The sequence below is a fragment of the Melanerpes formicivorus genome, unplaced genomic scaffold, assembly GCF_026170545.1.
Source record: "Melanerpes formicivorus ecotype bairdi unplaced genomic scaffold, bMelFor1.0.p_v2 SCAF_77, whole genome shotgun sequence".
NCBI classification, from domain to species: domain Eukaryota; kingdom Metazoa; phylum Chordata; class Aves; order Piciformes; family Picidae; genus Melanerpes; species Melanerpes formicivorus.
The window spans coordinates 1,856,749-1,978,644 of record NW_027142429.1 but is presented as its reverse complement, the minus strand read 5'-3'; the positions used below and the strand labels follow the sequence as shown (position 1 = coordinate 1,978,644).

The following is a 121,896-nucleotide window of genomic DNA, read 5'->3' as shown; positions in this document are numbered from 1 at the left end:
GCTGCCCAGAGAGGTTGTGGAGTCTCCTTGTGTGGGGAGCTTCCAACCCCCCCCGGCCCTTGTGCAAGCTGCTGTGGGTGCCCTGCTGCAGGATGATCTCCAGAGGTCCCTTCCAGCCCCTACCCTGCTGGGCCTCTGGAATTCTCCCAGTGAAAGCACAGGAGCTGAGGAGCTGCAGCAGTGATTCCCCTCAGTGCACAGAAGAGGTCTGTGTGCAGCAGGCAACTCTGGGCCTCCCTCCCGGGCTTTGCCCCTGGCTTTTATTGGTCCACCCAGGAGACAGGAGAGGCTGGGTTGGGTTTTGCTCCTCTGTGCAGCCAAAGGAAGTCTTGGAACCGCCTCAGGTGTTCCCCTGCCAGGCCTGGGGCGTGCTGGGACTGCCTGGAGAGCAGAGGAATCCCTGGGGCCTCCCTGTGGTGGTAGACTGGCAAAGCAGCTCAGCTCCAGGCCCCTGGGGCTCCCTCCAGTCTGAAAAGGTTTCAGCTCTGTCCATTGTCCCTGACTTACAGCAGTGACTCCTACCCCTTTCCATGGCAGCTCACCAAAGGGGAGGGAAGACAAAGCTGGGAGCTGATGCTCCTACAACACACAAACAGGAGCATGGCTTGAAACTGGGGAGGGCATGGAGGCTCTGCTGGGAGGTGGCACAGAGTAATCCCAGCCAGGAGCAAACAGAGTCCAGTCCCAGCTCTCAGCTCAGACTGGTTTGGGTTGAAAGGGACCTGCAAAAGTCAACCTGCTCAACCCCCTGGCTCCCTGCAGGACTCCTGGGGCAGCCCCCAGATGCTGGCAGCCTGCTCTGCCTCCTGCCCAGCAGGGAGCAGAGCTTCTTCAACAAGCTGCTCCCTGCCTGTCTCCTGCCTGCTGGGCTCCTCCTTTTGGGGGCTTTGTCTTCCCTCACCTTTGGTGAGCTGCCATGGAAAGGGGTAGGGATCACTGCTGGAAGTCAGGGACCTGCTGGCAGGGCTGCCAGAAACCAGCCTGGAGCTCTGGGTCCAGTTCTGGAGCTTCTGTGCCAGGAGGGATCTGGAGGGGCTGGAAGGTGCCCAGAGAAGGGCCAGGAGGAGGAGCAGAGGGCTGGAGCTGCTCTGCTGTGAGGACAGCCTGAGGGAGTTGGGGTTGTGCAGGCTGGAGAGGAGAAGGCTCCCAGGAGACCTAATTGTGGTCTTCCAGGATCTGCAGGGGGCTCCAGGAAAGTTGGGGAGGGACTTTGGAGGGTGTCAGGGAGTGATAGGACTGGGGGGGGGATGGAACAACACTAGCAATGGGGAGATTGAGATGGGATGTGAGAAAGAAGTTGTTCCCCATGAGGGTGGTGAGAGCCTGGCACAGGTTGCCCAGGGAGGTGGTGGAAGCCTCCTGCCTGGAGGTGTTTGCAGCCAGGCTGGAGGTGGCTGTGAGCAACCTGCTGTGGTGTGAGGTGTCCCTGCCCATGGCAGGGGGTTGGAACTGGCTGAGCCTTGAGGTCCCTTCCAACCCTGACAGTTCTGATGCTGTGCTCTTCAGTGCCACCACCCAGAAGGAAACAGTTGGTGACTCAGAGCCTAGCAGCAAACCCTGCTGGCAGCAACCTGGATCTCCATCCTGGGGTGGCAGAGGAGCAGGGCAGCTGGGGTGCCACCACCCTGGGGCTGAGTGGAAGTGAACCTGGTTGGTGTGGAGGGAGAATTGCTGTGAGCAAACCCAGGCCATTCCATGTCCCAGTGCCCAGAACGTTCCTCTGCACCCAGCTCTGCAGCTGCTCCCTGCCAAGGGCCAAGGCTGCATCCCAGAGGGGGCAGGGATTGACTCATGGAATCTCAGCCTGCTCTAGGTGGGGAGGGACCTGAAAGGTCATCTACACCAAACCCCCTGCAGGCAGCAGGGACATCTGCAGCTGGAGCAGGCTGCTCCTCAATGCCCTTCACAGCACTGGTGAACTGCTTGGGGCCAGGTGATTCCAGCAAGGGTTTGGGACTTCTTCCCTGGCCTGCTCAGGGAAGCACAGAGCTGGGCTGCTGGGCTGCAGGGCCAAGGGCATCACAGCAGACATGAAAGGAGTCATTGTCCCACTCAGTGCTGGCCAGCCCCTGCCTGGAGCACTGCCTGCAGTTTTGGTGTACAAAACAGGTGTGGACAGGCTGGAAAGTGGCCAGAGAAGGGCCAGGAGAGGCCTGGCAGAGCTGCCCTGGGAGGAAGGGCTGAGAGAGCTGGGCTTGGTCAGCCTGGAGAAGAGAAGGCTGAGGGGAGACCTTACTGCCATGGAGCAGGACAGCAAGGGTGGCTGCCAGGAGGATGGAGACTCCCTCCTCACAAGGAGTCCCAGGGAGAAGCCAAGGGGGGATGGGGACAAGCTCCTGCTGGGGAGAGTCCCAGTGGGCTCCAGAAGGAAATGTTTGCCCTTGAGCACAGCTGGAGACTGGAATCATCTCCCAAGGGAGGCAGTGGAGATGTCCTGCAGTGGGCAGCTTAAGGCTCAGCTTGCCAGGGTGCTGAGCCAGCTCATTTCAGCTCTGCTGTGAGCTACACAGGTTGCAACAGATGATCCTTGGGGGTCCCTTCCCAGCTGGCATTCTGGAACTATGTGTCTCACACCACTGCCTGCTGCACCAGGAGCTGCCCCCCTCTGCCTCTATGCACTGCTCCCTCTCCTCCCTGCTCTGTCCTTAGTGGGGTCCCCAGCCCGTGGTGCTGAAGGGTTTTAGGTGAGCCTGTTCCACTGGCTCCACTTTAAAACTGCTCAATCAAAAGCTCCACAGAGGCAGTGAGTGCTTCCCCTCCTCATTGCAGTGGGGCACAGGGACCAGCAGAGCTCTTTGTGTTCCCAGCCCTGCCTGCATGGCCTCTGCAGCTCTTGGAAGCAGTCTGGGGGAGCATTATCCATTCTTTTAAACTAAAAGGCATATTTATTAAAACAAAACTCTTGGCCACCAGGCACTCAGGGCTGTGTTAACCGAACTGAATAAAAGGAAAACCAAACCAAAACCAAACCAAACCAAACCGAACAACAAAAGCCAAGAGGGATGGAGAGTCCCGGCCCGGGGACCCTTCCCGGCTGTGCCAGGAGGCTGCCGGCTCCCCGGGCGCCGGGCCCCGCTCAGCCTGCGGGCCCGGGCCGCCCTCCCCCGTTAGAATTCGAAGTTGCCGAAGTGGGTGGTGCGGCCGCCGACCTTCGGCTGCGGCTTGTAGCCGATGCGGTCATTGATGATCTGCTCCCGGCTCTTGTGGTCCGTGCCCAGAGCGATGGCCGCCGCCGCCGCCGCTGCCGCCGCGGCCTCCTCACCAACCGCCGCTGCCTCCGCTTCCTCCCGCTGCTTCTTGCGGCTCTGCGGGGCAAAGGGGTCGCATCAGGCCGCTCCCGGGCCGGGCCGGACAGACCCCCCCGGGGCGGCCGTGGTCAGCCCCGTCCGCACCTCCAGGTCCTTCCGGATGCTCTCGAACTCTTCGATGTCGTCCAGCTTCAGCTCCAGCCGCGTCGGCTTCCGCCGCAGCATCGCGACCTGTCACCGCCACCGCCGCTCCACCCCAGCCGCCGCCGGCCACGGCCGAGCCCGACCGGGCCGCGCCTCCCGGTGTGCACCGCGCCCCGAGCCACAGCCCTCCCGGCATGCCCCGCGCACCCCGCCGCTAGCGGGCACTGCGCTTCCCGGCATGCCCCGCGCACCCTGCCGCTAGCGGGCACTGCGCTTCCCGGCACGCCCCGCGCATCCTGCCGCTAGCGGGCACTGCGCTTCCCGGCAGGCCCCGCTCCACAGGCCACACCTCCCGGCGTCCCCTGCGCGCCATTCCCTCACTGGACGCTGCCCTTCCCGGCGTGCCCCGGAAGTGGTCGTGAGGCGGCGGAGCTTGAGTGCGCTGCTTTGCGGCCTGTTCCCTCCCGCTTCGTCTCGTCTCGTCTCCGCTCCCGGTGCGCCGCCGTCATGGCAGCTGTGCGGCCCCCGGCTGCCCGCGGCGCCGCGCGCCCCGCCGTGCGGGCCCCGGCTCCCGCGGAGGTGCGTGTCTGGGGATGGGAGGCGGCTCTGGGCCCTTGCCTGGAGGACAGGCCGCGGGCGTTTGCTTCCGGGCGTGTGGGGTTTGCCGTGGCGGAGAGACCCTGCTGTGGGGAGGCAGGGGTGTCACTGGAGCCGTTCCGAGCGCCGGGACCGGAGCCGTTCCGAGCGCCGGGACCGGAGCCCTTCCGAGTTTGCACGCTTTTTTCACAGAATCTTTTAATTTCACTGGGAAAACCTGTGGTACTGCTGCTCTCCCGGGGGGAAGGAGCTGTTCGCCTCCCGCCTCCCTTTGCTTCCGGTGGGGACCGCGGGAGCGGGCGGGCAGCACCGCTCGTGTCCGGGCAGCACCGCTCGTGTCCGGGCAGCACCGCTCGTGTCCGGGCAGCACCGCTCGTGTCCGGGCAGCACCGCTCGTGTCCGGGCAGCACCGCTCGTGTCCGGGCAGCACCACTCGTGTCCGGGCAGCACCGCTCGTGTCCGGGCAGCACCGCTCGTGTCCGGGCAGCACCACTCGTGTCCGGGCAGCACCGTTCGTGTCCGGGCAGCACCACTCGTGTCCGGGCAGCACCACTCGTGTCCGGGCAGCACCGTTCGTGTCCGGGCAGCACCACTCGTGTCCGGGCAGCACCACTCGTGTCCGGGCAGCACCATTCGTGTTCCGGCTGGGGCGCAGGAAAACCTTGAAGACATCAACCCCCTAGAGCCTTAAACAAAGAGACCTAAGGAGGCAACAGAGACCACTTTACTGTTGACCTTTGCACTTGGGCCATGGCCCTGGTGCCCCAAGTTAACATCTCACATACAATTTCAGGGTCTCAGGAGGTAGGAATGAGCTCTTTTAGCCCAGCAGCACATCCTGGCACAGCCAGGCACTTTGTTGTCTCCCTTTTAACCAAAACACATTGCAAATGTTGACTTTGCCTTCCAGGCCACCAAGAGCAAGCCTGCTGAAGAGAGTGATGCTCCTCCAGCCAAGAGAGCTCCCATCTTCTATGGCAGCCTGGAGGAGAAGGAGAGGGAGAGGCTGGCGAAAGGAGAATCAGGACTGCTGGGAAAGGAAGGGATGAAGGCAGCCATGGAGGCTGGCAACATCAACATAAGCAGTGGTGAGAATGGTTAACCACCTTTTCCTTTCCCTCTTGCTCGGGAATGTGACACTTGCCAAAGCTTTGATCAATGTGGAGGGCAGTTTAAGGCAAAAAAACCAAAGCAGGGTGAGGATGTTGCTGGGATTCTTGCTTCCTTGCTTGGAGCTCTCCTATTTGTTTGGACTGGAGAAGAGGAGGCTCAGGGGAGACCTTCTTGCTCTCTGCAACTCCCTGCAGGGAGGTTGTAGCCAGGTGGGGGTTGGTCTCTTCTCCCAGGCACCCAGCACCAGAACAAGAGGACACAGTCTCAGGCTGTGCCAGGGGAGGTTTAGGCTGGAGGTGAGGAGAAAGTTCTTCCCAGAGAGAGTTGTTAGCCATTGGGATGTGGTGCCCAGGGAGGTGGTGGAGTCCCCATCCCTGGAGGTGTTCAAGAGGGGATTGGATGTGGCACTTGGGGCCATGGTTTAGTCATGAGGTCTGTGGTGACAGCTGGGACTCAATGACCTTTGAGGTCTCTTCCAACCTTGTTGATTCTGTGATACTGTGACAAGTCCAAGCCCCTCCTGGCCACCCCCTCCCTGGAGGTGTCCTCACGCCGCTGGCTGCCTTCCCGCAGGGGAGGTGTTCGACCTGGAGGACCACCTGAGCGAGCGGCAGGCGGAGGTGCTGGCGGAGTTCGAGCGGCGGAAGCGCGCGCGGCAGATCAACGTCTCCACCGACGACGCCGAGGTCAAGGCCTGCCTGCGGGCGCTGGGCGAGCCCATCACGCTCTTCGGAGAGGGCCCCGCCGAGCGCAGGGAGAGGTGCTGTGCCTGCCCCTCCCCCACCCCCCCGGGCCTCTGCCCACGCCTGGGCACCACCCCGGCCCCGGCGTGCTCGGAGTCTGACGTGCCCTGAAAGGCTCCTGGGCAGCTTGGCTCGGCCCGAGCGCGGCCGCAGCTCCGTTCCCCGGCGCGGCCGCTCTGCTCTACAGGGAGCTGGACTGCCAGGGGTGTGTGCAAAGGAGACAGTGCAGTACAGAAGCCTCCCAGGAGAGCTGTTTCCTGTCTGTCTATTGCCTGCTGGCCTCCTCCTTTTTGGGGGCTTTCAGACTGGTTTGGGGTTGAAAGGGACCTGCAAAAGTCAACCTGCTCAACCCCCTGGCTCCCTGCAGGACTCCTGGGGCAGGCCCCAAATGCTGGCAGCCTGCTCTGCCTCCTGCCCAGCAGGGAGCAGAGCTTCTTCAAGAAGCTGCTTCCTGCCTGTCTCCTGCCTGCTGGGCTCCTCCTTTTGGGGGCTTTGTCTTCCCTCACCTTTGGTGAGCTGCCATGGAAAGGGGTAGGGATCACTGCTGGAAGTCAGGGACCTGCTGGCAGGGCTGCCAGAAAACAACCTGGAGCTCTGGGGACAGTTCTGGAGCCTCTGTGCCAGGAAGGATCTGGAGGGGCTGGAAGGTGTCCAGAGCAGGGCCAGGAGGAGGAGCAGAGGGCTGGAGCTGCTCTGCTGTGAGGACAGACTGAAGGAGTTGGGGTTGTGCAGGCTGGAGAGGAGAAGCCTTCCAGGATCTGCAGGGGGCTGCAAGAAAGCTGGGGAGGGACTTTTGAGGGTGTCAGGGAGTGATAGGACAGGGGGGGATGGAGCAAAGCAAGAAATGGGGAGATTGAGATGGGATGTGAGGAAGAAGTTCTTCCCCATGAGGGTGGTGAGAGCCTGGCACAGGTTGCTCACGGAGGTGGTGGAAGCCTCCTGCCTGGAGGTGTTTGCAGCCAGGCTGGATGAGGCCTTGAGCAGCCTGGGCTGGTGGGAGGTGTCCCTGCCCATGGCTGGGGGGTTGCAATTGGAGGATCTTTAAGATCCTTTCCAACCCAGCCCATTCTGTGAATCTGAGCCCCCTGGCGCCATCTCCCTGTGGCTCTCTGCAGGCTCAGGAACATCCTCTCGGTGGTTGGCACAGACGCCCTGAAGAAGACCAGGAAGGACGACGACAGGTCCAAGAAATCCAAGGAAGAGGTAATGGGCTCTGCCCCTGCAGCAGGGAGGGCTGAGAGCCCTTGGGGTGCTGCACTGACAGCCTCTGCTCTGCCCAGGACTCCTGGGTTTGGCCAGTCATGGTTGGTCAGGCATCTGGCCAAGCATTCCCATGTCATCCCCTCCTGCTCCTTGTTTCCCTACTGATTGACAGCAGCTGAACAGGAGCCTGGGGATACAGGTTGACAGCTGCCTAAACACAAGCCAGCAGTGTGCCCAGGGGGCCAAGAAGGCCAATGGCATCCTGGCCTGCATCAGGAAGAGTGTGGCCAGCAGGAGCAGGGAAGTCCTTGTGCCCTGTGCTCAGCACTGCTTAGGCCACACCTTGAGTCCTGGGTCCAGTTCTGGGCTCCTCAGGTTAGGAAAGATGTTGAGCTGCTGGAAGGTATCCAGAGAAGGGCAAGAAAGCTGGGGAGGGGTCTGGAGCACAGCCCTGTGAGGAGAGGCTGAGGGAGCTGGGGTTGCTTAGCCTGGAGAAGAGGAGGCTCAGGGGAGACCTTCTTGCTCTCTCCAACTCCCTGCAGGGATGTTGTAGCCAGGTGGGGGTTGGTCTCTTCTCCCAGGCAAGCAGCACCAGAACAAGAGGACACAGTCTCAAGCTGTGCCAGGGGATGTTTAGGTTGGATGTTAGGAAGAAATTCTTCCCAGGAAGAGAGATTGGCCATGGGAATGTGCTGCCCAGGGAGGTGGTGGAGTCCCCATCCCTGGAGGTGTTTAGGAAGAGCCTGGCTGAGGCCCTTGGTGCCATGGTTGAGTTGCTCAGATGGTGCTGGGTGAGAGGTTGGACTTGGTGATCTCTGCGGTTTTTTCCCAACCTTATTGATTCTATGATCCTATGCAATAAGGACATTCTCTGCAGCCCTGGTTTGTCTTTGTGCTGGGTGATGTGTGGGGAAGGAAGGAGCTGGCTGCTGCTCAGTGAAAATGAGTCAGTGTTGATTGGAGAGTTTTGGAGTGAAGCAGCAGCACACCAGGATCTGAGCTGTGGGGCTGAGAGTTTGACTTGGACCTTAAGCCCCTTTTGGACAGCTTATAGTAAGGCAGAATGCCCTTAAAACCAGGGAGATTTCAGAGCAGGTGCTGTGGGGAGCACCTAGAGGAGGTACTAAGAGGGGCTCCCCTAAGGTACCTGCTTGGAGGAGCAGAGTCACTGCAGCCTTTTCATCAGCTCTGATCAGAGGCCTGGCAGAGCTGCCCTGGGAGCAAGGGCTGAGAGCTGGGCTTGCTCAGCCTGGAGAAGGCTGAGGGGAGACCTTACTGCCATGGAGCAGGACAGAAAGGGTGGCTTCCAGGAGGATGGAGACTCCCTCCTCACAAGGAGTCCCATGGAGAAGCCAAGGGGAGATGGGGACAAGCTCCTGCTGGGGAGAGTCCCAGTGGGCTCCAGAAGGAAATGTTTGCCTGTGGGAACAGTTGGAGACTTCTCCCAAGGGCAGCAGTGGAATCCTCTCCACTGGGCAGCTTAAGGCTCAGCTTGCCAGGGTGCTGGGCCAGCTCCTTCCAGCTCTGCTGTGAGCTCCAAGGGGTGGAGCAGGTGGTCCTTGGGGTCCCTTCCAGGCCTGACTCTGATGTTTTCCTTCCAGTATCAGCAGACCTGGTACCACGAAGGACCACGCAGCCTGAAAACAGCGAGGCTGTGGCTTGCCAACTACTCCCTCCCCAGGTGAGGGCAATGGGGCAGGGCAGGAGGGAGCTGCAGCCTTGTGTGTCAGCCCAGCTGCTGAGGCTGCTGTGGGCAGGGCAGGAAACCTGAGATCAGAGGAAGGGGGAGCAGGCTGCTGGCTGTGCCTGGGCCAGTGCAGGGAGCTTGGTGCTGGAGCTCTCAGTGGGTGACTCCAGCACCAGCCCAGCGTGGGGGCAGAAGGGGCAGGGGCTGTTTGCAGCACTGCCCAGCAGTTTGTTCCTCCCCCTCTCTCCTCCCAGGGCAGTGAAGCGGCTGGAGGAGGCCAGGCTCTTCAAGGAGATCCCAGAGGCCACCAGGACGTCCCAGAGGCAGGAGCTGCACAAATCCCTGCGGGTAGGTTGGGCAGCTGCTGCCCTTTGGACAGCACTTGGCTGAGCCTCCAGAGAGACCAGAAAGAGCTCAGCTGCCTGCAGCTGCTGTCCAGTGCTGTCTGCACTGTCAGCTGCTGGGAGGCTGCTGGCTCTCTGTGCTTCTGGGGTGCCTCAGGCACGCTCACAGAGTGGAGTGAGTTGGAAGGGACCTGAAAATTCATCCAGCTCCAGCCCCCTGCCATGGGCAGGGACACCTCCCCCCAGCCCAGCTTGCTCAAGGCCTCATCCAGCCTGGCCTTCAACACCTCCAGGCAGGAGGCAGCCACAGCTTCCCTGGGCAACCTGTGCCAGAGTCTCCCCAGCCTCACGGGGAAGAACTTCTTCCTAATGTTTACTCTAAGTCCATCTCCCAGCTCAAAGCCATTACCCCTCATCCTGTCCCCTCAGGCCCTTCTGAGCAGTCCCTCCCCAGCTCCCCTGGATCCCTTTCAGGCACTGGAAGGCTGCTCTGAGGTCTCCCTGGAGCTTTCTCTTCTCCAGGCTGAGCAACCCCAGCTGTCAGCCTGTCCCCACAGCAGAGGCACCCCAGCCCTCTGATTTTTGTGGCCTCCTCTGGACCCACTCCAACAGTTCCATGTTCCAACTCTCTTCAGGTGTCCAGAGAGATGTCCTTTGGTTGTCCCTTACACAACAAAGGGGTGAAGACAAATCCCTCCATGGCCTTGTGAGGCTAAGGGCTTTCTAAGGGGCTGGCTGGCCCTTAAAGGTCCCTCCCAACCCAAAGCATTCTGTGACTGAATTTATCCCTGCTCAGGGTTTGGCTGGCTGGGAAAGGACTGCTCAGGCTGCTGCCTTTCCTCTTCCTGTGTGATGGTCACTACTGCAGGACCCCAGGGCCACTGACAGCCATTGCAGGACCTGGTTTAGGTGGCTCTGAGGTGGCCTTTTGGAGCACATTGAGTCCAGTCCCAGCTTACCCAAGCAGGGAGGCTCCAGCTCAGGTTGTGCTGCCTCTAATCCTGTTTACACCCAGAGGCATTAGCTGACAGGGGATTTATTCTGCCCTAAGCTCCTCTCCCTGCCTGCCCCAGTCTGGCTGTCCAGTCTGGAGAAGAGAAGGCTCCCAGGTGACCTCATTGTGGCCTTGCAGGATCTGAAGGGGGCTCCAGGAAGGCTGGGGAGGGACTGCTCAGGATCTCAGGCAGTGATAGGACTAGGGGGAATGGAATGAAGCTGGAGGTGGGGAGATTGAGGCTGGAGGGGAGGAGGAAGTTCTTCCCCATGAGAGTGGTGAAGCCCTGGACTGGGTTGTGCAGGGAGGTGGTTGGGGCCCTGTCCCTGGAGGTGTTTAAGGCCAGGCTGGCTGAGGCTGTGGCCAGGCTGATCTAGTGTGGGGTGTCCCTGCCCATGGCAGGGGGGTTGGAACTGGCTGATCCTTGTGGTCCCTTCCAACCCTGACTGATACTGTGATACTATTCAGTGCCTGAGGTGCAGAAGGAGGCCAGCCCCACAGTTCAGTTCTCTGTCACAGCTGTGGTGCTGAGGGGCTGTGGGCTTCCTGCTGCCCAGTGCTGGGGGGGAGCTCACCTCAGGCTCCCTCCTGCTTGGAGCTGCAATGGCTCCCAGGTAGCTCATCCCTTGGAAAGTGGTTTTCCAGAGGCCTCTCTATCTCCCTCCATGCCTTTACCTGCTCCTGCTCAGTCTGTGGGCAGGGCTTTCCTCTCATCTCTCCTTGCCTCCTGTCTTGTCTCCTCTGCCTTGGGTTGCAGTCCCTGAACAACTTCTGCAGCCAGATCGGGGACGACCGCCCGCTGTCCTACTGCCACTTCAGCCCCAGCTCCAAGCTGCTGGCCACAGCCTGCTGGTAGGTCCTCATCTGCAGCACTTGCTGCAGGGGCTGGGAGGGCACAGCAGGAGGGAAAGGGAAGGATGTTGCTGGAGCCCTCTGAATCCTCCCAGTGCAGAAATGGTTCTGCTTGGTTGGAGCTCCCTTCGCTTCCTGTGGGGAGATTGCCCACATCTGCCCTGCACTGGGGAGGCCACAGCTTCAGCACTGGGGTCAGGCTTGGGCCCCTCACTGCAAGAAGGCCATGGAGGGGCTGGAGCAGGCCCAGAGGAGGGCAACCAAGCTGGGGAAGGGTCTGGAGAAGAGGGCTGGGGAGGAGCAGCTGAGAAAAGTGGAGGTGTTTAGTCTGGAGAAGGGGAGGCTGAGGGGAGGCCTCTTTGCTCTCTACAGCTCCCTGCAAGGAGGTTGGAGCCAGGTGGGGGTTTGGTCTCCTCTCCCTTGTGACAAGTGACAGGACAAGAGGACTTGGCCTCCAGTTGCAGCAAGGGAGGTTTAGGTTGGATGTTAGAAGAAAGTTCTTCACTCCAAGGGTCCTCAACCAGGCTCCCAGGGGGGAGGCTGAATGCCCATCCCTGGAGGTGTTTCCAAGAGGCAGAGCTGTGGTGCTGAGGGCCCTGGCTTAGCCCCAGCCTTGGCAGAGTCAGGGGATGGTTGGAGAGGATGAGCTCAGAGGTCTTTTCCAACCCAAACCATTCTGTGACTCCTTCTGGAGCTCAGCAGAGGTTTCAGTCCCAGTCTCTCAGCTCCTGTGGCTGCTTGCCTGCAGTGGTTTGCTGCTTTAGCTCCTGCAGAACCCCCTGGGTGGGTCTGCAGCTCTGTTTGAGCTGTCCTTTGCTCCTGCCCACGCTGACCTCTGCTCCTTCTCTTCCACAGGAGTGGGTTGTGCAAGCTCTGGTCCGTGCCTGACTGCAACCTGGTTCACACCTTACGAGGTAGAGCGTGGCTCCAGATGAGGCTCTGCTTAGTTCTGTGCTTTGGGTTGAGTTTCTGTCTCTGGTGGCCTGGTGACTCCAGCACAGGCTTCTCTGGGCAGGAGAGCACCACTCAGGGCTGCAGAGCATGGGCATGTGTCAGGTCTGAGCTAGGACCCCAGCCTGCTCTTCCTCCTTCTGCTGTTTTGCCTTGTCTCAGAAACTGCTTGGAGCTTTTCTGCAGCCAAATGGCAGCATCTTGGGCCAGGACATCTCACCAGCAGTGATGTTCCTCCAATACTGCCCATGAATGAGCTTGGGCTGAACACAGATGTGAGGAGCAGCCTCCTGATGGCTGTGTTGAGTTGCCACTACATTTTGAGGGCTCCAAGCCCTGGTGGTTGATGCTCTCAAGTGGTTGCTGGAGATGCAACACTCCCTCTCTGCTGGGAGGACAGATGTTCTGTGAGCACAGGCTGAGGGAGCTGGGGAGGTTCAGCCTGGAGAGAAGGAGGCTCCAGGGAGACCTCAGAGCAGCCTTCCAGTGCCTGAAGGGCTCCAGGAGAGCTGGGGAGGGACTCTGGACAAGGGCTGGGAGTGCCAGGATGAGAAACAATGGCTCTGAGCTGGGAGAGAGGAGTCTGAGAGTGGAGAGGAGGACCATAAGCAACTGGGGAGGAAAAGGGATGTTGGGAAGGGCTCCAGCAAGCCCTGCAGCTCTGCCTAGGGGGGTCTGAAATGAGAGCAGAGCAGAGTGAGATTGGATGTGAGGAACAGGCTGCCCCAGGAGGCTGCTGGAGCACTGCAGCAGGTTGCCCAGGGAGGTGGTTGAAGCCTCACCCCTGGAGACACTCAAAGTGAGCAACCTGATCTAGTGGAGGCTGTCCCTGCTGGCTGCAGGGGGGTTGGGCTGGGGGAGCTTTGGAGGTCCCCTCCAACCCAAAGCATTCCATGGGTCTGGGTCTGGGAGTTGAGAGTCAGTGCAGCTTCACCCAGCATGAGGAGGAGCAGAGAGTCAATGTCCTCACTGGTACCTGCCTGGTGCTCAGCAGGAGGTGCAGGCTGGCAGAGGAGCTGGCCCAGGCTTAGCTCAGCAGGGAAGTGCAGGCTGGCTGAGGAGCTGGCCCAGGCTTAGCTCAGCAGGGAGGTGCAGGCTGGCTGAGGAGCTGGCCCAGGCTTAGCTCAGCAGGAGGTGCAGGCTGGCTGAGGAGCTGGCCCAGGCTTAGCTCAGCAGGGAGGTGCAGGCTGGGTGAGGAGCTGGCCCAGGCTTAGCTCAGCAGGAGGTGCAGGCTGGCTGAGGAGCTGGCCCAGGCTTAGCTCAGCAGGGAGGTGCAGGCTGGCTGAGGAGCTGGCCCAGGCTTAGCTCAGCAGGAGGTGCAGGCTGGCTGAGGAGCTGGCCCAGGCTTAGCTCAGCAGGAGGTGCAGGCTGGCTGAGGAGCTGGCCCAGGCTTAGCTCAGCAGGGAAGTGCAGGCTGGCTGAGGAGCTGGCCCAGGCTTAGCTCAGCAGGGAGGTGCAGGCTGGCTGAGGAGCTGGCCCAGGCTTAGCTCAGCAGGGAGGTGCAGGCTGGCTGAGGAGCTGGCCCAGGCTTAGCTCAGCAGGAGGTGCAGGCTGGCTGAGGAGCTGGCCCAGGCTTAGCAGGGAGGTGCAGGCTGGCTGAGGAGCTGGCCCAGGCTTAGCTCAGCAGGGAGGTGCAGGCTGGGTGAGGAGCTGGCCCAGGCTTAGCTCAGCAGGAGGTGCAGCATGGCTGAGGAGCTGGCCCAGGCTTAGCTCAGCAGGGAGGTGCAGGCTGGCTGAGGAGCTGGCCCAGGCCAGGTGGCAGACACTGAATCCTGCTTTCCCTGTCTCCCAAGGACACAGCACCAATGTGGGAGCCATAGTTTTCCATCCCAAATCCACTGTCTCCCTGGACAAGAAGGAGGTGAACCTGGCCTCGTGTGCAGCTGATGGCTCTGTCAAGCTCTGGAGCCTTGAGAGGTCAGCACAGACCCAGAGCCAGCTGCAGGCTCTTGCTCTGGGGTTTGTTTTGCCTCCCTAACCCTTGGGCAGTCTCCTGCCCACACAGCCTTGTCCTGTCTGCCAAAGCAGCTCCTGCCCTCAGTGTGTGCCACCTGCTGCAGCAGGAAGAGATCCTCCTGATCAGGGGAGAGAGGGTGAGGGGAAATGGTCTGAGGAGCATCAGGTCAGGGTTGCTGCTGGGCTTTGCTGAACTGCTCTGGGTGAGAGGAGGAGGAGGTGGAGAGGATCTCATCCCAACCTCTCACCTAGGAGAAAATGTTCCCCCTGGCATGCTAAGAAATGAACTTCTGAGATGCTGGGAAGCACCAGCACTTGGAGGTGACCCAACCAAGGGCATGACTGTGCACAGCAGCCTTGGCCTGCCCAGCAGAGAAGGACCTGAGGTGGTGGGCAGCAGCCAGGGGGTGCTCAGGTGGCCAAGGAGGTCACCAGCAGCCCAGCCTGGCTCAGCAGTGGTGTGGCCAGCAGGGCATTGTGCCTCTGCTCTGGGCACTGGGGAGGCCACAGCTCAAACCCTGGGTTCAGTTTTGGGGCCCTCACTCCCAGAAGGACATTGAGGGGATGGGGCAGGGCCAGAGAAGGGCAACCAAGCTGGGGAAGGGTCTGGAGAGCAGGGCTGGGGAGGAGCAGCTGAGGGAGCTGGGGGTGTGCAGCCTGGAGAAGAGGAGGCTGAGGGAGCCCTCATTGCTCTCTACAGCTCCCTGCAAGGAGGTTGGGCAGGCCTGGCTGGAGCCAGCCAGCTCTGAGCAGGCTCTGATGACTTCTGTTGCTGTTTTGCAGTGATGAACCAGTGGCAGACATCGAGGGGCACAGCATGAGAGTGGCACGAGTGATGTGGCACCCCTCCGGCCGGTTCCTGGGCACCACCTGGTATGGAGGTGTGCTGACTGCCCCAGCCAGGGCCAGGCCCTGCCCAGGGGGCACCACAGCTTGCCAGCACAGTGGCCTCTGGGCCAGGGGTGGCAAGAGCTGGGCTGGGGCACTGTGAACAAGTGCAGGCTGGGCCATGAAGGTGTTCAGGGGCTGCAGCACCTCCCGGTGAGGCCGGGCTGAGGGAGCTGGGGTTGTGCAGCCTGGAGGGGAGAAGGCTCCAGGGAGACCTTCTGGGGGCCTTGCAGTGCTTGCAGAGCCCAATCAGAGAGCTGAGGAGGGCCCTTAGCAGGGAGTGCAGTGATGGGGTGAGGGCTTCAGATAGAGAAGGGAGATGCAGATTGGATCACAGGAAGAAATTCTTCCCTGTGAGGGTGGTGAGAGCCTGGCCCAGGCTGCCCAGAGAGGTGGGAGAGGCCCCAGCCATGGAACCATTCCAGGTCAGGCTGTCTGGGGGTCTGAGCAGCCTGCTGTAGTTGCAGCTGCCCCTGCTGGCTGCAGGCCTGGATGACCTTGGAAGGTCCTTCCCAACCTGTTCTGTGTCCTTGGGGTTCCCTTCTCTGCCCCTCAAGTGAGACCCTCTTGCTCTCCAGCTGCAGACAGAAGGCCCCCAGGGTTAGGGGAGTGTGCTGTGGCTGTCCCTGGAGGGGCAGTGAGTGGGGCAGCTGCTTTGTTTCCACAGCTATGACCACTCCTGGCGCCTGTGGGACCTGGAAGCCCAGGAGGAGATCCTGCACCAGGAGGGGCACAGCAAGGGAGTCTACGACATCGCCTTCCACACCGACGGCTCGCTGGCCGGCACCGGGTGAGGCAGGGCAGCGCCTGCCCAGCCCTGCCTGCTGCCAGGCCTGATGGCTCCACACTGCAAGCAGCTGCACTGGGCTCAGGCACAACAAGCTCTTCCCCATGAGGCTGGGCAGACACTGCAACAGGTTGCCCCGGGAGGTGCACTCCTCTGAGCCCCCAGTGCTGTGGTGGATGGCTCCAGGCTGACCTCAGAGCAGCCTTCCAGCACCTGAAGGGCTCCAGGAGAGCTGGGGAGGGACTCTGGACAAGGGCTGGGAGTGCCAGGATGAGGAACAATGGCTTTGAGCTGGGAGAGGAGAGACTGAGAGTGGAGAGGAGGAAGGAATTGTTGAGAGTGAGGCTGGGGAGACTCTGGCACAGGCTGCCCAGGGAGGCTGTGGCTGCCTCCTGCCTGGAGGTGTTTCAGGCCAGGCTGGATGAGGCCTTGAGCAAGCTGGGCTGGGGGGAGGTGTCCCTGCCCATGGCAGGGGGCTGGCACTGGATGATCTTGAAGGTCCCTTCCAACCCAAAGCATTCTGTGGATGTATGATCCCTTGGGGGAGGAGGTAGCAGAGGCTTGGCTCTCCTGCATGGCTTTTGCCCTCATGAAGCACTGGCAGGGGATTGGAGCTGGGTGAGCTTGGAGGTCCCTTCCAAGCCAACCCCTCCCCTGCTGTGTGCCTGCTGGTGAGGCTCAGGGGGTGCTGGAGCTGCTGAGCTCTCAGGGGGTGCTGGAGCTGCTGAGCTCTCAGGGGGTGCTGGAGCTGCTGAGCTCTCAGGGGGTGCTGGAGCTGCTGAGCTCTCAGGGGCTGACCCTCAGGCCCTCTCCCCAGGGGCCTGGATGCCTTTGGCCGGGTGTGGGACCTGCGCACCGGACGCTGCATCATGTTTCTGGAAGGCCACCTGAAGGAGATCTATGGCATCAACTTCTCCCCCAACGGGTAAGGAGAGGGCTGGCAGGGCAGGGCTGGCAGCTGGGAGCGCAGGGCTGGGCAGCCTGAGCCTCCTCCTCCTCCTCCTCCCTCGGGCAGGTACCACGTGGCCACGGGCAGCGGCGACAACACCTGCAAGGTGTGGGACCTGCGCCAGAGGAAGTGCATCTACACCATCCCTGCCCACCAGAACCTGGTCACCGGCGTCAAGTTCGAGCGTGAGTCTCCCCCGCCGGCTGCCGCCCGCCCCCTCCCCTCGGCAGCAGGGGCTGCGGCCCCTCGGAGCGCCCCCTGCGGGCCCGGCAAGCCTGCGGGGGGAGGCGGCGCTGGGCCGGGCTCGGGTTTCAGGCGTTCCCTTCCCCCCTCTCCCCTGCTGTGCCGCAGCCAACCACGGCAACTTCCTGCTCACCGGCGCCTACGACAACACCGCCAAGGTCTGGACCCACCCCGGCTGGTCGCCGCTGAAGACGCTGGCGGGGCACGAGGGGAAGGTGATGGGGCTGGACATCTCCCTGGACGGGCAGCTGATCGCCACCTGCTCCTACGACAGGACCTTCAAGCTCTGGACGGCAGAGTAGCTCTGCTGCCGCCCCCTGGGCCGCCCTCCAAGGCCTGCTGGCAGCAAAGGACTCAGCTGCTGGGACAGGGCAGCCATGGGCACCCGGGGGGAGGTGGTTTGGGAGCCCCTGGGCTTGGCTGGGGTCCCAGCTTGGGTGATGCTTTGCCACCAGCTAGGCTGTGCCAGTTTGGAGGTGATCCATCTGCTCCCAGCCTCCCTGCCAAGCCAGGCTCCCAGCTCTCCCCCAGGCTGTTTGAAACAGGCAGCACCTCTGGCAGTGCCCTCCTCACTTTGCCTTTGCCAGCACCCACAGGAGGCTGTGGTTTCAGCCTTGGCTGGCATTCAGAGAGCAAAGAGCTGGGGGAGCACAGGAGCCTGCTTCCACCTCTCTGGCCATGGAGCTCTGCACCCCCTCTGTTCTCCCAGCAGCTGCTCAGTGCCAGGGCAGTGTTCCTGCAGGTGCCACCTCCTGTCCCAGCTCCCCCAGCAGTCCCAGCCCCTTGCTCTTTGGTTCTGTTCTGCCTCTGCCTCACCAGAGGTGACCCCAAGGTGGCCATTTCAGCCTGGGGGTGGCTTCTGAGCACCCCTGGAGGGAGATTTTGTGTTCCTTCTTCATTCTTTACAGTGAGGGTTTGCAAGTGTGTTGTGTGACATCAAATCCTGGCCTGACTCTGCATTTTACAGCTCCAGCACACAGGGGGAAGGGTGGGAAGGGACCTCTGGAGCTCAGCCAGGGCAGCCCCCCTGCCACAGCAGGGCAGCTCACAGAGGGACACAGCCAGGTGGGGGTTGGAAGCTCTCCAGAGGAGGAGACTCCCCAGCCTCTCTGGGCAGCCTGCTCCAGGCCTCCAGCAGCCTCACACCAAAGTTTCCTCCTGCTGAGGTGGAACTTCTGGGTTCCAGGTTGTGTCCTGGCAGAGGACCCCACTGAAAGGGACCTGGCCCCTTCCTGTCACCCTCCCCTCACATACAGACATTGAGCAGATCCCCTCTGTCTTCTCACCACTGCCACGGTGAGAGCCTTCAGGAGGCCAGAGACCAAGCCCCCTGCCCCCTGCCAGCCCAGAGCAGCTGCCTCTGCTCCCTGGGGGTGGGCACAGCTCTCTTCCTGTGCAGGCAGCAGGGCTGGGGAGGGTGCTTTGAGAACACCAACCCCAAAGCCTCTCAGCAGCTGAGGAGGTTCCCTTCCAGGGACCCTGCTGGCATCTGCCCCATCCTGCCTGCAGGCTCTCAGTCACTCCCAGGGCCACTCCTGTGGGATAAGAGCAGCAGCAGGAGGAGCTTTAATTGCTGATCCTCTTGGCTGAGCTGCCCTGCCCAGCTCCCTGTGCTTAGCTGCTTCTCCATGAAGTGGCAGCTCAGGGAGGGCTGGAGCCTGGCAGTTGTGCTGGGGCCTCCCAGCCAGGACAAGGCCCCTCTGGGGCTTTCTCAGCAGGTTGCCATTCCCAAGGGGCAGTTGCCTGGGTGCCAGCTGGCTTAGGATGGCATTGGGACAGCAGAGCCTGTCCTGTGTTTGCCTTGTCCTGGGCTGTAAATCCCAGGGCAGCTGTTTGTTGCTCCACTCAGCTGCAGCAGGGGCAGGAGGGCCATGCCCTGGCCCCCCTCAGCCTGCCCTTGGCTCCTCTCACACAGTCACAGGTTGCAGCTTCAAAGCTCCTGCTGTCCAACTCCCCTGCAGGCAGCAGGGACCTCTCCAACTGGCTGCCCAGGGCCACATCCAGCCTGAGCTTGAATGTCTCCAGGGCTGTGGTCTCAACCACCCTCCCTGGGCTGCCCCCAGCCAGCCTGGGGAGAGGTTTGGTGAATAAAATCCTTACTCAGCAGCAAGAAGTTGGCCTGAGCCTGTCCATGATTTGGCTTCTGGACAGCTCCAGTGCCTTCCCAACCCCTGGAACTGTCCCTGCCCCACTGGTCACACATTGCTGCTCCACAAGCACAGGGGGGCCTGGTGCTTGCAGCCAGGTCAAGCTCATGGGGGTCTCTGAGGGCCAGGGCAGGGTGGTCAAGACACAGCCACCTCCTCCAGGGGCAGGTCGGGGGGGGTCAGGACACAGCCATCTCCTCCAGGGCTGGGTTAGAACACAGCCACCTCCTCCAGGGGCAGGTCAGAACACAGCCATCTCCTCCAGGGGCAGGTCAGGGGGGTCAGAACACAGCCACCTCCTCCAGGGCTGGGTCAGGATGGTCAGAACACAGCCACCTCCTCCAGGGCCGGGTCGGGGGGGTCAGAACACAGCCACCTCCTCCAGGGCCGGGTCGGGGGGGTCAGAACACAGCCACCTCCTCCAGGGGCAGGTCGGGGGGGTCAGAACACAGCCACCTCCTCCAGGGCTGGGTCAGGGGGGTCAGAACACAGCCACCTCCTCCAGGGCTGGGTCAGGATGGTCAGAACACAGCCACCTCCTCCAGGGCTGGGTCAGGATGGTCAGAACACAGCCACCTCCTCCAGGGCCGGGTCGGGGGGGTCAGAACACAGCCACCTCCTCCAGGGGCAGGTCGGGGGGGTCAGAACACAGCCACCTCCTCCAGGGCTGGGTCAGGGGGGTCAGAACACAGCCACCTCCTCCAGGGCTGGGTCAGGATGGTCAGAACACAGCCACCTCCTCCAGGGCTGGGTCAGGATGGTCAGAACACAGCCACCTCCTCCAGGGCTGGGTCAGGGCGGTCAGAACACAGCCACCTTCTCCAGGGCTGGGTCAGGGGGGTCAGAACACAGCCACCTCCTCCAGGGCCAGCCCCCTGCCGTCGCGCAGCCGCAGCAGGTGGATCCCTGAGCCGGAGCTGGCACACAGCAGCGTGGAGCTGTCGCAGGCAGCCAGCGAGGCCAGCGGCCCCGACCCCTCCAGGCACAGCGTGGCCAGGCAGGCTGGAGAGGGAAGAGAGAGGGCACTGATGAGGTGAGAGGTGACCACACCAACCTCCTGCTCTGCCCACCCGTGGGAGCTACCCCCTGCACTGCCCTGAGTCCCTGCATCCAACAGCCTCAGGATCTGCCCTCTGGAAGGGACTCTCCTCCCACCTAAGCCCCAGGGAGGATCTGTGCACTGCCCAGGCCAGCTCATGGGATCCAGGCTGAGATCAGGCTCTGCCCCCTCCCTGTGGAGGAAGCAGGGACGGCTGGACAGACAGACAGACCCCACTAGGCAGAGCTGCAGGGCTTGCTGGAGCCCTTCCCAACATCCCTTTTCCTCCCCAGTTGGTTATGATCCTCATCTCCAGTCTCAATCTCCCCTTTCCCAGCTCAAAGCCCTTGTCCCTTGTCCTGGCACTCCCAGCCCTTGGCCAGAGTCCCTCCCCAGCTCTCCTGGAGCCCTTCAGGTACTGGAAGGCTGCTCTGAGGTCTGCCTGGAGCCTTCTCTTCTCCATGCTGAACAGCCCCAGCTCTCCCAGCCTGGCCCCAGAGGGGAGGCTCTGCAGCCCTGTGATCAGCTCTGTGCTTTCCTCATTTCCTGTGATCACCTTCCCCACAGCCTTCCTGCTTTGGTCTCCTCTGGGCACTTTTTGTCCTGGCTTGACCATGACAAAATTGATCCCAAGAGAGTGAGCCTCCTCTTCCCCAGCTGAAGCTGTCACCCCTCATCCTGCCACTGCTCTTCCTGATGAAGTCCCTCCCCAGCTCTCCTGCAGTCCCCTTTAAGCCCTACCCAGCCACCACTTCGGGCCCCTTGGTGCCCAGCACCATTCAGAGCCTGAAACAAAGGAAGCAGGTTTGTTATCCCAGGGTCAGAGACAGAAGGGGCAGGGCCCTGCCCTACCTCCAGTGTCTCGGTCCCAGACCTTCACTGTGCTGTCACAGGAGGATGTGGCAATGCTGGGGGCGAGGGCTGGGCCCCGTGGCAGGAAGACACAGGAGGTGGTGGTCTGGAAGTGCCCTCTGTACTCACACACCTGGCTCCTCGTCTGCCTCAGGTCCCACAGCTGCAAGGCAACAGGCAGCACTCAGCCCAGCTCTGCTCCTGGCCCTTGCCAGCCTGGAGCAGGCTCACAGAGGAGGGAAGATGGCTTTGGATCAAGAGCCAGCCCTCAGACCGTGATGTCTATCACCCCTGTCCCCTCCTCCTGCCCACAGTGCTGGAGAGCTTCAGCCCCTGCAGGACTGTCACCAGGGATGAGTGGTGCCCACCCCCAGCAGAGCTGATGAACTAAGATGCTGTGGGCAGAACACCCCCAGCCTGGTGCTGTCCCCAGCCCTGCTCTCCCTGCCAGGGAAGGGTCTCCTCCTCTTGATGCTCATGCACAGGGCTGAGAACCTGCAGGACAGAATCCCTGCTCTGGAAACACCTTGAGCCAGGGATGCCTGAGAGGCTTTCTGCAAGAGCCTTCTGCTCCTCCATGCTGCCACTGAACCAACACCCCAGGGCTGCCATCAGGAGGAACCAGACAGTCCCTGGGCAGGGGCAGGCAGGGAGGCTCTAAGCTCTAGCCCTGGCTGGTGACACCAGTGGAGGTCCAGGCTGATCCTGGGGCACTGCTCTGCTGCTCTCTGCTGCATGTTGTGGCCATGGAAGAAGCATCCCTACACATTCTACCCCTTTCTTACTCAAGATCCAGCAGATCCAGAGAGGTTCTCCTTCCCCTCTGCCCTGCTGAGACCTCACCTGGCATACTGCACCCAGCTCTGGGCTCCCCAGCTCAGGAGGGACAGGGATCTGCTGGAGAGTCCAACAGAGAGCTACCAGGATGCTGAAGGGACTGCAGCACTGCCTGGGGAGGAGAGGCCGAGAGCCCTGGGGTTGTTTAGCCTGGAGAGCAGAAGACTGAGAGGGATCTGATCAATGGCTATCAATAGCTGAGGGCTGGGGGTCGGGAGGGACAGGGACAGGCTCTGCTCACTGTGCCCTGGGACAGGACAAGGAGCAATGGATACAAACTCCAGCACAGGAGGTTCCACCTCACCATGAGGAGGAACTTCTGCACTGTGAGGCTCCCAGAGCCCTGGAGCAGGCTGCCCAGAGAGGCTGTGGAGTCTCCTCTGGAGCCTTTCCAGCCCCAGCTGGATGTGCTCCTGTGTGCCCTGTGCTGGATTCTGTGCTCCTGCTCTGGCAGGGGGTTGGACTGGATGATCTTTGGAGGTCCTTTCCAACCCCTAACCACCTGTGACCCGCGGGCCCAGCCCCCAGCCCCCCCGCAGGACACTCACGGTGGCCTCCCCGCCGCGGCCGGCGGCGCCGCTGCTGCAGCTCAGGCAGTACCTCGCGTCGGGGCTGGCGGCACAGCACGTCTGGATGTGCTGCTTGGCCGGGAAGCTGTGCGCCACCCGCAGCTCCCGGCTGTCCCACACCCTGCGCCAGCGCCAGAGGGGAAGGGAGACTCTGGTTGCAGGCATGGGCTTCCCTCTGGCCCCTCCCGCACAGCCCCTGCCTCTGCCCTCGCTGCCCTCCCCCCCGGGGCTGGCCCTCCCCTTCCTCCCAGCAAACCAAGCTCCCAAAGCTCTCCCTGCACCTCACTTTGTCTCGTGGGATCACAGAGGGGCTTGGGTTGGAAGGGACCTTCAAAGATCATCCAGTTCCAACCCCCTGCCATGGGCAGGGACCCCTCCCACTTCCACTCCCCGTCCAGCTTCGCTTTCAACACTGCCAGGCTTGGAGCCTCCTCTCTGGGCAACCTGTTCCATGCCTCACACCCCCCTGGGGAAGGATTCCTCCTCCTGTCCAATCTCAATCCAGCTGCTGCCAGTCTCAGGCCATCAGCTCTCATCCTTTCACTGCCTGCCTTGGGGAAAAGTCTCTCTCCAGCTCTCCTGTAGCCCCCTTCAGATCCTGGATCTCCCCTGGGTCCACCTCCACCCACAGCCACCAAGCTCCCCTGGCTCCATCCCCACCCCTGGCCACGGAGCTCCCCTGGCTCCATCCCCACCCCCAGCCATGTGCTGAGCTTTCTTTCCCACCTGCAGTCCCCACCCTGTGCTGCTCCCAGCCAGCAGTGTCCCCACCCTGTCCTCCCCTGGCAGGAGACCACCACTCCATGCACCTGGGGAAGCTGGAAGGTGGCCTCTGGCCCCCCAGCAGGGCACAGGCGACCAGCTGGCCATGGCAAACAGCCTCCTGGTGCAGTGCCCTCTGCCACCATGCCCGTGTGCCCCAGCCCTGTGCCCAGACAGGGACTCACCTGATGGTTTTATCCTCTGAGCTCTGGATGACGTAGGGCTCCCCAGGAACCCAGCAGAGATGTGTGACCTGTGGAGAGGAAAGGATGAGCAGAAGCTCAGCTCTGCCTGCAGCCCAGAGTGCTGCCTGCAGCCCAGAGTGCTGCCTGCCTGCCTGCTGCCCAGACTGCTGCCTGCTTGCCTGCAGCCCAGAGTGCTGCCTGCAGCCCAGAGTGCTGCCCAGACTGCTGCCTGCCTGCTGACATACAGCCCCTGGCCTCTTCCTCCTCGTGCTGGGATGTGAGCAGCAAATATTGGATGGGGCTGTGCAGCCTGGAGAAGAGAAGGCTCCAGGCAGACCTCAGAGCAGCCTTCCAGTGCCTGAAGGGCTCCAGGAGAGCTGGGGAGGGACTTTGGCCAAGGGCTGGGAGTGCCAGGATGAGGAACAATGGCTTTGAGCTGGGAGAGGAGAGACTGAGAGTGGAGAGGAGGAAGAAATTCTGGACAGTGAGGCTGGGGAGACTCTGGCACAGGTTGCCCAGGGAGGCTGTGGCTGCCTCCTGCCTGGAGGTGTTGCAGGCCAGGCTGGATGAGGCCTTGAGCAAGCTGGGCTGGGGGGAGGTGTCCCTGCCCAGGGCAGGGGGTTGGCACTGGATGATCTTTAAGATCCCTTCCAACCCAAACCATTCCATGGATCTATGAAGTTCTTTCCTGCTTCCCACCAGTGCTGCTCCCCTCCAGGGTTCCATCCCAGTGCAGTTGCTGAGGTTATCTGCAGGCAGGGAGGTGCCAGCAGCTCAGCAGGCCACAGAGCCATGGGCACAGGGGTGCCATGGGCACAGGGGTGCCATGGGCACCAGAAGTTGGTACCATGCCAGCTGCACTGCTGACCTGCTGCAGAAGGGAGCACAGCCCCCACTGCACAGTGTGCTTCCCTGCAGCTCTGGCAGCTCATTGTCCTTTGCCTGCTGGGGTCTCTGTGCTCCTGGGTTTGTCACCTGCAGAGCAGCCAGCAGCCTCCAGCTGTGGTCTCCCCAGGCACACAGCAACCTCTGCAGTGCCTCAAGGGCTTCTTGCAGCAGCAAGCTCAGAGCAAGTTGCCCCTGCATGGCTCCATGCAGACAGCAAAGGGGCCACACTGGGAGGCAAGGGAAGCAAGGCCCCAGCAGCTCCTACCAGGTTCCTGGAGACAGCAGCTCTGGCCAGGCACTGCCCGGTCTCTGTGTCCCACTTGCAGACCGAGTTGTCCCGGGAGCCTGTGCAGAGCGTGGAGCCATCTGCAAGCACAGCTTAACATCAGCCAAGGTCCAGGGAAGGTGTGCAGAAAGGCCTGGGGAATGCTGCCCCTCACCTGGGCTCACAGCCAGGCCAGTGACCACCAGCTCATGCCCTGGGAAGTGCTGGCTTGGCCCTGCCGCTGCCTCCAGCTCCCACATCAGCACCGTCCTGTCCCGGGAGGCACTGAAGACTCTGCCTGAGGCAGGGGCAGTGCTGACCTGCCAAGGACAAGGGGGAGAGGCCAGTCAGCTGCCCACCCACCCAGCACTGCCTGAGCAGGGCACAGCACCACAGCATGCCAGGGGCTGGAAAGGACCTCCAAAGCTCATCCAGTCCAACCCCCTGCCAGAGCAGGAGCACCCAGGGCAGCTCACACAGGAACACAGCCAGGAGGGTTTGGAATATCTCCAGAGAGGGAGACTCCACAACCCCCCTGGGCAGCCTGCTCCAGGGCTCTGGCACCCTCACAGGGATAAAAACTCTTCCTCCTGTTTCCATGGCACTTCCTCTGCCTCAGCTTCCACCCCTGCCCCTTGTGCTGGCATTGGGCATCCCCCAGCAGAGCCTGGCCCCAGCCTCTGGGCACTCACCCTGCACATCTTCATCACCAGCAGTGAGGTCACCCTCAGGCTCCTGCTCTCCAAGCTCCAGAGCCCTCAGCTGCCTCAGGCTCTGCTCATGAGGAAGATGTTCCACTGCCTGCAGCAGCTCTGTGGCTCTGTGCTGGACTCTCTCAAGCAGTTCCCTGAGATCCTTCTTGACCTGAGGGCCCCAGAACTGGACACAATATTCCAGATGTGGCCTCAGCAGGGCAGAGCAGAGGGGGAGGAGAACCTCTCTTGACCTACTAACCACAGCCCTTCTAATCCAGCCCAGGATTCCCTTGGCCTTCTTGCCCACCAGAGCACACTGCTGGCTCCTGGGCAACCTCCCATCCCCTGGGACCCCCAGGGCCTTTTCCCCTTCACTGCTCTCCGGCAGGTACAGCACTCCTGTGGTGGTGTCGAAGCCCAGGAGGGGCAGAAACATGGCTGGGGAGATCCTGACCTTCAAACTCTGCCTTGGCCATGCTGGCTGTGCAGAGCCACACTGCCTGACCCCAGCTGGCCACCCCTGCTGGCTTCTGCTCTGCCCACAGGCAAACCTCTCCACAGCAGCGCTGGGGGAGCAGGGCTGGGGGAGCAGCTTAGCCCCTGGGTGAGGGCTGCAGCCTGTGCTGGGGCCATGGCTGGGGTGGAGGGCAGTGAGGGTGTGTGACCCCTCAGTGGGACCCCTGGCCTCTCAGCAGCAGGGAGCTGGGGGGGGATGGGTGCCTGTGGAGCCTCTTTCTCACAAATCATTCATTTTCATGGGAGAAACTTCCCTAAACCCCCAATGCAGCCCAGTGCATGATGCCTTGAGCAGAGAGCCCCAGGATCATCCAGCCCAACCCTCAAGCCAGCCCCACCATGGCCCCCAAGCCATGGCCCCCAAGCCATGGCCCCCAAGCCATGGCCCCCAAGCCATGGCCCCCAAGCCACGGCCCCCGGCGCTGGGCGGTCGCTCACCTTGGTGACCTCCCGCTGGTGCCCCAGGAAGCGACGCAGCACAGCCCCAGATCTCCAGCTGCAGACAGCCACAGCCTGTGGGCAGCAGGGAGAGGCCCTCAGCAGCAGCAGGACACAGGGGGAGGAGGAGCTTGCAGTTTCTTGGGGGTGCTACACCGAGCCCCGCGGGCAGCCCGCGCTTGCAGAGGGAACAGATTCTGCTTTGGAGCTCCCGCAGCACACACAACCGTCTCTAGAGCCTGCCCACTGCCAGGTGACACAAGAGGGGACAGCCCAGGGGCTCCAAGCCTGGGTGAGAGCTTTTGGTGTGATCTGAGCTCTGCAGAGGTTATACAATGTCCAGAGTCACAGACTGGTCTGGGTGGGACCTTTGCAGCTCATCCAGCCCAACCCCTCCACATTCAGCAGGGAGAGCTGCAGCTAGAGCAGGCAGCTCAGAGCCCCAAACACCTCATCTGGAAGGGTTCCAGGCATGGGGTAGCTCCCACCTCTCTGGGCAGCCTGGGCCAGGCTCTCACCACCCTCAGGGGCAAACATTTCTTCCTTATATTTCACAGAATCCCAGCAGGGTGAGGTTGGAAGCACCTCTGGAGCTCACCCAGTCCAGCCCCTGCTCCAGCAGGGCACCCACAGCAGCCTGCCCAGAGCACAGTGGCCAGGGGGGGTTGGAAGCTCTCCACACAAGGAGACTCCACAACCTCTCTGGGCAGCCTGCTCCAGGCCTCCAGCAGCCTCACACCAAAGGACTTTCTCTCTCCTGTTCAGATGGAACCTCCTGGCTTCCAGTTTGTGCCCAGTGCCCCTGGTCCTGTCCCTGGGCACCACTGAGCAGAGTCTGGCCCCAGCCTCTTGCCCCCCAGCCTTTAGCCCTCGCTAAGCCTTGCTCAGCTCCCCTCTGGGGCTGCTCTTCTCCAGGCTCTCAGCCCCTGGGCTCTCAGCCTCTGCTCCTCACAGAGCTGCTCCAGGCCCCTCAGCAGCTCTGTAGTCCCCCATTGGACTCTTGAGCTAAGGAGCCCAGCAGTGGCCCCAGGCATCTCCTCACGAGGGCAGAGCAGAGGGGGAGGAGAACCTCCTGCTGTGGTGGGCAGCAGCTCTGGGAGGCACCAACCCTTCTCCAGCAGCTTTCCCCACACCCTGCAGGTGAGTCTGGACCCAAAGGGTGCCCTGCACATCTGTGCCCTCCCCCAAGCCCCTTCCTGCAGTCTCAGGGCTGCTCTTCTCCAGGCTCAACACCCCAGGGCTCCCAGCCTTGCTTTGATTCCCTGTGGCTCAGGGCTGCCCTCACTCTGAACTCTTCTTTCTAACCCCAGACACTGACCAAGCTGCTGCCACTCAGGACAGCTTAAAGCTCACCTTTACACCACCACTTCCCTGTCCTGCCTGGACAGCCCCCTGTCTGTGCCTGTGCTGTGTGCCCTGTGGCAGGGAGCAACTCACCTTGTCCCTTCCTCCTGACACGCAGAGGTCTGTCTGCAGGGCAGCCACGGAGGTGACAGCCTCGGAGTGCGCAGGGCTGCGCCCAGCGGCTCGGCTGGGTCCTGGCTCCCCCGCGGAGCCCTCGGCCCTGCAGCAGCACAGACACACAGCAGCTGCAGGGGGCTCCAAGGGGGACCCGGGGGGGAGACCCGGGGCGAGACCCGGGGCAGCTGCAGGGTGCTTCAAGAGAGACCCGGGGGGGAGACCCGGGGGGGAGACCCGGGGGGGAGACCCGGGGGGGAGACCCGGGGAAGCTGCAGGGTGCTTCGGGAGAGACCCGGGGAAGCTGCAGGGAGAGACCCGGGGAAGCTGCAGGGAGAGACCCGGGGAAGCTGCAGGGAGAGACCCGGGGAAGCTGCAGGGAGAGACCCGGGGAAGCTGCAGGGAGAGACCCGGGGAAGCTGCAGGGAGAGACCCGGGGAAGCTGCAGGGAGAGACCCGGGGAAGCTGCAGGGAGAGACCCGGGGAAGCTGCAGGGTGCTTCAAGAGAGACCCAGGGCGAGACCCAGGGCAGCTACAGGGTGCTTGAAGGCACAGGCAGAGAGCCCAGGGAGACCAAGGTCTGGGAGATGGCAGCGATGCCTGGGCCATGGAGCAGCAACATCTGCCTTGATGTGTCAGGTCAGACATCCCTGGAGTGGGCTGAGAAGAACCCAGCCCCCAGGTGGACAAAGAAACCTGACTCAGGTGGGCAGAGAGCCTTGGTTCCCTCTCCCAGGGGAGGGGTCCCCGGGTCAGGGTCTATTCCACTCCCCTTTCCTGCCCAGCAAGTCTATGAGAGCCATCCCCTGGCCCTTTCTCTTGCTCCTGCCCCAGGTGGTGAGGCCTGCTCCATGCTGCACCCCAGCTCCTGAGGACTGCATCTAGAGAGAATCCACATTTACAGCAGGAGAATCATAGACTCACAGAACTGCCAGGGCTGGAAGGGGAGAGACCTCAAGGCTCAGCCAGTTCCAGCCCCCCTGCCATGGGCAGGGACACCTCACACTACAGCAGGTTGCTCACAGCCACCTCCAGCCTGGCTGCAAACACCTCCAGGGATGAGGCTTCCAGCACCTCCCTGGGCAACCTGTGCCAGGCTCTCACCACCCTCATGGGGAACAACTTCTTCCTAACATCCAATCTCAATCTCCCCACTTCTAGTTCTGCTCCACCACATCATCATCACCCTGTGGATGCAGGGCTGAAGCCTGTGCCCCCCAAGGGAAGTTTCTCCCCAGCACTGCAGGCTTTGCTCCCAAAGGACACTGCTGGCTTCCCTGCCCAGTCTCAGCTGGGTTTGACTCCCCAGCAGCAGCAGCAGCCTGCCCTAGAGGAGGTTCCCCACACTGGGCTGCTGTGAGGCAGAGACCTCAAACAGTGTGGGAGTTTTGGGCTATGCCTTTAAAGCTTGAGCAGAAAAAGGGACCTGGGGGTACTGGTTGATAGTAGGTTGAACATGAGCCAGCAGTGTGCCCAGGCAGCCAAGAAGACCAAGGGCATCCTGGCCTGCATCAGGAAGAGTGTGGCCAGCAGGAGCAGGGAAGTCCTTGTGCCCTGTGCTCAGCACTGCTTAGGCCACCCCTTGAGTCCCAGTCCCCAGGAGGAGCTCAGCAGGCTGTGGAAGTGAGGGTCACAGTGACAACCTGATTCTTACACTGAACAATGGGAGGGACACCGTGGGCTTGCCACATTCTCTGCGCCTCTGCTGGGCCCCACTCCCTCTCACCATGCTTCACTGCCTCAGGACACAGTCACCTGGGGGTTGTGTTACCTGTATTTGGAGGTCTGGACGCTGGTCTTACTCTGCAGTTTGCCCATGGCCCTGCTCAGCAGCACAGCTCTTGATATGGCCAACAGCAGCAAGCATCACAGCAGCCTCTCAGGTACCTATGGAGGTGAGGAGAGAGCATCACTGGGAGTCCAGAGAGGTTTCTGCTTCTTACATAGGATGGAATGGAATAGACCAGGTTGGAAAAGACCTTCAAGATCATCCAGTCCAACCTCTCACCCAGCACCATCTGATCAACTCAACCATGGCACCAAGTGCCTCAGCCAGGCTCTTCCTAAACACCTCCAGGGATGGGGACTCCACCACCTCCCTGGGCAGCACATTCCCATGGCCAACCTCTCTTGCTGTGAGGAACATACCTGGGCTGGGGTGCTGACAACATCATCTACAGCTTCTCTTGGAGGGAAATCCTCAGGAGAGGGCACAGCTGGAGCTCCTCAGTCAGACCTTTTGCTTGGAGCAGGGCCAGCTTCAGAGGTGAGCTTACAGCTGAGCTTAGAACATAGGCAGGCTTGGTGAGGCCATGACAGAGATGCAGCTGCTGCCTGCAATTCTGCCTCCTCTCCCTCCAGTATCTGCTCTTGACTACCACACTTCCTGAAGGCCTCAGTCTCCAGCCTGGTGAATGCAAGCACCTTTGGGATGAAGTTCATATAGCAGGCTGCTGGGACTGTGTCTTCAGACCAAGGTAACTGCAGTCACAGCTGCCCCAACTTAACAGGAGCAGCCTGACCTAATGCAGAGCTTGAAGAGGTTTTTCCATAGCTGAGGAACACTTTGGAAGCAGAAGCTTCTATGTCCAAACTCCAAGCCCAGTTCCAGGGGCTGGATCCAGACTACCTTGACAACCCAAAAGCATTCAGCAAAAGCAGAATGCCAGGTGGGAAGGGACCCCAAGGATCATCTGCTCCAACCTTTCCAGGTCACAGCAGGGTTGCAATGAGCTGGCTCAGCACCCTGGCAAGCTGAGTCTTGAGCTGCCCAGTGGAGGGGACTCCACTGCTGCCCTTGGGAGATGATTCCAACAGACCTGCTGTCCAGGTTGGAGCCACATTGCCCCATCCCAGGGTGTCCCCCACCGGTGGCACCACAACATCCCACCCCTGCAGGAGCACCTGGAGGGGTGGAGGAGCCTGTGGTGGAGCAGGGCTCAGGCCAAGCCAGGATCTCTCTCTCTCATCCCCACTGGTCACAGAGTGGGCAGAAACCACTTTCAGTGACAGTGAATTGCCAGGTACAGTAATTGGCTTCTCCTCAGCTCAAGACACACTAATTGGATTGTGCCTGTCCTAGGTGTCCCTTGGCATCCCTGCCCTCTGGGTCAGTAGTATTTTGTTAATAAAACCCCAGGGACACCCACCCCAGCTGCCTGCTGCAGCAAAGCGAGAGCCTGCTTCAGGGCTCTGCCCCCACAAAGCTGGAAAGCCAAATGCTGGCAGCACTGAGCCAGAGGCTTTGGGGTTCCTCCCAACTTCCCTTTGCTAATTTTACCCCTGCCAGCCTTTGTGATTAGCAATTAGCAACAGCCAGGTAACCTATCCATGAACCTGCCTGCTCAGATGTGCAGCACAATGAACCTCCCAGGGCAGTGATCCTCTGCCAGTTTGCTTCCTTCAGCCAGACCAAATTGTTTGGGGACATCAGGAACAGAGAATCATGGAATCACAGAATGCAGCAGCTTGGAAGAGACCCTCAAAGGCCATCCAGTCCAACCCCCCTGCAGGCAACAGGGACTCCTCCAACTTGATCAGGTTGCTCAGGGCCGCAGCAAGTCTGATCTTGAATGTCTCCAGGGACAGAGCCTCAACCACCTCCCTGGGCAGCCTGTTCCAGGCTCTCCCCAGCCTCACTGTGTAGCACTTCCTCCTGATGTCCAACCTAACTCTGCCCTGCTCCAGTTTCAAACCATTGCCCCTTGGCCTATCCCCTCAGCCCTTTCTGAACAGTCCCTCCCCAGCCTGCCTGCAGGTCCCCTTCAGATACTGAAATGCAGCTCTGAGGTCTCCCTGGAGCCTTCTCTTCAGTCCCAGCTCTCTTACCTTATCCCCATAGCAGAGGTTCTTCAGCCCTCTGATCATCTTTGTGGCTTCTTCTGGACCCACTCCACCAGGTCCTGTGCTGGGGACTACAGAGCTGGCCCCAGCCCTGCAGGTGAGGTCTCCCCAGAGCAGAGGGGCAGGATCCTCTCTCTCCATCTCTGGCCACACTGCTCTGGATGCAGCCCAGGCTGCCCTTGGCCTTCTGTGCTGCCCGTGCCCATTGCTGGCTCCTGCCCAGCTCCTCATCCACCAGCACCCCAAGCCCTTTCCTGCAGGGCATCATCATTTGTCTTAGGCAGCAGAACAGCTCTGGCATTTGTTTGTGCTGCAAAAGCAGACTCTAGGAAAAGCCAAGAGGCCAACTGGGATGTTTCCATGGCAGTGCTTACTCTGCCTCCCAGCCAGCCCTGGCTGGTTCACAGAATACCAGGTTGGAAGGGACCTCACATGTGCAGCTGCCCCTAGCTGCTCATCACCTCAAAGCAGGCTGGATGAGGCAGAGGCCGCTGGTGACCACAGGAGGCTGCAGGGGAGCAGAAGGTCTGGCTGGTGCTCTGTCCTCCAGCCTCTTGCTCTCTGCACAGAAGAGTGGCTTGTTCTGAGTCCTGAGCCAGAGCAGGATGCTCCTCTGAGGTTTCCCTGCCTGGCTGGCTCTCCACACATGTTCTCCATGAACCTGCTCACCACAGAGCTCTCTGATAACACAGGGATCCTCCTGCAGCAACTGAGCAGACAAAGCTACAGCTCCAGAAGAGGGAATTTCACATTCCCACCCCCCTTCCCCTCTGCTGCACCACCTCTGCTGCTGCCACAGCCCTTTCTGAGGGACATCTGTGCCAGGGACTGAGGAAACTGCAATGCCCATGGCAGTGGGGAGAGGAATCACAGCAGAGCCCTCTCCCCACGTTCACAGGGTGTCAACATCCCTGTTCAACCATCCCAGGGGAGGACACAGGCAGCCCCCAGTCCCTATAGCCAGCTGTGACCCCACAGCAATGATGCAGGTCCCTATAGCTGGGAATGGCCCCATGGGGGGCAACTGGATGCACCCCAGGAACCTAAAGCTGGGGCAGCTCCTGGGGAGGGTATGGGGATAATGCAGATCCCTGCAGCGTGGGGTGACCCCACAGCAGTGATGCAGGAACCTATAGCTGGGGGTGACCTCATGGCAGTGGTACAGGACCCCATAGCTGGGAATAACCCCAAGGCAGTGATGCAGGTCCTTACAGCTGGGGGCGGCCCCATGGGGGGCAACTGGATGCACCCCAGGTCCCTATAGATGGAGGGACCCCACAAGTAGGATGTGGGGCACCCTGATGGGTGCAATAGGGATGCAGCCCAGCTGGGGCAGCCCCTGGGGGGGGTGTGGGGACAACACAGGTGCCTGTGGCTGGGGGCTGCAGGAACCTATAGCTGGGGTTGGTCCCACAGCAGTGCTACCCCATGGCTGGCAACTGGGGTGCACCCCGGTCCCCTGCAGCTGCAGGGAGCCCTACAAGTAGGACGTGGGGCAGCCTAATGAGGCCAAGAGGGATGAAACCCAGGTCGCTATAGCCGGGGCAGCCCCTTGGAAGGGTATGGGGACGAGGCAGGTCTCTATAGCTGGGGCCACCCCACCGGAAGGCTGTGGGGTCCGCGGGGAGCACATGGGGACAAGGCAGGTCCCTATGGCTGGGGCCACCCCACCGGAAGGCTGCGGGGTCCGCGGGGAGCACATGGGGACAAGGCAGGTCCCTATGGCTGGGGCCACCCCACCGGAAGGCTGCGGGGTCCGCGGGGAGCACATGGGGACAAGGCAGCTCCCTATGGCTGGGGCCACCCCACCGGAAGGCTGTGGGGTCCGCGGGGAGCACATGGGGACAAGGCAGCTCCCCGTAGCTGCGCCAGGGGAAGGCTCCGGAGCACGCAGCGCAGCCCCAGCCCCGGGAACCCGAGGGAGCGAGCCGTGCGGGGCCGTCCCCGCCGCGCACTCACCCAGGGCCGCTCCGCTCCGTCCGGTCCGGTCCGCTCCCGTCGCGTCGCGGCGGCTGCCAGGCAGTGCCGGGGCCCGGGGCGGGGCCTGGGCGGGGCGGGGCGGGGCGGAGCGCGCGGCCCGGGCGGGGCCGCCCCCACGGCAGGTGCCGGCGCCCAGCATGGCACAGCGGGGCGGGGGGCAGCGGCCCCGGGAGCTGCCGGAGCGGGCGGCAGAGCTGCGGGTGAGCGGCGGCGGGCACCGGGATCGGGACCGGGACCGGGATCGGGATCGGGATCCGGCCCCGGCCGAGTCCGAGGCTCTGGCCGGGCCCTTCCGCGGGGACCGAGGGCAGCCCGGGCAGCGTGGGGCGGCCTGCGGCGGGGCTGGGAGGCACTGGGGGGGCTGGGGGAGTGTGGAGCCGCTGGGGTCCCTGTTGGGGTGTGCGGGGGGACGTGCGGGATCCTCCGTGGGCATGGGGCTCTCTGTGGGGCTGCTGGCAGGCTGCGGGGAGCTCCCCCGTGGGGCAGGGACTCTCCACGGGGAACGTGGCAGGGCATGTGGCCGTGCGGCGCCTTCCTCGGGCTGGGGGGGTCACAGGGAGGGCTCCTCCCTGGGCACGGGGCTCTCCATGGGGCTCCTGGTAGGATGTGGGGCTGTGAGGGGGTCCTGTTGAGGCGTGGGGGTCCTGTTGAGGTGTGAGGCCATCTGAAGGGTCCCCTGTAGGAATGGGGGGACTCTGGGGGGGCTCTTGGAAGGTTGTGGGGTCATGCGGGGGCTCTGTTAGGACCTAAGGCCACTTGAGGAGACCCCATGGAGCAAGAGGCTCTCCATGAGGTGCTGGCAGGGTGCGGGGTCCTATCGCGGTGTGGGGCCGTGGGAGGGGGCTCCCGTGGGAACAGAGACTCTCGTGGGGCTCTTGGCAGCTTGTAGGGCCACATGAGGGGTACCCCATGGGGAAGGAGGCACATTATGGGGGACCCGGCTGGGCGTGGCGGCCCATGGTGGGATGTGGGGCCACGAGAGGGGTCCTGCGTGGGGAAGGAGGCTCTCCATGGGGACCCCGCCGGGGTGTGGGGCTGTGTGGGGGGCCATGGTGGGGCGTGGGGCTGTGTGAGGGTTCCCCTGTGGGGAAGGGGCTGCACAAGGATCCCGTGGGGTGGGGGCTGGCTGAGCAGGAGTCTTGAGGTCACCCTCGCCCCGCTGAGGCCCGGGCTCTCTGCATTGCAGAACAGGATCGTGGACCGCTGCGAGCGGCTGCAGCTGCAGAGCGCAGCCATCGCCCGGCACGTGGAGCAGGTCCTGCCTGCCAAGGACCAGGGCGTCCTGGTGAGTCCTGGCCCCTGCGCCCAGCCCAGCCCAGCCCGGCGCCTGCTGGCCCCACCTGCGCCCATGCCCCGGCAGAGCTGCTGAGCTCCTGTGGGGCTCCCTGGCACGCAGGGCTTGGCCCCCTCCTACTCCACGGCTTGTTCAAGTGGAGTGCCAGCTGGCCTGCCTAAAAAATGTGCCCAAACAAATTCCTTGGTGTTGGTGTAGAGCCCTCAAACATCCCTCTAGGACCAGTCTTGAGGGGCTCCAAGAAAGCTGGGGAGGGACTTTTGAGGGTGTCAGGGAGTGATAGGACTGGGGGGGATGGAGCAAAACTAGAAATGGGAAGATTCAGACTGGATGTTAGGAAGAAGTTGTTCCCCAAGAGGGTGGTGAGAGCCTGGCACAGGCTGCCCAGGGAGGTGGTGGCAGCCTCCTGCCTGGAGGTGTTTGCAGCCAGGCTGGAGGTGGCTGTGAGCAACCTGCTGTGGTGTGAGGTGTCCCTGCCCATGGCAGGGGGGTTGGAACTGGCTGAGCCTTGAGGTCCCTTCCAACCCTGACAGCTCTGTGATTCTATGATTAATGAATCCTGGTTTAAGCTGTGCCTCCCTGTCACCAGAGACAGCTCTCATGGTGGCTCTGTGCCTGGCTGACAGCGACTCCAGGCAGACCTGCTGAGGGATGGGACGCTGCTCCCTCACAGCTCTCACTTAGGTAGCAGGGTTAGGGCAGGAGGAGGAAGGCAGGTGTGAGACTGCTGATGCTGTTTGCCTCTGCCTGCATGGTGCTGGTGAGGGTGGCTCAGTGATCCCTGAGCCCCCGGGGAGCCTGCAGCCGCGGCGTGGAGGCTGAGCCGCTCTCTCCCGGCTGCGGCAGGGCTCTGCCGGCGCGGCGCGGGAGCTGGTGCTCCAGAGGCTGCTGTTCGTGGGGAGGGTGTGTGAGAGCGAGGAGCAGAGGCTGCTGGAGCAGGTGCAGGCCGAGGAGGAGCGTGCACACCAGAGCATCCTGACCCAGGTGGTGCACTGGAATGAGGCTCTGCAGAAGCTGGCTGCCCTCCGCACCTACCTGGTGGACACGATCACCAACCTGGACGACCAGGACTTGCTGGTGAGTACTGCTCCTTGTGGTGAGGGGCCCAGAAGTGGCCTGGGTGTTTGGTCATGAACATTAAAGGGGGGTTTAAATTTGGGGGTTGACAGCTTGCTGTGCTGACAGCCAGGAGGCAGAGCTGGACAGGACCTGTGTTTGCAAGTCTGGCTCAAGGAACCTCCTCCGCTGGGTCCTGAGCAGCCTCATGGTGCATTGGTGGTGCCTGGAGCATCCTCTCTGCCTGATTCTGCTTTAGCTTGCAGTGGGCTTCAGAACCACCCAGGTTCAGGTCCTCAAGCTTTTGCCTTGAAGCTGTTGGCTCAGAACAGCTACAGGTTGAGAGCAGCTCTTGCTGCAGGCAGCTGGGCCACCATTTCTCTGTGTGACCCTCAGGAGCACCTGCAGCTCTTCTCAGAGCTCCATCACAGCTGTGTGTGGGGTGTTGACTGCACAGAGCAGCCCCTGCTGCCCTTCACCTTGTTGCTTCTCTGCCTATTACGTTGTCTCAGCTGACCCACTGCAGAGACAGGCAGCTGGGCAAGGCCTCACCTCGCTCCTAGCCTCTGCTTGCAGCTTTGTGAAGAGTGTGGCAGCAGCTCTGCTGGAGAACAGAACTGATGCCATGGACAGGAGGTGGGGGAACAGCTTCTGTCCTGCCCCAGCATCTTAGCTGGCCTGGCTGTGGCCTCTCTGTGGAGAGCAGAGGTTAGAAAGCAAGGAGCATCAGATGCCTGTGGCAGAGGACAGTGAGAGCCCAAGTTTTGCCTTTTGCCATGTAGTGGAGGGGAGATGGGGATCATGTTCTGACACCTGGGGCTGGGTGTTGGTGTGTGTCTGTAATGTCACAGGACAGTGTGCACCCTGCAGCTCTTCATTGGGCAGGGATCAAATTGACCCTGGCCTGGGGCAGTCCCCAGTATCAATCCAGGCTGGGGGTGAAGGGCTGGAGAGCAGCCCTGTGGGGAAGGACTTGGGGGTGCTGGGGGTGCAGAGCTGGACAGGAGCCAGCACCCAGCGCTGCCAGCCCAGCCCCAGCCTGGCCTGGGCTGAGCCCCAGCAGTGTGGGCAGCAGGGGCAGGGAGGGGATTCTGCCCCTTTGCTGAGACCTCCCTGCAGTGCTGGGGCAGCTCTGGAGCCCTCAGCACAGCACAGCCAGGGACCTGTTGGAGCAGGTCCAGGGGAGGCCACAGCAGTGCTGGCAGGGCTGGAAGCCCTCTGCTGGGAGGCCAGGCTGAGAGAGTTGGGGTTGTGCAGCCTGGAGGAGAGAAGGCTCCAGGGAGACCTTCTGGTGGCCTTGCAGTGCTTCAAGGGCTGAGCAGAGAGCTGGGGACAGAGTTTTGAGCAGGGCCTGCTGGGACAGGCCAAGGGGTGATGGTTTGAAGTAAAAGAGAGAGATTGAGAGTGGAGAGGAGGAAGAAATGTTTGCCCCTGAGGGTGGTGAGAGCCTGGCTTGGGCTGCCCAGAGTGGTGGAGCTGCCCCATGGCTGGAGCCATTCCAGGTGAGGTTGTTTGAGACTGAGCAACCTGCTCTAGTTGCAGCTGTCCCTGCTGGCTGCAGGGGTTGGACTGGATGACCCTTAGTGTCCCTGCAACATACAGCAGTCTGGGCTTCTCCTGCCACTTCACTAACTGTGCTGTCCCTTGAGGACACACATGGCCACTGGCTACAAAAGCAGGTGGGTCTGATCAGGAGGGTTTCTGACTCTTGGCTTAGGTTCTCTGCAGCCTCACCATTTGCTGGAGGCCTTGGGGCTTTGCTGCAGGCACCAGGTGTCCTGGCAGGGTGTCCTGACAGGGTGGGTGATGAGGGGGGCCTCAGGGCTGGGATTCTCACACTCTGGGCAGGGCAGGGTGCAGACAGGCTGGTGGATATCAGAGCTGGTTCTTTATGAGTCCAAGACCTTCCACCTGCCTGAGCTCTCCCCCATTTCCCTTGTGCCAGGTGCTCCAGCTGTGCCTGGGGCCTCTGCTCTCACACAGCTTTCACAGGCAGCAGTGGTGACAAGCTCTGATCTGATGCTCCCCTGCCCTTCTCAAGCCATTTGTCACCCAGTCACCTGGTCCTGCTGGCACAGCAGGCATTACCCTCAGTTAGATGCAGAAGATGCATGGCCCTGAGCCATTCCCACTCCTCTTCTGAGCTGGGGAGTTTAAAGTGCTGCAGCTGAGGAAGATGGATGTGGGACAACCCTGCTGCTCCCCAGGGCCAGTGCTGGGGTGCAGAGTGGCTGCTGTGGGTCAGGAGGAGCACCGCTCCCTGGGTGTGGGGGTGGCTGTGCCCCAGCCTGTATCGGGGGTGTTGTCTGTGGGGATTGCCATGGTGATGACTCTTTCTCTCCTTGTCCCCAGAGTGCAGAACAAGAGATCTTCGAGAGGTTAGTACCTGGCTGCTGCTGTCCCTCCCCTGAGCCCTGCTCCCAGCTTGCCTGCCCCCTCTGTGGCTCCTGCTGTCAGCAGCACTGACACCTCCTCTTGCCTCTCTCACGCTGCTTGGGCTGGGGACAAGGGCAGGGCACAGAGATGCCAGCCTGGCCTCCTGTCTCTGCTTCACCTGCTGTGCTGCAGCTCAAGATGGGGAAATCTTGGCACCTAGAAATGCTCCATGGGCAATGTCTCCCTGGAGGCACTGCCAGGTGCTCTGGCTCTTGCTTACCAACCTTCTCCAGCTCCTTGAGAAGCTCCACAGGGCTCCTGGGAGATGGAGCAAGCCTGTCCCTGGCCTGATGGCAAGGAGGTGGGATTGTCCAGCTGGGCAGCTGGGTGCTCCATGCCTGGGGGGTGCAGCCCACACTCCTGCTGACAGAGGCACTGCACATGGGGAGAGCCAGCTGCAGGCATCCTGGCAGCCGTTCTCGGCGGCACTGGGCTGCCCTGCCTCGAGAGGGCACCTCGGGGGCTGCATTTCTGCAGGCCTTTATTGCCCTGGCTGCTGCAGGGCTGTAGTTAGCAGTGACTAGTTAGCACTGGCTCTGCTGCCCAGAGGACTTCCAGGAGTGTTTTTCCTGTAGGAAGTGAGAAGTGAGGCACAGCACAGCAGCACAGCAGCACAGCAGCAGGAGCCTGTGCTCCCAGCCGTGAGCTGCACACACGGGAACCCAGCAGAGCCTGCCTCTGCTCTGCTGTGTGGAGCCCAGAGCCCCAACTTGCTGTCCTGTTGCATCCACCTTTGCTCTGACTTGGGCTGATGATTTTTGGGCTCCCCAATTCAGGAGAGACAGGCATCTGCTGGAGAGAGTCCAACAGAGAGCCATGAGGATGAGGAAGGGACTGGAACATCACTGCTGCGAGGAGAGGCTGAGGGCCCTGGGGCTGTTTAGTCTGGAGAGGAGGAGGCTGAGAGGGATCTGATCAATGTCTGTAAATCTCTGAAGGATGGGTGCCAGGTTGAAGGTGTCAGGCTCCTTTGGGTGGTGCCCAGTGGTAGGACAAGGGACAATGGACACACAGTTCCATGCACAGAGGATCACACACAGAATGTTAGGGGTTGGAAGGGACCTCAAAAGGTCATCTAGTCCAACTCCACCTCAACATGAGGAGAAACTTCTTTGGTGTGAGGCTGCTGGAGGCCTGGAGCAGGCTGCCCAGAGAGGTTGTGGAGTCTCCTTCTGTGGAGACTTTCAAAACCTGCCTGGCTGTGTTCCTGTGTGCCCTGCCCTGGGTGACCCTGCTCCGGACTGGGTGATCTCCACAGGTCCCTCCCAACCCCTACCATTCTATGTCCCTGCAGCCTGCTCACTGTGCTCCTCTTGGCCCTCTGGCCACTCTCAGCTGTGTTTAATCTGAGGAGCTGTTGGCTCAGGCTGCTGGGGCTGTGCTTTGCACTGAGGCCCTTCCACGAGAGGCTGTGTCAGAGCCAGCCGAAGGCGTCGCTCCTGGGGAGAGTTGGTTCAGTCCCAGCCGGTGCAGGTTCTCTGCAGCAAGCCCTCCCCTGGCAACAGCTCATGTTTCTGTCTTGCTTCCCAGTGCTTAAACACCTCCCAGCACTACCAGCAGACCCCTGTGTTTTGAAACAGCTCTCCTGTTCCTTTGCTAGGACAGAGGTGGCCGAGGGGATCCTGGAGCCGCAGGAGTCGCCCAGGTTAAACTTTAACCGGAGCTGCGTCCAGAGTCCGCTGCTGCATCGGCTCTGGGCCTCTGCTGTGCTCTGCTGTGGCACAGGTCAGTGCTCAGCCCTCACCCTCCCTGCCTGCATGGATTCCTGCAGGCCATTCCTGCTTGCTCACCCGTGCTGAGCCCAAAGAAACATCCCCCTGCTGTGTCCTGCCCAGGATGTGGGGCATCCTCCCCTGCTCTCCCAGCCCCTCAGCCTGCGGGCAGCAGAAGCTGTGGGAGGGTTGAGAGAGGGGGGACAGGGCTTGAAGGTACTGGCTGTGCCTAAGAGGAGAACAGGGGCTGGAAAAGATTGTGTCTCATCAGCTCTCCTGGCCAGGATCAGCAGGAGAAGGGCAGTGATGCTGCCCTTGCACTCAGCACTGGTGAGGCCACACCTCAGATCCTGGCTTCAGTTTTGGGTCCCTCACTCCAAGAAGGACATTGAGAGGCTGGAGCAGGTCCAGAGGAAGGGCAGCAAAGCTGGGGAAGGGTCTGGAGAACAGGGCTGGGGAGGAGCAGCTGAGGGAGCTGGGGGTGTTCAGCCTGGAGGAGGCTGAGGGAGACCTCATTGCTCTCTGCAGCTCCCTGAGAGGAGGCTGCAGTGAGGTGGGGGTTGGGCTCTTCTCCCTAGTCTCAGGTCATAGAATGAGCACAGGGCCTCAAGTTGCACCAGGGGAGGTTTGGGTTGGCTATTAGGAAAAATTTGTTTGCTGCAAGAGTGGTCAGGGACTGGCAGAGGCTGCCCAGGGAGGTGGTGGAGTCCCCATGGCTGGAGGGGTTCCAGAACCCTGTGGCCATGGCACTTGGGGCCATGGTTTGGTGGCCATGGTGGGGCTGGGTTGGTGGTTGGACTGGGTGGTCTCAGAGAGCTTTCCCAACTGAAACAATCCAAAGGTTCTCTGTTGTGCTGATGTCCTTGCCACATGTCATTACTGCAAGGCTGCTGGTGCTGTTCTCACACTCTGCTTTGGTGGGTTGAGGTTTTGGTGGGGTTGCATTTCACACATCCCTTCTGCATGCTGAGGATCCCTGCCAGGTCCCTGTCCCTTGTTCACCCAGGCCTAGCCTTAGAGGTTGAATATCCACTGCCATGGCATCAGCTTTCCTTAAGGTGCAGTGATGTTGTGCTTCACATGGTGGTCCCTCCTCCCAGAGGCAGTTGAGCAGGCAGCAGTCTGGTTGGTTTGCTTGCAAAGAACATTCCTGGCCCTGATGGTTTGCAACATCTTGGAAAGCAGCAGGTGAAAGCACCTCCATTGCCCTCTCAAAGCCCAGCACCCTTCCTTTGGTGCCTTCCCTTGGCAGCCAGGTTTCTGCATGGGTTGTGTTTGGGGCTGGCAGCTGCTTCTTGAGACCAAGCCTCACAGAGTGTTAGGGGTTGGAAAGGACCTCTGGAGACCATGGAGTCCAACCCCCCTGCCAGAGCAGGGTCACCCAGAGCAGGGTCACCCAGGAACACATCCAGGTGGGGCTTGGAAGTCTCCAGAGCTGGAGACTCCACAACCTCTCTGGGCAGCCTGCTCCAGGGCTCTGCCACCCTCAGAGAAGTTCCTCTGATGTTTAGATGGAACTTCTATGTTCAAGCCTATGTCCATGATGATGCAAATCTCCTGGCACCATTCTGGGAGGGATCTGGGGTCCCAGCCATCTGTGTTGGTCCTGCTGGGAGGTGACTCTGGATGGAGACCTGGTGGAGGACCCTCTGCAGGGCTGACACAGGCTGAAGCTGGCCCAGATGGCTGGGAGGTGACCTGCTGCCCCAGGGAGCAGGCTGGGTCTGGATTCCACCTCAGTGTCTAAATGTAGCTGTGAGGGATGTGATTGATTTAATTTGTGTGAGCTTGGAAATGGGAACTGGGGGGTTGTAAAGTAGTCAAAGGTGCACAGCTGTGCTGGGCAGAGGGGGCAGCTGTGGTAACTCACCTCCTCACACCCCTCATGCTCCTGAAGGGGCAAGAGCACTGTGCTGTACACAGAGAGAGAAGATTTGGGGGTGGCTCCCTGCTGGAATGGCTCAGCAGTGTCCAGAGTGGCTGTTGGGGGGAAATCTGCTGAGGTGCTTTAGTTCTCTGCCAGCACTTCCCCTCCCTGAAATCAGAGCCTTGAATCACAGAACTGGTTTGGTTGGAAGAGACTTTTCAGATCCTTGAGTCCAGCCATGAACCCAGCCCTGCCATGAACCCAGCACTGCCAGCTCACCACCAAGCCATGGCCCTCAGCACCACAGCTACACAGCTTTGGAAGTGCTCCAGGGATGGGGACTCCACCACTGCTCTGGGCAGCCTGGGCCAGGCCTTGACAACCCTTTGGGGACACAAGTTTTTCCACATCTCCAACTTAAATCTCCTCTGGCACAACCTGAGGCCATTTCCTCTTGCCCTGCTGCTTGTCACTTGGGAGAAGAGACCAACCCCCACCTGGCTGCAGCCTCCTGTCAGGGAGCTGTGGAGAGCCAAGAAGGTCTTTCCTCAGTCTCCTTTTCTCCAGGCTGAACACCCCCAGCTCCCTCAGCAGCTCCTCTCCAGACCCTTCACCCTGGGGTGGTATTTCCTTGTGCATCTCTAGGCCAGCTGTGTGGCACAAGATGAGGTTTAGTGCCCTTGCTCTGCCAGAGGAAGATGCAGTCTTGCCCTGCTCCCTTTTCTGTGAATTCAGAGCAGCCTTTGACTTCCTGGAAAGTCAACCTCCAGGCAGAGACTGTGGGCAGGCACAGTGGTGGAGCCCTTGTGGAGGGCACAGGGTGGTGGGCAGGCAGGCTGCAAGGTATCACAGTCTCACAGTATAACTAAGGTTGGAAAGGACCTCGAGGATCATCAAGTCCAACCTGGCACCACAGACCCCATGACTAAACCATGGCAACAAGTGCCACATCCAGTCCCCTCTGGAACACCTCCAGGGATGGGGACTCCACCACCTCCCTGGGCAGCACATTCCAATGACCAATGACTCGATCGGTGAAGAACTTTCTCCTCACCTCGAGTCTAAACCTCCCCTGGCACAGCTTGAGACTGTGTCCTCTTGTTCTGGTGCTGGCTGCCTGGGAGAAGAGCCCAACCCCCACCTGGCTACAACCTCCCTTCAGGGAGTTGGAGAGAGCAATGAGGTCTCCCCTGAGCCTCCTCTTCTCCAGGCTAAGCAACCCCAGCTCCCTCAGCCTCTCCTCCCAGGGCTGTGCTCCAGACCCCTCCCCAGCTTTCTTGCCCTTCTCTGGACACCTTCAAGTCTCTCAATGTCCTTCTTCAACTGAGGAGCCCAGAACTGGACACAGTTCTGGACACAAGGTGCTTGGCTGCTGCTCACTGGAATAACTCATCAAACAAGTGAGGTTCTTTGCTTCATCTGCCAGGGGATGCTGTCTTCAGCTCCCCTCCCTGCTCACTGTTGCCCACAAGATCTCCCACCCAGCGTGCAGGGCTGTGTGGTGCTTCCCTGCTCCCTGGCAGTGCAGCCTGGCTGGCTCTCCTGCCTGGGAGGCTGCAGTGTAATGGTTTGGTGCTGAGCAAAGGTAAATTCCACTCCCTGCCATTATCCCACTCCACTCAGAGCTGGCCAGGCCACCTTTGGAATACTGGGTTCAGTTTGGTGCCTGCTGTACTAAAGAGATGGGGACAGGCTGGGAAGTGTCCAGAGATGGTCTGGAGCACAGCCCTGTGAGGAGAGGCTGAGGGAGCTGGGGTTGCTTAGCCTGGAGAAGAGGAGGCTCAGGGGAGACCTTCTTGCTCTCTCCAACTCCCTGCAGGGAGGTTGTAGCCAGGTGGGGGTTGGTCTCTTCTCCCAGGCAAGCAGCACCAGAACAAGAGGACACAGTCTCAAGCTGTGCCAGGGGAAGTTTAGGCTGGAGGGGAGGAAGAAGTTCTACACAGAGAGAGAGATTGGCCATGGGAATGTGCTGCCCAGGGAGGTGGTGGAGTCCCCATCCCTGGAGGTGTTCAGGAGGAGGCTTGGTGGGGTGCTTGGTGCCATGGGTTAGTTGATTAGGTGGTGTTGGGTGATAGGTTGGACTTGATGATCTCAAAGGTCTCTTCCAACCTGGTTTATTCCCTTCCCTTCCCTTCCCTTCCCTTCCCTTCCCTTCCCTTCCCTTCCCTTCCCTTCCCTTCCCTTCCCTTCCCTTCCCTTCCCTTCCCTTCCCTTCCCTTCCCTTCCCTTCCCTTCCCTTCAGGCTCAGGGCTGTCAGAACAAGTTAGATGTTTCCCAAGGTCTCAAGTGATGCTGTGCTGCCCAGGGAAGCAGCATGGAGCAGCTGCATCCAGAGCAAACAGGGCTCTGGGAGGCTTGGACATGGGGTTGTGGAACCATAGAGCTGTTCCCTGGAGGTGTTGAAGAGGTGGAGGTGTTGAGAGATGTTGGTGCCATGGTTGAGTTGATCAGATGGTGCTGGGTGATAGGTTGGACTGGATGATCCCTGAGGTCTTTTCCAACCTTATTGATTCCATGATTGCAAGGGCCAGCAAGAGGATTCAGGGACTGGGAAGCTGCCATGTGAGGAAAGGTTGAGGGTTGGTTCAGCCTGGAGAAAAGAAGGCTCAGGGCAGACCTTATTACCATGTTCAAGTATCTGAAGGGTGGCTACAAAGAAGGTGGAAAAGGCAGGAGGTGATGGGGAGCAGTGAGATTCCCACTGGACATGGGGAGGAAAACTTCTCAGGACCAGCAGCCACTGGGAAAATCTCCCCAGGGCAGTGGTGGAGGCCTCAGCATTGGGCACTGTTAAGACTCAGCTTACCAGGGCTGGGCCAGCTTGTGTGGGTTGAGCTTTGGCCAAGAGAGGTTGGCCCAGATGGTCCTTGAGGTCCCTTCCAACCTGGGATCCTATCAATGGCTCTGTGAAAGGGCTGGGGCAGGCATGATGCAGGAGAGCTCTTGCTGGGGGCAGGGCTGGGAGAGCAAATGACTCACAGCAGCTCCAGCCTTGTTTCCATGGGGCTTAAGAGCTAAAGTGAGTGAAGGGAGGGTGGGGGAAGGCAGGGCAAGCAGGGGCACCCTCAGGCAGAAACCTTGGTGTCCCCAGGGGCAGGTGAGTCAGCTGGGCATCAACCCTCCTGTGCTGAGGGCATTCTCTGAGGGAGGGAAGCACCTCTGCAGTTACCCAGCACTGCACCCAGTCTGCAGCTGGGGGTCTCACAGGGGGAGCACTCAGCCAGAGCAGGCTGAGGGGTGCTGGGTGCTGCCAGCTGTTGGCTCTGAGGTGCAGCAGTGGGTGCAGACATCCTCCAGGCAGCCTGGCTCTCACCCTGGCTGCAGCTTGCTGAGCCTGGGCTGTGGCACAAGGGCAGTTCCTCAACTGCCAGGAAAGCAAATCATGGCCATGCTCACCTCTGATGCCTGCTGCCACCACCTGCTGCTGCTCCAGAGGAGGTCAGGGTGGGTCCATGAATGACTTGGGCTTTACAGGAGGGCAGGGATTTCCCTTGGCCAGGCCTCTCCTTCCTCCTCATTCCAGCATTACCTGCTGGGCAGGTTTTCTGCAGACAGCCCTGTGTCCTTGCCAGGCTGGGGGAGGAGAAGTCAGGTCCTGCTCAGCCACAGAGAGGGTGGGAAAGGACAGGGGCTAAAGTTTGTGTCTCTCCTTAAAGTGGGATCATAGCATCAAAGACTGGTTGGGGTTGGAAGGAACCTTGTAAGCCCCCAGCAGTGACACCTTTCACTGGAGCAGGTTGCTCCAAGTCCCACCCAACCTGACCTGCAATGTTTCCACGGGTGGGGCAGCCACTACCTCTCTGGGGAACCTGGGCCAGGGTCTCACCACCCTCACAGTGAAGAATTTATTGCTTTTATCTAATCTAAATCTCCCTCTTTCAGTCTGGAACCATCACCCCTCTTTCTGTCACTGCACTCCCTGATGAAGTCCCTCCTCATCTTTCTGCTCAGTCCCTTTAGGCACTGCAAGGCCACCAGGAGGTCTCCCTGGAGCCTTCTCTCCTCCAGGCTGCACAACCCCAACTCTCTCAGCCTGGCCTCCCAGCAGAGGGCTTCCAGCCCTGCCAGCACTGCTGTGGCCTCCTCTGGCCCTGCTCCAGCAGGTCCCTGGCTGTGCTGTGCTGAGGACCCCAGAGCTGACCCCAGCCCTGGAGGTGGAGGTCTCAGCAGAGCACAGCAGCGGGGCAGAACCAAACCTGCCAGGTTCTGTTCTGTGGAGTGTAAGAGGAGCAGCACAGAACTTGCAGTGTGAGGCTGGAGAGTTGTGTGAGGCCGTGGGGAGCTGCTGTGCTGCCAGGCAGCCTGAGCCCAAGCCCCAGGGGAGCAGAGGGGTCAGCAGGAGCAGTGTGAGGAGGGGGCGGTTGCAATGGCCGCGGCATCTTCAGGTGCCAGCAGGGCTCACCCTGTGGCTTCTCTTGCAGGCTCCCAGGAGATCCACATCGATGAGCAAACCATCAGCCCCCACCTCAGCCTGTCAGAGGACAAGAAGACCCTGACCTTCAGCCCCAGGAAAGGCAAGGTGGACTCGGGCTGCCCCCAGCGTTTCGACCACTGGCCCAACGCCTTGGCTACCGCGGCTTTCAGCTCGGGGGTCTGCTCCTGGAGGGTCCAGGTGGGGAAGAGCTGTGCCTACAAGCTGGGGGTGTGCTACAGCTCCCTGCCACGCAAGGGCTCTGCCAACGAGGCTCGCCTGGGCTTCAACGCCGCCTCCTGGGTCCTCTCGCGCTACGACAGAGAGTTCAGGTTCCTGCACGCCGGGCGCCCGCAGCCGCTGGAGCTGCTCAAGGCTCCGGCCGAGATCGGGGTGCTGCTGGACTTGGCAGGAGGAGAGCTGCTCTTCTATGACCCAGAGTCCTGCACCATCCTCTTCTCCCACAGGGAGGCCTTCTCGCAGCCTCTCTATCCGGTCTTCGCCGTGGCCCACCAGAGCCTCTCGCTGGCGCCGTGAGCGCAGCCTGGCTGCGCGCAGTGACTGCTCCCTCTGCACGGTGCCTGCTCCCTCTGCACGGTGCCTGCTCCCTCTGCACGGTGCCTGCGTGGGGCAGGGCCCCTGGGGCTGCTGCTCTGCAGCGTTCCAGACGAGACCTGCCCTCAGGCTACCTCTGCTCTTCATGGCTTCTGCAGCAGCTTTCCTCTCCTGGAGGCTACACCCACCCCCTCTCTGCCGGGGCAAAGGCTGGGGCTCCCACCAGCCTCTGCCAGCTGCTCTTGGGTGAACCATTTAATTCCAGCCCCCCCCGACCAAAGGCAGCTTTGCAGTGGGCATTAGGAAGCTGGAGAAATACTGAGAGGTGTGCTGGGAGAAATGGCAGGCAGGAGGCACAGGGAAAGGGGCATCACTGGGACACAGCTGGAGAGACACTTGGGGGAAGAGCTTTCCTAGGCCAGAGCAGGGACAGTGTCAGGGGGATGCTGCTCATGGGGAGCCCACAGCAGGGCAGAGGCACCCCTGAGGGGCTACTGACAATGGAGTGGCTGATGTGAAGAGGCATAAGAAGCAAGAAGCAGCAGAAAGAAACCAACCTGAGCTGCTCTTTGCTCTGCCAAAGGTGGTGGTGGCAGTGGGGAGGGTTTGAGTGCAACATGGAAATGTCTCAGATTGCCCCAGGGGAGGTTTAGGTTGGACATGAGGAAGTTTCTTCCCCAGAAGGGTTGTCACAGCCTGGCCCAGGCTGCCCAGGGCAGTGGTGGAGTCTCCATCCCTGGAGGGGTTTCAGAGCTGTGCAGATGTGGTGCTGAGGGCCATGGCTTGGTGGTGAGCTGGCAGTGCTGGGTTAGGGGTTGGACTCGATCTGAAAGGTCTTCTCCAGCCTGAATGGTTCTGTGGCAGAAACACTGGGAGCAGGGAGGAAGGAGGGGTGGTGTGGACTGAAGCTAAGCCAGGAGAAGGGCAGCTGTTTAAAATCTGTCTTTATTTCATAATACTCCAATAAGTAAAGTTTCTTAATTAGCCATTTGTGAAGTGGAATGGCCCAGTTCCAGACCAGTTTGCCTGCAGGAGGAGGCCTACAGCTGTCTCCTGCCACAGCTGGAGAAGGGAATGCTGCTGAGGTGACAAACCTGGGCTACAGCAGGGTGTGCAGGGCCTGGGTGCAGCTCTCCATGAGCAGATCCTCCCTAGTAGAGAACCAACCCCAGCCCTGCTGATGGGCTTGCACAGGGGCACGGCAGGGCTGCCTCCTGAGGGCTAAGCCCCAGCCCTCCTGCCAGAATGAGCCTTCTGGAGCACAGCTTGACCCAGCCCGACCCAGCCCCCACTTCCATTAGGGGAAGACACCACCAGTGACCCTCTTCTTAGAGCTCTGAAGAACATCAGCAGCGCTGCTGAGCACAGATACGTTTGATTGCATCACCAGCCTCCTGCTGCAGCAGCTGCCAGTTCCACAGGCACCAGTTGCCTTTCCCTGCCCTGTCAGCAGCAAGGGATTCCCCCCCAGGACCAGCGCAGGGCTCAGCAGCAGAGCTGCTCCTCCTCCAGCACGCAGCTATCCCTTCTCAACGAGAGCCAGGAGGTGGCTGAGCGTGGGCAGGACGTGCTCGGGGGGCACCTCCGGCTGCTCGCCCTGGCGGTCAGCGCAGAGCAGGAAGCTGTGCATGCCCACGGCACGGGCTGCTCGGTAATCCCGGCTGTAGTCATCCCCGACGTGAGCCGCCTGCCCCGGGGGCACCCCGCCGAGGCGCAGGGCCTGCTGGAAGATCCTCCCGTCCGGCTTGGCGAAGCCCGCGGCCTCGGAGCTGAGGACAAAGTCGAAGTGGTGCCGCAGGTTGCACTGGCAGAGGATGGTTTCCAGCCTCTGGTCGAAGTTGGAGACGACGCCCATGCGGAAGCCGCGCTGGCGGCACTGCCTCAGGGTCTCGCTGGCGCCGGGCAGCAGCTCCCAGTTGCCGGCGCCGCAGTAGTCCTGGTAGAGCTTCTCTGCCATCAGCGTGAGCACTCTCTCGTCCTGCACACCCGAGAGCCTGAAGGTCTGCTTCACCACGTCGACCCACCACTGCCGGGAGCTGAGGCCCTGGCCCCGGCCGTAGTTGGGGAAGCGGCGGCTCTGCTCCCCGTACGCCTCCCGGAACGCCCGAGCCAGCGCCTCGGGCTGCACCGGCACGCCGTGAGCCCGCGCCTCGGCCGCGTAGCTCTGCCCCAGCGGCTGCCGCATCCGCAGCAGGGTGTCCTTCACGTCCCACGTTAGCAAGCGGAGCTTAAGCATGGCTGCAGCACGGCTCGGGCTGCGGGGAACCTACAGCGAAGGCAGCGGAGAGCCCAGGGCTCCGCACGGAGCCTGCGCGGCTCGGCGGGGTGGTCGGAGCGGTGCGGGCGCTGGCCCTGTGCCCCTATCACCCCCCCCGGTTTCGATGTCCTCTGGGGGGGCCTCAGGCCCCCTCTAGGATACAGAAACGCTGAGACCCGTGGGGAAGTGTCAACCAGGCTGGGGCAGCCTGGCGATGGGGTGCACACAGGGGTGTACCCAGCGTGTGGGGTGGGTGCACAGGGCACACGTAGGGTTGCACCTGGGGTGTTTGGAACGATTGGGGGGGGGGGGGGGGCACGGTGCTTGAATTGCGGGCACAGCCGGGAGTGTACCCGCGGTGCTGGGGGGGTGCACGGGGAGGGGTGCACGGGGGGGGTGGGTGCACGGAGGTGATCCCGGAGCACAGCCGGGTCTGTTCCCGCGGTGCTGGGGGGGTACAGGGCACAGCCGGGAGTGTCCCCGAGGTGCTGGGGGGGTACAGGGCACAGCCGGGTGTGTCCCCGCGGTGCTGGGGGAGTGCACGGGGGGGGTGGGTGCACGGAGGTGATCCTGGAGCACAGCCGGGGCTGTTCCCGCGGTGCTGGGGGGGGAGGTACAGGGCACGGCCGGGAGTGTCCCCGGGGTGCTGAGGGGGTACAGGGCACAGCCGGGAGTGTCCCCGGGGTGCTGGGGGGGTATAGGGCACAGCCGGGTGTGTCCCCGCGGTGCTGGGGGGGTGCACGGGGGGGTGGGTGCACGGAGGTGATCCCGGGGCACAGCCGGGGCTGTCCCCGCGGTGCTGGGGGGGGAGGTACAGAGCACGGCCGGGTGCTGGGGGCGGGGACGTACAGGGCACAGCCGGGGCTGTCCCTGCTGCGCTGGGGGAGCTGCACGGGGGTGATCGCGGGGCACGCCGAGGTCCCGGCGCCCCGGGGCAGGCACGCACGGCCGCAGGTTCCCCCCCCCTCCCAGCTCGCACCCACCTGCGCCGCTCCCCGGCCCGCGTCACCGGAAGCCCCGCCCCCCGCGCGGAAGCCCCGCCCTCAGGCCCGCCCCGCCGCCGCCGCCGCCTCCTCCCGGAGCCAGCGCAGGAGCTGCGGCGTGAAGTAGGTGATGATGATGTCGGCCCCTGCGGAGAGAGCAGCCGCTGTAGCCGCCACGGCGGGGGCAGGGGGGCAGGGTGGCGGGCACGGAGCAGGCCCCGGGCACGGAGCAGGCCCCGGGCCCGCCGCCGGCCCCGGGCCCGCCGCCTCACCTGCGCGCCTGAAGGCCGTCATCGCCTCCCTGACTGCAGCCTCCAGGCTGAAGGCCCCGGCGTGGGCCCCGTGCCACAGCATGGCGAACTCTCCCGAGACGTGGTACACGGCCAGCGGGTGCGTGGGGTGCTGCGGGGGGCGCAGGTCAGCCGGCGGGGTACACCCCGGCACCCCCCGCAGTGCCCACGGCAGGCGTGAAAGCGAACCACAGACACTCCTCCAGAGCCCCAGCTGCCCACCCCCTGCCCACCCACCCCGTGCCTCTGCTGGCACACAGCGAGCTTACTCGGGCCTTGACGTCCCTCACGAGGTCCAGGTAGGGCATCCCTGGCTTCACCATCAGCATGTCTGCTCCCTCCTGCACGTCCCGGTCCTGCCAGGGCAACACACACAGCCCCAGGGCTCAGGGAACCTTTCCAGCAACTGTGTGGTTAAATTTGCTCAGAAGGTTTGGATTGATGGCCAGTGTTCCCAGGAGGGATCACAGGAGGCTTTCACAGTCTCACAGTATAACCAAGGTTGGAAAGGACCTCGAGGATCATCGAGTCCAACCTATCAACACAGACCTCATGACTAGACCATGGCACCAAGTGCCACATCCAATCCCCTCTGGAACCCCTCCAGGGATGGGGACTCCACCACCTCCCTGGGCAGCACATCCCAATGACCAATGACTCTCAGTGAAGAACTTTCTCCTCACCTCGAGTCTAAACCTCCCCTGGCACAGCTTGAGACTGTGTCCTCTTGTTCTGGTGCTGGGTGCCTGGGAGAAGAGCCCAACCCCCACCTGGCTACAACCTCCCTGCAGGGAGTTGGAGAGAGCAAGAAGGTCTCCCCTGAGCCTCCTCTTCTCCAGGCTAAGCAACCCCAGCTCCCTCAGCCTCTCCTCACAGGGCTGTGCTCCAGACCCCTCCCCAGCTTTCTTGCCCTTCTCTGGACACCTTCAAGTCTCTCAATGTCCTTCTTGAACTGAGGGGCCCAGAACTGGACACAGGACTCAAGGTGTGGCCTGAGCAGTGCTGAGCACAGGGCACAAGGACTTCCCTGCTCCTTCTGGCCACACTGTTCCTGCTGCAGGCCAGTGAACTAGGCTTTGGTGAACCAGTGGCCACAGAAGCTGATGGAGCTGTGATAGAGGAGAGCCAGCACTTCCCACACCAGGCACGGAGTGCCCTGGGGAAAGCTGAGGGCTGGAGGTCCTTGGACCTGGTGCCCTAAGCCCCAGCGGGGTATGAGCTCATCACAGGTTCCAGCAGTGTCCTTAGGCCCACACTGGGGACCAGCTCTCTGGCAGGCTGATGGGTCTCCTCTTTCTCTTGCTTGTGGAGAGGGAATCACAGAACCCCCAGCATGGTGGGGTTGGAAGGGACCTCTGGAGATCATCAGTCCAAGCCCCTGCTCCAGCAGGGCACCCACAGCAGCCTGCCCAGGAGCACAATGCCCAGGGGGATTGGAAGGGACCTCTGGAGATCATCCAGTGCAACCCCTGCTGCTAAAGCAGGGCACCCACAGCAGCCTGTCCAGAAGCACAATGCCCAGTTGGGGTTGGAAGCTCTCCACACCAGGAGACTCCACAACCTCTCTGGGCAGCCTGCTCCAGGCCTCCAGCAGCCTCACAGGAGAGATGTTTTCTCTCCTGTTCAGATGCAACCTCCTGGGTTCCAGTTTGTGCCCAGTGCCCCTGGTCCTGTCCCTGGGCAGCACTGAGAGGAGTCTGCCCCCAGCCCCTGGACACTCACAAAGAAGACCCTGGACCATTTTGGCTGATGTGCCTCCTTCCCTCCTTGGCCCCCCAACACCCCTGGCCTTGCTCTCCCCAGAGTGCTGCAGCCTGGCTGTGACTGTTTGTCCCCTGGGCGCCATGTGATGGTTTCCCAGCCCCCAGAGGCACATCCCCCTCCCCTGGCCCTGTGCCTGGCTCACCACAGCTCGCAGGGCCAGGCCCCTGGCGCCGGGGGGCAGCTGGTAGCATCTCCGGTCTCCGAAGGCAGGCTTGGACTGAGCAGCATCCCTGGGGGTGGGCAAGGCAGAGGGCAGCCCATGAGGACCAGGAGGGCTCTCACCTTGTGCAGCTTCACAAATGTGAGGGCAAGCACCTGAGCCACCAGGGCTGGGGGAAAGGGAATCTCCTGAGCTGCCTCAGGATTGCCCTGGGAGGGCTGTGAGGCCCAGGCTGTCCTTGGGAGCTCTCCTCCCAACACCCACTGCCCTCCCCAGAGGCTAGGGGAGAATCATGCCAGTCTCCTTTCCCTCTTCTCTGAGGCAGGTCCCTCAGGGACAGCCTGCTGGGGTCAGGATGTTCTTGGGATGAGGCCTTCACCAGCTGACTGTGCTGAGCCTTCTAGCTGTGGGTTCCCTTTGGGGCAACACTGGCTCCTGCAGCTCCACTCCTCTCTGCTTGCCTTGCTGCCAGGGCAGAGGGGTGAAGGGGTGGGACAGAGGATCACCCAAGCTGATCTTCCCACCAGCCAGCCTCTCCTGAGCGAGGTGCAGGTCTCCTTTGTGCCTTGGGAAGCAGGAGGGGAGCTCCCAAAGCCATCAGCATGGCTTCAGCTGTGGCCCAGGCTCTGACCAAGGCCTGCTCTCAAGTCACTGCCATGGGGGAACGTGTCCTGGGCAGCCCAGCCCTGGCTGGGGACACTCACCTGAAGGGCCCATAGAAGCAGGAAGCAAACTTGGCACTGTAGCTCATCACTGAGACCTGCAGAGGAGAGCAGAGCTGGGAGTGCCACAAGCTGGGTGCTGCACCCTGGCAGCAGGGCAGGAGCCATGCCCTCCCCTGGCTGTCTTCACACAATGGCAGGGGCTGGAGGGGCCCTCCAGAGATCACCCAGCCCAACTCCCCTGCCAGAGCAGGGCACCCAGGGCAGGGCACCCAGGAAAGTGTCCAGGAGGACCTTGAAAGCCTCCAGAGGCTGCAGCACCTCCCTGGGCAGCCTGCTCCAGGGCCCTGCCACCCTCACAGGGAAGAAGTTTCTCCTCATGCTTAGAAGGAACTTTCTGTGTTCAAGTTCATGCCCATGGCCTCTTGTCCTGTCTCTGGGGACCACTGAGAGGAGCCTGGCCTCACCCCCCTGCCACCCACCCTTAGCTTTTGGTAAGCACTGAGAGGATCCTCAGCCTCCAGGCTGAGCAGCCCCAGCCCTCAGCCCTCAGCCTCTCCTCATCAGAGCTGCTCCAGTGCCCTCAGCACCTCTCTGGCCCTGTGCTGGACTCTCTCCAGGAGTTCTTTGTCCTTCCTGAGCTGGGGAGCCCAGGGCTGGGCACTGGTGAGGCCTCAGCAGCACAGAGCAGCAGCAGCAGCTTTGACTCCTTCCTGTGCCAGCAGCCTGGCACAGTCTCACAGCATCACTAAGGTTGGAAATGACCTCGAGGATCATCGAGTCCAAACTGGCACCACAGACCTCGTGACTAGACCATGGCACCAAGTGCCACATCCAATCCCCTCCTGAACACCTCCAGGGATGGTGACTCCACCACCTCCCTGGGCAGCACATCCCAATGGCCAGTCTCTCTTGCTGGGAAGAACTTTCTCCTCCCCTCCAGCCTAAACCTCCCCTGGCACAGCTTGAGACTGTGTCCTCTTGTTCTGGTGCTGCTTGCCTGGGTGTTCAAGAGGGGATTGGATGTGGCACTTGGAGCCATGGTTTAGTTGTCAGGAGGTGTTGGGTGTTAGGTCATAGGTTGGGCTTGATGATCTCTGAGGTCTTTTCCAACCTCATTGATTCTATCATTCAGAGCCTCCCCCTGCCCCCAACCTCCCTCCCCAGGCCCCAGTGATGCCAAGGCCAAAGCCAGGCTGCAGACCTCCCCCCAAAGAGATGAGGTCTGGCTGGGAGCTGAGAGTGAGAGGTAAGAAAAGGCAGCATTGCCTCTGCAGTCAGTTTATATAGAAGGCAAAGATGCAGTATTATGGGATGGAATGACATAATTTCTGGTGTCATCCCTCTTGGGGCTGCCTGCTGCTCCCGGAGGACCTCTCTGTGCTCAGCAGCTGTTCCTTAACCCACCACAGACAGTCTCACAGTCTCACAGTATCACCAAGGTTGGAAGAGACCTCGAGGATCATTGAGTCCAAGCTGGCACCACAGACCTCATGACTAAACCATGGCCCCAAGTGCCACATCCAATCCCCTCTGGAACACCTCCAGGGATGGGGACTCCACCACCTCCCTGGGCAGCACATCCCAATGGCCAACAACTCTCTCTGGGAAGAACTTTCTCCTCACCTCCAGCCTAAGCCTCCCCTGGCACAGCTTGAGACTGTGTCCTCTTGTTCTGATGCTGAGTGCCTGGGAGAAGAGCCCAACCCCCACCTGGCTACAACCTCCCTTCAGGGAGTTGGAGAGAGCAAGAAGGTCTCCCCTGAGCCTCCTCTTCTCCAGGCTCAGCAACCCCAGCTCCCTCAGCCTCTCCTCACAGGGCTGTGCCCCAGACCCCTCCCCAGCTCTGTTGCCCTTCCCAGGACACCTCCCAGTGTTGAAGGCACCGAGCTGGGCTGGGGGCCAGCCAAGGAGGTTCCCTCCCTGCGAGCAGTGGGGCAGGGCAGTGCCTCCCTCTGGGCGAGGAGAGGCCTTGGTCAGGTGCTGTGGTGCTGCACTGGCACCTCTGGCACCCCCAGCTGCCCAGCTCACCTTGTTGCCCAGGTCACTGGAGAGCAGAGCCCTCTTGATGGCAGCGATGCGGCCGTCCATCATGTCCGAGGGGGCGACGACCTGGCAGCCTGCAGGAGACAGCACAGGTGCCAGGCACTGCCCAGGGAGACAGCACTGGTGCCAGGCACTGCCCAGGGAGACAGCACCAGTGCCAAGCACTGCCCAGGGAGACAGGATCAGTGCCAGGCACTGCCCCAGAGAGACAGCACTGGTGCCAGGCACTGCCCCAGAGAGACAGCACAGGTGCCAGGCACTGCCCAGGGAGACAGCACTGGTGCCAGGCACTGCCCAGGGAGACAGCACAGGTGCCAGGCACTGCCCAGGGAAACAGCATCAGTGCCAGGCACTGCCCAGGCAGACAGCACAGGTGCCAGGCACTGCCCAGGGAGACAGCACAGGTGCCAGGCACTGCCCCAGGGAGACAGCATCAGTGCCAGGCACTGCCCCAGAGAGACAGCACTGGTGCCAGGCACTGCCCAGAGAGACAGCACAGGTGCCAGGCACTGCCCAGGGAGACAGCACAGGTGCCAGGCACTGCCCCAGGGAGACAGCATCAGTGCCAGGCACTGCCCCAGAGAGACAGCACTGGTGCCAGGCACTGCCCAGGGAGACAGCATCAGTGCCAGGCACTGCCCCAGGGAGACAGCACCGGTGCCAGGCACTGCCCCAGGGAGACAGCACCGGTGCCAGGCACTGCCCCAGGGAGACAGCACCGGTGCCAGGCACTGCCCCAGGGAGACAGCACCAGTGCCAGGCACTGCCCCAGGGAGACAGCACCGGTGCCAGGCACTGCCCCAGGGAGACAGCACTGGTGCCAGGCACTGCCCAGGGAGACAGCACTGGTGCCAGGCACTGCCCCAGGGAGACAGCACAGGTGCCAGGCACTGCCCAGGGAGACAGCACTGGTGCCAGGCACTGCCCCAGGGAGACAGCACTGGTGCCAGGCACTGCCCAGGGAGACAGCACTGGTGCCAGGCACTGCCCCAGGGAGACAGCACTGGTGCCAGGCACTGCCCAGGGAGACAGCACTGGTGCCAGGCACTGCCCCAGGGAGACAGCATCAGTGCCAGGCACTGCCCCAGGGAGACAGCACAGGTGCCAGGCACTGCCCAGGCAGACAGCACCGGTGCCAGGCACTGCCCCAGGCAGACAGACACCACTGATGCCAGGCACTGCCCAGGCAGACACCACCAGTGCCAGGCACTGCCCGAGGCTGGGGCTCTGCCTGCAGCAGGAGGTGGCCCCAGGGCTGGCAGCTCTGCTGGGGCAGCCTGGGGAGCACAGGGGCAGCTCCCCCCAGCTCAGAGCCACAGCTCTGCTGGGTGGAGCCTCTGTGCCCACTGAGAGGCAGAGGGGCAAGGCTGAGCCTGGGGCACCGGTGCCAGGAGTCTGCTCACCTGCTCTGGCGTAGGCCAGGGCCACTTCTGCCAGCCGCTGGCAGCTGAGCTCGTTCTGGATGCTGCCATCTTCCCTCAGGATGCCTGGGAGAGAGCCCTGGCTGAGCTGGGGGCTGGGGGCTGGCTGCCTCCCCCCCGGGCTCCTCTTGCTGCACAGAGCCACAGTGGGGAGCACAGAGTCCCGGAATGGGCTGGGAGGGAGCTCCAAAGGCCTTCAGTGCAGCCCCCAGGGGCATCCTCCACCACAGCAGGCTGCCCACAGCCCTCTCCAGCCTCTCCTTCAGGGTCTCCAGGGCTGGGGCCCCAGCTGCTGCTCTGGGCACCCTGGCACAGCGTTCCACTGCCCTCCTGGGGCAGAACCTGCTCCTAACAGCCAATCTCAACCTGCTCTGCTCTAGGTTGAAACCCTTGCCCCTGGTCCTGTCCCTGCAGGCCTTTGGGAGCAGCCTCTCTCCAGCCTCCCTGCAGGATGTGGGAACTCGGTAAGGGAGATGAGTGAGGAGCAGGAGAGCAGTGACACAGCCCCCCAGGGAGTGTGCACAAGGGGTGGGAGCTGCCAGGAAGGGGAGGCAGAGATGGAGGACACAGAGGAGCACTCAGACAGACCCAGGGGAGCAGGGAGTGGGTCCTTAACCACCTGTGCCTCACACTCTGCTGGCAAGACCCAGGAGAGCTCTTCCAGGCCCAACTGCACCAGGCCTGGGGAGCCAAGACTTTGGACAGGAGCTGGCCAGACCCCCCAGCACATGGAGCCAGCCCCCCCCCAGCACAGGGAGCCAGACCCCCCCAAGCACATGGAGCCAGACCTCTCCCAGCACATGGAGCCAGCCCCCCTCAACATGTGGAGCCAGACCCCCCCAGCACATACAGCCAGACCCCCCCCTAGCACATGCAGCCAGACCCCCCCCAGCACCTGGAGCCCCTCAGCACCACCTGGAGCCCCTCAGCACCACCTGGAGCCAGCCCCCCCCAGCACCTGGAGCCCCTCAGCACCACCTGGAGCCAGACCCCCCCAGCACCTGCAGCCCCTCAGCAGCCCCTGGAGCCCCTCAGCAGCACCTGGAGCCCCTCAGCAGCACCTGGAGCCAGTCCCCCCAGCACCAGCAGCCCCTCAGCAGCCCCTCAGCAGCCCCTGGAGTCCCTCAGCAGCACATGGAGTCCCTCAGCACCACCTGGAGCCCCTCAGCACCCCTTGGAGTTCCTCAGCAGCACCTGGAGCCAGCCCCCCCAGCACCTGGAGCCCCTCAGCAGCCCCTGGAGCCCCTCAGCAGCACCTGGAGCCCCCCAGCAGCCCCTGGAGCCCCTCAGCAGCACCTGCAGCCAGCCCCCCCAGCCCGTGGAGCCCCCCAGCAGCCCCTGGAGCCCCCCAGCAGCCCCTGGAGCCAGCTCCCCCAGCCCCTGGAGCCCCTCAGCAGCCCCTGGAGCCCCTCAGCAGCCCCTGGAGCCCCCCAGCAGCCCCTGGCAAGGCCTGGGGGCTGGCAGGGCAGCGGCTGAGGAGCAGCCCAGGCTGTGCTCACCGCAGTGGCCGTGGGAGGTGTAGGGGCACAGGCAGACATCGCAGGCAATGAGCAGCTCTGGGAAGGTGGAGCAGATCTTCCTGATGGCCTGGATGGCAGGGGAGTCCTCTGCATCAGCAGCAGAGCCTCTCTCATCCTGTCAGAAGGGAGCAGTCTCAGCACACAGAGCTGAGGCCTTCCCAGCAGCTCCCCTGCGGCTGCAGTGCTGCCCAGGAGAGCTTTCCTGACGGCTGAGGCCGGGCTGTGGCCACCAGCAAGGGCACAGGGACGGAGTGCTGGCTCTCAGCACTCAGTGCAGGGCCACCTGCAAGAGCTCCAGGAGCTTTCTGGCTGTGGTGACCAGCCCCAGCCCTGTCCTGCTCTGCTGAGAGCCTGCATTGCTCCTCCTTGACCAGGAGACCCCCCCGGCCCCACACTGCTCTCCCCCAGGCCCCATGGCAGCACCACACACACTGACCTTGGGGACCTTGCTGGGCACCCCGAAGATGAGCACACACTTCAGACCATCCCTGACCAGGGGACTCAGCATCCCCTCCAGCCTGTTGACTCCATACCTGAGAAGAGCAAAGGGAGAGAGCTGCCAGGCACCCAGCCCTGCAGAGCTGCTGCCTGGGGTGAGCTGCTCTGAGCTGGGAGCTGCTCCCTTGGGTGAGCTGCTCTGAGCCCTGGGAGCTGCTCTGAGCCCTGGGTGCTGCTCCCTGGGGTGAGCTGCTCTGTGCCCTGGGAGCTGCTTTGTGCCCTGGGAGCTGCTCTGGGCCCTGGGAGCTGCTCTGAGCCCTGGGAGCTGCTCTAGGCCCTGGGAGCTGCTCTGTGTCCTGGGAGCTGCTCTGTGTCCTGGGAGCTGCTCTGAGTCTTGGGAGCTGCTCTGAGCTGGGAGCTGCTCTGAGCCCTGGGAGCTGCTCTGGGCCCTGGGAGCTGCTCTGAGCTGGGAGCTGCTCTGTGCCCTGGGAGCTGCTCTGTGTCCTGGGAGCTGCTCTGAGCCCTGGGAGCTGCTCTGGACCCTGGGAGCTGCACTGGGCCCTGGGAGCTGCTCTGAGCCCTGGGAGCTGCTCTGAGCTGGGAGCTGCTCTGGGCCCTGGGAGCTGCTCTGTGACTTGGGAGCTGCTCTGAGCCCTGGGAGCTGCTCTGGGCCCTGGGAGCTGCTCTGTGACTTGGGAGCTGCTCTGGGCCCTGGGAGCTGCTCTGAGCCTGGGAGCTGCTCTGGGCCCTGGGAGCTGCTCTGTGACTTGGGAGCTGCTCTGAGCCCTGGGAGCTGCTCTGGGCCCTGGGAGCTGCTCTGTGACTTGGGAGCTGCTCTGTCCCCTGGGAGCTGCTCTGAGCCTGGGAGCTGCTCTGTGACTTGGGAGCTGCTCTGTCCCCTGGGAGCTGCTCTGAGCCTGGGAGCTGCTCTGTGACTTGGGAGCTGCTCTGAGCCTGGGAGCTGCTCTGTCCCCTGGGAGCTGCTCTGGGCCCTGGGAGCTGCTCTGAGCCCTGGGAGCTGCTCTGAGCCTGGGAGCTGCTCTGTGCCTCAGGAGCTGTGGCTGGAGGGATCCAGCATCCCCTCCAAGCAGTAGCTGCAGGCCCAGGGGAGGTGCAGCCTGAGCACTGGGAGGAACAATCCAGCAGCTTATCTGGGACTACAGGAGCCTTATCCACCCGGCATGGCCACTCTGTGCCCTGCCCTTGCAGTCCTTATCTTTTGTCCTTGTTGCAGATCCAGGCTCACCTCCCCCACAGGACCACCCCCTGGGGCTGCTCTGAGCACAGACCTGCTGATGGAGCAGCAGCAGATGGGAGCTGCCAGCCCAGCAAGTCCAAGGCAGGACAGGAGCCCACAGCCTGGCAGCGTTTTCCTGGCTGCTGGGAACTCCATTTGCTTCCAGCTGCTGTGTGCCCAGCCCAGCCCACATGTGTGAGAGCTCTGGGCCATCCTGAGGCCCTGGCACCATCCCTGCCAGCACTGCTATGCTCCCAGCATTCCCAGTGGGATCCTCTCCACTCCCTTAGTGGCTGAAGGCTCCCCAGTGCCAGGGGATCCCCAGGGCAGGGACTGCAGAGGGCTGGGAGCATCACCCCTGGCTCAGGCTCATCTCAGGCCATTCACCAACCCTGCTCAGGCCTGGGGCATGGCACAGAGCCTGGTGGGGCTGGGGTCTTACCTGGCTTGTCCAGGGAGGCTGGGGATAGGCTCCACTGCATCAGGGCTGTCACTGTAGGGGTGGATGGGACAGAGGTGTGAGGACTTGGTGTGAGAAGGAAGCTCCCCTCTCAGGCTTGCCCACAGGCAGTCAGAACCTGCCCAAGAGCTTAGGGAGTGCCTAAGCCAGGCAGTCTGAGCCTGGCCCAGCCCTGAGCCAGGCAGCCAGGGCTCACTCACGTGACAAAGATGGGGTAGATGAGGTTGGAGGCATCCAAGGCAGTCGTGGTGCACTGCCAGGAGCGCAGCACGGGGTGGAAGTAGCCACTGTGGAGGATGGAGGCTGCCTGCATCCTGGGCCTTCCCCAGCAGCCTGTGGAAGGAGACTCTGGAACACCAAAGGAGTCCTGGTTAGCTGCTGCCACTGGCCCAGGCCAGGAGGGGCTGGGTTCCAGGCTGCCACTGCAGGGCTGTCCCTGTCCTGCCCCAGGCACATGTGGGGAGCACAAGCTGCAGCCCAGCCAGCCCCAGCCCCAGCCCCAGCCCAGCCTGCTGGGTGCAGACAGAGCTCAGCATTGCACAAACAGGGATGATGCCACCTCCTCCCCACAGCACCTCCCAGTGCACAAACGACAGCCCCCAGTGCAGCACCAGGCTCCCAGGCTGCAGCACAAGCAGCCTCCTGAGGCCACCTCTGCTCCAGCAGCTCTCGAGCAGCCAGGGGCTGATAGATTAAACCATCTGAAACTGCTTAGCCACAGAATGGTTTGGCTTGGAAGAGACCTTGAAGATCATCTAGTTCCAAGTCCCTGCCATGGGCAAGGGCACCCTTCACACATCAGGCTGCTCAGAGCCCCAAACATCCTCACCTGGGATGGTGCCAGCCCTGGGGCAGCTCCACCTCTCTGGACAGCCTGGGCCAGGCTCTCACCACCCTCAGGGGCAAACATTTCTCCTTCTCTCCACTCTCAATCTCTCTCCTTTAGGTCAAACCATCACCCCTTGGCCTCTCACAAGAGGCCCTGAGAAAATCTCTGTCCCCAGCTCTCTGCTCAGCCCTTGAAGCACTGCAAGGCCACCAGAAGGTCTCCCTGGAGCCTTCTCTCCTCCAGGCTGTACAGCCCCAACTCTCTCAGCCTGGCCTCCCAGCAGAGGGCTTCCAGCCCTGCCAGCACTGCTGTGGCCTCCTCTGCCCTGCTCCAGCAGCTCCCTGGCTGTGCTGTGCTGAGGGCTCCAGAGCTGCCCCAGCACTGCAGGGAGGTCTGAGCAGAGCACAGCAGAGGGGCAGAATCCCCTCCCTGCCCCTGCTGCCCACACTGCTGGGGCTCAGCCCAGGCCAGGCTGGGGCTGGGCTGGCAGTGCTGGCTGCTGGTTCATGTCCAGCTTTGCACCCCCAAGTCCTTCCCCTCAGGGCTGCTCTCCAGCCTGTATCTGTGCTTGGGATTGCCCTGGCCCATGTGCAGCACCTTGCCCTTGGGCCTTGTTGAACCTCTCTTGAACCTCTGCAGAACTCTGAGACAGGTTTTGTCCTCCAAGTCTGCCCTGGGCAGCACAAGGCACTTGTGGGCACAGTGTACAGATGTGGTTACAGAGGTGAGAGAGGTGCAGGATCATCCAGGGGACACCAGGGCTTTGAGGTCTGTGCTCACACTGCTCCAGTGGCCACTTACTGCTGGTTAAAGAGAACTGGGCAGCTGGGCAAGGCTGGTGTCAGGGGTAACAAAGAGCAATGACTCAACTGACACCCAGGGTTAGCTGTGTCACAGCTGAAACTCCTCTGCACCTGCATTTCTAGGCTGAGGGAGCTGGGGGTCCTCAGCCTGGAAGAAGAGGAGGCTGAGGGAGACCTCACTGCCCTCTACAGCTCCCTGAGAGGAGGTTGCAGTGAGCTGGGGGTTGGGCTCTGCTCCCAAGTCTCAGGGGCCAGAAGGAGAGGAAGTGTGCTGGAATTGTGCCAGGGGAGGCTGAGGTTGGAGATGAGGAACAATTTCTTTGGGGCAAGAGTGGTCAGGGACTGGCAGAGGCTGCCCAGGGAGGTGGTGGAGTCCCCATGGCTGGAGGGGTTCCAGAACCTTGTGGCCATGGCACTGTGGGACAAGGTTCAGTGGCCATGGTGGGGCTGGGTTGATGTTGGACTGGATGACCTTAGAGGCCTTCCCCAACCCAAATGAGTCCTTGATTCTGTTATTCCCCCCAGCACTGAAGTGTCCCCAGGGTGTGGTTGGTGGGAGTGTGATGAAGGGGCTGGGAGAAGGCTGGGAGTGGGGAGCTGTGAGGTGCTGGAGCAGAGAGCAGCTGCAGGGAGCCCTGGGGCTGTGTCTCACCCACACTGTGCACAGAGCAGCCAAACAGCAAAGCCCCTCCTGGAGGGCACAGATTTTGTTCTGAGAGCTGAAATCAGAGGGAGGGAGGTGGGAGGAGGGCTGCAGATGGGCTTCTGCCAAGGGCAAGTGGGATTCCTCCAGCCTGGGCAAGGCAGGGCTTGCCATGGGAGGCAGCAGGCACAAGGATGGGACAGCAGCTCTGCTGGCCTCAGTCCCATCCCAAGAGGGACTCCCCAGCAGTAATCCTCTCTGGGGAACAGACACAGCTCAGAGCATCCCAGGGCAGAGTCCAGGGCAGAGGCTTTGCCACTGGCACCCAGGACACCAGGCAGCAGTGGAGCTGGGCAGCTCTGTTCCTCTGGAAAGCCTTTAATGGGAGCTCTTCACCCATCTTACACACTCCAGACCTGATGCTGAGCCAAATCCTCAGCCTGAATCAGGTCACCCCCGTGCACAGGGCACTTGTAGGGGCATCATGATCAGTCCAGAGCTCGAGCTGAGTCTCTCACACCCCTGGCAGCCACCTCTGCTGAGGATGGGGGGAAAAGGCACCTATGGGTAACTACAGACACCATAAACACTCACATTGGGCTTGGGGGTGCTCAGAGCAGCTGCCAGGCAAGCTGGCAGTGCCACAGCACCACTGGGCAAGTCAGTTCTAGCCCTGGAACAGTGTCACCACAGCCCTTACTTGCAGGGAAGGGGACAGCCCTGGGGGAACTGGGGTGGGCAGCTCCAGGCAGGGCTCTGGGCTGGACTGTGGGCACAGCTCTGGGCAGGGCTCTGGGCACAGCTCTGGGCAGGGCTCCAGGCAGGCAGCAATGCAGAACAAAGGGCTCAGTGAACAAACCCCACCTCGAGAATCCAAACCAAGGCTTTAAGCTGTTAATCCCCCAGGGAGGAAGGGGAGGAGGGATGGGGTGGGTGCAGAGGCACCTGACTGTATGGCACAGATAGAGGCCACAGCTCCAGACACTGTCCCCTCCAGGGAAGGAGGAGATGGGCACCCCTGGGAGTTGCAGAGCAGAGATAACAGCAGGGGTGGGTGGGCCCAGGGGAGCACTCCCCTGCTGCAAAGCCTGGGGAGCCTCTCTACAGCCTCATGTGCAGGAGAAGGTGTCACCAGCCACAGGCTCCTCTCACCCATAGCTGGCTGGACATGGCCATCAGGGTCCTACAGCCACAGAGCCCCCTCAGATGCCCCCCAGCTGGGGGATGCAGAGCAAGGGCTGTGGGTGCTGTGATGAGGTTCTGGACCACAACCCCAGAACACAAAGGGACCCTCAAAGGTCATCTTGTTGAACCCCCCCTGCAGGCAGCAGGGACATCTCCAACTAGATCAAGCAGCTCAGAGCCACATCAAGTCTCATCTCGAATGTCTCCAGGGACAGGGCCTCAACCACCTCCCTGGGCAGCCTGTGCCAGGCTCTCCCCAGCCTCACTGTGCAGAGCTTCCTCCTGATGGCCAACCTAACTCTGCCCTGCTCCAGTTTCACACCACTGCCCCTCCTCCTATCCCCACAGTCCCTCCTGAGCAGTCCCTCCCCAGCCTGCCTGCAGCCCCTTCAGACGCTGAAATGCAGCTCTGAGGTCTCCCTGGAGCCTTCTCTTCTCCAGGCTGAGCAGCCTCAATTCTTTCAGTCAGTGCCTACAGGAGAGCTGCTCCAGCCCCTAGAACTGGGCTGCTTCTGCCCAAGTCCCCTCAGGGCTCCTGGCAGAGCCTCCTTCTCCACCCTGAAGGCCCAAACCTGTCTTGGAGCCCCTTGCTTCAGGCACATCAGAGCCCCCAGCACAGAGGGCTTTCAGAGCAGCCCTGCAGCTCCCTGTCCAGCAAAGGGCCCTGGCACAGAGTGGCTTCACCTTTGCTCCTCCATGCCAGGGTTGCTCAAAGCCCAGCCCAGCCCAACCCACGGCACCCAAACTCTGCACCTTCACCCAGCCCAGCCCAGCCCAACCCACAGCACCCAAACCCTGCACCTTCACCCAGCCCAGCCCACTGGTGCCCTTGGTGTGAGAAGGGGAAAGAAGCACCCAGAGAACCACAACACAGGCTGCTGCCCCTTCACGCTGCCCCAAACGAGACAAACCCGGCGGGCAGGCTGCAGCCAGAGCCAACACATGGCCACAGGAGCTGCCAAGGTCTGCCCCAGCTGACTGCTCACCACCCTGCCACGGGGAAGCTGCTTCCCAACACTCTGCGACCTGAAAAACGGACACGATCTCATCCTGCGGGACCTGGCATGGCCCCTGGGGACCTGGTTTAACGCCCACCGTGGTCTCAAGTTGACAGCTGGATGATCTCAGAGGGCTTTTCCAACCCAAACACTTCGGTGACTCTCTAACCATCACCCCAGAGACAACCAAGCTCCCCCCAGTCCCGGAGCCGACCGGGAAAACAAAGCCCCCCCCGGGGATACAGCAGAGCTGTAATTAACGGCGGGTTAATTAACCATCATTAACCGAGCTCAAGAGGTCATGGAAAGGTTCATCTTGCGGCTGGGATTTGGGAAAGGGGCTGGCTGCTCGGCGGGGGATACAGCAGGGGGCTCGGCGCTGCTCGGTGCCATCCCTTGCCGCGGTAACCCAGCGAGACCCGGGGCTGTCCTTGCCGTGTTGCCGAAGGCTGCCCTTCCTCCTTCCCCGCCCCAATTCCTGGGCCTTGAAGTCGTCCCGATCTCCCGGGAAGCTCCTCTAGGAGGTCGGGAAGCTGGGGGAGAGCGGAGCCGGGGCGACCGCCCCGGCTCCGCTCTCCCCCAAGCTCCACGACCCCTGCCGCCAGCACTCACCGCTCGCCGCGTCCCGCTGCTCCGGGCCCGGGGTGATTTGCATAACCACAACCCCTTCATTAGCATAACCGCGCCCACCCGAGGCCCGGAGGCGGGAAATCTCGCGCGGCGGAGCGCGGGAACGGGCAGGAGGCGGTGCCGGGGTGGCGGTCCCCGGGGTTTTGTGGGGTGTAAGAGGCCGGAGTGGGGTTTTGGGAAGCCCTGGGGGCTGGAGCAGGGGGGCGGATGTTGGAGGAGCGCTTTGGGGTGCCGGGGGGGGGGCAGGCAGTTCAGTTTTGGGGTGCTGCAAGGGAACCTGGAGCCAGGTTTTGGTGTGCTGGGGGGGAGAGGGGGAGCAGGGATGGGGGAGCTGGAGCAAGGTTTTTGGGGTGCTGGGGGGCTTAGGAGGCAGGTTTTGGGTTGCTCAGAAGTTGGGAATGCAGGGAAGTGGCTGGAGCATGGCTTTGAGGTGCTGGAAAGGGGCTGGAGTAGGGCGTTGGGGTGCCTGGGGGGCCATGCAGTCCAGTTTTGGGGTGCTGCAAGGGGACTTGGAGCCAGGTTTTTAGGTGCTGAAGGGTCACAGAGCTGTGGTTGGGGTGCTGGAGAGTATAGGGCACAGCTTTGGGATGCTAGGGGGGCATGGAGCACAGCTGGGAGTGCTGGAAGAGCACTGAAGCAGGGTAGGGGGGCATGGAGCAGGGTTTTGGGGTGCTAGGTGGGGCAGGAGGGAGGCTGAGTTGCCGTGGGGCCATACAGCTGGGGTTTGGGGTGCTGCAGGTGGACTTGGAGCCAGGTTTTGGGGTGCTGGGAGACTGGACCAGTGCTTTTGAGTAGTGGAGGATATGGGGCAGGGCTTTGGGGTGCTGCCAGGTCGAGGGAAGCTGGACACTGCTGCAGGCCTGGTGGCACACAGTGAGGTGCACAAGGCGGGGTTGTCAGCTGGGGCTCAATCCTGTGTCCCTTCCCCCACAGCCCCATGCCTCTCTCCAGGAGCAGTGGTGAGCCAAAGGCTCCTTCCACTGGGATACAAACACCAGCCTCCAGCCCCACTGCTCTAGGATCTGGCACTCATGGAATCCCAGACTGGTTTGGGTTGAAGAGGCCTTTAAAGGCCATCAAGTCCAACCCCCTGCAGCCAGCCTGGCATCTGCAACCAGAGCAGGCTGCTCCGAGTCCAAAAGCACCTCACCTGGAATGGTTCCAGGGACGGGACAGCTCCACCTCTCTGGACAGGCTGGGCCAGGCTCTCACTGTGTGCCAGGGACGGGACAGCTCCACCTCTCTGGGCAACCTGGGCCAGGCTGTCACAGTGTGCCAGGGATGGGGCAGCTCCACCTCTCTGGGCAGCCTGAGCCAGGCTCTCACAGTGTGCCAGGGATGGGACAGCTCCACCTCTCTGGGCAGCCTGAGCCAGGCTGTCACAGTGTGCCAGGGATGGGGCAGCTCCACCTCTCTGGGCAGCCTGGGCCAGGCTCTCACAGTGTGCCAGGGACGGGACAGCTCCACCTCTCTGGGCAGCCTGGGCCAGGCTCTCACAGTGTGCCAGGGATGGGGCAGCTCCACCTCTCTGGGCAGCCTGTGCCAGGCTCTCACAGTGTGCCAGGGATGGGACAGCTCCACCTCTCTGGGCAGCCTGAGCCAGGCTGTCACAGTGTGCCAGGGATGGGGCAGCTCCACCTCTCTGGGCAGCCTGAGCCAGGCTCTCACCACCCTCAGGGTCAAACATTTCTTCCTTCTCTCCAGTCTGACTCTCCCTCTTTGAGTTCAAACCACCTCCCCTTGGCCTGTCACAACAGCCCCTGCTTTGTCCCCAGCTTTCCCATGGGCCTCCTTGAAGTACTGGGAGCTCACAAGGTCTCTTCTGCAGGCTGAACCACCCCAGCTCTCCAGTTCTTTCCTGTCTCCTTGCTCCCCTCACACCAAGGCTGGGTTGCAGCTGCCTCCAGCTTCCCTTTGCCATCAGCTGCTCCGTAAGCATCTCCCAGTGAAGGCTGTGCCTTGGCTGCACAGTGGGAGGCGTGCCCAGGCAACCCCCATCAGTGCCCACCAAGAGGCTCCATTTCTGTACAAAAAACTGGCTTTTATTTAGGTATTGTTCCCATCCCAAATGTGCACCCCAGATATGTACCAGCAGAGGAAAAAAAAGAGGAAGAGGAGCTAGGAGGAGGCCTTTGAGTCACTGGGGACCTCGGGAAGACGTTGGCAGCTTGGTCTTCTCATCTGTCACTGACTGCAAGCCACAGGAACCAGGCAGCAGAAAATCTCTGCTGATTCAGTTCCCTTCAGGAGCTGGGCTGCTGCTGTGTGGAAAGTCACAAGAGCAGGTGGGCTGTGCAGAGCTTGGGGGGCATTAAGGTTTTGGTAAGGAAGGACAAACTGTTCCTCACAAGGGCCACTGGAAAACTGCACAGCAGCCAAACTCCTGTGTGTTCCTGAAATGGACCCAAAAACTTTCCTCAGGATTCCTTCTGCAGCCCTGGGGCTAAGCTCAGCATTAGGTGTTCAGTCTTACAAAAGGTCACTCAAACCCTAAAGCATTTTCCCCCCTCCCAAGGAGCTTATTCTAATAGATCCTTCCTCAGAGAAGAGAAAGGGAAGGCATCAGAACCAGCAGTTCAAGCGTGGCAGAACAAACTCCAGCAGCCCTAAGAACACACCAGCTGCTCTCAGCCTTCTGGCAGCAGGCATTTTGCAACCCACAGGTCTGAGGCTGGCCCTGGGAAGGAGCCTCCTGTTGTCAGCACCCTCTAGGGGCCTGCCTACATCTCCGGCATGACTGTCAGAGGGCCAAAGAGGGACCCCTGCTGCCTTTCAAGACACAAACCAAGCACTTATTGGTATTTCATTTACATCAAGTGCTGGGAACTTGGCTGATTTGCAGCTCACTGCTCCTTGGACAGCTGCACACAGCTGGCACAGCTAAAGGGCACAGGGTCACTCTCACAGCTGGAGCAGGAAAAGAAGGCACAGCCAGAATGCAAGAAAGTTACAAAACCCAAATCAATTGGATAAAAAGCTTCAGGAGACAGCTTCCCAGCCTCCCAGCATCATGGTGTAGCTTCCAAACCCCAAGGGGTTAATGATGTGTTTGGCTCAGCCCCTGACTTGGTTTAAGCTTACTCAGGTCTCTCAAGTTCTTCTGGCTGCTTCTGTACTGAGCACCTGATGCTTCTTCCTGCCTCTTTCACAGCCAGCCCAGTGAAAACAGCCCAGTGTGTCCAGAACCAGTGCCAAGCCCCTGTGAGCCGGCAGGACACGTTCCTCCAGGAGGAAGTGTGAAGAGAAGTCCTCTATGTACAGGTGAAGGCCAAAAAGGCTGTGGAGGAACAGCCCAGAGCTCCTCTGGAAGCAGGAGGGGCCCCAGCAAGGCTCACTTACAGCGTTTGCAGCCCTCCAGACCACCCCCAGCCCCTGTGCACGCCTCCCTCCTCAGCAGGCTCAGTTGTCCACCTCTTCCTCATCATTTTGCTCTTCCTCCTCCATCCTGTCGTCATCATCATCATTCTCTTCCTCTCGGCTCTTATCTTGCTCCTCCGAGTCTGTCTTCTTGTCCTTGTCCTTCCTGGCTTCTTTCTTCCCTCTCTGCTCACGCCTGTAAACTACAAAGGACAAAGAGAGGGCACTGACCAACTGCCAGCTGCTGTCTCCAGGGCAGGGACAGGACAGTGGCTGAAATCCAAGGCCCACAGGCTCTCCAGGCTTACAAGGGAGCAGTGAACTCGGAGAGCAACGACTCACCCTCTTATCTGAGCTGTGCTGAGCAGCTCCATGGGGAATCAGGTTAAGTTTCAGCAGAAAGCTGCTGACAAGGACGCAGGAGTTGGCATTAGAGGCAGCACCCAGGGCCTTCCTTAGATAAACATGCTAGGGGGGGGTGAGAGCAGGTGAGACCTTCCCAATTCCTCCTCAGTTTCCCAATCCTCACTGTTATCCCAGTCCCGTTAAGGTGCACATTATTTACTCCCCAGGCAAACTGCAGTGTAGGAGGCTGGGCAAAGAGAAGAGAAACAAGACAGGCAAGTAAGTGTTGCTTGTCCAGTGCTGGAGGTGCTCAGCAGGCTCCCTGGACGTGAAGTGTGGATGGTACCTTCCAGGGACTCTTTCAGAGGGGCTACGAATCGCTGGAACTCCATCTCCTCCATGGCAGAGAGGACATCGCCAGCGTTCAGCGTCTTCCTCTTCCCCTTCATGGCAAAGTTGTTTGCACTGGGCAAAAACAAGGAGGAGAGAGGGTTAGCTGGGAGCTGTCACCAGTTCAGGCTTCTTCAGTAAGGCACAAGCAACTTCAGGAAAACCCCAACCAGCTCCTAAACTTCTGGGGGGGTTGAATCACAAGGAAGTGATTGACTCACTCCAAGGACATTGAGAGGCTGGAGCTGGTCTAGAGAAGGGCAACCAAGCTGGGGAAGGGTCTGGAGAACAGGGCTGGGGAGGAGCAGCTGAGGGAGCCTGAGTTGGTTAAGTCTGCACAAGAGGAGGCTGAGGGGAGACCTTGTTGCTCTCTGCAGCTCCCTGAGAGAAGGCTGGAGCAAAGTGGGAGGTTAGTCTTTTCTCTCAAGGAGTAAGTGGTAGGACAAAGATTTCCCTCTGCTGTGAAAATGGCTGCCTGCAGCAACTGGAATGTGCTGCCCAGGGAGGTGGTGGAGTCTCCATCCCTTGAAGTGTTTATTTAAAGACTGGATGAGACACTCAGTGCCATGGTTTAGCTGATCAGATGGTGCTGGGTGATAGGTTGGACTCAATGATCTCTGAGCTCTTTTCCAACCTGGTTAATTCTGTATTCTGCTCCTCCTCTGGGAACCACCTGGAGGGGAGATGCCAGGCAGGTGCTCCCCAGCAGGCCTGCCACTGTGTGCCCACATAAACTCTTCTCTCCATCTTTATGAAGTGGAATCCTGCCACATCCTCCAACCCCAAGAAGAGACAAAATGTGCCCACTTCCATCTTTTAACCAGACACTGGAAAAGGGTTTTCATTGACATGGTTGTCAGGAACTAGAACAGGCTGCCCAGGGTGGTGGAGTCTCCATCCCTGGAAGTATAGGACACAGTCTCAAGCTATGCCAGGGGAAGTTTAGGCTAGAGGTGAGGAGAAAGTTCTTCAGTGAGGGAGTTGTTAGCCATTGGGATGTGCTGCCCAGGGAGGTGGTGGAGTCCCCATCCCTGGAGGTGTTCAAGAGGGGATTGGATGTGGCACTTGGTGCCATGGTTTAGTCATGGGGTCTGTGGTGACAGGTTGGGCTTGATGATCCTTGAGGTCTCTTCCAACCTTGGTGATTCTGTGATTCTGTTCAAAAGCCCTTTAGATGTGGTGCTTGGGGGATATGGCTTAGTGGTAGACTTGGTAGAGTAGGGTTAGTTGTTGGGTCTTGAAGGTCTTTTCCAACCTAAATGATTCTGTGCCAAGTGACAGACATGGCACCTGGGGACATGATTTAAGGCCCATGGTAGTGTTAGGCTTACAGCTGGACTTGCTGATCCCAGAGGGCTTTTCCAACTGAAACAATTCCATGATTCCAGGTAGGTGGTGGAGTCACCATCACTGGAGGTGTTTACAAAGAGCCTGGATGAGGCACTTGGTGCCACGGTTTAGCTGATCAGATGGTGTTGGAAACAGCCTGAAGCTCCACGTGGGGAGGTTTAAATTGAACATAAGAAGAAACTTCTTCACTAAAAGGATTCTCAAACACTGGCACTGGTTGAATTCCCATCCCTGGAGGGGTTTAAAAGGCACAGAGATGTGGTGCTGAAGGACATGGGTTAGTACCAGACTTGGTAGAGTCAGAGAATGGTTGGACTCAGTGATCTTGAAGGTCTTTTCCAACCCAAATGACTCTCTGATTCTCCTAACAGCAGTGTAAGCTACCTCCTTGCTCACACTGGCTCTTTGGGCTGCTTTCCCACAGTAGTTTTCTGCTTGCCTGAACCTTTTCTAAACTGGGGAGGAAGGAGAGAATCTGAATGTTGGCTGTGTCAATCCCAGAGAGCCATGTGAGGACACAACCCAGCACAGTGGCTGCCTGCATGGCACATCCTGAGATCTCCAATAGATAGCCACCCCAAAGACATTGCTGTGTCCTCTCTGACCAGCTCCAAGGCTGACTCACGCTCGGCTCAGCCTTGCCCTAGATGCTGAGTGGCCTGGAATGTCAGCACAGTGCTTTTGCCTTGCCAGGAAAAGCCACACAGCCATTTTCTATGCCTAATGACAGCTTGGGACCTCTCCTGTCCCCAGTGGGGTCAGGACAGTATCACAGTATCACTTAGGTTGGAAAGGACCTCGAGGATCATTGAGTCCAACCTATCACACGGACACGACGACTAGACCATGGCTCCAAGTGCCACATCCAATCCCCTCTTGAATGCCTCCAGGGTCGATGACTCAACCACCTCCCTGGGCAACCCGTTCCAATGTGGAATGACTCGCTCGGTGAAGAACTTCCTCCTCACCTCGAGTCTAAACCTCCCCTGGCACAGCTTGAGACTGTGTCCTCTTGTTCTGCTGCTGCTTGCCTGGGAGAAGAGGCCAACCCCTTCCTGGCTACAACCTCCCTTCAGGTAGTTGTAGAGGGCAATCAGGTCACCCCTGAGCCTCCTCTTCTCCAGGCTAAACAACCCCAGCTCCCTCAGCCTCTCCTCACAGGGCTGTGTTCAAGGCCTCTCCCCAGCCTTGTTGCCCTTCTCTGGACACCTTCAAGTGTTTCGATGTCCTTCTTAAACTGAGGAGCCCAGAACTGGACACAGGACTCAAGGTGTGGCCTCAGCAGTGCTGAGCACAGGGCACAAGGACTTCCCTGCTCCTGCTGGCCACACTCTTCCTGATGCAGGCCAGGATGCTATTGGCCCTCCTGGCCACCTGGGCACACTGCTGGCTCATATTCAGGCGGCTGTCAATCAGCACCCCCAGGTCCCTCTCTGCCTGGCAGCTCTCAGCCACTCTGCCCCCAGCCTGTAGCTCTGCCTGGGGTTGTTGTGGCCAAAGTGCAGCCCCTGGCACTTGGACTTGTTGAATGCCATCCTGTTGGCCTCTGCCCATCTGTCCAGTCGGTCGAGGTCCCCCTGCAGAGCCTTTCTGCCCTCTAACTGACCAACATCTGCCCCTAACTTTGTGTCATCTGCAAACTTGCTGATGACTGACTCTACCCCTTCATCCAGATCATCAATGAGTATGTTGAAGAGGATGGGGCCCAGCACTGATCCCTGGGGCACACCACTGGTGCCTGGCTGCCAGCTGGCTGTGGCACCATTCACCACCACTCTCTGGGCTCAGCCTCCAGCCAGTTCCTCACCCAGCTCAGAGTGCTGCTGTCCCAGCCAGGGGCTGACAGCTTGGCCAGGAGTTTGCTGTGGGGGATGGTGGCAAAGACCTTGATGCAGTCCAGGCAGACCACATCCACAGCCTCCCCACATCCAGCAGGCATCACCTGGGCATGGAAGGAGCTCAGGTTGGAGAGGCAGGACCTGCCCTTCCTAAATCCATGCTGGCTGGGCCTAAGCCCTTGGCCATCCTTCAGGTGCAGTTATTGCTGCCAGGATAATCTGCTCCATCACTTTCCCTGGCACTGAGGTCAGGCTGCCAGGCCTGGAGTTTCCAGGTTCCTCCATCCGACCCTTCTTGTGGATGGGGACCACACTGGCCAGTTTCAGTCACCTGGGACCTCACCTGTGAGCCAGGACTGGAGGAAAATGATGGAGAGTGGCCTAGCTAGCACATCTGCCAGCTCTCTCAGCACCCTAGGATGGATCCCATCCGGTCCCATGGACTTGTGAATATCCAAGTGGCTCAGCACCCCTCTGTGGAGCCAAACTGCTTTCCTCACAGGTTGAGGGCAGCTCAAACCCAGCTGCTGCTGCCTGGCCTACATTAAGGATTGTTTCATTTCTACATAGAACACACACTATGGAAGGAAACATTGGGGAAAAGCTCTTCAGGCCCAGCCAGCAGAGGGGTGAGTAACCATCTGCACTGGGTAGCTCATGCAACCAACCCTTACCACGATGTGGCATAGAGCACAAAGACGCTGGCCGCCCGGGAAATCGCGCTCCGAGCTTCTTTGGAGATGTTCACCCCCTCAGGAAGCTGCAAAACAAACCCAGCCTGCATCAGCTGCTGCTGCAAGGACCTCAAACCTGCCCAGCGTGGGTGGCAGCTCTGTTGTGGTGGCTCAGCACAGCTGGAAGGGCTGCAGCACCTCCCCTGTGGGCACAGGTTGGGAGAGTTGGGGCTGTGCAGCCTGGAGAGGAGAAGGCTCCAGGCAGACCTCAGAGCAGCCTTGCAGGACCTGAAGGGCTCCAGGAGAGCTGGGGAGGGACTCTGGCCAAGGGCTGGGAGTGCCAGGAGGAGGAACAATGGCTTTGAGCTGGGAGAGGAGAGACTGAGAGTGGAGAGGAGGAAGAAATCCTTGAGAGTGAGGCTGGGGAGACTCTGGCACAGGCTGCCCAGGGAGGCTGTGGCTGCCTCCTGCCTGGAGGTGCTGAAGGCCAGGCTGGATGAGGCCTTGAGCAAGCTGGGCTGGGGGCAGGTGTCCCTGCCCGTGGCAGGGGGCTGGAGCTGGCTGCTCTGACAGCAGCTGAGAACCAGCCAGGGTCTGACTCTGCTCTCCCAGGACAGGAAGCTGCGCAGGAGCAAAGGGACTCCTGGCCCGGAGCAGCTCTGGGACAATTCCCCCCACTCTCTCACACTCCTGACACGGCTCGGCGGCAGCCGGGGGCAGGTCTCCTCGGGAGGCCAGGCCGGGGGCCGGCAGCTGCCCCCCCGGGAGGCTCCTGCCGGGGCCGGGGCACGGCTGGGGCAACCGAACGGCGAACACCGAACCCTCGCGGGGGCAGCCCGAGCAGGGCCGGCCCCCCCGCGCCCCCCACCCCCCGAGGCCGCTAACCCCCCCGGAGGGAGGCCCCGGGCCGGCACCCACCGCCTCCTTGATGATGCGGGTGATGACGGCGTTGGGCAGGTTCAGGTCCTCCGGTCTCTCCGCCATCCTGGCACACCGGCGAGGCTAAGCGGGGGGTCCCGGCCCGCGATGGGGGGGCGAAAAAGCCCGGGGGGGGAGCCGGCGGGACCCGGCCGGTGCGGTCCCGTCCCTGCCTCACCCGGAGCGGCCGCAGCGCAGCGCCGCAACCGTCAGCCGCTCCCGGCGGGCAGCGCGGCCGTCCCGGCAGCCACCGCGGCGGCGGGAAAACAGCGGCGCCCGCAGCGCGGCCCCGGGCGGCGCGCGCCGCCTCTGAGGGGATCCCCGCGCGGCTGAGCGGAGCGCAGGGGCTGAGGGGAGCCGCGCGGGGAGCGCAAGGCGGCAGCGCCTGAGCCCTGAGCGCTGAGCCCTGAGCGCTGTGCTCTGAGCCCTGAGCCCTGTGTGCTGCGGCTATACGCTGAGCCCTGTGTGCTGTGCACTGAGCGCTGAGCCCTGAGCGCTGAGCCCTGAGCGCTGAGCCCTGAGCGCTGAGCCCTGTGTGCTGAGCCCTGAGCGCTGAGCCCTGAGCGCTGATCGCTGAGCCCTGAGCGCTGAGCCCTGTGTGATGAGCCCTGAGCGCTGAGCCCTGTGTGATGAGCCCTGAGCACTGAGCCCTGTGTGCTGCGGCTATGCGCTGAGCCCTGTGCGCTGAGCCCTGTGTGCTGTGCGCTGTGCACTGAGCCCTGTGCGCTGAGCCCTGTGCACTGAGCGCTGTGTGCTGTGCACTGAGCCCTGGGAGCTGAGCCCTGTGTGGTGTTCACTGAGCCCTGGGCGCTGAGCCCTGTGCGGTGAGCCCTGTGTGCTGCGCGCTGAGCACTGAGCCCTGTGTGCTGCGTCTATGCGCTGAGCCCTGTGTGCTGTGCACTGAGCCCTGGGCGCTGTGTGCTGTGCGCTGAGCCCTGTGCGCTGAGCGCTGTGTGCTGTGCACTGAGCCCTGGGAGCTGAGCCCTGTGTGCTGTGCACTGAGCCCTGGGCGCTGTGTGCTGTGCGCTGAGCGCTGTGTGCTGTGCGCTGAGCCCTGTGCGCTGAGCGCTGTGTGCTGTGCACTGAGCCCTGTGCGCTGAGCCCTGTGCACTGAGCGCTGTGTGCTGTGCACTGAGCCCTGGGAGCTGAGCGCTGTGTGCTGTGCACTGAGCGCTGAGCCCTGTGCGCTGAGCGCTGTGTGCTGTGCACTGAGCCCTGGGCGCTGAGCCCTGTGCGGTGAGCCCTGTGTGCTGTGCACTGAGCCCTGTGCGCTGAGCCCTGTGCACTGAGCGCTGTGTGCTGTGCACTGAGCCCTGGGAGCTGAGCCCTGTGTGGTGTGCACTGAGCCCTGGGCGCTGAGCCCTGTGCGGTGAGCCCTGTGTGCTGCGCACTGAGCACTGAGCCCTGTGTGCTGCGTCTATGCGCTGAGCCCTGTGTGCTGAGCCCTGTGTGCTGTGCACTGAGCCCTGGGAGCTGAGCCCTGTGTGCTGAGCGCTGTGTGCTGTGCACTGAGCCCTGGGCATTGAGCGCTGTGTGCTGTGCACCGAGCCCTGGGCATTGAGCGCTGTGTGCTGTGCACCGAGCCCTGGGCGCTGAGCCCTGTGTGCTGTGCACTGAGCGCTGAGCCCTGTGCGCTGAGCGCTGTGTGCTGTGCACTGAGCCCTGGGCATTGAGCGCTGTGTGCTGTGCACTGAGCCCTGGGCGCTGAGCCCTGTGTGCTGTGCACTGAGCCCTGGGCGCTGAGCCCTGTGCGCTGTGTGCTGTGCACTGAGCCCTGGGCATTGAGCGCTGTGTGCTGTGCACTGAGCCCTGGGAGCTGAGCGCTGTGTGCTGTGCACTGAGCCCTGTGCGCTGAGCGCTGTGTGCTGTGTGCTGAGCCCTGTGTGCTGAGCCCTGAGCCCTGAGCACTAGGCCCTGTGTGCTGCGGCTATGCGCTGAGCATTGCGCTCTGAGGCTATGTGCCTTGCCCTGTGCGCTGAGCCCTGTGAGCTGAGCCCTGTGTGCTGAGCCCCTCGGCTTAAGAAAGATTTTGAGATGCTGGAAGGTGTTTTAGCAAACAGCAGCTCTTAGTTTTCACCACAGAAAAGCTGCATTTGTGGGACTCTATTTTTGCTTCACGTTACTGCGGTTCCCTGCTGCTCATCTATGGAGCGGGCTGGAGAGTGGTGGTGAATGGTGCCACAGCCAGCTGGCAGCCAGGCACCAGTGGTGTGCCCCAGGGATCAGTGCTGGGCCCCAGCCTCTTTAACATCTTCATTGATGATCTGGATGGGGACATTGAGTCCATCAGCAGTAAATGTGCAGATGACACCAAGCTAGGGGCAGGAGTTGATCTGTTAGAGGGTTGGAGAGCTCTGCAGAGGGACCTTGCCAGGCTGGACAGATGGGCAGAGGCCAACAGGATGGCATTCAACAAGTCCAAGTGCCAGGGGCTGCACTTTGGCCACAACAACCCCAGGCAGAGCTACAGGCTGGGGTCAGAGTGGCTGAGAGCAGCCAGGCAGAGAGGGACCTGGGGGTGCTGGGTGACAGCTGCCTAAACATGAGCCAGCAGTGTGCCCAGGGGGCCAAGAAGGCCAATGGCATCCTGGCCTGCATCAGGAAGAGTGTGGCCAGCAGGAGCAGGGAAGTCCTTGTGCCCTGTGCTCAGCACGGCTTAGGCCACACCTTGAGTCCTGTGTCCAGTTCTGGGCTCCTCAGGTTAGGAAAGATGTTGACTTGCTGGAAGATGTCCAGAGAAGGGCAAGAAAGCTGGGGAGGGGTCTGGAGCACAGCCCTGTGAGGAGAGGCTGAGGGAGCTGGGGTTGCTTAGCCTGGAGAAGAGGAGGCTCAGGGGAGACCTTCTTGCTCTCTGCAACTCCCTGAAGGGAGGCTGTAGCCAGGTGGGGGTTGGTCTCTTCTCCCAGGCACTCAGCACCAGAACAAGAGGACACAGTCTCAAGCTGTGCCAGGGGAGGTTTAGGTTGGATGTTAGGAAGTCAGGGAGTGTTGGGTTAATGCCTGGGGAAGGGGTAGGATGGAGCAGGAGCACAGATGATGCTGGTCCTCAGCCAGAGCGTGGCCCAAGCTGCCCTGCTGATGACCAAATGCCTGGCCCTGACTTGTGGGGTTGTGTGCACATCCTGATCTGAGAGGCTCTCCTCTTCCCTGGGTGCTTTGGTCACTGCTGTGTGTGCATGTGCTTGGCTTTAATTCCAGTACCTGGAGGATTGAAGTCCATCTATTAAATATTAATGTATGTATTCCTGACTCCCAGCATCCCAGCATGGTGAGAGTTGGGAGGGACCTCTGGAGCTCACCCAGTCCAAGTCCCTGCTCCAGCAGGGCACCCACAGCGCTTTGCCCAGGAGCACAATGGCCAGGGGGGGTTGGAAGCTCTGTGGAGGAGACCAGCTCCACACCACTGCCTTCCAGCACTGCTCAGGCTCACTGCTGCATCCTTCCCTCTGGATAGCAAACTGAGAATAATGACTAACAGTCACAGAACACAGCATGGGGAGGGTTGGAAGGAACCTCTGGAGATCACCCAGTCCAACCCCCTGCTCCAGCAGGGCACCCACAGCAGCTTGCCCAGGAGCACAAAGGCCAGGGGGGGTTGGAAGCTCTCCACACAAGGAGACTCCACAACGCCCCTGGGCAGCCTGCTCCAGGCCTCCAGCAGCCTCACACCAAAGAAGTTTCTCCTCTTGTTCTGATGGAACCTCCTGGGTTCCAGTTTGTGCCCTTTGTCCTGTCCCTGGGCAGCACTGAGAGGAGTCTGACCTCGTGAGGTACAGAATGTTGTCTCCTGCTCTTTGCTTTCCCTCTTGGTCTGGCTTAGCTCAGCTGCTCCTTGTGTCCTGCTGGATTTATACCTGTGCTGCACACCCCAGTTCTTTTGTGCCAGTGGGAAATGAGGCTTTCAGGGCTAAGCTTGAGCAGTCCACATCCCAGGTAAGATGTTTCATGTTTTAGACAACAGCTACGTGAGACTAGGAAGCTGTTTTAACGTGAAAGCTCTGGAGCTAGAGGATGTCAGGGCAGGGTCTGACCCTGCTGTGACCCAGAATGGACCCAGAGCTGAGGACAGCCTGATTCCTCCACCAGCTTCTTCTGCTGACTTTATTTCACACCCTGTGTGGCCTCAGTGCTTTGGGGTTTTTCCTCCTGAGTGAATTTGCACAAGTTTTCTGTCTCACAGAGTATTGAGATGGATGACTGCACCTCCCTCTCCTCCCTGCGGAAGGGGTTGCAAAGATGGTGATGGCAGATGGGAGGCAGTGGGATGAAACTGCTTGTCAGCAGCCCCAGTGCTCAAGGGTCAGGGCTGGGCCAGCCACCAGATGAATGCCAGAGGCTCTCTATGAACCCTTCTCTCTTCCCAAAAGAATGAGAAAGGGAATGAGGGAGAGAGATGAATGAGGTGGGAAGGTGTCCAGAGAAGGGCAAGAAAGCTGGGGAGGGGTCTGGAGCACAGCCTTGTGAGGAGAGGCTGAGGGAGCTGGGGTTGCTTAGCCTGGAGAAGAGGAGGCTCAGGGGAGACCTTCTTGCTCTATCCAACTCCCTGCAGGGAGGTTGTAGCCAGGTGGGGGTTGGTCTCTTCTCCCAGGCAAGCAGCAGCAGAACAAGAGGACACAGTCTCAAGCTGTGCCAGGGGAGGTTTAGGCTGGAGGTGAGGAGAAAGTTCTTCCCAGAGAGAGTTGTTAGCCATTGGGATGTGCTGCCCAGGGAGGTGGTGGAGTCCCCATCCCTGGAGGTGTTCAAGAGGGGATTGGATGTGGCACTTGGTGCCATGGTTTAGTCATGAGGTCTGTGCTGACAGGTTGGACTCGATGATCTTTGAGGTCTCTTCCAACCTTGGTGAGACTGTGATACTGGCTCCAACCTCCTTTGAGGTAGTTGTAGGGCATGAGAGGTTGGTCTCCCCTCAACCTCCTCTTCTGAAGACTAAAACCTTCACTGTTTCCACCATTCCTGAAGCTGCATTAGGATAGGTGCAATACAAGTTACAGAATCACAGGTCAGGATGGGACCTCAAGGATCATCTGAGTCCTGTGGTAAAGAGGCTGTTGCTGCACTAGGTTAACCTCTTCCTCTTGTAGCCATGGGGGAGTAAGCATGTCAGAAGGTGCAAGATGATGTTTTGATCTGCAGAACCTTCATTCTGGACCCCAAAACCAATCCTGTTGGGTTGGCTGGGAATGCTTTCAGGTTGGAAAAGTAAATGTGGAGCAGCTCTGCTGTGGGGCCAGGCTGGGAGAGTTGGGGCTGTTCAGCCTGGAGAAGACTCCAGGGAGACCTCAGAGCTAGCCAGAGATGGAGAGAGGGATCCTGCCCAGGCTCTGCTCTGGGGAGACCTCACCTGCAGGGCTGGGGCCAGCTCTGTAGTCCCCAGCACAGGACCTGGTGGAGTGGGTCCAGAAAAAGCCACAAAGATGATCAGAGGGCTGAAGAACCTCTGCTATGGGGATAAGATAAGAGAGTTGGGGCTGAAGAGAAGGCTCCAGGGAGACCTCAGAGCTGCATTTCAGTATCTGAAGGAGACCTCCAGGCAGGCTGGGGAGGGACTGTTCAGAAGGGCTGTGGGGAGAGGAGGAGGGGAAATGGTTTGAAAGTGAAGCAGAGCAGAGTTAGGTTGGACACCAGGAGGAAGTGCTGCACAGTGAGGAGGGTGAGACACTGGGACAGGTTGCCCAGGGAGGTGGTTGAGGCCCTGTCCCTGGAGACATTCAGGGTCAGACTTGATGAGGCTGAGTCCTCCCAGTACAGCAGTTCCATCATCACAATACCCTCCTGGGATTCTTTTCCACCATGCACTAACTCAGCAGTTTTGCCTACCCAAAAGCTGCTGGCCTGAAGTTCTGCTGCTGGAGTGGACTTTCCTCTCTGACCTAAGAAGGATCTTTGGGCAGATGATGAGTTCCACGTCAGGAGCTATTTCCAGCTGCTTGGAGCCACTGTCACATTAATGCTAACCTTGTTAATTCACTTTGGAAAGTGCTTTGAAGAGGAAACCTGGAGGGTAACCTCTGCTTTGCCTCTCATAATGTTCATTTGAATTTGTTTCACCATGAGTTTTGCTTCTGTGTGCATTGTGGTTCAGAAGGACCAGGCCTGAACCCTGCACAGGGTCAGGTCTCACTGCCCTGGACAGATGAACCTCAGGAGCTGCAAACAACAGTGGAAACAGCTTGGAGAGAACTTTCTGGCTAAGGTAGTGTTGGTGAAACAATCACTAATCAAACTGTGCTCTGCTGATTGATTGGGAATGCTAATTGACCCACTGAGGTGGCTTAAAGATGCTGAGGGGCTTGGAGCAGCTCTGTGAGGAGCAGAGGCTGAGAGCCCTGGGGGTGTTGAGCCTGGAGAAGAGCAGCCCCAGAGGGGAGCTGAGCAATGCTCAGCAAGAGCTAAAGGCTGGGGGCCAAGGGGCTGGGGCCAGACTCTGCTCAGTGGTGCCCAGGGACAGGCCAAGGGGCACTGGGCACAAACTGCAACCCAGGAGGTTCCATCTGAAGCTAAGGAGAAACTTGTTTTGTGTGAGGCTGCTGGAGGCCTGGAGCAGGCTGCCCAGAGAGGTTGTGGAGTCTCCTTGTGTGGAGAGCTTCCAACCCCCCCTGGGCATTCTGCTCCTGGGCAAGCTGCTGTGGGTGCCCTGCTTTAGCACTGGCTTTAGGACTGGATGATCTCCAGAGGTCCCTTCCAAGCCTCTCCATGCTGGGATCCTGTGAGTCTGTACCCCACCTGGAGTACTGCCTCCAGTTCTGGAGCCCCTATGACAAAAGGGATCTGGAGGTGCTGGAAGGTGTCCAGAGCAGGGCCAGGAGGATGAGCAGAGGGCTGGAGCATCTCTCCTGTGAGGACAGACTGAAGGAGTTGGGGCTGTTCAGTCTGGAGAAGAGAAGGCTCCCAGGTGACCTCATTGTGGCCTTCCAGGATCTGAAGGGGGCTCCAGGAAGGCTGGGGAGGGACTGCTCAGGATCTGAGGGAGTGATAGGACTAGGGGGAATGGAATGAAGCTGGAGGTGGGGAGATTGAGGCTGGAGGGGAGGAGGAGGTTCTCCACCATGAGAGTGGTGAAGCCCTGGAATGGGTTGTGCAGGGAGGTGGTTGGGGCCCTGTCCCTGGAGGTGTTTAAGCCCAGGCTGGATGAGGCTCTGGCCAGGCTGATCTAGTGTGGGGTGTCCCTGCCCATGGCAGGGGGTTGGAACTGGATGATCCTTGTGGTCCCTTCCAACCCTGACTGATACATGATACTATGATTGTTCTTCACAACTATATGAAAGGAGGTTGTAGTGAGTTGGGAGTTGGTCTCTTCTCCCTAGTAACAAGGGACAGGACAAGAGGAAATGGCCTCAAGTTTCACCAGGGTTGGATGTGAGAAGAAACTTCCTCACTGAAAGAGTTCTCAAAGCCTGGCACAGGCTGCCCAGGGAGGTGACTGAATCCCCATCCTTGGGGGTGTTTCAAAGAGGCAGAGATGTGGTGCTGAGGGACATAGGTTAGCACCAGCCCTGGTAGAGCTAGAGGATGGTTGGACTCGATGGTCTTAAAGGTCTTTTCCAACTGAAGCCATTCCATGATTAAGGCTGAACTCCTGGTTTCCACTGCCCAAAGTGGATCCAGCTCCTCCCATGGCTGCAAACTGTGAGGTAAGGTCCCCCTGCCCCTGCTGCAGGGGCAAGTCCTGACAGTCAGAACTGCCAGGGGCTGGGCAGCTGCTCTGGGGAAATGTCTCCTCTGCCTGCTGTGTCCTTGTGTCCTCCCCTAGGCATCACCTCCTGCCCACTGGCAGAAGCAGGGCACTGAGCTGCCAGCCCTGTGCCTGGCCCAGTGGATCTGCTTCTCTTAGTATCATAGTATCAGTCAGGGCTGGAAGGGACCACAAGGATCATCTAGTTCCAACCCCCCTGCCATGGGCAGGGACATCCCACACTAGATCAGGCTGCCCAGAGCCTCATCCAGCCTGGCCTTAAACACCCACAGGGCCTTAAATACTCTTCAACTCTATCAGGAAAAGGCTCTTCACTGACATGCTGGCTGGCCACTGCAGCAGGCTCCCCTGGGAAGTGGTCACAACACCAAGCTGTCAGAGTTCAAGGAGCACCTGGATGTAGTTCAGGGCAGGTTTGTACAGCCAGGGCCTGCTCCTGGCAGGAAAAAGCTGATGGGGAAAATTCCTGCCAAGGGCTGGGCTGCAGAAAGGCTCTGCCTGAGATTTACTCCTCTGCAGACCAAGGGCACTGCCACAGCTTGTGCCCCACTCCGAGGTGCAGGGAGGCAGAGGTGGCATCTGCAGGGAGGAGAGGACAGGACAGGTGACCCTCAGCTGCCCAGCAAGGGATTGCAGCCCATGGAGGGCATCTGCAGGAGAAGCTGAGGGATCACCAGGGTCAAACCTCTTCAATTCCCAGTGTCCCAGGAGGACTCTGTTCTGCCTTTGATCCTGATTCTAAATCTAGCTCCCAAATCCAGCTCCTGAACCCAGTTCCCAGCTGCTGCTGAGTCCAGTCTGGCATTTCCCCAGTGCCTGTCCCCAGCATCAGTGGTGCCAATGATGCCATCACTGCCAGCAGGGGTTGGGCTCTGCATGGGTTTGTGTCTCTTTTTTTTATTGGATTGTTCTCATTCCCATCCCAGCTGGTGCAGTTTCTTTCCCACCCAATCAGTCTCTCTCCCTCATTCCTTCTCTTCCCTCTGGGAAGCAGTGGGGTGCATGGAATCATAGAATCAGTAAGGTTGGAAAAGACCTCAAAGGTCATCAAGTCCAACCTGTCACCCAACACCTCATGACTACTAAACCATGGCTTCAAGTGCCTCATCCAAGCCTTTTTGGAACACCTCCAGTGACGGTGACTCCACCACCTCCCTGGGCAGCACATTCCAGTGGCCAATCTCTCTTTCTATGAAGGACTTCCTAACCTCCAGCCTAAACCTCCCCTGGCACAGCTTGAGACTGTGTCCTCTTGTTCTGATGCTGAGTGCCTGGGAGAAGAGACCAACCCCCACCTGGCTACAACCTCCCTGCAGGGAGTTGGAGAGAGCAAGAAGGTCTCCCCTGAGCCTCCTCTTCTCCAGGCTAAGCAACCCCAGCTCCCTCAGCCTCTCCTCACAGGGCTGTGCTCCAGACCCCTCCCCAGCTTTCTTGCCCTTCTCTGGACACCTTCCAGCATCTCAACATCTTTCCTAACCTGAGGAGCCCAGAACTGGACACAGGACTCAAGGTGTGGCCTAAGCAGTGCTGAGTGCAAGGCAGAATGGATAGGATAGGATAGGATAGGATAGGATAGGATAGGATAGAATAGAATAGAATAGAATAGAATAGAATAGAATAGAATAGAATAGAAGAATAGAATGAACCAGGTTGGAAAAGACCTTTGAGATCATCAAGTCCAACCTCTCACCCAGCACCATCTGATCAGCTAAACCATGGCACCAAGTGCCTCATCCAGGCTCTCCTTGAACACCTGCAATGATGGGGACTCCACCACCTCCCTGGGCAGCACATTCCCATGGCCAATCTCTCTTGCTGGGAAGAATTTCTTCCTAACATCCAGCCTAAACCTTCCCTGGCACAGCTTGAGACTGTGTCCTCTTGTTCTGGTGTTGGGTGCCTGGGAGAAGAGACCAACCCCCATCTGGCTACAACCTCCCTGCAGGGAGTTGGAGAGAGCAATGAGGTCTCCCCTGAGCCTCCTCTTCTGCAGGCTAAGCCTCAGCCTCTCCTCACAGGGCTGTGCTCCAGACCCCTCCCCAGCCTCCTTGCCCTTCTCTGCCTCTGGCACTTGTTTAGTGGCCAGCTCAGCCCTGACCTGTGGCAGTGTGGGACCAGCTTAGCCAGGTTTAGACTGAGCAGTAACCCTGCTTAGGAGCATCTTCCTCAGGACAATGAGCCAGCACACAGCCAGGGTGCAGCTGGACCCTTGGGGAGGTAACCACCTCTGAGCCTGCAGTGCTGCTGGGTTCTGACAAATGCTAAGCATTCACCCACTGCTGATTGTTTTTAATGCAATAAACCCAATGTAATAATCCAGCTGAGCCTTTAGCAATTGGAGTGACACTTGACATGAAAGAGAGAGCTTTGAATATAGCCAAAGATCTCTTGGGAACCATGATTGTGGCCTCAGTGTGGTCACATGGATCAAAGTAATCAAGTTACAGCAGCTCAAAAAGTGATTGCCTGTCACCTGAGCTGAGCTGCATGCATGGGCTGAGGCTGCAGGAGCTGACCCAGCTGCTCTGCCAGCTGCCCCACCAGCTAGCCACAGACACCATGCACCCAGCCACTGCTTTCCAGGACTGCCCCCAGTGTCTGGCACTCTTCAGCCTCTCAGTGAGCCAGGACAGCTCACTAGGGTCCCAACAAATGAATCCTTTCTGGTAATGGCACAGCAAGCACAATGGGCTTATTATGGGGGGAGACAGGGATCAAACTCTGGCACAATGTAAAGGGTTAGGTTGCCCTTTCTCCCGGCCAGGATCTCCTTCATCATACAGAGGTACACTCCTCTGAGCCTGCAGTGCTGTGGTGGATGGCTGGAGAAGAGTAGGCTCCAGGCAGACCTCAGAGCAGCCTTCCAGGACCTGAAGGGCTCCAGGAGAGCTGGGGAGGGACTCTGGACAAGGGCTGGGAGTGCCAGGATGAGGAACAATGGCTTTGAGCTGGGAGAGAGGAGACTGAGAGTGGAGAGGAGGAAGAAATTGTTGAGAGTGAGGCTGGGGAGACTCTGGCACAGGCTGCCCAGGGAGGCTGTGGCTGCCTCCTGCCTGGAGGTGTTGAAGGCCAGGCTGGATGAGTCCTTGAGCAAGCTGGGCTGGGGGGAGGTGGGGGGAGGGGCTTAGAACTGGATGATCTTTAAGATCCCTTCCAACCCAAACCAAGGGCATCCTGGCCTGCATCAGGAAGAGTGTGGCCAGCAGGAGCAGGGAAGTCCTTGTGCCCTGTGCTCAGCACTGCTGAGGCCACACCTGGAGTCCTGTGTCCAGTTCTGGGCTCCTCAGTTTAAGAAGGACATTGAGATGCTGGAAGGTGTCCAGAGAAGGGCAGAGAAGCTGGGGAGGGGTCTGGAGCACAGCCCTGTGAGGAGAGGCTGAGGGAGCTGGGGTTGCTTAGCCTGGAGAAGAGGAGGCTCAGGGGAGACCTTCTTGCTCTCTCCAACTCCCTGCAGGGAGGTTGTAGCCAGGTGGGGGTTGGGCTCTTCTCCCAGGCAGCCAGCACCAGAACAAGAGGACACAGTCTCAAGCTGTGCCAGGGGAAGTTTAGGCTGGAGATGAGGAGAAAGTTCTTCCCAGAGAGAGTTGTTAGCCATTGGGATGTGCTGCCCAGGGAGGTGGTGGAGTCCCCATCCCTGGAGGTGTTCAAGAGGGGATTGGATGTGGCACTTGGTGCCATGGTTTAGTCATGAGGTCTGTGGTGACAGCTTGGACTTGATGATCTCTGAGGTCTCTTGGTGATACTGTGAGACTGTGATACTTTCAGGCCCAGTTTATCCTCAGCAGTAGGAAGGGGTGAGGGACAAGATGCACTGTTTCCAGAGCTGAGGCTTGGCCCTGCTGACAGGACAAGTGGTTGTGCAGGCAGGGTGTTCTGTGCCCTGCACTGCTGCTGAGCAGCTGAGGAGGCTTGGAGCAGCTCCTGCTCACGTGGAATTGCTGCCAGCTGCTTTGCCTGCCCTAGAAGCACTCTCTGTGCTTGCAGTCCCAGGCATCCTGGGCTACTGTGGCAGTGCCTCAGCAGTGCAGGGGCAGGAGCTGTGTGGGTGAGAGCTGCAGCATGTGCAGAGTGGGGAATGGATGGAGAGATTTAAAAATAGCAATCACAGAATGGTCTGGGTCGAAAGGGACCTCCAGGGGTCACCCACTCCAAGCCCCTGCAGCCAGCAGGGTCACCTGCACTGGATCAGCCTGCTCACAGCCTTGTGGAGCCTCACCTTGAATGTCTCCAGGCATGGGGCCTCAACTACCTCCCTGGGCAGCCTGTTGCAGTATTTCACCACCCTCCTGGTGCAGAACTTGTTCCTCACATCCAATCTAAATCTGCTCTGCTCTCACTTCAAACCATGGTCCCTCATCCTGTCACTGCAGGCCTTCGAAACAGTCCCTCTGCAGTTTTCTTGTGGCCCCTTCAGGTACCTCCCCCCAGCCCAGCTTGCTCAAGGCCTCATCCAGCCTGGCCTTCAACACCTCCAGGCAGGAGGCAGCCACAGCCTCCCTGGGCAGCCTGTGCCAGAGTCTCCCCAGCCTCACTCTCAACAATCTCTTCCTCCTCTCCACTCTCAGTCTCCCCTCTCCCAGCTCAAAGCCATTGTTCCTCATCCTGGCACTCCCAGCTCTATTCAGAAGTCCCTCCCCAGCTCTCCTGGAGCCCTTCAGGTACTGGAAGGCTGCTCTGAGGTCTCCCTGGAGCCTTCTCTTGTCCAGCCTGAACACCCCCAGCTCCCTGAGCCTGTCCTTGCAGCAGGGCTGCTCCAGCCTCTGATCCTTTTCTTGGCCTCCTCTGGACCCAGGTCCTGTAAAGATGTGAAGACAAAATTCTTGTCAAGCTCTGACACATTGCAGAGACTCTGGGGACCTGGACAGGCTGGCTGGCTGAGATGAGGCTGACCAAGGCCAAGGGCTGTGACCTGAGTCCCAAGAGCCCTGCCTGAGCCTGTGTCTGGTTGTGGCCCCCCAGGCAGGGGCAGAGCTGAGCGCTGACTGCTGAGATGTGTGAGGAGAGGCACGTTAAACTTTAAACTAAAGCCATTAACTCCCAAAGCAAGCAGCTGAGGGTGCAGAGTGCTGGGGACTGGAGCAGAAACACAGGCTGAGGTCACTTCCCAGGGGCTGGAATGTTGGAGGGACGTTGGAAGGAGCTGGCACCTTGCTGTGGGGAGCCAGGCGAGCAGGGGGCTGCTGCCACCATCTCCTCCCTGGGGGCCACTTAATTGGTGGCTTCCCAGTGCTGCAGCTCTGCTCAGTTGGGACATTCCCATACTGGGGGTTCTCCCACTCCTTTCCCAAGGCCAAAGGCTTGTGGCAGCCAAAGAGGAGCCTGGGTGCAGGACAGTGGTGCTTGGACGGCGCTGGAGGGTGCCCATCGCCCGCGGGACGGAGGAGCAGGCAGCAGGCTCACACGTGAGTGCTCAGAGCGTTCCCCGGCGTGGTTTGCAGGGCTGCTGCTGCTGCTCTGCCTCCTGGGGGGAGGCTGGATTAGAGCAGGGCAGGTGCTCGGCTGTCCCCAGACCCTGGCACTCAGAGGAGACAAGGAGCTGTGTCTCTCTGTGCCCTTTGTGGGGTGCTGGCGATGTGCACATCCTTGGGGGGACCATGCCTGATCTGAGAGCTTTCTGCTGGCACCTTGTGCTGCAGGATGGAGCAGGCTTGGATCTGCTGGGTCTGAGAGTTAGGGATGATTCTTGCAGCGTGTCTTAGTCACATCCACTGCTGTAGCCCCAGCAGTGTGGGCAGCAGGGGCAGGGAGGGGATTCTGCCCCTTTGTTGAGACCTCCCCTGCAGTGCTGGGGCAGCTCTGAAGCAGAAACCTGTCTCAGAGTTCTGCAGAGGTTCAAGAGAGGTTCAACAAGGCCCAAGGGCAAGGTGCTGCACATGGGTCAGGGCAATCCCAAGCACAGCTACAGGCTGGAGAGCAGCCCTGAGGGGAAGGACTTGGGGGTGCAGAGCTGGACAGGAGCCAGCAGCCAGCACTGCCAGCCCAGCCCCAGCCTGGCCTGGGCTGAGCCCCAGCAGTGTGGGCAGCAGGGGCAGGGAGGGGATTCTGCCCCTCTGCTGTGCTCTGCTGAGACCTCCCTGCAGTGCTGGGGCAGCTCTGGAGTCCTCAGCACAGCACAGCCAGGGACCTGTTGGAGCAGGGCCAGAGGAGGGCACAGCAGTGCTGGCAGGGCTGGAAGCCCTCTGCTGTGAGGCCAGGCTGAGAGAGTTGGGGTTGTGCAGCCTGGAGGAGAGAAGGCTCCAGGGAGAGCTTCTGGTGGCCTTGCAGTGCTTCAAGGGAGCAGTCAGAAAGCTGGGGACAGTCTGTGACAGGAGGAGGGGTGATGGCCTGAAACCAGAAGGAGGAGATTTAGATGAGAGAGAAGGAAGCCATTCTCTGCAGTGAGAGTGGTGAGAGCCTGGCTTGGGCTGCCCAGAGAGACAGGAGCTGCCCCATGGCTGGAGCCATGCCAGGTCAGGTTGTCAGGGGTTAACCTGCTCTAGTTGCAGAGGGCCCTGCTGAGTGCAGGGGGGGTTGGATTGGATGGCCTTTGAACATCTCTTCCACCCAACCCTCTTCCAGGATTCTGTAGTTCTGAAGCCCTTTGGAAAGAAGGTGTGGGGGGCTCCCCTGGCCTTGGAGTCTCAGAGCCCCACAGAGACTCTGCTTTACCTTTACTATTCAGTGATGTTTGAACTTGAACTCCCCCCCTGCCCACCCCCCATATCTCAGGGGAGGTTTTACCCCAGCCTGTGAGACTGCCTGCTTGAGAGCCAGAGACAGTGGGTTTTGTCACTGCCCTTTTGTCTCTTCCAAGCAATAAAGAGCTGGAGAGGGGAGGCTTTGTGTGAGGCTGGGGAGCTCCTAGGAGACCTGCTGGCACCTGAGCCACTCTCACCCACTTGCTGCTGGGCAGAGCTGCAGGCTTGGCACTGCTAGGGAGGAACAACTCAAGGCAAGGTCTTGGTGCTGTGGTGAGGATGTGCAGGGAAGGAATCATAGACTGAGAGAACTGTTTTGGATGGAAGAGCTCTCTAAGATCATCCAGTCCAGTCCAGGTCCAACACCACCATGTCCCCAAGTGCCATGGCCTCACCTTTCTTGAACCCCTCCAGGCATGGGGACTCCACCACCTCCCTGGGCAGCCTGTGCCAGTCTCTGACCACTCTTGCAGCAAACAAATTGTTCCTCATCTCCAACCTGACCCTCCCCTGGCACAATTTCAGGCCATTTCCTCCCCTTCTATCACCTAAGTAGAAGAGGCCAACCCCCAGCTCACTGCAGCCTCCTCTCAGGGAGCTGTAGAGGGCAATGAGGTCTCCCTCAGCCTTGAGCTCTGCATCCCTGCAGCTGGAGGCAGTGAGAAATGCTGGGGGACAGAGCTGGAGCAGCAGGAGGGCTGTGCCTGCAGGTCTCTCATATGGTTGTGCCTGGTGCCTCCTCCCCTGGGCTGTGCAGTCCCCTGGGTGCAGGATGCACCATGGAAACAGGAGGAAACATTTTGTCCCTGTGAGGGTGCCAGAGCCCTGGAGCAGGCTGCCCAGGGGGGTTGTGGAGTCTCTCTCTATGGAGATATTCCAAACCCTCCTGGCTGTGTTCCTGTGTGAGCTGCCCTGGGTGCTCCTGCTCTGGCAGGGGGTTGGACTGGATGAGCTTTGGAGGTCCCTTCCAGCCCCTAACATTCTGTGTCTCTGTGAACTTGAGGCTGTTTCCTCTCATCCTGTAGATTGCTACTAGGGGGCAGACCCCAATCCCCACAGATAAGGAGGCACCTGGCTCCTTTCCACCATGGCCCAGGAGCTTTCTCTTGGAGCTGCCAGCAGAAAGCCCTGCTAGGCCTTCCCAAGCTCTACATGTCTCAGGGGCCAAGTTAAACAGAGAGAGACATTTGTGGGCTGCTTGCTGGATGCTTTCTCAAGGGCCCTGTGGGTTGCCAAGGTTAGGGCTGAGCAGTGCAGGGGCAGGCAGCCCAAACAGAGCTGTGCTTTGGAGCCCCTTGGAGGCCACTGGGACATTGTCTGTCTGTCCCCTGGTGCCCAGAGGGGCTGTGATTTGTGGCAGCAGTACAAAAGGTGTCTGTTGGCAGTGATGGATTGGGCTGTCTGGAGAGCATTCCTCCTTCCATCCCTTCCTTGCTCACTCTCTGTCCCCTCTGATGCTTCTCCTGCAGACTGAGGCAGTTTTGCTGGCTCAGATTCAGCTGCCTGGAGGCAGTGCCCCTGCCAGAGGAGCCAGGCTCTGGGGCAGCCTCTCAGGGAGCAAACAGCCTGGCCACCTCCCTGCCTCTCTGTGCCAGGAGCCTCTGGCAGGGGCTCTGAAGATGGAGCTGGGGGCAGGGTCTTCTGGGGTACCTGAAGGCCTTGGGCAGTGTGTGCTTGGTGCTGTGTGTTCTGGTGCAGAGTCACTTCACAGGGCTGAGTGACACAGCCTGGCTTCAGAGGGCTCCATCTCCCATGGAAAGCACAGGTCAGGCTCTTTTGCTTTTAGGGTGTGGGGCATGAATCCATCCTGGGCTGAGGGGAACAGCTCTGCCCTGCTGCCCTCACTGGGGGCCTGAGCTGTCATTCCAGGGCTTGGGTTGTGTTTGCACTGTGTCTGCATTAGGGCAGCATCAGACACTTGTCCTGCACTAGTGCTGGCAGGGCTGGGAGGCCTCTGCTGTGAGGCCAGGCTGAGAGAGTTCAGTGGTTCAGTCTGGAGGACAGAAGGCTCCAGGGACATCTTCTGGTGGCCTTTCAGGGCTTCAAGGGCTGAGCAGAAAGCTTCTGAGCAGGGCCTGCTGTGACAGTTCAAAGGGTGAGGGTTTGACCTAAAAGAGAGAGAAGGGAGAAATGTTTGCCCCTGAGGGAGGTGAGAGCCTGGCCCAGGTTGCTCAGAGATGGACCTGCCCCATCCCTGGAGCCATCCTGTGACCCTGTGTGCCCTGTGCCCCAGCTCTCCATCCTGCCATCTCCTGTTCCCATCTTCTCTTTGCTCTGTCAGGGACAGGGCAGAGTCCCCAGCTGCTGGAGCAGACACCAGCCCTGGTGATGGACCAATGTGGGGTTGGGAGGCCCTCCCTGAGGAGGCAGCAGAGACCACCGGGGAGCAGGAGGAAGATCAGCCCTGCACAAGTGAAGGGCAAAGGTAAGGGGTGGGGGTCTGAGGGGCTGTGTGAGGAGTTGCTGCTCCATCCTCTCCATGGCTGTGTGGAGGTGTGACCATGGGGAGGGGAGGTGAGGTGTGTCCTGTACCCCAGACATGTGCTGGGGGATGCACAGCAGGGGCAGCAGCCACCCACACTGGCACCTCCATGCCTCTGTGGGGCTGATCCAGGCCCACCACAGGCCCCCAGTGCTGCTGTGGACCCTGCAGCCTCCCAGCAGTGCCACAGGAGCTGAACTCATTGAGTGTCCTGCAGCCTGGGGTCTGCAGTGGGGGATGGTGCTGGGCTGTGCCTGGGCTGTGCAGGGGAGGATGGTGCTGGGCTGTGCAGGGGAGGATGGTGCTGGGCTGTGCAGGGGGGATGGTGCTGGGCTGTGCAGGGGGGGATGGTGCTGGGCAGTGCAGGGGAGGATGGTGCTGGGCTGTGCAGGGAGGATGGTGCTGGGCTGTGCAGGGGAGGATGGTGCTGGGCTGTGCAGGGAGGGTGGTGCTGGGCTGTGCAGGGAGGATGGTGCTGGGCTGTGCAGGGAGGGTGGTGCTGGGCTGTGCAGGGGAGGATGGTGCTGGGCTGTGCAGGAGGATGGTGCTGGGCTGTGCAGGGGAGGATGGTGCTGGGCTGTGCAGGGGAGGATGGTGCTGGGCTGTGCAGGGTGGGATGGTGCTGGGCTGTGCAGGGAGGATGGTGCTGGGCTGTGCAGGGGAGGATGGTGCTGGGCTGTGCAGGGGGGGATGGTGCTGGGCTGTGCAGGGAGGATGGTGCTGGGCTGTGCAGGGGGGGATGGTGCTGGGCTGTGCAGGGGAGGATGGTGCTGGGCTGTGCAGGGGGGGATGGTGCTGGGCTGTGCAGGGGAGGATGGTGCTGGGCTGTGCAGGGGGGGGATGGTGCTGGGCTGTGCAGGGGAGGATGGTGCTGGGCTGTGCAGGGGGGGATGGTGCTGGGCTGTGCAGGGGAGGATGGTGCTGGGCTGTGCAGGGGGGGATGGTGCTGAGCTGTGCAGGGAAGGGTGGTGCTGAGCTGTGCAGGTGGGGATGGTGCTGGGCTGTGCCCAGGCTGTGCAGGGGAGGATGGTGCTGGGCTGGGTCTGAGCTGTGCAGGGGAGGATGGTGCTGGGCTGTGCAGGGGAGGATGGTGCTGGGCTGTGCAGGGGGGATGGTGCTGGGCTGTGCAGGGGAGGATGGTGCTGGGCTGTGCAGGGTGGGATGGTGCTGGGCCGTGCCCAGGCTGTGCAGGGGAGGGCGGAGCGCTGCCCTTGGCCGTGCCCCTGTGCCCAGCCGGGCGTGGTGCCCCTGTGCCCAGCCAGGTGTGGTGCCCCTGTGCCCAGGCAGGCATGGTGTCCCTGTGCCCACCTGGGCGTGGTGCCCCTGTGCCCAGCTGGGCATGGTGCCCTTGTGCCCAGCCAGGTGTGGTGCCCCTGTGACCAGGCAGGCATGATGCCCCTGTGCCCTGCCGGGCGTGGTGCCCCTGTGCCCAGGCAGGCGTGGTGCCCCTGTCCCCAGCCGGGCATGGTGCCATGTGCCCATCCGGGCATGGTGCCATGTCCCCAGCCGGGCATGGTGCCATGTGCGCAGCCGGGCGTGGCGCTCCGTGCCCCGCGGGCCCACGGGAGTGACGCCGTTCAAACCGTGGCGGTTGGAGCCGGTCCCGTGGGAGCCTGGCTCAGGGCTGCTCTCCCTCCTGGCTCCAAGGGCTGCCTGCATTCCTGTGCCGCTCCGGGAGGGCTCCGGCTCCCGGCTCGCTGGAGCTGTGCTGCCATGGAGCCTGGCAGTGCCCCCGGAGCCTCCCTCTGCACCCGCCGGGCTCAGCCCCTGGGAGCTGCCTTCTGCCTGCCCACCTTCGGTAAGCCTGGAGGATGGAGGTCACAGCAGGTCGTGGCCATGGAATGCCTGAGCTGCTCCTTGAAGGCTGAGCAGCAGCTTACTGAGCTGGAATAAAACCTGGCTGCACCCAGCTGGGGGCCTGCCAAGTGCCCTGAGCCCAAGCTGTGGCCACTGCAGCTGGCAGCCGGGTGCCCAGCAGCCTGGACACTCTGTCCCCTGGGTGGGCACAAGCTGGGATCGTTGTGCAGGGCTGGCTGGAGCTGGGGCCCCCCTTAGGGCAGCAGCTTTGCTCCCTGGGGGTCTTTCTGTGGCTGCCTCAGTTTGGCTGGAAGGAGCCTGTGGGCAGTGGTGGCTGAGCACTGCAGGCTGGAGCTGGCACAGCAATGCCTGGGCTACGGCTGCCATGCTTATGGGCCAGCAGGTGGACTGGCAGCAGAAGCTGTGGCTGTTGCTTGTGGAGGGTGGTGGCTTGTCAGCAGCCCTCTGGGCAGCTGTTTGCCCTTCCTGAGTGCCACTTGTAGGCAGCAGTCTTCTTCCAAAGCTTCTGCTTGTGCCAGGGAGCAGGGCTGGCAGTGGGGCAATGAGTGGTTAGAGAGGCCTCTGGGAGCAGAGAGGAGCAGCCAGGGATCTGCTGCTTCCCCCTCTTGGCTTGGGAGCATTAATTGGCTGAGCACAGCCTGGAAGCCAAAGGCCTCCTGGCATCGTCTGTTGGCCTCTTGTGCCAAACTGTGGGAGTTGTGTGGTGCTCTTGGCTCTGCAGCCACACAGGTGGCCAAGAGGGCCAAGGGCATCCTGGCCTGCATCAGGAAGAGTGTGGCCAGCAGGAGCAGGGAAGTCCTTGTGCCCTGTACTCTGCATTGGTTAGGCCACACCTTGAGTCCTGTGTCCAGTTCCGGGCTCCTCAGTTCAAGAAGGACATTGAGAGACTTGAAGGTGTCCAGAGAAGGGCAAGAAAGCTGGGGAGGGGTCTGGAGCACAGCCCTGGGAGGAGAGGCTGAGGGAGCTGGGGTTGCTTAGCCTGGAGAAGAGGAGGCTCAGGGGTGACCTCATTGCCCTCTACAACTACCTGAAAGGAGGTTGTAGCCAGGTGGGGGTTGGGCTCTTCTCCCAGGCAAGCAGCACCAGAACAAGAGGACACAGTCTCAAGCTGTGCCAGGGGAGGTTTAGGCTGGAGGTGAGGAGAAAGTTCTTCACTGACAGAGTTGTTCGTCATTGGGATGTGCTGCCCAGGGAGGTGGTGGAGTCCCCATGCCTGGAGGTGTTCCAGAGGGGATTGGATGTGGCACTTGGTGCCATGGTCTAGTCATGAGGTCTGTGCTGATAGGTTGGACTCGATGATCCTCGAGGTGTCTTCCAACCTTAGTGATACTGTGAGACTGTGAGACTGTGATACAGCATTCCTGCAGCCACAGTTGCCTGGGTGGGCTGCCCCTGCCTGGTGTGCTGTTGGTGCTCTGAGCAGGAGGGCAGTGGCATGACAGGGCCAGCACAGCCCTCTGCATGGGGTGACCAAGGAGAGGGTTTCCAAAAGGCTGGTGCCAGGGCCCATGGTCATCTTGGGGGTCTCTCCCTTGTGCACAGGCCCAGGCAGCTCCCTGACAGCTTTCCCCTGGTAGGAGTCCCCCTGGTGTCTGCACCAATGGCTCTTGGCTGCCCCAGCAAGGACAAAACCTGTGTATTCCCTGCAGTGAGGAGCAGACCTCCCAGGTTCCAGCTGTCAGGACACCAGCAAGGAGCAGATTTCCCTGCCTGCTGGGTCTGCTCCCAAAGGACAACATTCTTGTGTCCCCTGCCCTAGCCTGGTTGGGACCCTGCTTGGTTACCATCCTGTGCTTGCTCATACGCAGTTTCCCCCTCTTGTCCTTGTGCCAGCTTTGGTCATCAGCTTGAATCTCTTCTCCTGGCCCTGTGAGCTCCAGATGGACAGGGCCTGGTGCCCTCCCTGCTGCAGTCCTGTTCCCTGTGCTGGGCTGTGCACGCAGGAGCTGTGTGGGGCCTGCTGTGAGCTAAGCTCTCTGCTCTGTCTCCCCTGACCACCTCTGCACCTCTTCTCACAGGCATAATAAACCTTCACTGAGCACAGGTGACCTGGCCAGGCTGAGGCAGGGCCTCCTGTCCCAGGGTTTCTTCTGATGTTCAACCTGAAGCTCCCCTGGGACAGCTTCCTCTTGATTGTTACCTGGGAGCAGAGCCCAACCCCCACCTCACTGCAGCCTCCATTCAGGAGCTGCAGAGAGCAATGAGGTCTCCTTCAGCCTCCTCTTCTCCACACTGAACACCCCCAGCTCCCTCAGCTGCTCCTCCCCAGCCCTGTTCTCCAGACCCTTCCCCAGCTTCATTGCCCTTCTCTGGACCTGCTCCAGCCCTCAATGTCCTTCTTGGAGTGAAAGTCCCAAAACTGAACGCAGTGCTCAAGCTGTGGCCTCCCCAGTGCCCAGTGCAGGGGGACAGTCACTGCCTTGCTCCTGCTGGCCACACCATTGCTGCTCCAGGCCAGGCTGCTGGTGGCCTTCTTGCCCACCTGGGCACCCCCTGGCTCATCTTCAGCTGACTGCCAACCAGCACCCCCAGGGCTTTCTCTGGAGAGGCAAACCTGCCCAGTTCCTCCCTGCTCTCCTCCCTTGGGTACTGGTGTCACCTGTGGCACAAGGGTGAGTGGCACCATCTCTGCACCAGAGGCAGCAGCAACACACATGGTGCAGGAGCCCCATCTGACCCCAGTCCTCACTCTGCAGCAGCCTTGGCCTCATCTGCTGCCCTAGGAACAGCTCAAAGCATGTCCAGGCTGGGTGTAAAGCTTGCTCCCTCCCCCCACCCAGAACTTCCTGGCACAAAAGCTTCCATTCTCCTCCCCAGGGCCCATTCCTGGCTGGGCTGACTCCTGTCATGCTTGGCTGGTCTGGGACACTGAGCTTGCAGCTTGTGCCACAAGCTAATGGTGGAGCAGCCAGAGGCTTCCCACAGCCTCAGAGATCTGAGAGAGCAGAAGGCTTCAGGTCTTAGTCCAAAAGCCTGGGGTGGCATGGTGGAAGTGGGGATGGCATGATGGGAGTGGGGGTGGCATGGTGGAACTGGGGGTTGGCATGATGGAAGTGAGGGATGGCATGATGGAAGTGGGGGTGTGCAACCTATCAATCAATCCAACCCACCTAATCAACTAACCCATGGCACCAAGCACCCTATCAAGCCTCCTCCTGGACACCTCCAGTGATGGTGACTCCACCACCTCCCTGGGCAGCACATTCCCATGGCCAATCTCTCTTGCTGTGTAGAACTTCTTCCTAACATCCAGCCTAAACCTCCCCTGGCACAGCTTGAGACTGTGTCCTCTTGTTCTGCTGCTGGGTGCCTGGGAGAAGAGACCAACCCCCACCTGCCTACAACCTCCCTGCAGGGAGTTGGAGAGAGCAAGAAGATCTCTCCTGAGTCTCCTCTTCTCCAGGCTAAGCAACCCCAGCTCGCTCAGCCTCTCCTCACAGGGCTGTGCTCCAGACCCCTCCCCAGCTTTCTTGCCCTTCTCTGGACACCTTCCAGCAGCTCAACCTCCTTCCTGAACTGAGGAGCCCAGAACTGGACACAGGACTCAAGGTGTGGTCTAACCAGCGCAGTGTACATGGGCACAATGACTTCCCTTCTCCTGCTGGCCACACTGTTCTTGATGCAGGCCAGGATGCTCTTGGCCCTCCTGGCTGCCTGGGCACACTGCAGGCTCATGTTCAGCCTACCATCGACCAGTACCCCCAGGTCCCTCTCTGCCTGGCTGCTCTCAGCCACTCTGACCCCAGCCTGTAGCACTGCCTGGGGTTGCTGTGGCCAATGTGCAGCCCCTGGCACTTGGATGTGTTCAGTCTCCTGCCCTTGGCCTCTGCCCATCTGCCCAGCCTGTCCAGTTCCCTCTGCAGAGCCTCTCTACCCTCCAGCAGATCAACTCCTGCCCCCAGCTTGCTGTCATCTGCATATTTACTGCTGATGGACTCAATGCCCTCATCCAGATCATCAATGAAGATGGCACCCATCTACAGGAAGGGCCACAACCAGGGAAATACAGCCCCCTCAGTCTGACTTTACTGCCAGGGAAGATTATGGAGCAGATCATCCTGGGTGCCATCAGGTGGCATTTACAGCTGGGTGATGAGGCCCAGGCAGCATGGGCTCAAAGTACACAGGACAAGAGGAAAAAGCCTCAACTTGCCCCAGGGCAGGTTTAAGTTGGGCATTAGGAATAATTTCTTCCCCAGAAAGATTGTCAAGGCCTGACCCAGGCTGCCCAGGGCGGTGGTGGGATCCCCATCCCTGGAGGGCTTTCAGAGCTGTGCAGATGTGGTGCTGAGGGCTGTGGTGACCTGGCAGTGCTGGGGTAATGGTTGGGCTTGATGACCTGAAGGAGCTTTCCTAACATAAACAAGTTGTGATTTTATGACTGTCTTGGGAGCAGAAGATGTTTCCTCCCATGTGGTGCAGCAGACAGGCTGGAGGGAAGGGATCCATCCAGAGGGACCTGGACAGGCTGCAGAGGTGGGCACAAGCCAACCTCAGGAGGTTCAACAAGACCAAGGGCAGGGTCCTGCAGCTGGGTGGAGGCAATCCCAGGCACAAATCCAGGCTGGGCAGGGACTGGCTGGAAAGCAGCCCTGAGGAGAGAGCCTTGGGGGTGCTGGGGGAGGAGAAGCTCACCAGGAGCTCTCAGTGTGCACTTGCAGCCCAGAAAGCCAACCAGAGCCTGGGCTGCAGCAGGAGAAGTGTGGCCAGCAGGGCAAGGGAGGTGATTCTCCCCCTCTGCTCAGCTCTGGGGAGACCCCACCTGGAGTACTGCCTCCAGTTCTGGAGCCCCTATGACAAGAGGGATCTGGAGGTGCTGGAAGGTGTCCAGAGCAGGGCCAGGAGGATGAGCAGAGGGCTGGAGCACCTCTCCTGTGAGGACAGACTGAAGGAGTTGGGGCTGTTCAGTCTGGAGAAGAGAAGGCTCCCAGGTGACCTCATTGTGGCCTTCCAGGATCTGAAAGGGGCTACAGGAAGGCTGGGGAGGGACTGCTCAGGATCTCAGGCAGTGATAGGACTAGGGGGAATGCAATGAAGCTGGAGGTGGGGAGATTGAGGCTGGAGGGGAGGAGGAAGTTCTTCCCCATGAGAGTGGTGAAGCCCTGGGATGGGTTGTCCAGGGAGGTGGTTGGGGCCCTGTCCCTGGAGGTGTTTAAGGCCAGGCTGGATGAGGCTGTGGCCAGGCTGATCTAGTGTGGGGTGTCCCTGCCCATGGCAGGGGGGTTGGAACTGGATGATCCTTGTGGTCCTTTCCAACCCTGATTGATGCTATACTATGATACCTCTTACCCCTGGGCTCTCTGAGCACTGCCCTCATGCCCAGCAGAGGGGAGCAAGGGTGGGTTTGGTCCTACCCAAACCACAGAGCTGTGAGGCCCCACAGCTGCTGGGCACAGGGCTGGTGGCTTGGCCCTGCCTCTTTCACCATCTCTTCCCTCCCTTCCTCCAGGCCAGCTGAAGCTGTCCATCGAGGTGCAGGGCCGGATCCTGCTGCTGCACAGTGAGTATCTCCCTGGGGGAGATGTATGGCAGGGGGGCTCCATAGCCATGGTGATGTGGGCAGCACTTCTATGCCCTCTCAGCTCCTCAGGATAGCTGCTGGGAGCAGCTGTGTGGCAGGGGGGTGTGACTGAGGGCTCTGGGGGTTAGAGGCCAAGCCCAAATGTGTGGGTGACCACAGAGTGTGTCATTTGTGGGGGTGTGTTTTCTCCATGTGAAGAGAGGAAAGGCAAAGAGAATTTGGAAAGGGAATCCTGAAATGCTTTCACTCTGAAGAGTCTTCTATGGTTGGCCTTGAACTCACCATAGCATAGCATGGTTTGGGTTGGGAGGGACCTTCAAGGTCATCCAGGTCCACCTTCTTGTCTTGGGAGAACAAAGTCAAACTGTGGCTGATTCTCAGCTGCTGTCAAAGCAGCTCTGATAGCAGCTGAGTGTTTGGTTTCATGGGATCACAGAATGGTTTAGGTTGAAAGAGACTTTAAAGACCATCCAGCTCCAGCCCCCTGCCCTGGGCAGGGACACCTCCCCCCAGCCCAGCTTGCTCAAGGCCTCATCCAGCCTGGCCTTCAACACCTCCAGGCAGGAGGCAGCCACAGCCTCCCTGGGCAGCCTGTGCCAGAGTCTCACCCCTTGTGCTCTGGGGGTTCTGTCCTGCTGGCCATGTTTGTTAGGAGCACATCTCTGTCTCTGCCTAAGGCAGAGTCTGCTGACTTGCTGAGCTTGTTAGGAGGGAGCTTAGAATAGAATAGAATAGAATAGAATAGAATAGAATAGAATAGAATAGAATAGAATAGACCAGGTTGGAAGAGACCTTCAAGATCATCCAGTCCAACCTATCATCCAACACCACTTAATCAACTAACCCATGGCACCAAGCATCCTATCAAGTCTCCTCTTGAACACCTCCAGTGATGGTGATTCCACCACCTCCCTGGGCAGCACATTCCCATGGCCAATCACTCTCTCTCTGTAAAACTTCCTCCTAACATCCAGCCTAAACCTCCCCTGGCACAGCCTGAGACTGTGTCCTCTTGTTCTAGTGCTGCTTGCCTGGCAGAAGAGACCAACCCCTACCTGGCTACAACCTCCCTGCAGGGAGTTGGAGAGGGCAAGAAGGTCTCCCCTGAGCCTCCTCTTCTCCAGGCCAAGCAACCCCATCTCCCTCAGCCTCTCCTCACAGGGCTGTGCCCCAGACCCCTCCCCAGCTTTCTTGCCCTTCTCTGGACACCTTCCAGCAGCTCAACCTCTTTCCTAACCTGAGGAGCCCAGAACTGGACACAGGACTCCAGGTGTGGCCTCAGCAGTGCTGAGCACAGGGCACAAGGACTTCTCTGCTCCTGCTGGCCACACCGCCCCCAATGCAGCTCCAGCCCCACAGCCCATCCTGAGCTATCCAGACTCTGCACATCTCTGGCTCCAGCCCTGATGCTGGGGAGTGCAGGGCTCCCAGTTATCAGCAGTGGTGTGGTGCTGAGCCCCTGCTCTGGGCTGCCATCAGAGAGTGACTGTTGATATTTAAGGTGATGACACATCTGGCCCCAGGGCTGGCAGCAGAACTGTGAAGTCAGGCAAATGAAATGCAATTTGCTGCCAGCCTCACCTCAGGTTGGGGTATTTAAAACATGGGGGTATGAAGGAAAACATTCAATAAATCCTTCACTCCAAGCTGGGCTGGGACAATCCCAAGCACAGAGCCAGGCTGGGTGAGGAGTGGCTGAGAGCAGCCTGCAGGAGAAGGCCTTGGGGGTGTCAGCTGGTGACAAACTGCCCAGGAGCCAGCAGTGGTCCCTGGCAGCCCAGAGCCAGCTGAGTGCTGAGCTGCAGCCAGAGCAGGGAGAGCAGCAGCACAGGGAGGGGATTCTGCCCCTCTGCTCTGCTCTGCTCTGCTCAGCCCCCACCTGCAGCACTGCCTCCAGCTCTGGGGCCCCCAGCACAAGAAGGACCTGGAGCTGCTGGAGAGGCTCCAGAGGAGGCCACAGAGATGAGCAGAGGCTGCAGAACCTCCCCTGTGGGGACAGGCTGGGAGAGTTGGGGCTGTGCAGCCTGGAGAGGAGAAGGCTCCAGGCAGACCTCAGAGCAGCCTTCGAGTACCTGAAGGGCTCCAGGAGAGCTGGGGAGGGATTTTGGACAAGGGCTGGGAGTGCCAGGATGAGGAACAATGGCTTTGAGCTGGGAGAGGAGAGACTGAGAGTGGAGAGGAGGAAGAAGTTGTGGAGAGTGAGGCTGGGGAGACTCTGGCACAGGCTGCCCAGGGAGGCTGTGGCTGCCTCCTGCCTGGAGGTGTTGAAGACCAGGCTGGATGAGGCCTTGAGCAAGCTGGGCTGGTGGGAGGTGTCCCTGCCCATGGCAGGGGGTTGGAGCTTGATGAGCTTGAAGGTCCCTTCCAAGCCAAACCATTCTGTGATCAGCTGTCTGTGGGTGCCCAGTGAGGGCAGGCTGTCAGGAGGTGTGCAGGACCCTGCTGCAGGAGGTGTGTGCAGGACCCTGCTGCAGGAGGTGTGCTCAGCCCCACCAGCAGGGACCAGCCCATGGAGCAGAGCACTGCAGGGTAGGAAGATGACTTCCTTGCCACCTTGGTGTCTGATTGTTTCTTTTCCTTTCCAGTCATGGAAGCAAAGGGTCTGCTGGGCAAGGAGTGCCAGGCCTGTGACTCCTATGTGAAGGTGAGTTCCCCAAGGGCCTTGCTTAGGGAGCTTCAGGCTTCCTTGGGATTTTGTGGCTGGCTCCTCTGAGCATGCTCTGAGCTGCCTCTCCCTTCTCTTTCCTCCTCTGTCCTCCCTGCAGTGCACAGGCAGGTGGCTGCTCTCTTGCCTCACACTGGAGTGCTTGTGGGTTTTGCTGTCATGGTGTCTGCAGGAAGGAGGCAGGAGCCTGCTAAGGCCTGTGCCAACCCTTCACTTCATCCCACTGGCTGCCCCAGCCCTGGTGTGGATGTTTGGCCAGCCCAGTGTGGCTCTGGGCTATCCTGGAGGTCACCTTGGCTGGTTGCTCCCACCACAGTGTGCACAGTGCAGGAAACATCTGCCCTACAAGGGGGCTGCACCTCACAGAATGGCCAGGAACAGACCAGGGGCCAGCAGTGTGCTCTGGTGGGCAAGGAGGCCAAGGGCATCCTGGGCTGGATTAGAAGGGCTGTGGTTAGTAGCTCAAGAGAGGTTCTCCTCCCCCTGTGCTCTGCCCTGGGGAGGCCACATCTGGAATACTGTGTCCAGTTCTGGGCCCTTCAGTTCAGGAAGGAGCTCAGGGAACTGCTTGAGAGAGTCCAGCACAGAGCCACAGAGCTGCTGCAGGCAGTGGAACATCTTCCTCATGAGCAGAGCCTGAGGGAGCTGAGGGCTCTGGAGCTTGGAGAGCAGGAGCCTGAGGGTGACCTCACTGCTGGTGATGAAGCTGTGCAGGGTGAGTGCCCAGAGGCTGGGGCCAGGCTCTGCTGGGGGATGCCCAATGCCAGCACCAGGGGCAGGGATGGAAGCTGAGGCAGGGGAAGTGCCATGGAAACAGGAGGAAGAATTTTGTCCCTGTGAGGGTGCCAGAGCCCTGGAGCAGGCTGCCCAGGGGGGTTGTGGAGTCTCCCTCTCTGGAGATATTCCAAACCCTCCTGGCTGTGTTCCTGTGTGATCTGCTCTGGGTGCTCCTGCTCTGGCAGGGGGCTTGGACTGGCTGAGCTTTGGAGGTCCCTTCCAGCCCCTGGCATGCTGTGGTGCTGTATCTCTGTGTATTAGGCCTTAAGTTTTCTGAGGAGTTTTGTACTATAATTATTTGACAGGCAGAGGGTAGAGTGGCTGGAACCACAGTATCACACACAGTATTGCTAAGGTTGGAAGAGACCTCAGAGATCATCGAGTCCAAGCTGTCACCACAGACCTCATGACTAAACCATGGCTCCAAGTGCCACATCCAATCCCCTCTGGAACACCTCCAGGGATGGGGACTCCAACACCTCCCTGGGCAGCACATTCCCATGACAAATTACTCCCTCAGTGAAGAACTTTCTCCTCACCTCCAGACTAAACCTCCCCTGGCACAGCTTGAGACTGTGTCCTCTTGTTCTGGTGCTGGGTGCCTGGGAGAAGAGACCAACCCCCAGCTGGCTACAACCTCCCTGCAGGGAGTTGGAGAGAGCAAGAAGGTCTCCCCTGAGCCTCCTCTTCTCCAGGCTAAGCAACCCCAGCTCCCTCAGCCTCTCCTCACAGGGCTGTGCTCCAGACCCCTCCCCAGCTTTCTTGCCCTTCTCTGGACACCTTCCAGCAAGTCAACCTCCTTCCTAAAGTGAGGAGCCCAGAACTGGACACAGGACTCAAGGTGTGGCCTAACCAGTGCAGTGTACAGGGGGAGAATGACCTCCCTGCTCCTGCTGGCCACACTGTTCCTGATGCAGGCCAGGATGCCCTTGGCCTTCTTGGCCCCCTGGGCACACTGCTGGCTCATGTTCAGGCAGCTGTCAATCAGCACCCCCAGGTCCCTCTCTGCCTGGCTGCTCTCAGCCACTCTGCCCCCAGCCTGTAGCTCTGCCTGGGGTTGCTGTGGCCAAAGTGCAGCCCCTGGCAGTTGGACTTGTTGAATGCCATCCTGTTGGCCTCTGCCCATCTGTCCAGCCTGTCCAGGTCCCTCTGCAGAGCCCTTCTGCCCCCTAACTGACTAACATCTGCTCCTGAGCACAGGCTTAGCTGGGTCTTTGAGGCTTGGCCACCTGTAGAAGTGGCTGTGCTGCTCTCCTGCCATGGCCAAGGGGGCAGCTGTGTGCCAGGGCTTGCTCTCAGGGTGCTGACAGGCTGCTTGCTTTCCCCTTCCAGATGTCCATCGTGCCAGATGCTGGGTGGAAATGCAGGCAAAAGACCAAGACTGTGGCAGACAGCAGGAACCCTGTCTTCCATGAACACTTCCTTTTGTGAGTATGTGCTGTAGGTTGAGGGAGCAGAGGGAAGCTCTTTGCCCCTCCCCAGAGGAGAAAAAGCAAACTCTCCACACAGGACTGGGCAGGATGGGAAGTTGAAGTGGGAGCACTGTTCACAACTACCTACAACAGTACAGGACTGACAAAACACCAAACAATTCACACTCAGCCTCAGCCCAGCTCTCCAGCCTGGCCTTCTCCAACACCTCACTAGGCCATCACCTTCCAAAGCCTGCCCCCCAACCAGGCCTCTGTGCCCCAAGGCCTTCCTGACCCAAGGCCTCCCTGTCCCAAGGCCTCCCTGCCCCAAGGCCTCCATGCAATTGTTGTAGCCATGCAAAGGTTGCAGCCAGCTGGGGGTTGGTCTTTTCTCCCAGGCACCCAGCACCAGAACAAGAGGAAGTCTCAAGCTGTGCCAGGAAAGGTTTAGGCTGGAGGTAAGGAGGAAGTTCTTCCCAGCAAGAGGAATTGGCCACTGGAATGTGCTGCCCAGGGAGGTGGTGGAGTCCCCATCCCTGGAGGTACAGGAATCATAGAATCATAGAATCAATAAGGTTGGAAAAGACCTCAGAGCTCATCAAGTCCAAGCTGTCACCCAACACCTCCTGACAACTAAACCATGGCTCCAAGTGCCACATCCAATCCCCTCTTGAACACCTCCAGGGATGGGGACTCCACCACCTCCCTGGGCAGAACATTCCAATGGCTAACAACTCTCTCTGGGAAGAACTTTCTCCTCACCTCCAGCCTAAACCTCCCCTGGCACAGCTTGAGACTGTGTCCTCTTCTTCTGGTGCTGCTTGCCTGGGAGAAGAGCCCAACCCCCACCTGGCTACAACCTCCCTGCAGGGAGTTGCAGAGAGCAAGAAGGTCTCCCCTGAGCCTCCTCTTCTCCAGGCTAAGCAACCCCAGCTCCCTCAGCCTCTCCTCACAGGGCTGTGCTCCAAACCCCTTCCCAGCTTTCTTGCCCTTCTCTGGACACCTTCCAGCATCTCAACCTCCTTCCTAAACTGAGGAGCCCAGAACTGGACACAGGACTCAAGGTGTGGCCTAAGCAGTGCTGAGCACAGGGCACAAGGACTTCCCTGCTCCTGCTGGCCACACTCTTCCTGATGCAGGCCAGGATGCCCTTGGCCTTTTTGGCCACCTGGGCACACTGCTGGCTCGAAACAGCAGGGGCAGGGGCTGGGGCAGTGCCCCAGCTGGCAGTGCCATGGTCAGTGTCCCAAGGTGCCCTCTGAAGCCAAGCTCCTGTGTTTGCTTCTGCATTGTGATCTATACCAAACAAGCAGCATGCCTGAGTGGCTCTGCTGCTGAGAGGAGCAGTGACAGACATTATCCTGCTGGGGCTTGGAGCTGAAATGCTTTGAAGTGCTGGGCAGAGATGTGGGGAAGGTCACCCAGCTGGCAGCACCCACTGTGGGGTTGGGCTCTCTGGCTGGGCAGGAGGCTTGGCAAATGTGCTCCATTTCCCAGCCCTTGCACCTGCAGTGGCATGGGCACTGGAATGAGTGAGGAAGGTAAAAGGATCTCCTGTGGCAGCAGCATGACTCTGCATGGGGAAGGAGCTGTGTGGCTCCTTGTGTGCTGGTAGAGCTCAGCAGTGCCAGCTAACCAGCCCCTGGCACACCTCTGCCCCCAGGCAGCATTTTGTCTGGCACAGGATGGTTGTTTCAGTGCCTTGTTCCTTGCCTTCAGCCTTTGCTGTTGGATCTGTGGCTTTCTGGAGGATTCTTTCTCCCCTTGAACCAGCTGAGTGATGTCCTGGGTGCCTGCCCAAGGAGAGGTCACCTCCCTTGGCAGCTGTCTGTCAGGGATGAGTGGATCAGGGCAACAGTGGCTTGTCTGAGGAGGTTCCCATCTGGGGCCATGCTGCAGTGCTCCATGCAGAGACCAGAGGAGGAGACTTGCTGTGGGGAGGAGAAGGGATCTCCAGCTGTGAGGAGGAGAAGGGATCTCCAGCTGTGAGGAGGAGAAGGGGTCTCCAGCTGTGGGGAGGAGAAGGGGTCTCCAGCTGTGAGGAGGAGAAGGGGTCTCCAGCTGTGGGGAGGAGAAGGGATCTCCAGCTGTGAGGAGGAGAAGGGGTCTCCAGCTGTGGGGAGGAGAAGGGGTCTCCAGCTGTGGGGAGGAGAAGGGGTCTCCAGCTGTGAGGAGGAGAAGGGGTCTCCAGCTGTGAGGAGGAGAAGGGATCTCCAGCTGTGGGGAGGAGAAGGGGTCTCCAGCTGTGGGGAGGAGAAGGGGTCTCCAGCTGTGAGGAGGAGAAGGGGTCTCCAGCTGTGGGGAGGAGAAGAGATCTCCAGCTGTGAGGAGGAGAAGGGGTCTCCAGCTGTGGGGAGGAGAAGGGGTCTCCAGCTGTGAGGGCAGCTCTCTGGGGCAGGTCAGTGCTGACAGGATGTGCTCTCTGCTTGCTACAGCCTGCTGCAAGAGGAGCAGGAGCAGAAACGTCTCCTGGTCACAGTCTGGAACCGAGACAGAAACTCCAGGTAAGGGGCTGCAGCCTGCCCTGCCCTGCCCTGCCCTGCCCTCCCTTCCAAATGGGGCTGGCAGGGCAGCAGCCCTGCCATCTGCTCTGGCCACCCCATGTGAGCTCCTTGAGGGCTGGCCCTGGTGCCAGGGCTGCCCTGCACAGAGGCTGCAGGTCGGTGAAGTGGGGAAAGATGAGCAGTGGGGCTGGGGCCTGCTGGGGGGCAGCCAGCCAGGGTCATTGCCATGGGCACTGTGCTGCTGAGCACCACACCAAGGAAATCCTGCCCCTGCTGCTGCTTGGTAGCCACCAGCCAGACCAGCTTTAAAACTCCTGCCACCACTCCTGCCTGCACTGCTGGCTGCAGCCAAGTGGGGCTGGAGCCAGGCTCTGGACCTTCCCTGCCTCTGGGGGGGCAATGCAGTGGGGAGGCAAGCCCAGCAGCAAGGGCTCTGCCACCCCAAAGCCTGTGCTGCCTGCTCTGGCAAGTGGCATCTGTGTCCTCAGCCAACCTCCTGCCAGCATCAGGTACCCTGGAGGTGACCAGGATGCTTCAGCTCAGCTCCTCCTTGCCCCTGCTGCAGCTCAGCTGGGTGCTTGCTCAAAGCACGGACAGACAGGTGCTGGGGCACTGCCTGGCTCCTGGCATGGGCAGGGATGTTTCTGGGGTCCCTGCAGAGGGGCTGTGTGAGGAGCTGGTCCCCAGGGAGGCCTGAGGAGCTGGTGCTGAAGGTCTCTGTCTCTCCTGCAGACAGAGTTCGCTGATCGGCTGCATGAGCTTCGGCGTCAGCTCGCTCCTGACCACACACAAGGTACCTCTGAGGGGCCTGGGGCTGGGGCCTGGGGCTGGGGCCTGGCTCTCAGCTTGCTGGGTGGATGTGGGGCACCCCTGGGGCACAAGCAGGCTTCTCCATCTGGGGGACAAAGGTGCTCTGAAGGTACTCAGGGCCTGTTCCCAGTGGGGAAGGCCATTCTGAGATTGATGTTGGTGTGACTGTTGGAGCAGGGCTGGGGAGGCTTTCAGAGAAGGGATGCTGGGACAGGGGACTGTCACTCCCTTCTGCAGGGGCTGGGACAGCAGCATTTGGGAGCACACAGGTGGCCCAGTGAGAGCTGCCTGGGGGATGGGAGATGAGGCCAGAGCTGGGCCAATGCCAATCTCATGGTGCCACAGCCAGCTGGCAGCCAGGCACCAGTGGTGTGCCCCAGGGAGCAGTGCTGGGCCCCAGACTGTTCAATATCTTCATTGATGATCTGAACGAGGGCATTGAGTCCATCAGCAGTAAATGTGCAGATGACAGCAAGCTGGGGGCAGGAGTTGATCTGCTGGAGGGAAGAGAGGCTCTGCAGAGGGACCTGGACAGGCTGGACAGATGGGCAGAGGCCAAGGGCAGGAGATTGAACACATCCAAGTGCCAGGTGCTGCACATTGGCCACAGCAACCCCAGGCAGTGCTACAGGCTGGGGGCAGAGTGGCTGAGAGCAGCCAGGCAGAGAGGGACCTGGGGGTGCTGGTTGATGGTAGGCTGAACATGAGCCTGCAGTGTGCCCAGGCAGCCAAGAGGGCCAATGGCATCCTGGCCTGCATCAGGAAGAGTGTGGCCAGCAGGAGCAGGGAGGTCATTCTGCCCCTGTACACTGCACTGGTTAGGCCACACCTTGAGTCCTGTGTCCAGTTCTGGGATCCTCAGGTTAGGAAGGAGGTTGACTTGCTGGAAGGTGTCCAGAGAAGGGCAAGAAAGCTGGGGAGGGGTCTGGAGCACAGCCCTGTGAGGAGAGGCTGAGGGAGCTGGGGTTGCTTAGCCTGGAGAAGAGGAGGCTCAGGGGAGACCTTCTTGCTCTCTCCAACTCCCTGCAGGGAGGTTGTAGCCAGGTGGGGGTTGGTCTCTTCTCCCAGGCAAGCAGCGCTAGAACAAGAGGACACAGTCTCAAGCTGTGCCAGGGGAGGTTTAGGCTGGAGGTTAGGAGGAAGTTTTACACAGAGAGAGAGATTGGCCATGGGAATGTGCTGCCCAGGGAGGTGGTGGAGTCCCCATCATTGGAGGTGTTCATGAGGAGACTTGATGGGGTGCTTGGTGCCATGGCTTAGTTGTTTAGGTGGTGTTGGATTGGTTGATGGGTTGGACACGATGATCTTGAAGGTCTCTTCCAACCTGGTCTGGTCTAATCTAATCTAATCTAATCTAATCTAATCTAATCTAATCTAATCTAATCTAATCTATTCTATCAAAGCCAAGTGCGAGGTCCTACACCTGGCTTGGGGCAATTCCAAGCACAAATACAAACTGGGCAGAGAATGGATGGAGAGCAGAGCTGAGGAGAAGGACCTGGGGGTGCTGGTTGGTGAGAAGCTCCACAGGAGCCAGCACCAAGCACTTCCAGCCCGGCCTGGGCTGAGCCCCAGCAGTGTGGGCAGCAGGGGCAGGGAGGGGATTCTGCCCCTCTGCTGTGCTCTGCTGAGACCTCCCTGCAGTGCTGGGGCAGCTCTGGAGCCCTCAGCACAGCACAGCCAGGGAGCTGTTGGAGCAGGGCAAGAGGAGGCCACAGCAGTGCTGGCAGGGCTGGAAGCCCTCTGCTGTGAGGCCAGGCTGAGAGAGTTGGGGTTGTGCAGCCTGGAGGAGAGAAGGCTCCAGGGAGACCTTAGAGCAGCTTCCAGTATTGGAAAGGGGCTCCAGGAGAGCTGGGGAGGGACTTTTCCAAAGGTTTGGAATGGCAGGGCAAGGGGTGATGGCTTCAACCTGGAAGCAGCTGGGTTTAGGTTAGAGATTAGGAGGAAATTCTTCCCCATGAGGTGGGTGAGGCCCTGGCACAGGTTGCTCAGAGAATGTGTGAAAGCTCCAAGCCTGGAGGTGTTGAAGGCCAGGCTGGATGAGGCCTTGAGCAAGCTGGGCTGGTGGGAGGTGTCCCTGCCCATGGCAGGGGGTTGGCACTGGCTGATCTTGAAGGTGCCTTCCAAGCCAACCCATCCTGTGATTCTGTGTGTCCCGCCTGCCCCGCGGCTGAGTGGCTGCAGTGGTGGAGCACACTCTGAGCAGAAGGGCTCTGCCTGATTCCCTGCACTCAGCTGAGGTGCTGGTGTGCAGAGGGCAGATGCAGGAGCCTTGGGCTGTTCCTGGAGGCAGTGGTGCAGCCAGGCTGCCCTGGGCCAGACTCTGTGTCCCCACTGCTGTGGATTTGGTCACATTGCTGCTGCCCCAGCCTGGCTGCTGCTTGGAAATACAGCTGGGCTGGGCCTCCTGGAGGAGCCTGCCAGGCTGCTGAGGCAGTGACTGCACTGAACCATGGGCAGGTTCCATCCCACATGCCAGTGCTCAGGGATTTCATCCCTGGGCATGTCCTCTGACCATCAGAGTACCTTGGCAAGCTGGAAGAGTTTGGTGAAGCTGAACACCTGAGGTTTGGAGATTCACAGGAAAGTTAGGGGTTGGAAGGGACCTCAGGAGACCATCCAGTCCAACCCCCTGCCAGAGCAGGAGCACAGAATCCAGCACAGCTCCCACAGAACACATCCAGATGGAGCTGGAAAGGCTCCAGAGGAGGAGACTCCACAACCTCTCTGGGCAGCCTGCTCCAGGGCTCTGGGAGCCTCACAGTGCAGAATTTCCTCTTCATGCTGAGGTGGAACCTCCTGTGCTGCAGTTTGTATCCATTACCTCTTGTCCTATCCCAGGGCACAGTGAGCAGAGCCTGTCCCTGTCCCCTCCCTCCTGACCCCCAGCCCTCAGCTGTTGATAGACATTAATCAGATCCCTCTCAGCCTTCTCTCCAGACTGAACAGCCCCAGGGCTCTCAGCCTCTCCTCACAGGGCAGTGCTCCAGCAGGAAGGTAAGAAGGAGCACATTTGGGGCAGGGACATGAGAAGAGGGTAGGAGGTAGCTTGAGTGTGGCCTCCTCTGAAACGTGGACAAGTGAGATGCAGCTTCTGCCTAAGAGGGCAGAGAATTGGGGAGAGCAGCTCCAAATGCAGCACTGCCCAGGAGGAACCTCTGCCTGGGTGACACTTGGTGTTCCCATGCATGTCCCTTCCTCCTCAGGTTTGGGCAGGCAGTTGCACAAAGGTCAGATGTGTGGTCAGGTGTGCAGATGTGATGGAGAGCTGGGGTGGACAGCACCCACACACAGCACCCAGCTCCTGCAGAGAGATGGAGAAGGGTGCTGGGGGCATGTGGTCCTCCTGGGACCTCAGCAGGGGCTGAGATGAGCTGTCCTTGCCTCCTGGGTGCTGTGTGATCATAGAGTGCCAGAACAGCTTGAGTTGGAAGGGATCTTAAAGCTCATCCAGCTCCAACCCCCTGCCATGGGCAAGGACACCTCCCACCAGCCCAGCTTGCTCAAGGCCTCATCCAGCCTGGCCCTGAACCCCTCCAGGCAGGAGGCAGCCACAGCCTCCCTGGGCAGCCTGTGCCAGACTCTCCCCAGCCTCACTGGAAAGACTTTCCTCCTAATGTCTAAATCTGCCCTGCTCTAGTTTCAAACCATTGCCCCTTGTGCTGTCACCACAGCCCCTTCTGAGCAGTTGTCTCCAGCTCTCCTGGAGCTCCTTCAGGTACTGGAAGGATGCTCTGAGGTCTCCCTGGAGCCTTCCCTTCTCCAGGGTGAACAGCCCCAACTCTCCCAGCCTGTCCCCACAGGGGAGGTTCTGCAGCCCTCTGATCATCTTTGTAGCCTCCTCTGGACCTGCTCCAACAGCTTTGTGTCTTTCTTGTGCTGGGGACTCTGGAGCTGAGTGCAGCACTCCAGGGGAGCTGTCAGGAGAGCAGAGGAGAGGAGCAGAATCACTTCCCTTGCCTTGCTGGCCATGCATCTTTTGATGCAGCCCAGGAGCAGGGCTAGTGGTGCTGCTGGGTATCTCCCCCTCTCCTCAGTTTCCTCCCTGTGGATTTAAAACACTCATTTCAAAACAGGACCTTTCCCCTGGCCTCTGGGAGTATGGTCCCTGTAGCCCCGTCTGACTCCTGGGCTTGGTCCCTCTAGCTTCTGCTGGATGCCCAGGGAACAGAGGGAGAGCTTGGAGGCTCCCTGCTAGAGAGATGAGGGATTGCTGATGTCAGCTCTGTCCTCTGGGCTTGGGACAGGGGCAAAGGGAGCCCCACCATGGTGCCCCCAGCACTGCTGGGTTCTGCTTTGCTCATGCTCCTCAGGAGATAAGGCTGGAGCTGGCTGCTGCAGACATGATGTAGGCAGTTTTCCTTGAGGCCAGCTGGTTTTCTGCACCTTGGCTCCCTCTGAAAACCTAGAAGCTCCTTAGTGCAGTGATGCTTGGCTCCTCCTTGCAGGGGGGATGGAGATTTATCTGCTGCTGGACCCTAAGGACTCTGAGCTGTGCCTCTGGGTGTGGGCAGCCCCTGCACGCCGGCCTGGGGCAGCTCCTGCAACAGGACCTCTGTGGGGCACTGGGCACCCAGGCTGAGTTAAATGGGGATGAGTAACTGCATCAACAGCTGTTTCCTCCATGCAGGAGATCAGTGGCTGGTACTACCTCCTCGGGCAGGAGCTGGGCAGGACCAAGCACCTGAAGGTGGCCAGCCGGCGGCTGAAGCAGAGCAGAGGTGTGTGACCCCTCTGGGATCTCCCAGGCGCTGTTGGCAAGGGTTGGAGAAGGAGTTAAACCTTCTGTCTGTCCCTGTGCTGGCACAGAGCAGCCCCCAGCCCCATGGCACCCTCTGCCCCCCTGAGCACCTCTCAGCCTGGCACCAGGATCCCAAAAGACCATCACGGGGCAGAGCTCTCCCCTCAAGCCTTGCTCCTGTGTACCCAAGGCTGGCTGGGGCTCTGTGGGGACACTGCAGCCATGTCTCTCCCTCTTGCTTAGCCTTTCAGCTGCCTGCTTCCTGCCTCCCAGACTCAGAGCTGAATCCCATAGCCAGGCTCTGTTTGACTTCTCAGGTCTGTGCAGGATAAAGAGGAACTTTCTCTCCTGCCTTGGTCTTGTGGCACTGCCAGGGCATGTGGGGGAGGACAGGCTGGCACAGGGCAGGGGGAGACAGCAGTGCCTGTTCTGGATGTGCAACCACCTGACAGCTGCTGCCATGCAGGGCTGCACCAGCCTGGAGAAGGTGTGCCCATGGCATGGAGAGATCTCTGTAGTGTGTGGATGCAGTGCTGAAGGGAAGGGGCTGCCAGCAGCTGTGTGCTGGGGGCTGATGTGCTCTTACCTTCTGCTTTCTTTTAGAGCTGATGCTGGGAAGGCAGGGTGCAGAGCAGGAAAACCAGGATACTGTGATCATGAAGGAGCTCAAGGTAGGTGTGACAGGGCTGTGACCAGGGGTGTGAAGACATGGGGTGAAGGGTCTAAAGCACAAGTCTGGTGAGGAGCTGCTGAAGGAACTGGGGTCGTGTAGCCTGGAGAAGAAAAGGCTGAGAGGAGACCTCATTGCTCTCCACAACTCCCTGAAAGGAGGCTGAAGCCAGGGGGGGATTGGTCCCTCCTCCCAAGTGACAGGACAAGAGGAAACAGCCTCAAGTTGCAGCAGGGAAGGTTTAAGTTGGACATGAGGAACAACTTCTTCCCCCAAATGGTTGTCAAGTCCTGGCCCAGGCTGCCCAGAGCAGTGGTGGTCTCCCTCCCTGGAGGGGTTTCAAAGCTGTGTAGACATGGTGCTCAGGGCCATGGTTGGTTTGGTGCTCAGCTGGCAGTGCTGGGTTCATGGCTGGGTTTGATGATCTTAAAGTCCTCTTCCAAGCAAAACAGTTCTGTATTCATGAGAGTGATGCTGGGGTGGGAGCTGGCTCAGGCTCCCTGTCAGCACCAAGACATTTCAAGGCTATTAGTTATCCCAGCTGGCACCAGCTGATGGAGCTGGGAGATGTGAGTGGTAGCCCCACACTCACCCCCCAGTGCTTACACATCACTGAATTGTTTTGCTTGGAGGCCAACCAGTACAGGGAGCTCCTCCTGGCTCTGCAGGAGCCTCCTCTTTTTCCAATATATAGCCACAAAGCACCAGCATGGACTGGGAGCTCTGGGGACTGGGAGCAGTGGGGTCTGGGAGCAGTGGGCACTGGGAGCAGTAGGGCACTGGGAGCAGTGGGGACTGGGAGCAGTGGGCACTGGGAACAGTGGGGTCTGGGAGCAGTGGGCACTGGGGGCTCTGGGGACTGGGAGCAGTGGGGACTGGGAGCAGTGGGCACTGGGAGCAGTGGGGACTGGGAGCAGTGGGGACTGGGAGCAGTGGGCACTGGGAGCAGTGGGGACTGGGAACAGTAGGGACTGGGGCAGTGGGGACTGGGAGCAGTGGGCACTGGGAGCAGTGGGGACTGGGAGCAGTAGGGACTGGGAGCAGTGGGCACTGGGATCAGTGGGCACTGGGAGCAGTAGGGACTGGGGCAGTGGGGACTGGGAGCAGTGGGCACTGGGAGCAGTGGGGACTGGGAGCAGTAGGGACTGGGGCAGGGGGCACTGGGATCAGTGGGCACTGGGAGCAGGGGGCACTGGGAGCAGGGGGCACTGGGAGCTCTGGGTTCTGGGAGCAGTAGGGCACTGGGAGCAGTGGGCACTGGGGGCAGTGGGCACTGGGAGCAGGGGGCACTGGGGGCGCTGGGGACTGGGAGCTCTGGGTTCTGGGAGCAGTAGGGCACTGGGAGCAGTGGGCACTGGGGGCAGTGGGCACTGGGAGCAGTGGGCACTAGCAGCAGTAGGGCACTGGGGGCAGGGGGCACTGGGAGCAGGGGGCACTGGGAGCAGGGGGCACTGGAGGCGCTGGGGACTGGGAGCTCTGGGTTCTGGGAGCAGTAGGGCACTGGGAGCAGTGGGCACTGGGGGCAGTGGGCACTGGGGGCAGTGGGCACTAGCAGCAGTAGGGCACTGGGGGCAGGGGGCACTGGGAGCAGGGGGCACTGGGAGCAGGGGGCACTGGAGGCGCTGGGGACTGGGAGCTCTGGGTTCTGGGAGCAGTAGGGCACTGGGAGCAGTGGGCACTGGGGGCAGTGGGCACTGGGAGCAGTGGGCACTAGCAGCAGTAGGGCACTGGGGGCAGGGGGCACTGGGAGCAGGGGGCACTGGGGGCGCTGGGGCTGGCCGGCTGCACGCATACCGCATCGGTCCCTGGCCGGCTCTGCATCTCCGTGGCTGGGAGTTTCTGCTCCCCTCCTCCCTTCGGGGCTGTGCGCTGTGGGCAGGGCCAGCCCCGCGGTGGAGCCTCGGTGATTTATAGGCAAGGCAAGGCTGGGAACGGGGAACACAAAGGCAGGGCTGCCATCGGAAGCAGGGCTCGGCCGCCCCTGATTTATCTGTGCCGGATTCCGCCGGCCGCTGCCCTCGGCCGCAGTTGTTTGTTTGAAGGCACAGGGCTGAGCAGCACAAACAGCCAGCGCCCCTCTCCTCCCTTCCTCCCTGGCAGTCGCCACGGACTTGAAAGATGGTGGCTGGGAAGGAAGAGAGATCCTCCTTCCAGCTCCAGCCTGCTGTGGGATGGGCTGAGACAATACGCCCCGAGCGGCTCCGATGGCTCCACCGCGCCGCACCTCCCCTGGGAGCGCTGCAGCTCCTCACAGTCCCTCCCAAGAACAGCTCTGATGGCTCCACCACGCTGCAGGTCTCCTGGGAGCCCTGAGGCTCCTCACACTCCCTTCCCAGAGCAGCCCTGATTGCTCCACCACACTGCAGGTCCCCTGGGAACTCTGCAGCTCCTCACCCTCCCAAGAACAGCTCTGATGGCTCTACCACACTGCAGGTCCCCTGGGAGCACTGGGGCTCCTCACACTCCTTACCCAGCCTGCCCCTTCCATCCCTGCTGTCATGCAGAGGAGCCTGGGGTTTGGGTTCTCTCGAGCTTTTGCTCTCTTTCCTATCTCCATGCAGCAGTGTGGAAGGTGCTCTCTTATGCTGCTGCTTCTCATGCTTCCTCCCCAGCCTCCTCACTACCCCCTGCGGGGAGGCAGAGGAGCCTGGGGCTTGGATTCTCTGAGCCTTTGCTCTCTTTCCCAGCCTCAGGGAGGAGCATGGAAGGTGCTGTCTTCTCTGTGACAACCTCACCTCCCCAGGGCTGTGCTGCACTGGCAATTGGGGCTGCCCAGTGCAGACTTTGCCCCTTGCTGCTGCTGGATTGAGAGTTTCTCTTTGCCTTCAGTTCCAAAATTAACAGATTCACAAAATGGTTTGGGTTGGAAGGGACCTTCAAACTCATCCAGTTCCAACCCCCTGCCGTGGGCAGGGACACCTCCCACCAGCCCAGCTTGCTCAAGGCCTCATCCAGCCTGGCCTCAAACACCTCCAGGCAGGAGGCAGCCACAGCCTCCCTGGGCAGCCTGTGCCAGAGTCTCCCCAGCCTCACTCTCAACAATTTCTTCCTCCTCTCCAGTCTCAGTCTCCCCTCTCCCAGCTCAAAGCCATCGTTCCTCAGCCTGGCACTCCCAGCCCTTGGCAAAAGTCCCTCCCCAGCTCTCCTGGAGCCCTTCAGGTACTGGAAGGCTGCTCTGAGGTCTGCCTGGAGCCTTCTCTTCTCCAGGCTGAACAGCTCCAACTCTCCCAACCTGTCCCCACAGGGAAGGGTCTGCAGCCTCTGATCATCTCTGTGGCCTCCTGTGGAGCCTCTCCAGCAGCTCCAGGTCCTTCTTGTGCTGGGGGCCCCAGAGCTGGAGGCAGTGCTGCAGGTGGGGTCTGAGCAGAGCAGAGCAGAGGGGCAGAATCCCCTCCCTGTGCTGCTGCTCTCCCTGCTCTGGCTGCAGCTCAGCACTCAGCTGGCTCTGGGCTGCCAGTGACCATTGCTGGCTCCTGGGGACTTTGTCACCAACTGACACCCCCAAGGCCTTCTCCTGCAGGCTGCTCTCAGCCACTCCTTGCCTTGGTGTGAGGTCACTCCGCATCTCCACTCTCAGGATGTGGTATCCCCTGGGGCTGGGCTATTCCCACCCAAACTCTTGCTTTTCCTTTTTGTGCTGTTTCTTGTTTTTCACTGTCACAGCCTCTCTGCCCCTGCCCAAACGTGCCCAGAGGCAGCCCTGGCTGTGCTGTGCTGGGGGCCAGGGCCGGTGCCTGCGCCGGGGGCCAGGGCCGGTGCCTGCGCCGGGGGCCAGCGCCGGTGCCTGCGCCGCGCTGCCACATCCTGCGCCTGTTTGCGAGCGGGCTGCAATAACAAAGAATGCCGTGGGGAAACAAAAAGCCCCAGCAGCAGAGCAGGGAGCAGGGAATAGCACAGGGGTTGACAGGAATTTTAATATCAAACTCTCTCTCTCTCTTCCTTGTCAGTCGGGGCTCGCAGGAAGCCCTCTGGCTTATCGTCAAGCGGCACACGGCACAGACAGGGGCCGGGGAGGTGAAAGGTGGCTTCCTGCCATTCTTCTCCGGAGCTGGGTTCCCATGGGCGGTCATGCCAGTTTGACTGGGGTTTGTTCCACGCTCGTGGGATACAAGGAGAACAGGATCCCAGCTGCTGCTGCTGCTGCTGGGGACTTGGATTTTCATGGGCTAAGGGCGAGTTGAGGGCTTCCCAGCCATGAACCGCTTCAATGGACTCTGCAAGGTGTGCTCAGAGCGGAGATACAGGCAGGTCTGTACCTCCCTGTGCTGGGCTCAGCTGACTCTGGGACTGGTTTGGGCTATTTTTTTCCTGTTTCTGGGCTCTGTGCATGCAGGTTGTAGGGTGCTGATTTGCTGTCACCAGTAGATGAGAGCATTGGGAGCATAAAGAAAGCACAGGAGGAGAGATGAGCCTCTCCAGCTGCTCTCTGCCTGCCGCTGCGGTGGGACGGAGGGGAGGGATGGGAGCCCTCCACAGGGGTGGAGATGCATGGGGATAGAGGTGCATGGGGATGGAGGTGGATGGGGATGGAGGAGAACATTTACTGTGTGCCTGGAGGATGGCATACTGCTGGTGAACGTGCTGAGCTGGGAGGTGTTGCTGCACCTCTCACTCATCAGAGCAGAGGGAGGCACAGTGGGCAGCTAAGGCTCTGCCAGGCTGCTGCTACCTCTTCTCAGGATTGTTTTCATGTGCACATTTGGGAATCAAATGTTGCTTGGAGCTGGTTCCAGCTGTTGCTGATGTGCTTAATGAGAAGTAGATCACTGTGCTCTGTGCAAATTGGTGTGAGCTGTCCTGGACCTGCTCCTCGTGCTCCACTCCATGTGCAGGTCCCAGTCTCCTGCATTTCCCAATGTGATTTTTTCTCCTCATGGTCTGAATCTGATTTTCCCAGCTCCCAGCCAAAAAAAATAACACCCCAAAAAAGTTCAAAGGCTCCCAGCTTGTCTCTGCTCTCCTGTGGTAGGTTTTGCTTTCATGCCAACGCTGTGGTGGGGAACAGTGTGTGCTGGGAGCTGCACCAAGCTGTCTCCTGCAGGAGTGCTGCTCTGCTCACCATAGTTTGTGTCTTAGACCTCCCCAAGTCTCTGTTTTGACACTTTCTTCTGCATTGTTGGACAAAATTTTGGGTACAGTGACCCTCTGCAGTTCTGGAGGCTCCCCCCTCCCAGCCTGTGGCAGCTGCTCCTGTTTCTTAGCTCTGTGAACCCTGTTCTCAGCTGCCTGTGCCAGCTGTGGTGGTGGCAGCTGAGAATAGTGAGCCATCAGCAGTGAGAATTCTGCTGCTGTTCAGTGGCACAGGCAAAAGGTCTCTGTTGGCAGTGGGCAAGATCCAGCCAGCTCAGGGAGACCTGCTGGCATGGAGGAAGCTTGGAGTGGAGTCTCCATGGTGGGAAGGATGCTGGGCTGGCTGCTGAGGTGCTGCTGGGGGTAACACCTCGGCAGGGCTCGGATCCCTCAGGCTTTGTGTTCGAAATGTGAGGCTGGTCTGGAGCCCCAAGCAGCCTCCTCCTCCCCTCTCTGAGGATCTACCAAACTCCAGAGAGAAAAATCCTCAGCGTGGTGGGAAAGGCTCTACTCTGGTCCTGCCAGGGCTGGAGAGTTTATCCTCTGAAGCTCCACTTTCTGCTGGGCAATGAAGCAGGGACAAGTGTGGAGAGTGAAGGCCCCTGGTAAAGGAGTGAGGAGTCAGTTCCCCTCCTTGGCAGCTTCTGCTGCATTGCTTTGTCTTCCCTCTGCCTGTTTATTCCCTAGATAATCCAGGTCAGATGCTGGGCTTTTCCTCTTCTTCTCCCTGTCACTAAACCAAGCATCCTCACAAATGTCTTGGGGGACAATCAGCAATTCCCAGGAGCTGTCATGCTGAGCTGCTGCTGGAGGCCAACAGCAAAAAACAAACAGCATTTTAGTAATGAGCTGAAGGCCTCTTGGATCGGGAGGAGAAGTGAGCCTAAATCAACACAGCATCCAGCCTCTCCAGACTCAGTGAGAGCAAACATCCTCAGCCCAGCTGAGGGGGTGGTGCCCAGGGAGCACTGCAGCACAGCTGCCTGCAGTCAGGAGCGTGCAGATCCCCACAGCTTCCCCTGGAGCACAGCAGTGCTGCTGTTCCTGAGCCACCCCCTGGGGATGGAACCAGCCAGTGACATGCTGAGAGAAGCAATGTTAGAAACCAGTGTCAGAGCCACACTGCTGGGCTTGCCTTCCTCATGCCTCCTCAGCCCATGCATGAGTTGTGAGTGGAGACCTGTGTGTGCTCCCTGAGCACTCCTGCAGCACTCTGCTCACCCTTGCATTGCTTTTTAGCACTCTTTTCACTCCCCTGGGGCTGCAGCAGACCCCACTGCCCAACTGACCCCACAGACTGAACCTGTGAGGACAGGCTGGGACAGTTGGGGCTGTTCAGCCTGGAGAGGAGAAGGCTCCAGGCAGACCTCAGAGCATCCTTCCAATACCTGAGGGGGCTCCAGGAGAGCTGGGGAGGGACTTTTGGGAAGGGCTGGGAGTGCCAGGATGAGGAACAATGGCTTTGAGCTGGGAGAGGGGAGACTGAGAGTGGAGAGGAGGAAGAAATTGTTGAGAGTGAGGCTGGGGAGACTCTGGCACAGGTTGCCCAGGGAGGCTGTGGCTGCCTCCTGCCTGGAGGTGTTGAAGGCCAGGCTGGATGAGGCCTTGAGCAAGCTGGGCTGGGGGGAGGTGTCCCTGCTCATGGCAGGGGGTTGGAACTGGATGAGCTTGAAGGTCCCTTCCAAGCCAACCCATTCTAGGGTTCTATGTAGCATTCACTGTGCTGGGTGCCTTGGGCTCTGTGACAGCTTCCATTCGTGGGTGCTGTGTGTCTGCAGCCTGTGGGGGACAGGGGGGTGCTGCCTGATCACACCCAGCAGCTGCTGCAGCCCATGGGGGACAGGGGGGTGCTGCCTGATCACACCCAGCAGCTGCTGCAGCCCATGGGGGACAGGGGGTGCTGCCTGATCACACCCAGCAGCTGCTTTCCCACTGGCCAGGGGGACTCCGGGCTCTCTCTCCAGCTGACCATCCCTCGCGGCAGCGACGGCTTCGGCTTCACCATCTGCTGCGACTCCCCGGTGCGTGTGCAGGCTGTGGACTCTGGTAAGAGATCACATCACATCCTCTCTATTCCTCCTGATTGGAATCAGGGACTCTGCTCCTTTTTTTTCCACTTCCCAGCTCAGGAGGTGGTTCAGAAGCTGCCTTACCTGGCAGGGCTCTGGTTACCTCCAAGCAACTTCACTTCTTGCAGCCTCTGTTGCCTCCAATGAGGCCAGAGGCCCCTGGCTCAGGGCTGTGCCACTGCTTTGGCAGCACCTTGCAGTCATCTGCAGGGATTTTGTTCCTGTTCCTCCCCAGCCCAGGAACTGTCCAGCTGCTTGGGAGACCTGCAGAGAGCATCCAGGGGAAAGGTGCCAGACAGGGGCACAGAGGGGAGCAGGATCATGGGAGCCCTGTCTTGCCTAACGAGATCCTCCTGGTGTGGTCCTGCAGGATGGGTTTGGTGTCTCTGTCGTAGCTTGGTGCTCCCCACTGCACACTGCAGGATGGGAATTGGGTAGAACAGCTCTGAGAGGCCACTTCTGCCTTTGTCCCAGGTGCTGTCTGTGTGCACTTTGAAGGCTGAAGCTTCAGGCTCAGCTGCCTCCACTTCACCTTCAGGTCTGGCTGTTAGGGGACACAGATTGGATTTAGCTGTGAAGCCATTTGGCTGTCCACTCACCCCAGTGCTTCTCCTTCCCCTCATGCTCCCAGCTCTCTGCCCAGCAGGTGATTTGGCACTTCTCTGCTCCCCTCAGGTGGCCCAGCAGAGAAGGCTGGTCTGCAGCAGCTGGACACGGTGCTGCAGCTGAACGAGCAGCCTGTGGAGCACTGGAAGTGTGTGGAGCTGGCACACGAAATCCGGTGAGTGCCAACCAAAGCAGCTGTGCAGGGCACTGGGGGAGATGGTTTGAGGGAGGGGGGAGATGGTCCTCCCAGGGCAGGGCAGCAGGAGTTTGAGTGGCTGTGGGAAGGGGAATCACAGAATCACAGAACTGTCAGGGTTGGAAGGGACCTCAAGGCTCAGCCAGTGCCAACCCCCTGCCATGGGCAGGGACACCTCACACCACAGCAGGTTGCTCACAGCCACATCCAGCCTGGCCTTAAAAACCTCCAGGGATGGAGAGCTGAAGGCTTTGGTGGTTGCAGGAGCGTGGGGGGGGACTCTGGAGTGGAAGGAGAAAGGGTGCAGGGGCTGGGGAGGACAGAGGGAGGAGCGGGGGAGGGGTGCAGGGCTCTCTGAGCCCCGGGGGTGCCTCACTGCCTGCTGCTCCACCTCTCGCAGGAACTGTCCCACCGAGATCATTCTGCTGGTGTGGAGGCTGGTCCCGCAGGTCAGGGCAGGCCACGAGGGCATGATCCGCAGGTCCTCCTGCAAGTCCGCCTACGACCTGCAGTCCCTCCCCAGCAAGCGGGAGAAGAACGGCGCCGTGCGGCCCGAGCAGCGCCGCAGCTGCCACCTGCTGTACGGCACCGACGGGCTGCTGCTCGACACCTGGGACAGGGACACGCAGCTGGGCAAGAGGAGCCAGAGCACCATGCCGGGCCTGGCCAGGGGCCCCTCTGCTGCCGACCAGAACTACATCATCTTAACCCCTTTGAACCCGGGCAGCCAGGTAGGGCTGATGGCCACCCCCCCGCTCGGGGTGCTGCCTGTGGCAGTTGGCTGTGCTTGGGGGATCTGCTCCTGGCCTGGGTTTCTGCCCCATGGAGCAGCTTAACGAGCATCATTCTTTCCAGTGAGGGTGGGGAGACACAGGCTGCTCAGGGAGGTTGTGGATGCCCCCTCCCTGGAGGTGTTCAAGCTCTTCAGCAACCTGGGCTGGTGGGAGGCTGGACATGAGGAAGAAGTTCTTTACAGGGGGCCCAGAGATCATAGTATCACAGTATCACTCAGGGTTGGAAGGGACCACAAGGATCATCCAGTTCCAACCCCCCTGCCACGGGCAGGGACACCCCACACTAGATCAGGCTGCCCAGAGCCTCATCCAGCCTGGCCTTAAACACCTCCAGGGACAGGGCCCCAACCACCTCCCTGCACAACCCATTCCAGGGCTTCACCACTCTCATGGGGAAGAACTTCCTCCTCCCCTCCAGCCTCAATCTCCCCACCTCCAGCTTCATTCCATTCCCCCTAGTCCTATCACTGCCTGAGATCCTGAGCAGTCCCTCCCCAGCCTTCCTGGAGCCCCCTTCAGATCCTGGAAGGCCACAATGAGGTCACCTGGGAGCCTTCTCTTCTCCAGACTGAACAGCCCCAACTCCTTCAGTCTGTCCTCACAGCAGAGCAGCTCCAGCCCTCTGCTCATCCTCCTGGCCCTGCTCTGGACACCTTCCAGCACCTCCAGACCCCTCTTGTCATAGGGGCTCCAGAACTGGAGGCAGGACTCCAGGTGGGGTCTCCCCAGAGCTGAGCAGAGGGGGAGAATCACCTCCCTTGCCTGCTGGCCACACTTCTCCTGCTGCAGCCCAGGCTCTGGTTGGCTTTCTGGGCTGCAAGTGCACACTGAGAGCTCCTGGGGAGCTTCTCCTCCCCCAGCACCCCCAAGGCTCTCTCCTCAGGGCTGCTTTCCAGCCAGTCCCTGCCCAGCCTGGATTTGTGCCTGGGATTGCCTCCAGCCAGCTGCAGGACCCTGCCCTTGGTCTTGTTGAAGCTCCTGAGGTTGGCTTGTGCCCACCTCTCCAGCCTGCCCAGGTCCCTCTAGATGGCCTCCCTTCCCTCTAGCTGTCTGCTGCACCACACAGCTTGGTGTCAGCAGCAAACTTGCTGAGGGTGCACTCAATGCTGAGATGTGGCTGAGACATCCCTGGAGACATTTAAGATCAGACTTGATGTGGCCCTGGGCAGCCTGATCTAGTTCAAGAGGTCCCTGCTGACTGCAGAGGGGTTGGACAAGATGACCTTTGAGGGTCCCTTCCAACCCAGTGCAATCTGTGAAGCTGTCTCTGCTCATGTCAGGGGGTTGGAGCTGGATGATCTTCAAGGCCCTTCCAACCCAACCCACCCTTGATTCTGTGATCACCTCCAAGTGTTTGCTGCAGCACCTGCCATTTGGCAAACCAGAGCTGTTCCCCTTGGTGCAGCCTTCACTCATTTCCTAAATACTGACCACTGTGTGAGCAGGGCTGGGGTGAGCAACCTGCTGCCTCCTCTCAGTGCTCACTCCCAGGGGGGTGAGGGTTTGGGAAGGCTTTCCACTGTGTAGACCACAGTAGAAGTCCTTGCTCTCACTTTCTGCTGGCAGTGAGGCTAGGAGGGTGCTCACCTCTTTGCACTGCTTTGGCTCTCCTGGCTTTGGCATGCTCAGATTTGCAGTTGTGTCCTGCTTTGGGTTAGCACACAACTTAAACTGGGAGCATGAAGGTGA

General features: G+C 60.4%; 8 protein-coding genes across 13 annotated transcripts in view; 3 read left to right on the top strand and 5 right to left on the bottom strand.

Annotated features, from left to right (window-relative positions):
• Positions 1–2,862: 2,862 nt before the first annotated feature.
• On the bottom strand, positions 2,863–3,584 carry CDC26 (cell division cycle 26). The gene is made up of 2 exons (XM_068164160.1): positions 3,393–3,584; positions 2,863–3,305 (listed from the first exon to the last, which is right to left on the bottom strand). The coding sequence occupies exons 1-2, from the start codon at positions 3,471–3,473 to the stop codon at positions 3,108–3,110; spliced, it is 279 nt and encodes a 92-aa protein (XP_068020261.1). The 5' UTR covers positions 3,474–3,584; the 3' UTR covers positions 2,863–3,107.
• A 211-nt stretch (positions 3,585–3,795) lies between these two features.
• PRPF4 (pre-mRNA splicing tri-snRNP complex factor PRPF4) lies at positions 3,796–17,085 on the top strand. 2 transcript variants are annotated; one of them, XM_068164152.1, is made up of 14 exons: positions 3,796–3,971; positions 4,900–5,077; positions 5,676–5,862; positions 6,961–7,048; positions 8,650–8,729; positions 8,990–9,083; positions 10,831–10,925; positions 11,781–11,839; positions 13,670–13,793; positions 14,616–14,705; positions 15,388–15,510; positions 16,325–16,432; positions 16,523–16,641; positions 16,808–17,085. In XM_068164152.1, the coding sequence occupies exons 1-14, from the start codon at positions 3,900–3,902 to the stop codon at positions 16,999–17,001; spliced, it is 1,611 nt and encodes a 536-aa protein (XP_068020253.1). In that variant the 5' UTR covers positions 3,796–3,899; the 3' UTR covers positions 17,002–17,085. The 2 variants fall into 2 exon arrangements, with proteins under 2 accessions (XP_068020253.1, XP_068020254.1); XM_068164153.1 differs by lacking the exon at positions 3,796–3,971 and adding an exon at positions 4,613–4,793.
• A 43-nt stretch (positions 17,086–17,128) lies between these two features.
• On the bottom strand, positions 17,129–33,199 carry WDR31 (WD repeat domain 31). 3 transcript variants are annotated; one of them, XM_068164156.1, is made up of 11 exons: positions 33,153–33,199; positions 29,499–29,628; positions 29,122–29,237; positions 27,330–27,456; positions 25,893–25,967; positions 24,419–24,563; positions 24,244–24,344; positions 23,091–23,158; positions 22,123–22,264; positions 20,738–20,900; positions 17,129–19,848 (listed from the first exon to the last, which is right to left on the bottom strand). In XM_068164156.1, exons 3-11 carry the CDS (start codon positions 29,166–29,168, stop codon positions 19,688–19,690), a joined length of 1,029 nt encoding a protein of 342 aa, XP_068020257.1. In that variant the 5' UTR covers positions 29,169–29,237; positions 29,499–29,628; positions 33,153–33,199; the 3' UTR covers positions 17,129–19,687. The 3 variants fall into 3 exon arrangements, with proteins under 3 accessions (XP_068020257.1, XP_068020256.1, XP_068020258.1); XM_068164155.1 differs by having other exon boundaries at positions 29,499–29,633; positions 33,153–33,173; XM_068164157.1 differs by lacking the exons at positions 25,893–25,967; positions 27,330–27,456; positions 29,122–29,237; positions 29,499–29,628; positions 33,153–33,199 and adding an exon at positions 24,936–25,064.
• A 90-nt stretch (positions 33,200–33,289) lies between these two features.
• On the top strand, positions 33,290–47,353 carry BSPRY (B-box and SPRY domain containing). The gene is made up of 6 exons (XM_068164154.1): positions 33,290–33,373; positions 34,360–34,458; positions 35,314–35,544; positions 37,876–37,901; positions 39,560–39,684; positions 45,960–47,353. Exons 1-6 carry the CDS (start codon positions 33,311–33,313, stop codon positions 46,484–46,486), a joined length of 1,071 nt encoding a protein of 356 aa, XP_068020255.1. The 5' UTR covers positions 33,290–33,310; the 3' UTR covers positions 46,487–47,353.
• Positions 47,354–47,431: 78 nt separating this feature from the next.
• HDHD3 (haloacid dehalogenase like hydrolase domain containing 3) lies at positions 47,432–49,717 on the bottom strand. Its single transcript, XM_068164159.1, has one exon. It carries the CDS (start codon positions 48,738–48,740, stop codon positions 48,024–48,026), a length of 717 nt encoding a protein of 238 aa, XP_068020260.1. The 5' UTR covers positions 48,741–49,717; the 3' UTR covers positions 47,432–48,023.
• A 72-nt stretch (positions 49,718–49,789) lies between these two features.
• On the bottom strand, positions 49,790–64,846 carry ALAD (aminolevulinate dehydratase). The gene is made up of 12 exons (XM_068164158.1): positions 64,813–64,846; positions 59,943–60,090; positions 59,725–59,775; positions 58,044–58,140; positions 57,587–57,722; positions 56,070–56,153; positions 54,652–54,740; positions 52,663–52,718; positions 51,941–52,028; positions 50,304–50,390; positions 50,017–50,146; positions 49,790–49,890 (listed from the first exon to the last, which is right to left on the bottom strand). Exons 2-12 carry the CDS (start codon positions 60,053–60,055, stop codon positions 49,805–49,807), a joined length of 1,017 nt encoding a protein of 338 aa, XP_068020259.1. The 5' UTR covers positions 60,056–60,090; positions 64,813–64,846; the 3' UTR covers positions 49,790–49,804.
• Positions 64,847–66,850: 2,004 nt separating this feature from the next.
• POLE3 (DNA polymerase epsilon 3, accessory subunit) lies at positions 66,851–73,898 on the bottom strand. Its single transcript, XM_068164122.1, has 4 exons — positions 73,703–73,898; positions 72,785–72,870; positions 68,879–68,997; positions 66,851–68,390 (listed from the first exon to the last, which is right to left on the bottom strand). Exons 1-4 carry the CDS (start codon positions 73,766–73,768, stop codon positions 68,230–68,232), a joined length of 432 nt encoding a protein of 143 aa, XP_068020223.1. The 5' UTR covers positions 73,769–73,898; the 3' UTR covers positions 66,851–68,229.
• A 12,845-nt stretch (positions 73,899–86,743) lies between these two features.
• Positions 86,744–121,896, top strand: part of RGS3 (regulator of G protein signaling 3) — a 121,843-nt gene continuing 86,690 nt past the window's right edge. Inside the window, exons 1-12 of one of the 3 annotated variants that reach the window (XM_068164084.1) lie at positions 86,744–86,797; positions 90,354–90,497; positions 97,822–97,872; positions 100,479–100,537; positions 102,668–102,762; positions 105,183–105,251; positions 105,984–106,044; positions 110,692–110,782; positions 111,406–111,473; positions 118,483–118,588; positions 119,287–119,392; positions 119,814–120,144. In XM_068164084.1, the coding sequence (XP_068020185.1) occupies positions 90,401–90,497; positions 97,822–97,872; positions 100,479–100,537; positions 102,668–102,762; positions 105,183–105,251; positions 105,984–106,044; positions 110,692–110,782; positions 111,406–111,473; positions 118,483–118,588; positions 119,287–119,392; positions 119,814–120,144 (1,134 nt within the window). In that variant the 5' untranslated portion in view covers positions 86,744–86,797; positions 90,354–90,400. Of the gene's footprint in view, positions 86,798–90,353; positions 90,498–97,821; positions 97,873–100,478; positions 100,538–102,667; positions 102,763–105,182; positions 105,252–105,983; positions 106,045–110,691; positions 110,783–111,405; positions 111,474–115,543; positions 115,721–118,482; positions 118,589–119,286; positions 119,393–119,813; positions 120,145–121,896 lie in introns of those variants that run through there. The other 2 variants (XM_068164085.1, XM_068164086.1) reach the window with 2 other exon arrangements.

Bases quoted from the DNA above. Each gene is read 5' to 3' on its own strand.
- PRPF4 (XM_068164152.1), top strand. From the start codon at position 3,900: ATGGCAGCTGTGCGGCCCCCGGCTGCCCGCGGCGCCGCGCGCCCCGCC. The intron at 14,706-15,387 runs GTATGGAGGTGT...TTGTTTCCACAG, and splicing joins CGGTTCCTGGGCACCACCTG to CTATGACCACTCCTGGCGCC. The intron at 16,642-16,807 runs GTGAGTCTCCCC...GCTGTGCCGCAG, and splicing joins CACCGGCGTCAAGTTCGAGC to CCAACCACGGCAACTTCCTG.
- ALAD (XM_068164158.1), bottom strand. From the start codon at position 60,055: ATGCAGGCAGCCTCCATCCTCCACAGTGGCTACTTCCACCCCGTGCTG. The intron at 54,741-56,069 runs GTGAGCAGACTC...TGTCTCCTGCAG, and splicing joins CCTGGCCTACGCCAGAGCAG to GCTGCCAGGTCGTCGCCCCC. The intron at 50,391-51,940 runs GTGAGCCAGGCA...TTGCCCTGGCAG, and splicing joins GCCTGGCCCTGCGAGCTGTG to GACCGGGACGTGCAGGAGGG.
- WDR31 (XM_068164156.1), bottom strand. From the start codon at position 29,168: ATGGGCAAACTGCAGAGTAAGACCAGCGTCCAGACCTCCAAATACAG. The intron at 25,968-27,329 runs GTGAGTTGCTCC...TGCTGCCCACAG, and splicing joins TGTCAGGAGGAAGGGACAAG to GCTGTGGCTGTCTGCAGCTG. The intron at 23,159-24,243 runs GTAGGAGCTGCT...TCCTCTCCACAG, and splicing joins CTGCTGTCTCCAGGAACCTG to GTCACACATCTCTGCTGGGT.
- HDHD3 (XM_068164159.1), bottom strand. From the start codon at position 48,740: ATGCTTAAGCTCCGCTTGCTAACGTGGGACGTGAAGGACACCCTGCTG.
- CDC26 (XM_068164160.1), bottom strand. From the start codon at position 3,473: ATGCTGCGGCGGAAGCCGACGCGGCTGGAGCTGAAGCTGGACGACATC. The intron at 3,306-3,392 runs GTGCGGACGGGG...TTTGCCCCGCAG, and splicing joins GCATCCGGAAGGACCTGGAG to AGCCGCAAGAAGCAGCGGGA.
- BSPRY (XM_068164154.1), top strand. From the start codon at position 33,311: ATGGCACAGCGGGGCGGGGGGCAGCGGCCCCGGGAGCTGCCGGAGCGG. The intron at 33,374-34,359 runs GTGAGCGGCGGC...TCTGCATTGCAG, and splicing joins AGCGGGCGGCAGAGCTGCGG to AACAGGATCGTGGACCGCTG. The intron at 39,685-45,959 runs GTCAGTGCTCAG...CTTCTCTTGCAG, and splicing joins TGTGCTCTGCTGTGGCACAG to GCTCCCAGGAGATCCACATC.
- POLE3 (XM_068164122.1), bottom strand. From the start codon at position 73,768: ATGGCGGAGAGACCGGAGGACCTGAACCTGCCCAACGCCGTCATCACC. The intron at 68,998-72,784 runs GTAAGGGTTGGT...GTTTTTGCCCAG, and splicing joins GTGCTCTATGCCACATCGTG to TGCAAACAACTTTGCCATGA. The intron at 68,391-68,878 runs GTACCATCCACA...TGTCCTTTGTAG, and splicing joins TCTGAAAGAGTCCCTGGAAG to TTTACAGGCGTGAGCAGAGA.